This window comes from Desmodus rotundus, chromosome 12 (assembly GCF_022682495.2).
Source record: "Desmodus rotundus isolate HL8 chromosome 12, HLdesRot8A.1, whole genome shotgun sequence".
NCBI classification, from domain to species: domain Eukaryota; kingdom Metazoa; phylum Chordata; class Mammalia; order Chiroptera; family Phyllostomidae; genus Desmodus; species Desmodus rotundus.
Genome location: NC_071398.1, coordinates 36,261,599 through 36,405,777, shown reverse-complemented (window position 1 = coordinate 36,405,777; position 144,179 = coordinate 36,261,599). Strand labels below are relative to the sequence as shown.

Here is a 144,179-nt window from a genome sequence, read left to right as displayed (position 1 = left end):
ATTTTCCTGGCTTCAGATACCTAGTATAAGCTAATGAACATTACTCATTTCATTCTAGGTTTCTCCTGATCTAAAGAACAGTATGTTCAACAATATGTCAATGTATACCTCTAGTTGTGATACTGAACTAGACCAGAACCATTTGGTTTCTTGTCTCCTTAAATAAAATAATTTATTTCAGGGATGCCAATAATGAAAGTAAGATTTATTTCAGCTCTGCAGAGGGCAGAAACTCAGCATGTCAGAACCACAGAGGAATGCCAAGGTGAGAGAAAAAGAGGTTATATAGGCTTGCTGGATTCTGCTGGGTTTTGAGTTTCTGTTAGCCTATAGGGTCTAATAAAAAGGTTCTTTGTCTTTAATTGACACCCAGTGATATTGATAACTTAATATCAGCTAACTTTGCTCCGCAGGTGTTCTGTTCTGTTTTCTTTCTCCTTGGGAATGTTGAACACAGGATGCTTGCAGTTTCACATCCTCCTCTCTTGGCCCTGGGTTCTGTGACTGGAACGTAGCAGAGAGATTATTATTCTTACATCTTCCCTTCCTGGCCCTAGGTTTAGGTTCTATGAATACATTATTGATGTTCCACTCTGGCTGACAAGGTGTTTGTCATGGTCTCCACGGTAGTTGTCAAGGCCTCCTGTTCTATTTCAGTTGGATGTTCTACCATACCACAAGTTTTGCATATCCTTCTCTCCCTGCTTCTGTTCCATCCAGATCCTGACTTCATATTTTTTCCTGCATCACTGAATCATAGACATCTAGAGAATCCCTGAACCAATTAAGTTGAGTAAACTTTTATATTTGCCCATCTTCCACACTCAATATAAATTGGTGCCCAAGACCTCTTTAAACCATGGTGGTTATTAAAGATATGTGCTTGCTAATTCAGTGAATGAATATAACCTGACAAGATATTGCTAATGAAATGTTTTTCTTTTAGAAATTTTTTAAAAACAGGTACTAAATTTTTATACCTCTTACCTGTGCATACCAAGAGAACCCAGTTCAGTATATTTTTTCTACATCATCTAAGATGGATGAATTCAAATTGAGTAGAAGTGTGTTGTTACAGGGAACAGTGACATTCAAAGATGTGGCTATTGACTTCACCCAGGAAGAATGGCAGCAATTGGATTCTGCTCAAAGGAACCTGTACTGGAATGTGATGCTAGAAAACTATAACAACTTAATCACAGTGGGTAAGGGTAGTTTATTGTGTAACCCAAATTCTTGGAGTAAAATTGTGTTTTTCCTCCCAGTTTTCTGAAGTGTGTGGAACCTTCAAGTGTTAAACTGAATTTAGCCCTTAGATGTCGTTACTCGTGTGAACGTGCATGCTGCAGCTTTCACATCAAAAAGTCCTTTTGGTTATGACGCTGGGAGGAGGCAGCATCCCCAGAAAGCACACTAAAGGACATGGTTTTCTTTGTCCTTTAGAAAACCTTGTTTCCCTGGGACAGCCTAAATTCTTGAATAATTCTTTGTTCTAGTATTTATGCCTAAATCATATGTCATTTCCCTTTGACAGGCTGCCCATTCACCAAACCTTATGTGATTTTTAAGTTGGAGCAAGAAGAAGAACCATGGGTTGTGGAGGACGAAGTGTTAAGGAGACACTGTCCAGGTTAGTGGGAGGGAACCAGATAGGTGAGAAGGAGCCAGGACCTTTTAATAATTAATATGTAAATAGTTGATTCCTCTAAAGTATTCTTCAAAGATATTTTCCTAAAGACTAGATTTTTATAGTGACAATCGGTTTGAGTTTTTTAAAAACCTAAGGTATCACTTCTAGGTAAGATTCTCAACTTCTTTCCTCAGAAGTTATTTTCAAGAAACTTAAAAGACCAGTTAGCCTTTTTACCTGGATGTTAGATACTATATTTCTTAACTCATTTCCAGCTTTAATTTGATAATCATTCTGTTTTTGACATCTCCAGTGTCTCTGCCCACCTTTTTATATAGGATCCTTTCTTTTTGTGTTCAGATATTCATGGAATTACAGTTGTTCAAATAAACCTGTTAACATTTATAGTCCTTTACTTTATAATTTCTTTTGTTCCTTCTATTGTAAATGCCTTAACATCGTATTTTGTACCCATAATCATACCCACTGTATTGTTAGCTTTTGCTCTCATACTTCCATAATGGCTACATTTTACTTCAAGAAAAGTCTTAAAGATAGTGGTACTTTTCAGTTTGCTCACATTATCTGCTACATTTGTCTTGTACACATATGCTCATATTTCTGTGTGTATATGTGTGATGTGTGCATGCACATACAAGATCTGTCTGGGAAAAGTCCAACCATTGTTAATATAATGAGAATGGTTTGCATGACATCATTGTAACCTGGTAGCCAAGGAGAGTGGACTGGAATGTGCATGCGTGACCAGTGACAATTCCACTGTACTAGTCAGTGGGGGTGGTAGATGCTGTTGAGTGAGCATGTGTACTGTGTGGCTGTTGCATTCAAAATGATTGAGCGAGTAGAACAATGAATCTGCATCAAATTTTGCATTAAGCTTGAACATTCCTCTGAGGAAACTATTCCAATGATTTAGAAGGCTGTAGCTATGGGCAACTGGTGATTGGCAGCTTCATCATGGCAACATGCCTACTTGTGCTTCACATCTCATGCAGAGATTTATTGCAAAACATCAAAGCACCCAGGGACTCAGACCCCCTACAGCCCAGATTTGGTGCCCTGTGACTTCTGGCTTTTCCCCAAACTAAAATCACCTTTGAAAGGGAAGAAATGTCAGACCATCGATAAGATTCAGGAAAATACAATGGGTCAACTGATGGCAATTGGGAGAACGATGTGAAGTCCCAAGATATCTACTTTGAAGGGGACTGAGGTGTCATTATCCTATTTACAAGATTTCTTGTATCTTGTATCTTCTTCAATAAGTGTCTCTATTTCTCCTATTACATGGCTGGATACCTTCTGGACAGACCTCATATACATATATATACATGCATACATATACATTTATACACATATATACATGCATGCCTAATGTGATAGATATTGCCAAGTCTTTTTTTGCTCACTAAGGAGATTTTAACAATTTCTGTTTCTACCAACAACTTTTGCCAGCACAGTCTATTGGTATTTTTTAAATCTTTGCCAAATTGATATGTAAAAAAATAACTTATTGTAGATTGAATTTGTATTTTTTATTATGAGTGAAGGCAAGTATTTTTTCATATGTTCAGAACTCATTAATATTTCATTACCAGCAGTTTGTATCTTACGCCCTTTTTTCTGTTGAGTTCTTAATTTTTATGAACTCAATATATTAATGTGAGCCCTTTATCATATGTTCTAGTATTTTTTCACAATAGGTCATTTGAAATTCCTCTTTGACCCACCTTGAGTTTTTTAATGTTCATGTAGTTAAAATCTCAATCTTTATTTATAGGAAATTATAATATTTTTTCCTTTTATATGCATAGGTGAATTATATTTACAAATTCCTTTTTTTTAAGTGTTGACACTACTACAGATGTCCCTATTCCACCCTCTTTTCACTCCCACCCTCCCCCGCCCTGGCCTTTACCATCTTGTTGTGTGTGTCCGTGGGCTATGCATATATATGCATTTATGCTCTTTGGCTAATCTCTTCCAGTTACTCCCTCCCCCATGAGATCCATCAGTCTGTCCCACGTATCCATGCCTCTGGTTCTATTTTGTTTGTCAGTTTATTTCATACATTAGAGTCCACACGTGAGTGAGATCACATGGTATTTGTCTGTCTCTGACTGGCTTATTTCTCTGTGAGTCATTATTAGGAAATATGTAAACTTAATAATCTCCAGATGCTATGAATTTAAGTAATTGTTATTTTTAGTCTTCGAAGCTAATGTTACACTGGTTTCATAAATAAAATTTGGAAGCTTTTCTTCATGTTCTGGAATACTTATAATAGCACTGACATATAAGTCCCTTAAATTTTGGGTTATCTTACCTGTTGAACTATCTGGACCTTGTAGATTATTGAGGGAAGGTTCTTTGACAGCTTTTTTTCTTTATTTTTTTCCTCTTAATTGAATTTATTTGGGTGACATTGGTTAACTAATTATAGAGGTTTCAGGTGCACAATTTCACAACATGTTATCTGTATTGTGTGTTCACCACCCTAACACAAGTCTTTGTCCAATCACCACTTATACCCCTTATACCCTCCTCTGCCTCCCTTCAGCTTCCTCCCACTGGAAATCACCACACTGTTGTTGGTGTCAATTAGTTTTTTCTTTTTTTTCATTTTAGCTCATTCCTTCCACCTCCCCAGCCTGCCACCCCCACCAGCTGTCAGCCTGCTCCTTGTCTATGAATCTGTCTCTATTTGTGCTTGTTAGTTCATTTTGTTCATTAGATTTTACATGTGAATGAAAGAATATGGTACAGGTATTTCTCTGACTGGCTTATTTTACTTAACATAATGCTCTCCAGGTCCATCCATATAGTCACAAAGAGTAAGAATTCCTTTTATGGCCAACTAGTATTCCGTCATGTAAATGTACCACAGCTTTTTTATCCACTCATTTACTGATGGACACTTGCGCTGTTTTCAAATATTGACTAATGTAAATAATGCTGCAATGAACATAGGGATGCATATGTTCTTACATATTCTTTTGTGTATGTATATCCAAGTTTCTTCAGCTAAATTCCCAGAATAAAAATCTCTGGGTCATAATGCAGTTGCATTTTTAATTCTTTGAGGTAACTCCATACTGCTTTCCACAGTGGATGTACCAATCTGCATTCCCTCCAACAGTACACAAAGGTTCCTCTTTCTCCACATCCTTGCCGACACTTGATGTTTGTTGTTTTATTAATTCTAGCCATTTTGACAGGTGTGAGGTGATACCACATTATGCTTTTAATTTGCACATCTCTGATGATTAGTGATGTTTAGCATCTTTTTATATGTTTATTGGCCATCTGTATGTCCTCTTTGGAGAAGTATCTATTCAGATCCCTTGCTCGGAACATTATACTAAGTGAAATAAGTCCCTCAGAGAAAGACAAGTACCATATGATTTCACTCATGTGTGGAATCTAATGAACAAACTGAATTAACAGGGAAAATAGAGACAGACTCATAGAGGGAGGACAGACTGATGGCTGCTGGGGTGGTGGAGAGATTGAACAAAAAAGAGAAAGAACTCATGAACAGGGACAACAACATGGTGAATGTGTGGATTAAGGGGGTGGATACAGGTGGAAAAGGGTATCAGGGGTTAAATAGTGATGGAGAATATTAACCTAGAAACAGGCAGCCATCACTGGGCTCTGTGTAGTTTTATGACCCTCAATTTAAATATAATGAAGCTGAGACTCAAATATTCAAAGGTCACATAGTTTGTTAAAAATAAATTCAGCACTTGAAAGAGAGGCAAGATGGTGGAGTATGGAGTGGAAGCCACACGAACCTCCTCCCAGGACCAATCTAGAATTACAATTAAATTGTGGAGAAATTGCCCAGGACAAACAACTAAACAATAGCGAGAGAGAAGCCTTATAACCTTGGACAGACAGAAGAATCACCTTCAACACAACCTGTCTGGTAAGAAGTGTGGTGGAGACTTGAGAAGGCTGGCTGGGTGCCCGCAGGCAGCAGCACTGGAGGGATAATTAAGAGGCAGGTTGGATCCCCTGAGAAGAATGGGGTCTAAACCTTAAGCTAGAATCCCCAGCCTAGAACACCAGAGCCCAAAAAGTACACAGATAACAACTGACCATGAAAAGCAGCAGGACTGGTCTCGGCCAGAGATGGACGGCTAGAGACACAAAGAGCTGTTTAAAGGGCCAACACACAAACTTTCATTTGCTGTCACTTAACTGAGGTTCCAGGAAAGGTGGGAGCATAGTGGGCTGGAGACGCCTGAGGAGTCTGAGGATGGAAGTTTTGGGGAGAGACCGGAGAGAGTGGCCACAGGGATCGTGGTGCTGAGTCATACGCCAAACTGCAGCAGCCATTGTGCTCAGGCAGATGGCTACCTTCTGAGCGGCACCAGCCTGTGGAGAAATAACAGCCCCACCCCCAAGAGAGACTCTGCCACAGCTCTGTGGTGCTTCAGCTTGACTGCTCAGTACAAAGTGACTAAATTAATAAACGGAGGAGTCGGCCACAGATGTAGATCCCTGGCAAAGGGGGAAACAATAGACCCAAGCCCAGGAGAAATTCTGCCCCACCCTATGGAGCTTAATAAACCTGACTGCTGAGTGCAAAGTGATTGGATTGACAACTGAAGGAGACAACATAGACACATATCTCTTGCAGTCTCAGAGCAGCCTACCTAAGGATAGATGGGGTCAACATCTGACATCACCAGAGATTGATACACAAAAAACAGTGGTAAATAGTAGAGGGTACTGAGACAAAACCCACTGTGATTTTATCCATGATTACCAATATTTTCTTTCCTGCATAGCTTTTTATCATTCATTTCTTATACAATAAGTTTGTGCATATTAAGTCACTAGAAATTTCACTGTAGTTTATTTCTCGCCTTTTCTATCATAGTCTTAATTACTTTATACCCTTATTAATATGGGTCCATTTGTTGTTGATAGTGGGATTGTGGGTGGGAGTTAATTTGTGAGTGTTGGTTTGTTTCCTGGGCTTTGTGGTTTTATTCTGGCAGCACCTGCACAACAGCATATAAGACACGGTGGGCAGAGTGACCCTCACTCAACCAGCTGGAGGGAGGGGTCACCCAAAGAATGACACAATAACAATCAAAACCCAATTACATCCTTAGAGCCAACATAAATGGTATAAAGGGCATCCCAAGAGCATCAGGTCCAGGAGATCAAGGAGACTGCACCACTGAATATCACAGCTCTCCTACCATAGAAGTTCTCACCACAGAGACAGGAGTCAAAACATCAATTAAAGAAGCAGAAGAAACAAGAAGAGTCTTGCCAAAAATGGGAAGACAAAGAAACAATCCCCAGTCAAAAGGAAAGGCAGAATCATCAGAAAGAGTGCTAAATTAAATAGAGGCAAGTCAACTATCAGATATTGAGTTCCAAGCAGTTGTTATTAGGAAGCTCAATGAGCTCACAGAGAATACCAAAAAATACAGGGAAGCCATGAGGAACTCACTGCAAACTATACCAACAAGAAAAGGGAAATAGTAACTATCAACAAGAGCCAAGAGGAAATGAATAATACAATTTCCGAAATAAGGAACACAGGAGGAAACAAAAGCAGGCTCGAAGAATCAGAGGATAAAATCAGCAAGCTGGAGGACATGATAGAAAAAAAACTGCTAGAAAGAGCAAGAAAAGGAAAAAAGACAGAACAAAGAGGTGTCAAGGGAACTGCAGGACAATGTGAAATGTAATGATATCCATATAATAGGGATACCAGAAGGAGAAGAAGAGCAAGGGATAGAAAACCTGTTTGTAAAAGTAATGATGGGAAACTTCCCTAATCTGATGAGAGAAAAAGTCACACAAATCCAGGAAACACAGAGAGTCCCAATCAAGAGGAACCCAAACAGACCCACTCCAAGACACATGAAAATTAAAACGGCAAAATTTAAGGACAGAGAATCTTAAAAGCAGCAAGGGAGAAACAGGAGGTAACATACAAGGGAGCCCTGATAAGGCTGGCAACTGAGTTCTCAACGGAAACACTATAATCCAGAAGGGAATGGCAGGAAATATCCAAGTAACAAATACCAAAGGCCTGCAACCAAGACTACTCTATCCAGCAAGGCTCTCAACTAAAATGTTAGGCAAAATATATAAGTCCCAGACAAAAGAAGGCTGAAGGAATACACCTACACGAAATCAGGACTGCAAGATATGCTACAGGATCTGCATTAAGAAAAGGAAGGAAAGGAGAGAGAGAGGAACACAGGTATGAAGGAAGAAAAATGGCAATGAATAAGTACCTATCAATAATAACCTTAAATGTAAATGGATTAAATGATCCAATCAAAAGCTATAGACTAGCTGCATGGATAAGGAATCATGACCTGCAGATATGCTGCCAAGAAGAGACCCACCTCAGAACAAGACCTACACAGACTGAAAGTGAAGGGTTGTAAAAAAAATATTCCAATGAAATGGACAAGAAAAATAAAGCTGGGGTAGCAATATTCGTATCAGACAAAATAGGCTTCAAAACAAGGGCCATCAGAAAAGACCCAGAAGGACACATCATAATATTCAAGGGAAGAATCAATCAAGAACACATAAACATTATAAACATATATGCATCCAACCACACCAATATATAGGGAAAATCTTGGAAGACTATGCCCTAGATCAAATGGACATAACTTATATATATAGAACCTTTCATCCCAAAGAAACAAAATACACATTGTTTTCAAATGCACATGGAACATTTTCAAAGATAGACCACATGATAGGACACAAAACAAGCCTCAACAAATTCAAGAAGAGTGAAATCATATCAAGCATTTTCTCAGACCACAAGGGACTGAAACTAGAAACCCAACTCAAGGAAAAAACTAAAAAATCACTGAAATTCATGGAGATAGAATAGCATGCTATTAAACAATGAATGGGTCAAAATGAGATCAAGGAAGAAATCAAAAAGTTTCTAGAAACAAATGAAAATGAACTCATAACAGTTCAAAACTTATGGGATACAGTGAAGGCAGTCCTGAGAGGGAAGTTCATAGTGATACAGACCTACCTAAAAAAAATAGAAATGTTTCAAGTAAACAACCTAAACCTACATCTACAAGAACTGGATGAACAACAACAAAGACAGCTCAGAACAAGTGGAAGGAAGACAATAACGAAGATCAGAACAGAATTAAATGACATAGAGACTAAAACAACTATTTTAAGGGTCAATAAATCCAGGAGCGTATTCTTTGAAAGGATAAACAAAATTGACTGGCTTTTGAGCAGACTCATCAAGTAAAAAAGAGACACCCCCAAAACACAATCGGAAATGAAAAAGGAGACATCGCAGCGGACACCACAGAAATATAAAGGATTGTAAGAAATTACTACGAAGAACTATATGGCAAGAAATTTGAAAACCAAGGTGAAATGGACAAATTTCTAGAAAAATATAATCCTCCAAAACTGAATAAAGCAGAAGCAGATAGCCTGAAAAGACCAATAACAACTAGTGAAATTGAAACAGTAATCCAAAAACTCCTGGCACACAAAATCCCTAGACCAGATGGTTTCACGGACTAATTTTACAAAACAATAAAGGAAGAGCTAACCCCTATCCTTCTCAGATTATTCCAAAAATCCAAGAAGTTGGTAACTCCCAAACTCTTTTTATAAAGACAACATCATCCTAATCCCAAACCAGATAAAGATACAACAAAGAAAGAAAACTACAGGCCAATATCATTGATGAACATGGACGCTATAATCCTCAATAAAATATTGGCAAACCACATCCAGCAATACATTAAAAAGATCATACACCATGACCAAGTGGGATTCATCTCAGGGATGCCATGATGGTACAATATTCACAAATCAATAAACATAATGCATCACATAAACAAAAGGAAAGACAAAAAGTCAAATGATCATACCAACAAATGTAGAAAAAGCATTTGATAAAGTATAGTACCCACTTATGATAGAAACACTCAGCAAAGTGGGAATACAGGGTGCATTCCTCAGCGTAATGAAGGCCATATATGCAAGACCTACAGCCAACATCATATTCAATTGCCAAAAACTAAAAGCTTTCCCACTGAGATCAAGGACAAGACAAGGATGTCCACTTTCATCACTTCTATTCAACTCAGTATTGGAAGTCCTAGCCACAGCAATTAGACAAGAAAAAGAAATAAAAGGCATCCAAATTGTAAGGAAGGAAGCAAAACTGTCATTGTCTGCAGATGACATGATACTATACATACAAAATCCTATAGACTCCACCAAACAACTACTGAACATAATAAATGAATTTGTTAAAACAGCATAATATATTCAGAATATATTCAGAGTCAATATTCAGAAATCAAAGGCATTTTTGTACAACAAGAAAATATCAGAAACAGAAATCAGGAAAAAAATGCCATATTTTATACCAACCAGAAAATAAAGTACCTAGGAATAAACCTATTAAAGAGGTAAAAGACCTGTACTTAGAGAACTATACAGCCTTGAAGATAGAAATAAAGAAGACACAAACAAATGAAAACATGTACCATGTTCATGGATTGGAAGAATTAATATAAAAATGTCCACACTACCCAAAGCAATTCATACATTTAACACAATACCTATGAAAATACCAGTTGCATATTTCACACATATGGAACAAATATTTCAAAAATTTACATTGAGCCATAAACGAATCCAAATAGTCACAGCAATTTTGAGAAAGAAGAATAAAGTAGGAGGGATCACAGTACCTGACATCAAAGTGTATTACAAGGCCGCTGTAAATCAAAACGTCCTGGTACTGGCATAAGAACAGACACCTGGACCAATGGAACAGAATAGAGAGCCCAGAAATAAACCCAAGTCTCTACAGTCAATTAATATTTGATAAAGGTGAAAGCAGCATAAAGTGGAGCAAAAATAGCTTCTTCAACAAATGATGTTGGGAGAGCTGAATGGCTACATGCAAAAAAATGAAACTAGATCACCAGCTTTCACCATTCACAAAAATAAATTCAAGGTGGGTAAAAGACTTAAATATAAGTCATAACACCATAAAAGTCCTAGAGGATAAAATAGGGAGGAAATTCTCAGATATTCCATGCAGCAATATTTTCACTGATATGTCCCCAAGTGCAAGGGACATGAAAGAATAAACAAATAGGATCTCATCAAAATAAAAAGTTTCTGTACAGCTAAAGGAAACAGCATTGAAATGAAAAGAGGATGAAACATATGGGAAAACATATTTGCCAATCATACCCCGGAGAAACATTTGATTTCCAAAAAATATAAAGAACTCACAGAACTCCACTCCAGGAAGACAAAGAACCCAGTTATAAAATGGGCAAAGGACTTGAACAAACACTTCTCCAAGGAGGACATACAAAGGGTCCAGAGACATATGAAAAGATGCTCAGCATCACTACCCATCAGAGAGATGTAAATTAAAACCACAATGAGATACCACTTTACATCGGTGAAAATGGCCATCATAAACAAACCAACAAACAACAAGTGTTGGAGATGACGTGGAGAAAAGGGTAACCTAGTGCAGTGTTGGTGGGAAAGCTGACTGGTGCAGCCACCGTGGAAAATAGTATGGGATTTCCTCAAAAAACTAAAAATGGAACTGCCTTTTGACCCAGAAATTCCACTGCTGGGATTATACCCTAAGAATCCTGAAACATCAATTCAAAAGAACCTATGCACCCCAATGTCCATAGCAGCACTATTTACAGTAGCCAAATGCTGGAAGCAACCTAAATGCCCATCAGTAAATGAATGGATCACAAACTTATGGTATATTTACATGATGGAATACTCCACAGCAGAAGGATCGAAGGAGCTCCTCCCCTTTGTGAAAGCAAGGATGGAATTGGAGAGCATTATTCTAAGTGAAATAAGCCAGGCAGTGAAAGAGAAATACCATATGATCTCACCTGTAAGTGGAACCTAATCAACAAAACAAACAAGCAAGGAACATGTAAGCAGAGACATTGAAATTAAGAACAAACAGAGTAACCAGAGGGGAGGTTGATGGGGACAATGAGGGGGAAACGGTGAAGAGTTTTCAGGAAGATGTCTAAAGGACTCTAGACAAAACCAAAAGGGGGTAGGATCAAGGGTGGGAAGTGAGGATGGCTCTGGTGGGAGGGGGGTTGACAAGGGTAAGATGGAGACAACTGTACTTGAACAATAAAAAATAACTTTAAAAAATCCCCATAATATTAAGTTAATTTTTTAAACAGATGCTGTTGTAAATCATCTCTTCTTTCTTCCTCAGTTTCTTAATACTTGTGATTAAGGTTTTTTAGTAATTTTTAGAGTTAATATATTGTGATCAGAGAAGAACATGGCCTTTATAATGGTTTGTTCTCACACACACACACACACACACACACACACACACAGGTGTGTCCTAAAAAAGGCTGGTATGGCTCAGTGGATTGAGTACCAAAATGCAAACCAAAGGGTTGTCCGTTCAGTTTCCAATCAGGGCATATACCTGGGTTGCAGGTCCCAGTAGGTGACCCTGGAAAGACAACCACACATTGATGTCCCTCTCTGTCTTTTTCTCCCTTCTTCTCCTTTCCAAAAATAAATAAATAAAATCTTTTTAAAAATGAGAATGGTTTGTGTGACATTGTTGTTACCTAGCAGCCAAGGAGAGTGGACTGGAATGCACATGCGTGAACAATGACAACTTCACTGTACTAGTCAGTAGGCAGTAGATGCCCTTGAGGGAGCATGTGTACTGTGTGGCCATCACATTCAAAATGACTGAGCAAGTAGAGCAAAGAATCTGTATCCAATTTTGCATCAAGTTTGAACATTCCTCTGCAGAAACTATTCCAGTGATTTAGAAGGCCATGGCTATGGGCAACTGGTGATTGGCCACTTCATCATGGCAATATGCCTGCTCATGCATTATGTCTTGTGCAGTTTTTTTGCGAAACATAAAAGCACCCAGGTGACTCAGACCCCCTACAGCCCAGATTTGGTGCCCTGTGACTTCTGGCTTTTCTCAAAAGTAAAATCACCTTTGAAATGGAAGAGTTGTCAGACCATTGATGGGACTCAGGAAAATACAGTGGGGCAGCTGATGGCAATTGCGAGAACTGTGTGTGGTTCCAAAGTGCCTACTTTGAAGGGGGACTGAGGCGTCATCATCCTATGTACAATGTTTCTTGTATCTTGTATCTTCTTCAATAAATGTCTCTATTTTTTATAGTGCATAGATGGATACTGTCTAGACAGACCACCCACCTACACCACTCCCCACATATACGCAAGTACATATACCAAAGTTTTGTAGACATTTGAAAGAACATGTAGTTTTTGTGAGATACAAAATTGTATTAATGGACATTTAACCAAACTCACAATTTTATCAGTTTTGCATGTCAAAATGTTGAGTTTGTTCTAGTTTTACACAAAAATGTAGGAGAGCCATGGCTGGTGTGGCTCCGTGGACTGAGTTCGTTCTAGTTTTACACAAAAATGTAAACCAACGTGTTGGCAGTTCAATTCCCAGTCAGAGCACATGCCCGGGTTGCAGGCCAGGTCCCCAGTAGGGGGCACGTGAGAGGCAACCACACATTGATGTTTCTCTCCTGTCTTTCTCCCTCCCTCCCTCCTAAAAATAAATAAATAAAATCTTTTTTAAAAATGTAGGAGCATTCTGATGCACCCTTTGTTGCTGCTCCCCTAGCTGTTTGCTGTGTTTCTTCTGGTATTGCATATTCCTTATTGCATCTCCTGGATCTGGAATTCACATTTATTAATTCTAAAATAATTTCTCCATTGATTCAATTTTCTGAAGTTTTACTCCCTGAAGTATATAATTTCATAAAAATTACTTTTCATTTGAAAGCAACCATTCCTGATCTGAATACTCCGTTTTGAGAGATGTATTACTGTAAATGTTGTTTAGCATTAAAATTAGAAATTAAAGTTTTCTCTTCTGCTCTGAAAAAAAAAAACCCTCTACATTACTCTTTTGTATTTTTTATCTTTAAATATATTGTTTTCAGTGACATACTTATTGTACTTGCTTCTAAATATGCTTGATGGTTTCTGAATGCAAATTGAAAATTTTAAATCTTAACTCCTGATAATGTTATTGTCCAAAATTGGGGTGCTTAATTTTGTTTTTTAAATCCTCATCCAAGTACATTTTTTTCATTCCTTGTTTAGAGAGAGATGGGGGGGGAGGAAGAGAGTAAGGGAGAGAAAGAAACATCCAAGTGAGAGAGAATCATCAATTAGTTGCCCACCGTATGCCCCAGGACCAGGGATCATAGTCACCCAGATCGGAGATTGAACCCACAACCTAGGTATGTGCCCTGATCAGAATTGAATGTGTAATGTTTCTATCATGGGAAAACCAACCAACTGAGCCGCAGCAGCAGCCAGGGCAAGGTTGCTTTCTTATGAAGATTATTCTGGTGATTGCCAATAGACATTACCAAGTGAGGACCAGTTGAATATTTTTTGGAGGTCCTGACTTATTGTAGGAACCTCAGTTGAGTTTCTTACTGCTGGCCCAAGGCTTAGGCTTCAGTTAACAGGGCTTTTGTTTGCATAGGTATTCAAGGCAGACCCATTCTCCAGCTTGTTTTCTAATTTGCTCTCTTAGATCTGATTTTGACTCATAGTTGTTTATTTTTGTTTTGTTCATTTTTTGTGTATGGTGCTCAGGTGTGGTTGGTGAAGAGTATTGAGGTGTTCTTGGAAGATTTATGCCACTTCCGATAAGCCCAGTGATGCATCCTAACTTCTGTTTTATCCATTATCTTTCTGTTTTACAATGTGAGGTTACCCTGCCATATTTTCAATACTAAAATTCCTAACTAGTGTCTTCTCTCTCTCTCTTTTCCCCTACCACTCGCTGATGTTCTTTGTGTCTTCCATTTTTCCCCTTGTTTCTGCTAATTTTTCATCCCTGTTTGCCTTCTCATTGTTTCTTGAAATATTTACATGTATATTTTGACATTCTGATTTATAGGTGCTGATTTCATTGTTTTTTAATTCATGGCAATACATTTAATCAGGATTTTCATTTCCTTGTATTTTGCTTGCTTTCTTTATATCATGTTTCTGTTATTTTTCCCTTGTAATACTTTTTTGTGAACATAATGTTGTTTTATAAATTTTTTCTTTATTTATATTGTTTACATTATTACAGATACTCCATTTTTCCCCTTTTGCCCACCTTTCCCCTGCCCCCACTCCCATTTCCTCTGGCCATCACTGCACAGTTGTTTGTGTCTATGTGTTATGCATGTATGTTGGCTAACAACAAGACCTTAGTAGTACTTTTCATAGATTAATTCCAGCACCTTTTGATTTTCGAGTGAGGATAGTTCTGTTTTGAACTGCTTTAAAGAAGGATGATATTCGGTGAAGGAAAGTGAGTGCTCTGATCTAGAGTAGGGATTAGCAAACTGTGGAATGTAAGCCAACCACTGTTTTTTGCAAATAAACTTTTATTGGAACACAGTCACACCCAATCATTTACATCTTATCTGTGGCTTTTTTCACATTACTAGTTGCATCAAAAATTATATGGCCTACAGCCCTGACCAGTGTGGCTTAGCTGGTTGGGCATCATTCCACAAAGCAAAAGGTCGCTGGTTCAATTCCCAGTCAGGGCACATGCCTGGGTTTCAGGTTCGGTGCCCAGTTTGGGTGTGTACAAGAGACAACCGATCGATGTATCTCTCTCACATTGATGTTTCTCTCCCTCTTTTTCTCCCCTTCCCTCCTCTCTCTCTAAAAAGAAATAAAATATTTTTAAAAATTATATGGACTACAAAGCCTAAAATATTTACTATCTGACCCTTTAAGAAAAAGTTTGCCAACTCGATATATATGACTGTGCTTCGTATTGAAGCCCCTTATTCTACATGTCTGTGTGGGTAGAAGTATGTTTAGGCTTTACTTATTCTCATTCAAAAAGGAAACTGCAGGTGCAAGTCTTTTCATAACTGAATCTTACACTCTAACCTCAGTAGACTTTCCTAAAAAGATAGTCTTTTTCAGAATGTCAGAATGATTCCTTGTTCATTCCTGGCTTCTCTGACATCTTGGGGTATCAAATCTTCCTGTAACCAATCTATACTCTTGAATTTCAATGTTGTAATCATGAGATAATTAATTCTGCCCTTCAACATGTGATACACATTTTGACACAGTCAGCTCCTTGCTCTACCCAACATCAGCATGAATAGATGTCTTTTTTTTAGAATCCTTCTTCCTCTGACCCAGCCTTTACTGTATTTGTTAACACTAATTTAATATAATTGTGAGGATATTCACCCCATAGGAACATTGAAGAGTCAATGACTTTTCTTTCTCCTTGTTTACAGAGAGGAAAGGAGATTAGCTATTTTATCATTCTACTATCTTAAATCATGGAATCTTCTCTTTCACATTTGATATTTTGATCTTGTCCTTGAAATTTTTTTTCACTTCTGCTTGGATAGTACCTTGATGACCTAATCTTACCTTCTCCCTCAACATATTTTGCTCAATTGAGCTGCTTTTTCCCCAAAATGAAGTGACCCAAAAACTTAGTATTCTTCCTTCTTTACAGTTATTGTCTGCAACCAAGTCTCTATCTTTACCTGCTTTACCTCTTCACAGGAATGTTTCCCTTAGGTTAGTCTCAGTCTAGGAGAGGGACAAGATCCCGTTTTCCCATCTTAGAGCTAAGCAGCAATACAAGACTATGTCTTACCCTTCAGTATGTAGACCTCACTTACTCTCTCTATGCTTGAGCCAGTTCTTTCTCTCTGTATTCTTCTGCCTGGTGTCCCTGAATCTAGCACCTTTCAGCTGTATTGTTTTGAGAGTAATCTTTCAACCTCTCTAGGGTAAAGCAGTGATTTTGTCTTCATTAGTTTATACCTTTTTCTTTATCTCATATTAGTGTGATGGGATCAGAGATAAATTAATGTATTTATTATACCATATTTAAGCTCAGTTTCTCATTCTTTGTTTTCCCTTCCACTCACTACACTTACTCCTTATCCCATCATTCTAGGTAGGCTCTTTCAGTTTCATGTTCTAACTCTTTCATCTAACAGTTACCTTCCTGTTTGTTCTCCTTTTATTAATTACTGTATTACTCAAGATAATTTTATGTATTTATTTTTTAAAGTATACAATACATGCTTATAGTACAAGTATTTTTTTTAAGTACTGAAAGATATATATTAAAAAGTAATTAAACTTTTCTTAACCATTTTCCCTCAGGCTGGCCTGTAGTGTAGGGTTTTTGACATCTTATAGGAAAGATTTCACAACATGAGTCCAGGGGATTTTTTTACTGCATTTATTAAAGCTGGAGACAGTGAAATAAAGGAAGGACTTAGGATAGAAGAAGTAACAAGAGAGTCAGAAGAGAGCCTAGGTGGTGCTCTGCTTTGGTTCCATAGAAATATTATAGGAAAGGAATGAGCCAAGGCGGGGCTGCTGTTAGCACACTGAGAAGTGAAGGTCACAGATACAGAAGTGAGCCAAGGCAGGGCTTCTTTTAGCTCACTGGGAAGTCAGAAAAAAAGGGGGCCTTGGAGATAGGATCACAGGGTAAGCCTAGGTCGAGCTGCCACTGCCTGCTGCTACCCTGGCTGCAAGTCTCATGGGAACCCTTAGAGTTTAGGAGAAAGTAAAAAGTTCAAGCCTGGGAAGGGGCATGGGATGCTCTAGAGAGAGCCTGCACTGAGTCTTTGTCCTAAGGGCTTTTTACCTTTTTTTTTTTTCCTGTGGTGGAGAATCTTAGGAGAGAATTTCAGCAGAATATTTATCAACTTTCTAGGTGCATTTTTAATATGCTGATGTTTCAAAATGAATGCATGGGGAGTTTGGAATTATTCTTTGGTCTGCTACCTTGTTTTACTTTTATCTTGAGTCTGGCTTTTAATGTGTGTTTGTTGTTGTTGTTGTTGTTATTTAACTGGCACAAATGACATTAATTGGGTCTCTGTTCTTTATTTTCCCAGACCAGGGTGATTTAAGTATTCATTGGTTAGGGAGGGGAGGTATAAACCATTCATTCTCAAGTGTCCCTGGTTAGGGGAGATGAGGTCATTTGATTCACCAGCTGGCTATAAGTTACTCAAACTGTTTGTCCTTGTTTAATTTTGTCTCAGTTTCCCTATTCCAGTTGCCAGGAATTTTCTTAGCTTTTTCTTGTCCTGTCACAGTGGGAAACCCTAACATCATTCTCCTTTGAGCTATTACTTAATTGTATTTTCAAACATTCTTATTGAAACCACTTTAATTTATTAGGTTATCTTGTGATAATTGTCATCTTTGCTGTTGAATGTTCTTTTCCAAGAATGTGGTACGCATTTTACCTTAGTTTTGCATATCACATTCAACATTACCTTAGGGCTGCCATAAAAAAGTACCATAAACTGGGTGACTTAGAATAACAGAAATTTATTCTACCATTTATGAAGACTAGAAATACTAAATCAAGGTGTCAGAGGGTTATGCTCCCTCTGAAACCTGTAGAAGGACATTTCCTTGTCCCTTTCAGGTTCTGGTAGCCCCAGAAATTGTTCTGGCTTGTGACATAATAGCTCCAGTCTGTCTTTACCTTCACGTGGCATTCTTCCTGTGCTTTTATAAGAACACCAGTTATTTTAATTTAGGGGTTACCCTAGTCAACTATGACCTCATCTTATTATATCTGCAATAACTCTCTAAATACTGTATTTTTCGAACTATAAGATACACCCCCCAAATTTGGGAGGAAAATGGGGGTGCGCCTTCTGGTTCAAATGTAGCTTACCTGGCTCGCTGGGGGTAGGGGGGAGGGCGGTGGAGCTGGGGTTTTTTTTCCCCATTTTCTCTCCTCTAAAACCTAGGTGTGTCTTATAGTCCAAAAAATATGGTAACTTCACATTCTGAGGTTGGGGGTGGGTGTGAGGAATTAGGACTTCAACACATACTTTTCGGTCAAGGAGGGGCACATAGTTCAATCCATGGCATGTCTATTTGTTCAAATCTGTGTGTGGATTTTAAAGTTTCCTTATAATTTTGGGACCTTTCTAGTTAAATTTATTCCATATTTTTATGTTTTTATTGCATTTATAAGTGTAGTCTTCTGTTTTATTTTTGTAAATAGTTGTTGGTATATATGAAGGTTATTGAAACTGAATATTTGCTATAATGGTGAATTTAATGAGTTTATTTTTATAATTATTTTTCAACTGACTCTCTTTGAAAATAATAAAAATAAAAGATATGAGCTTATGTGAACTCTTAAATAAAAGTTAAAATAATCAGGTTAATTTGTCCTATCCATGAACATGGTATGGGCTTCCAGTTTTTGTATCTTCAATTTCTTTCATCAGTGTCTTATAATTTTCTGAGTACACAGGTGTTTTACATCTTTGGTTAGGTTCATTCCTAGGTATTTTATCCTTTTTGAAGTAATTGTGAATGGGATTGTTTTCTTCTTAATTTCCCTGCCTATTAGTTTGTTATTGGCATATAAAAATGCAACTAATTTCTGAATATTAATTTTGTACCCTGCTACTTTGCTGAATTCATTTGTCAGTTCTAGTAGTTTCTTGATGGAATGTTTAATGTTCTCCATGCCCTGTATCATGTCATCTGCAAATAAAGGCAGTTTTACTTCTTTCTTTCCAATTCAGATGCCTCTTATTTCTCCTTCTCATCTGATTGCTGTAGCTGAAACTATAAAAACCCTAAAAGAAAACATAGGCAGCAAAATCTCAGATATTGCTCATAGAAATTGCTGGGTGGATATATCTCCCCAGGCAAGGGGAACAAAAGAAAAAATAAAAAAATAGGACTTCATCAAACTAAAAAGTTTTTGCACAGCAAAGGAAATCATAAACAAAATAAAAAGACAGCCCAGAGATGGGAGAACATATTCACTGATACATCTGATAAGGGGTTAATATCCAAAATTTATAAAGTACTTACAAAACTCAACACCCAAAAAACAAACAACTCAATTAAAAAATGGGCAAAGGACTTGAATAGAGTTCTTCGTGGAGGACATAGAGATGGCCAGTAAACATATCAAAAGACACTCAACATCACTAATCATCAGAGGAATACAAATAAAAACCACAGTGAGATATTATCTCACACCTGTCAGAATGGCTATCATCAATAAATAAAACAGTAAGTGTGGCGAGGATGTGGAGAAAGGGGAACTCTTTTCCACTGTTGGTGGGAATGCAGACTAGTGCAGCCACTGTGGAAAGCAGTATGGAAATATCTCAAAAATTAAAATGGATCTGCCTTTTGACCCAGCGATCTCACTTCTGGGAATATATCCGAAGGAACTCAAATCACTAATTCAAAAGAAAATAAGCACCCCTATGTCCACTGCAGCATTATTTATGATCACCAAGACATGGAAGCAGCCCAAGTGTCCATCAATAGATGAGTGGATAAACAATTATGGCAAGTTTACACAGTGGAATTCTACTCGACTGTAAAAAAGAAGAAAATTTTACCCTTTGCAAAAGTATGGATGGACCTGGAGAACATTATGCTAAGTAAAAGAAGCCAGTGAGAGAAAGTCAAATACTATATGATTTTACTCATGTAGAATCTAACAAACAAATGGAACTAACAAGCAAAACAGAGACAGACTCATAGATGGAGAACACATCTCCAGCTAGTGGGGCAGGAGGGTAGCAGGGTGGAGGGATCAAGCAAAAAAGTAAAAGGACTCATGGTCATGGACAACAGGGTAGTGATTTCTTGGGCAAGGGGCAATTAAGGACACAAATCTTAATGGAAAAAATATAATGAATACTACTTTAAAAAGGAGAAAAGTACACCTAGAATAAAAAAAGTTAAAATCTTGAAGCTTTTACTTTTATTATTTTCATTATAATGGGAATGATTTAATCACTAAAGTTTTTAATTGAGTTTATTTGGGTGACATTGGTTGACAAAAACATACAGGCTTTAAGTGTACATCTCAATGAAACATCTGCATACTGCATCATGCGACAGTCGCCCAAAGTGAAGTCTCTTTTTGTCCACATTTATCCCTCCTTTTTCCCTTTTTCACTTCCCCCAATCCCCTTTCCCTCTGGCTACCACCATACTATTGTCTGTGTCTGTGTTTTATACATGTTTTGCTTAATATCCACCTTTTCTTCACCTAGCCCTCCAACCCTGCTCCCCTCTCACAGCTGTCAGTCCATTCTGTGTATCTCTGCCTCTGTTTCTATTTTGTTTGCTAAATTATGTTGTTCATTAGAGTCCACAGATAAGTGAGCTCATATGGTATTTGTCTTTCTCTCACTGACTTATTTTACTTAGCATAATATTGTCCAGGTCCACCCATGCCGTCACAAAAGGTAAGATTTCCTTTTTTTTTTTTTTTTAAGGCAGAGTAGTATTACATTGTGTAAATATATCACACCTTTTTAAAAAAAATTTTATTGTTATTCAATTACAGTTGTATGCCTTTTCTCCCCATCCCTCCACCCCACCCCAGCTGAACCCACCTCCCTCCCCCACATCCACCCTCCCCCTTGATTTTGTCCATGTGTCCTTTATAGTAGTTCCTGTAATCCCCTCCTCACTGTCCCCTCCCCCACTACCCCCTGGCTATTGTTAGATTGTTCTTAACTTCAATGTCTCTGGTTATATTTTGTTTGCTTTTTTCTTCTGTTGATTATGTTCTAGTTAAAGGTGAGATCATATGGTATTTGTCCCTCACCATCTGGCTTATTTCATTTAGCATAATGCTCTCCAGTTCCATCCATGCTGTTGCAAAGGGTAGGAGCTCCTTCTTTCTCTCTGCTAGAATTCCATTGTGTAAATGTACCATAGTTTTTTGATCAACTCATTTGCTGATGGGCACGTAAGTTGCTTCCAGTACTTGGCTGTTGTCAATTGTGCTGCTATGAACATTGGGGTGCATAGGTTCTTTTGGATTGGTGTTTCAGGACTCTTAGGGTATAATCCCAGCAGCATAATTGCTGGGTCAAAGGGCAGTTCCATTTTTAGTTTTCTGAGTAAACTCCATACTGTTTTCTACATTGGATGTATCAGTCTGCATTCCCACCAACAGTGCACTAGGGTTCCCTTTTCTCCGCATCCTCTCCAACATTTGTTTGTTGATTTGTTTATGTTGGCCACTCTAACCGGTGTGAGATGGTACCTCATTGTGGTTTTCATTTGCATCTCTCTGATGGCTAGTGATGCTGAGCATCTTTTCATATGTCTCTGGGCCCTCTGTATGTCTTCCTTGGAGAAGTGTCTGTTCAAGTCCTTTGCCCACTTTTTAACTGGGTTGTTTGTCTTCCTGGAGTATCACACCTTTTTTTTTATCCACTCATCCACTGATGGATGCTTGGGCTGTTTTCATATCTTGGCTATTGTAAATAATGCTCTAATGAACATAGGGGTACATATATTCTTTCAAATTAGCATTTCTGGGTTCCTCAGATATATTCTCAAATGTCAACTGACTCTTGATTTTGCAGGTAAATTGTTTTATTGTTGGCAAATAATGTTAATTTTACTTTCGCTTTCCAACTTTGTACACCTGCTGTTTATTTAATTTACTGCTCAGTGCTGTAATAATAGTGGCATAGTACTCATCTTCTTCCTGACTTTAATGTGTATGTTTTGGGAATTTTCCCATTAACTATATGGTGCTTTTGTTTAAGTTGTACTGTACTTTATTTCTCAAGTTAAATAAAGTGTTTGTCTAGTCCCATTTTAAAGTTATTTTTAATGGAGTATAGATGCTGAGTTTTATCATCTCTTTAATATTTTTGGAAATCATTACTTGATTTTTCACTTTTGACCAATTTACTTATAGTAAATAATTTTTCTAATATTGAAACATGCTTATATTCCTGGGGAAAAAATCTACTCATGTGTGATATATCTTATATTTAATGTGCTTTCTGGGTTCTTTATTTTTCTTCTAGGTCATTGTGATATTTTATCTAGAATTTTTACATTGAAATTCCTGAGTGAAATTGGTGTATAATTTGTTTTTTATTGTCATCTTTGTCAGGTTTTGGTATTAATATTGCTTGTTTCACACATACAAAAAAAATGCAAATTCTACTCTTTTCTTTTGTAACATTTTGCACAACATTAGTGTTGTCTCAAATATTTGTTAAAATTCCATGTGAATCTCTGTATTTGTTTTGTTTTTAGGGGATTTCTTTTTATGTTTTTCTGTTTATTTTATGGAAATTGGTCTGCTAGATTTTCTATATGTTTTAGAGTCACTTTTGTCATTTACATTTTCTAGGAAATTATTTATATCAAACAGTGTACAATAATGTATTTTAATAGAGTGCTGCAAAATTTATGATTTTTACTTCCTCTTTTTACTTTATTATTATTTCTTCTTTATAAATTCTGCATTTTTAATTTATTCAACAGTTAATCCATTTTCTCTCAGATCCCATTTAAAAGCAATCAAGTCTGTTTGCATTCATAAGTGTCTGCTTCTACTCATATTTATCTTCCTGAAATTTTCTAAAACTTAGAAAATAGGAGGTATGTGTACCTGGAATTTGCTTAATAGTGGGAAACTAGGCCTTAAGCCATGAATCAATCCTACAATAGAATGTTTTTGAAATCTTCTTGCTATTATATTATTGGAAGAATTTGTAAGTAATATTTATTTGCAATCTGTTTTAGGAGAAATATGGAGAATTGATGACCATCAGAATATACAGGACAGACTTTTGACACAACTTGAAGATAAGTTTATAAAAACACTGACTGAAGAAAAATTCAGTGAATGTCATAAAAAAATTTCTGATGCATTTTCTCCAAACTCAGACTTTTTTTCTTCTAGTCACAACCTTCATGACTATAAGTTATTTGGAAAATGTCTAGAACATAATTTTGACTGTCATAATAATGAGAGAATTCTTATAAGAAAGGAATACTGTGAATATAATGAACCTATAAAGTCATCTGGCAATAGCTCATCAAATCTTGTAGTAACTCCCTTTAAGTGTAATCATTGTGGAAAAGGATTTAGTCAAACCTTGGATCTTATCAGACACCTGAAAATTCATACTGGAGAGAAACCCTATGAATGTAAAAAATGTAGGAAAGCCTTTAGCCGTAAGGAAAACCTCCTAAAACATCAGAAAATTCACAGTAGAGAACAATCTTATGAATGTAATAAATGTGGGAAAGCTTTCATTAAAGTGTCAAATCTCATCAGACATCAAAGAATTCATACTGGAGAGAAACCCTATGCATGTATGGAATGCGGAAAATTCTTTAGTCAGAAATCAAATCTCATTGATCATGAAAAAATTCACACTGGAGAGAAACCTTATGAATGTGATGCATGCAGAAAAACATTCAGCCAGAAGCAAAGCCTCATTGCACATCAGAAAGTTCATACTGGGGAGAAACCTTATGCATGTAATGAATGTGGTAAAGCTTTCCCTCGAATTGCATCCCTTGCTCTTCATATGAGAAGTCATACAGGAGAAAAACCTTATAAATGTGATAAATGTGGAAAAGCCTTCTCTCAGTTTTCCATGCTTATTATACATATGAGAATTCATACAGGTGAGAAACCCTATGAATGTAAAGAATGTGGAAAATCCTTCTCTCAAAGTTCAGCCCTTACTGTACATATGAGGAGTCATACTGGTGAGAAACCCTATGAATGTAAGGAATGTGGAAAAGCCTTCAGCCACAAGAAAAACTTCATTACACACCAAAAGATTCATACTAGAGAGAAACCGTATGAATGTAATGAGTGTGGGAAAGCATTTATTCAGATGTCAAATCTTGTTAGACACCACAGAATTCACACTGGAGAAAAACCCTATATATGTAAAGAATGTGGAAAAGCCTTTAGCCAGAAATCAAATCTCATTGCTCATGAAAAAATTCATTCTGGAGAGAAACCCTATAAATGTAATGAATGTGGTAAAGCCTTCAGCCAAAAGCAAAACTTTATTACACATCAGAAAGTTCACACTGGAGAGAAACCTTATGATTGTAATAAATGTGGTAAAGCCTTCTCTCAAATTGCATCCCTTACTCTTCATCTGAGAAGTCACACAGGGGAAAAACCCTATGAATGTGATAAATGTGGGAAATCCTTCTCTCAGTGCTCATTGCTTAATTTACATATGAGAAGTCATACAGGTGAGAAGCCTTATGTATGTAATGAATGTGGAAAAGCTTTCTCTCAAAGAACTTCCCTTATTGTACATATGAGAGGTCATACAGGTGAGAAACCCTATGAATGTAATAAATGCGGAAAAGCCTTCTCTCAAAGCTCATCCCTTACTATACATGTACGAGGTCATACAGGTGAGAAACCCTTTGACTGTAGTAAATGTGGAAAAGCCTTCTCTCAAATCTCGTCTCTTACACTTCATATGAGAAAACATACGGGTGAGAAGCCTTATCATTGTAATGAGTGTGGTAAGGCTTTCAGTCAAAAGTCACATCTTATTAGACACCAGAAAATTCATACTTATTAGAAATAGAAGCCCTGTGAATATTATGAATATGGAAACACCTTCAGAAGGAATTAGCACCTCCTAACATATTACATAATTGATTCTAGAGCTGAAAACTATTAATATAGGAACATTTTTGAAGAAGTCACACATTTGTGAAACATGAGAATTATTACCAGGGTTACAAATTGTGTAATGAAAAAGCTGATCATCAAAAACTTTTAGCAGATATCTATTGCTATTTATTAATCATTCACAGTAAAGCCTGAAACAAGTTATTTTTTGTCAGCTCATCAACATGATACTTGAGCTCCTAGCCAATGAATTATCAAGAAAAAGATTGGAGGGGAAAAAGAAACTATAAAAATAAACTTTTATATGAGAAATAATTAGAAAGTGTGTTGGTATAAAATATCTAAGAATAGACACAATGAATATATATATATATCACATTTTGAAGACCATAAGATAATGCTAAAATTGTAGAACATAACATTATAAACAGTATTTTTTTCACAAATCTCTAACATACTTGTAAAGTACTTCTACTCGGAGTTTTCATTAGTTATAATTTAAGAATTTTACAAGCTGATTCAAAATTTTATATTGGGATGTAAAATACTGCAAACAGCTGAAGGAAATGTTAAAAACAAAAAAAGAGAAGACAGTCTCCTAGATATCACATACTTTATTTCAAACAGCATCATTTAAACAATGTGTTCTTGATGAGTAAATCAGTAGAAGCAAATTGAGGGTTGAAGGAAAAAGATATGTGGATTTTGTGTGTGACAGTGCTATGGACATCATTGGAGAAAGGATGGCCTATTTGATAATGGAAGATTCATCTTAACAAAAAACATTAGCTCTCTATACCATATATAAAAATAAAATTCAAATAAAGAAAAATAGAAAAAGCAAAATTCTAAAACTATGATGAAAATAGAATATATTTATTTATTACTTTAGAGTAACAGGATTTTTTTTAAAAAACACATAAATATGAAACAATTCTATTTTGGTGTATTGGTTTCAGAGGCACCCAAATATGTGTACAAAGAGCAATATGTGTTCACTGTGTTCTGTTATGGTGTATTGTCTTAATAGCACCAATATACATGCACAAAGAAATATAAGTTCACTGTATTATGCTTTGTATTACTGTAAATTGGGCATAGCATAAATTTCTATGGTATAGAGGTAGATCATTATGATGTGATTGTTTATTTGATATAATACAGTATTTACAGAATACAAATTTGACATAGTTGCCTGGATAGTATACAACATAATAGGAGTAAAAAGCAAAGTGTACAATAAAATATGATACATTTGTATCAGTATAATAAAATAATGCAAAGAATAGTACTGTGTATTGACCATAGATCCATATATTACTGTGGTTTCTACTTTTAGGGAGTGGGAAAGGTAGGGAGGGCGTGGTTACATTTACCTGTAATAGTTCTTAAAGAATGAAAGCAAATATGACAGTGGTAACAAATCTGGTTGTCAAAATTGTGTTTCTTTTTTTTTGTATTCTTTCTTGCCTTTGTTTATTACCTATTGTTCTAAAAAATAAATCAATTTTGACCTACATAAATAATTTTTAAGTGGATTCTTATTTTTGATCAGATACTAACATTTACAGAGAATTCCTTTTGCTAACACACAAACCAAACCTGAATTAAGATAATGCTTTGCTGAGTGAGGAACCAAAATGGAGGCATAGGTAGACACACTACGCCACCTCCCACAACCAGAACAGACAGAAAATCGAAGGGCAAGGAAGTCCGACACCAAGGAAATAAAAAATAAACATTCATCCAGACTGGTAGGAGGGGCAGAGACAGGCATGGGGCGGAGAGGACTCGCGTTGCCGTGGCGGGACCGAGACTGGTGGAGTGTGGGACGAACGGGACACTAGCAGACCCTGCCACCCCACATTCACGCACAGATAAACCGACAGGGCTGGACTCAGACTGGCAGAGAACGGGGCAGGCACAGCGGCAGGTAGCACCCCGCGGTCCCACACTCACACACACAGATAGACCGGGAGGAACGGTGGGGAGCGAGGCAGACCGCACAACCCAGGGCTCCAGCGCGGGGAAATAAAGCCTCAGACCTCTGATTGAAAACGCCCGTTGGGGTTGGGGCGGCAGCAGGAGAGACTCCCAGCCTCACAGGAGAGGTTGTTGGAGAGACCCACAGGGGCCTAGGGGGTGCACAAGCCCACCCACTTGGGAGCCAGCACCAGAGGGGCCCAATTTGATTGTGGGTAGCGGAGTGAAAGATTGGAGTCTGGTGGAGAGTGGAGCGGGCGCCATTGCTCCCTCTTGGGCCCTCCCCCACGTACAGCATCACAGCACAGCGACCAGCGTCACCGCACCCCCGGGGAACACCTAAGGCTCCGCCACTTTAAGTAACAGACGCGCCAAGACAAAAAAATATATATATATGGCCCAAATGACAGAACACTTCAAAGCTCCAGAAAAAATACAACTAAGTGAGGAAGAGATAGCCAACCTATCAGATGCACAGTTCAAAACACTGGTAATCAGGAAGCTCATAGAATTGGTTGAATTTGTTCGAAAAGTAGATGAAAAAATGAAGCCTATGCTAAGAGAAACAAAGGAAAATGTACAGGGAACCAATAGTGATGTGAAGGAAACTGGGACTCAAATCAATGGTGTGGACCAGAAGGAAGAAAGAAACATCCAACCAGAAAAGAATGAAGAAACAAGAATTCGGAAAAATGAGGACAGGCTTAGGAACCTCCAGGACATCTTGAAACGTCCCAACATCCGAATTATAGGGGTGCCAGAAGGAGAAGAGGAAGAACAAAAAATTGAAAACTCATTTTAACAAATAATGAAGGAGAACTTCCCTAATCCGGCAAAGGAAATAGACTTCCAGGAAGTCCAGGAAGCTCAGAGAGTCCCAAAGAAGCTGGACCCAAGGAGGAACACACCAAGGCACATCATAATTACATTACCCAAGATTACACAGAAGGAGAGAATCTTACAAGCAGCAAGAGAAAAGAACACAGTTACCTAAAAGGAGTTCCCATAAGACTGTCAGCTGATTTCTCCAAAGAGACCTTACAGGCAAGAAGGGGCTGGCAAGAAGTATTCCAAGTCATGAAAGGCAAGGACCTACATCCAAGATTGCTCTATCCAGCAAAGCTTTCATTTAGAATGGAAGGGCAGATAAAGTGCTTCTCAGATAAGGTCAAGTTAAAGAAGTTCATCATCACCAAGCCCTTATTATATGAAATGTTAAAGGGAGTTACCTAAGAAAAAGAAGATAAAAATATGAACAGTAAGAATGACAGCAAACTCACAGTTATTAACAACCACACCTAAAACAAAAACAAAGGAAACTAAGCAAACAACTAGAACAGGAACAGAACCACAGAAATGGAGCTCACATGGAGGGTTATCAACAGGAGAGTGGGAGGGGGAGGGGGGGAAGGTACAAAGAATAAGTAGCATAAATGATAGGTGGAAAATCGACAGGGGGAGGGTAAGAATAGTGTAGGAAATGTAGAAACCAAGGAACTTATAAGTATGACCCATGTACATGAACTATAGGGGGGGAATGTGGGAGGGAGGGGATGGGCAGGTTGGAGTGGAGTGAGGGGGTGAAATGGGACAACTGTAATAGCATAATCAATAAATATATATTTTTTAAAAAGCAAAAAAGAAGATCCTATAGACGCCACCAAGAAACTGCTCAACCTAATAAATGAATTTGGTAAAACAGCAGGATACAAAGTCAATATTCAGAATTCAAAGGCATTTTTGTACACCAACAATGAAATATCAAAAACAGAGATCAGGGAAAAAAATCCTATTTGATATAGCAACAAGAAAAATAAAGTACGTAGGAATAAACCTAACCAAGGAGGTAAAAGACCTATACTTGGAAAAACTACACAACAGTCAAGAAAGAAAGTAAGGAAGACACAAACAAATGGACGCATGTACCATGCTCATGGATTGGAAGAATTAACATCAAAATGGCCATACTACCCAAAGCAATTCATAGATTCAACACAATGTCTATTAAAGTACAAATGGCATATTTCACAGATATAGAACAAATGTTTCAGAAACTTATATGGAACCATAAACGAACCTGAATAGCCACAGCAAGTTTGAGAAACAAGATAGAGTAGGAGGGATCACAATATCTGATATCAAACTGTATTACAAGGCCAGTGTAATCAAAACAGCCTGGTACTAGCATAAGAACAGACACATAGACGTATGGACAGAATAGAGAGCCCAGAAATAAAACCAAGTCTCTATGGTCAATTAATACTCAAAAAAGGGGCAGAAGCATAAAATGGGTAAAAATAGCCTCAACAAATGGTGTTGGGAGATCTAGACAGCTACATGCAAAAAAATGACACTCGCGCACCAACTTACACCATACACAAAAATAAATTCAAGGTAGATAAAAGACTTAAATATAAGTCATGAAACCATAAAAGTCCTAGAGGAGAAGATAGGGAGGAAAATCTCAGATATTCCACAGAACAGTATTTTCACCAGTATGTCCCCTAGAGCAAGGGACATAAAGGAAAGAACAAATGGAATCTCATAAAAATAAAATGCTTCTGCATGGCTCATTAAAACATCAGCAAAATGAAAAGGGAACCAACCATATGGAAAAACATATTTGCCAATGATATCTCAGCCAAGGGTTTGATCTCCAAAATTTATAAAGAAATCGCATGACTCCACTCCATTAAGGCAAAGAACCTTATTAAAAAATGTGCAAAGGACCTGACCAGACTTGTCTCCAGGGAGGACATACAGAGGGCTCATAGACATATGAAAGAATGCTCAACATCACTAGTCATCAGAGAGATGCAAATTAAAACCACAAGAGATACCACTTCACACTGGTTAGAATGGCCATCATAAACAAATCAACAAACAACAAATGGTGCCAAGGGTGTGGAGAAAAGGGAACCCTAGTGCACTGTTGGTGGGAATGCAGACTGGTGAGGCCATTGTGGAGAACAGTATGGAATTTCCTCAAAACACTAAAGATGGAACTGCCTTTTGACCCAGAAATTCCACTGCTGGTATTATACTGTAAGAATCCTGAAACACCAATCCAAAAGAAACTGTGCACCCCAATGATCATAGCAGCACAATTTACAATAGCCAAGTGCTGGAAACAGCCTAAATGCCCATCAGTAAATGAGTGGATCAAAAAAGTGTGGTACATTTACACAATGGAATACTACACAGCAGAAAGAAAGAACGCCTACCCTTCACAACAGCATGGATGTAACTGGAGAGCATTATGCTAAGTGAAATAAGCCAAGCAGTGAAAGAAAAATTCCATATGTACTCACCTAGAAGTGGAATGTAATCAATAAATCAAACAAGCGAGCAAAATAGAACCAGATACATGGAAATAAGGAACAAACTGACAGTGACCAGAGGGGAGGGGGAAGAGGGGTAATGGAGGAAAGAAGGGGAAGGGTCAAGTCAAGGAACACGTATAAAGGACGCATGGACATGGACAACATGGGGAGGATTGAAAGTGGTAGGTGGGGGGGAGAAGCGTAGGGGAAAGCAACAGGGGGAAAATGGAGACAACTGTAATTGAACAATTAAAATTTAAAAAAATTAGTTGATATTGCCTTTAAGTTTTATAATGGAAGGGAACATCAGAAGGCACTGGCAGTGACTGTCTTCCTTATTCAGGTCTGAGGGAGACTCTGGGAAAGGGGAAAATCCCAGATGGCAAAGGCAAAATTCCTGAGATCCTAACCAGTGTACATATTGCGAAGAGCAGGGCCACTGGAAGAATGAATGCCCTACGGAACATAAAGGAAGGCCCAAACCACTGATGGGGCCTCCCCCAGCCAAATTAATGGCAGGAAGGAATCCTGGGCCTCATGAAGATGATGTGGCTGAGGGTATCCACTGGATCCTGATCAATCTGTGAAAATATCCCCTGAGGAGCCCCAAGTAAAACTAATAGCCCCAGGGGACAAGGTGTCAACAAATTGAATTCCTAGTAGACACATGTACAACCTACTCAGTATTTTATCAAATATTGACAAAACAGACTGCACAAACCGTTACTGTAACTGGTGTCTTGGGGCACATGAGACACAGCATTTTTTGAAACCTTGGGAATGTACTATTGGAAATCAACACATGACTCACAAATTTCTTAATATGCCTGACTGCCCCATGCCGCTTTGGAGCAGAGACCTTTTAATTAAATAGCATGCTCAGATTACTTTCACTCCAGAGGGCCAGCAGTTGCTTCTCCAGGTCCCTGTGGAGCATGCTTTGAGACTTCAAATGCTCCTAGCTGTACCAGATTCACCTCTACAGTCTACATTTCCGCCAGAGATCAGTGAACAGGCAAATACTTTGGCATGTTCTGATGGGAAACAAGGGAGAGCCAAAAGAGTGGAACCTGTAAGGATAGAGCCGAAACCAGGGGTACGTCCACCACACTAAAAGCAGTACCCTGTGTAAAAAAGGAAGCCTTGGAACATTGGTCCAACAGTTCAGAAAATTTTAAAGGCTGGATTGATATGCCCTTGTAAGTTCCAATGTAATACTCCTATTTTTCCAGTAAAAAACAAAACAAAACAAAACCCTGGAACTAATAAATACTGGTCTGTACAAGATCTGTGGACCGTAAATGATATAGTGCAGGATATAGAGCCAATTGTTCCCAACTCTTTTATTGACAGCTTTGGTGATGAGAATATCCAGTAACAGCAACTGGTTTTCAGTTCAGGACTTGAAAGATGCCTTTTTCTGTGTCCCACTGGACCTTGAGTCTCAGTCCTTGTTTGCCTGTGAATGGCAAGACTCTGAAATTCAAATAAAAACTCAATATTGCTGGACTGTTGTGCCTTAGGATTTAAAAACTCTCCCACCATCTTTGGGGACATATTAACTAAAGACTTGCAAACCCTTTCATTGCACTCAGGAGTTCTACTGCAGTATGTAGATGACCTGTTAATTCCAGGAGAAACATCCGAATAGTGTTTGCAGAACACAAGCCCTGAATCTTTGGCTGTCTGCAGCTATAGTCTCCCCAGAGGAGACACAGATTTGTAAAAAAGTTTATATTTGGGGGATTGTTGCTGAAATCTGCTATACAAAGCTTGATGGGAGATAGGAAGACCTTACTAGCTAGAACTGAATTTCCATGGACCCGAAGGCAGCTAAGGGGATTTTTAGGAATGACTGGGTTTTATTGTATCTGGGTACCAAATTTTGGATTGATGCTAAACCCCTATGTGTATCTCTAAAGGGTTCAAGTAAGGAGCCCTTAAATTGGACCTCAGAATGCCAACATGCTTTTGAAATACTAAAAAACAGATTGACGGAAGCTCTTGCCCTAGGACTGCCAGACTTACAGAAGCCTTTTCACTTATATGTGCATGAAAGAAAGGGGATTTGGCTGGGGTCTTGATTCAAATGCTGGGAAATGAACCACAGCCTATAGCCTGCCTAAGAAATTAGACAATACTGCCCAAATAGGCCTGCATGCTTGAGGGCTACATCAGCGGCCTATGAACAGCTACAGGAGGCTGATAAACTTACTTTGGGACAGCCCATAACTATTTATGCCCCCTACCAGGTTTTGACTCTGTTAGAACAAAAAGGAGGCTTGTGGCTTACTGTAGGAATGAGGGGAAAATATCAGGCCATCCTGTTGGATAACCCAAAGATAGTTATTTAGGCTTCTACTTTGCTGAATGAAGCTACTCTTCTCCCTGACCCTGGAAATGGTCCTCTGATTCATGACTACATTGAAATTGTTGAGAAGGTGTATGCCAGCCAACCTGATTAAAGGACCAACCTTTATGTGACCCAGAATGGACTCTGCACGTGGAATGGGAGCAGCTACAGGGATAGAGGTAAGAGGAGAGCTGGATATGCAGTAGTGACAATGGAAGCGACTATAGAAGCCAGGGCCTTGCCACCTGGGACTTCACAAAATGCCAAGTTGACAGCACTGATCAAAGCTTTGGAACTGTGTAAAGGAAGATTTGGAAACAGATACACTGATTCTAAGTGAATTTCTAGTTGTCCATGCCCACAGGGCTATCAGGAGAGAGAGAAAACTTTTAACTACTGCACATAAAGAGACCACAGATTCACAAGAAATACTATAACCTCTGACTGTCATACAAGCCCCATGTCAAGCGGCAGTTATACACTGGCAGGGGCATCAGAAGGGCCTGGATGAGCAAGCATCAGGTAATTGATTAGCAGACCAAGTGGCAAAAAAGGCAACTAGGGGTTTATCCATGATGACCCTCATCCTTCAGTTAAAACTTGAAGACTTTTCACCTAAATATACCCACGAAACTTTGAGGTGGGCTGATTGTTGAATTATGGAAAATGGACAAAGAGGAAAAATTTTGCTTCCAACTGAGCTGGTCTGGACAATTATCACGCATATGCATTCCTCTTTGCACTAAAGCAGCCTTTGACTGCTTTTGTCCAACCGTGGCTAGATGGACCATGAATGCCAGTAGCTGTAAGAAAAGCTACAGCAAATTGCCCAGTCTGCCAAAAGAACAACCCAAAACAGAGATCCCCACACTCCAAACCAGGGGTTACAATACAGAGGATCAGCCCCTTTTGAAGACTGGCAAGTAGACTTTACTCAAATGCCTAAATCAAGGGCTGGCAAATATTTGTTAATATTCATAGACACATTTTCTGGGTGGATAAAAGCTTAATGCAGAGAGGGCCTCAGAAGTTGTCAGATGGCTCTTGAGTTAATCCCTCAGTTTTGATTGCCCGGCAGTTACAAGGTGACAACGGACACTCCTTTGTTTTAGAAATAACTCAGAAAGTTAACGAACATCTGAAAGTAAACTGGCATCAACATTCGGCCTGGAGACTACAGTCATCTGGAAAGGCAGAAAAGGCTAATGACACTTTAAAGAGGACATTGGCTAAAATCTGTCAAGAAACTCATCTTACTTGGGCCAAGCCCTTCCAATTGCCCTGTTACATATTTGGGTGTCCCCCAGAAGTAAACTCAAATTAAGTCCTTTTGAAGTTATTATATTTATAGAAAGCCATTCCAGGCTAGGATAGCATCTGCAAGGCCAGAATAAGAACACAAAATATATGTTAAAATTATGTAAAGCATTTAGGTCAAACATTGTTAACTATGCATGAATTTGCCTTTTCTAGGGATCAACACTCTCCAGACCTCCCCCTTGATCCTTTAACCCAGGAGATAAGGTGATGCTCAAGACTTGGAGACAAGAAGGACCTGAGGACCAAGTAAAGGTTCAGTGGACTGATCTTGGGAAGTTTAACTACCCATACAGCTGTTAAAACTTGTAGGCATAAAACCCTGGATTTGCCATAGTTAAATTAAAAGGGCCCCTGAACAAACTGAACCACAGGACCTGGCCCCATCTGAAGAAAAATGAGGAAGCACACTGTTAGAAGACCTCTGTTTTCTATCCTCTCAGCGACCTTGATCTTAAGTTATTGTCATCTGGCACCGGGCACACACCTTAGCTGCAGTACAAAATAGGAATAACTGCTGAGTTTGTGGAGAATTACCTACACCAACGGCTGAAGATCTCCCATGGAAGATCTGGCCAGCAAATAGTTCGGTTTGATGTACCATCAAAGCTTGGAGGCTTGTTTCAAATAATCTAACATTTCCTGTTTCTTGTAATAATAATAGGTTCTCCATAAGCCTCATTTCATGGAACCTAACCTACTGAAATCTGCCCACTAATCAGAGAACAGATTAATAAGTCCAAGTCCTTATTATGCTACAGTGTTTGGGATAGACTTGGTTGACATACCCCAGGCAGTTGTTTTGGCCCGAAAAGCTCCGTTTTGCATTACCTCTTACATCAGAAGCCGGTGTGTAGGCGCTCTGTCTCCCGAAGCTTGTAAGATAAATATTACTTTTAATAATGCAATGTGGCTACAGTATCAACACCGAAACACTTTCCTGCACCTAGGTGTTGGCTTTGGACCTATGGGGTATATGGGGGGCCTTATTTACCATACAACTGGACTGGCACTTGCACCATCGGGCAGCTGTTCATCCCAGGTCAAGTATATGACACTCTACCAGTCAGGCCCAATAACTGCCGATACGGAATGCTCTGGGGTCCCGAGGTCGACAGGGACCACATGGTGGATGTATCCGATGTATCTCACCGGTCCCTGCTAGTCTAAGCTTAGATCGGCAGATAACAGCACTTGCAAATTATACCACGATGCCTCTAAACTATTCCAAAAAAAGCTCCTAAACTATTAGGTCAGGAAACCACTCAGATTGGAAAAATTGTACTTCAAAATACAATGGCTTTAGATATCCCAACTGCATCTGAATGAGGAACTTATGCTAATATTCACACTGACTATTGTGTACATATTCCAGACAATCACCACAACATGTCTTCAGCCATAGACCAGATGACTTCACAGATACAAGACCTTGAGAAAATTGGAGAAGATCCACTGACAGTTTGGTTTCAATCACTTCCTATACCTTGGAAGAATATTCTTATGGTTCTTCTTTATGCTTTTGTCTCATCTGTTTATTGCTTGTCTGTTGTTGTCTTCATCTTAGTCTGACTTTAGGAAGAAGGGAATCAGTGATCCAGTTACCTCTTTCTAAGGCAGCTAAGTTTGCTAAAGAACAAGCTGCAGAATTTCATGGAAAAAAAGTTTAAACATTTAATCACATATATAAAAGACACTTATTACTAACAGTGGGGATTAATAGGGGAACTAGAGATAAAATTGTTTTTAAGGCAAACTGTGTTTTCTCTCATATAGCCTTAGGTAATTACTAAAAGAACATGTAACCAATTAATCAAATGTGTAGTTAACCTTCCACACTTCTGTTCTGGCTGAGATCTCATTACAGTAACAGTTGACCAAACAAGAACAGAGGGACATTCAACCCGCCCTGACCCTGGAACGTTTGGCTGCCAGAATGTGGAGGCTGACCATCATGTTCCAGGAACCAGCAATAAAGATTTTTATTCAGACCACTGCAAGGACTCGAGATTACAAGACTACATGTCACCAGAACTTTTGGACTCCTTCCTTTGTACTTCCTTCCCACACTTTCCCTATATAAACTTGCTTGTGAAAGTCCAGGAGAAGGTGAATGTTAGAATTCTTACCCACAACCTTCTCAGATTGCCAGCATATGATATTAATAAAAGTGCAATTATTACCCAATCCCTGTCTCTGCTTTTTAGCTGAGTGGTAACAGGCAGTGTGAATCCCAGACACAGTTGACCTCATTTCATCATTAAAAACTAGATGGCGTTTGCACTGGCTGCTGTGGCTCAGTGGATTGAGCGCTGGCCTGTGAACTGAAAGGTCACCAGTTTGTACGCCTGTCAGAGCATATGCCTGGGTTGCAGGCCAGGTCCTCATTTGGGGGCCTGTGATAGGCAACCAATCGATGTTTCTCTGGTACATCATGTTACCCTCTCTTTCTCCCTCCCTTACCCTCTCTCTAAAAATAAATAAAATATTTTTAAAAAAGAAAAGCAAGATGGCATTTGAAGAAACAGAAAATTCCAACTCATCCTGGCCATGACTTTAAGGCTTGCGTGGTACAAACCTGTTCCTTGAGGTTCCTCTGCTGGGGAAGAGTCCTGCAGCTCTGGAGAAGGGAAAGGAGATAAAAGGCTCTTGGCCCATTTTGCAGCTTCCAAACACACACGATTCAGATCTCATGCTCACTTCCCCCTCTGGCTCCTGATACACATGAAGATTCTTCAGAAAGCTGCTTTTTGCCACAGAACTTGCCTTTAGCTTTAGGGGATAGAGTTCACAACTTTCTCTCATTAAAGGGGGGTTGGAAAGGTACACACCAGAAAGGCTCAGGAATTTTATGTTTAAATCACCTTAATAATTCTAATAGCAATAATACTAGCAACTAGATAAGAACTTCGTGTATATTATATTCATTCTCAAAGAAGAAAAAAATAAAAACAAACACAAGTGCAATGTTAAGCATTTCCCTCCATTTTACAGATGATAAAAACAAAGAGGTTGAGGTAAGTTATTTGAAGTCACACAGTTTGTAGGTGAAAAAGAATCCAGAGCAGAATGTAGGTTTCTCTGATTGCAAAACTGGCCCTCTTTGAGACAGTACAGCATTGAAAATGTGCTCCAGCTGTCTTCTCTCTGTGTTATATGGACTCACATTTGTGAATTCTCATTACAAGACCACGTGTGCAACCCTGTGCTTGTAATCTTCAAACTGAGACTCAAACTCCCATCTGAGAACATCTCATCAGAGGTTCTCTAAGGCTGTTAGGACAAAGGAGAAAGGAAGAAGGGATTCACAGCTGTAGACAGCAGAGACCCTAGAAAATGTCGGCCCTGAAATGCCATCAGCATACCACAGAAACAGGTACTGATGCCTCTGCTTGAGCACACCTTTCTGCAGGGATGCGGAAGCACGCAAGAAAGATCACTGAAGCCGGATTTTCAGACATTCACCCTATCCTATCTCGGCAAAATCAGCCATTATTTGAGGCACAGAAAGAAAATGCTCACAAACACCATTAAATCAATAGGTTACTAAGGGTTACTCCTGGGCAACCATACAAAAGCTGCCACACACTCATATTGGCACAAGCACACAAGGTCACACCATCTCACTAACCTTGTGACAACAATCTTGCCTTGGTCTCTCCCGCTCACACATGCATACAGCTGCAACACATTACACACCACCATGCATAGGCCCCCACAGACAAGCAATTATAGCCTCATACATGCAACCCTCAGTATCAATGCAAGATATAAAGACCTCCCTCCCTTATCCCCCCCATGGCGCGCACACGCACACGCACAGATGCTCAATGAAGCAGCCTGAAAGACACATCAAGGGACCCTACAAATCAGACACACAGTCATTCATGCCTGAACACTAATAAGCAGCCCTGGACATAGGCCGACAGACTGGCACCACTCCCTGGCCTGCAGTCTGGCCCCTCTGTAGCATCTAACACCAACACCAACAGAGCTCCAGAATTGACAGAAACACACCCCCGATTGCATTACCCTAAGAAAGGCTAGGCATGCATGCTGCTATGTCACAAGCCTTAATTGGGCACTGCTGGGGACAGGGAACTGCTGTTAATGCTCCAGCTCGAAGGATCTGGAGCTCGCAGTTCTGCAAGGAGAAGCAGTGCTCTCAGGGCAGTAACACACGCAAGTGGCAGACTGGATGCACCCCAGAGCCAAAACCCCACCCTGTCCCATGGTCCAGAGGGGCAAACTAGGACTTCCCCAAGCAGTTCTCATGCACAGAGAAGGAGCACTGGGAGGAGGAGAGGGATGGAAGGCCATGAAGGAATAAGCTCTTTAGCATGGGGGAGGGAGAATTCTATAGACTCCATGCCCACCAGCTATTGTCAGGAAGTTCCAGAAGTGGGAGGATCCTCCTGGGAGAGGAGCCCTCATATTATCTGTCCAAGGGAACCAACAAGCCAAGAAACCTGCAGTTCACGTTAATTTGCAAATATTTGCAAATATTTTGCAGCGTATTGTTATAACCAGGCTCGGAGGCTGGAAAAAAAAGTTTGGGAGACTGCATAGCAGGAGAAAAATATTTGTGAGGGCTGTGGAAACAATGACAATGTCTGTCTTCTTGTAAGAGGCAGTACTCCTATCATCCAAGTAGGAATCCGTGATGCAGGTAGAGTGTTTCATGGATGCTGGACTACTGGTAGAGAGGGGCATCATGGGGGCTTCCAGCACCAAGGCCCACAAACCCTTACCCCAAGTGGTGCCCAAGGCAAGGCAATGGCTTCCTATATGCCCAAGTTTTCTGTAAGAATTGAGGGTATTCTATCTGCTGGGACCAGAATAAATTAAACACCTGGATGGGTAGGAGGGAAAGGAATTTCCCTATTAATGGCACTGAGGGAGAGGGGCTAGCAAAAGGGACCAAGAAGAAATGGTCCAAATCAGTGTTTCCCAACCATCATGGCAACATCAGAAAATGGTAATATTTGTATGGCATGTTGGAATTATATAAGGGTGTAGATTAAGCTGATACAATAAAGACCTCAAAATACAGTGTCCTAAATACTACATATTTATTTCCTCCTCATGTAAGAATCTAGGAGTGAACAGTCTAAGGCTAGTGGGATAGCTCTGCCTTCCTGAACAGACAGTTTCCATCTTTGGGGGAATGTTAAAATTCTGAAATCTCCCAGCCAGGAGGGCAGAGAAAGCAAGCACAGAAATGATAATCATTCGCTTTGCTCACATCTCAATGGTTAGATAAAACTGACTTGATAAAAATTTAAAACTTTTGTGCATCAAAGGACATTATTAAAAAGTTAAAAGATAACCTACAGAATGGGAGAAATATTTGCAAACTATGTATAGGATAAAGGTCTAGTATCCTATATATTGGGTTGGCCAAGAAGTTTGTTTGGTTTTTCTGTAAGATGGCTCTCGCAGTGTTTAGCTGTCTTTAACTTCATTCAAAACAATTTTGTTAGACTGTATTGTGATAGCTGTCATATCAGCGTGCATTTAAAAAAACTTATCAAAATTGGTGCATTATTGCATAGCCATTTTAATATTGAAGATGAAAGAAGATAAGCAACATTTTTGCATATTATGTTTTATTATTTTAAGAAAGGTAAAAATGCAATAGAAATGAGGGGAAAAAAAGATTTGTGCAGTGTATGATGAAGGTGCTGTGACTGACAGAACATGCCAAAACAGTTTGCAAGGTTTTGTCCTGGACATTTCTTGCTGGATGATGCTTCACAGTTGGGTAGACTAGTTGAAGTTGACAGCAATCAAATTGAGACATTAATTGAGAAAAGTCAATGTTATGCCATGTAGGGGATAGCCAACATACTCAAAATATCCAAATTAAGCACTGAAAATCATTCGCAACTGCTTGGTTATGTTAATCACTTTGATGTTTGGATTCCACATAAGTTAAGTGAAAAAACCTTCTTGACCATATTTCCACATGCAATTCTCTACTTAAACGTAACAAAAATGTTCTTTTTTTTTGTTTTTAAATTGTGATGGGTGATGAAAAGTGGATACTTCACAATAATGTGGAATGGAAGAGATCATGGGGCAAGTGAAATGAACCACCAACAACTATACCAAAGGCGGGTCTTCATCCAAAGAAGGTGATGTTGCGTATATGTTAGGATTGGAAGGAAGTCCTCTATTAAGAGCTCCTTCTGGAAAATCAAACAGTAAATTCCAACAAGTACTGCTCCCAATTGGACCAAATGAAAGCAGCACTCACTGAAAAGCATCTGGAATTAGTCAACAGAAAACACACAATCTTCCATCAGGATAACACAATACCAGCTACATGTTTCTTTGATGAGCAGACAAAAACTGTTACAGCTTGGGTGGGAAGTTCTGATTCACCTGACGTAGTCACCAGACATTGCACCTTCGGATTTCCATTTATTTTGGTGTTTACAAAATTCTCTTAATGGAAAAAATTTCAATTCTCTCTAAGACTGAAAAAAGCACCTGGAACAGTTCTTTGCTCAAAAAGATAAAAAGTTTTGGAAAGATGGAATTATGAAGTTGCCTGAAAGATGGAACAAAATGGTGAATATATTGTTCAATAAAGTTATTCATGAAAATTTAAAATGTGTCTTTTAGTTTTACTTTAAAATTGAATAAACTTTCTGGCCAACCCAATATATAAAGAACTCTATGATTCCACAACCAAAAGACAAACAACTCAATTAAAATTTGGACAAAGCACTTGAACAGACATTTCTCCAAAGAAGATTACAGATGGCCAACAAACATACAAAAAATGCTTAACATCATTAGTCATTAGGCAAATGCAAAATCAAAAATGTGAGGTATCATTCCCCATCGAATAGGATGGTTATAATTAAAAGGAAAGTAAGTGTTAGTGAAGATGTGGAGAAATTGGAAACCTTGTACACTGCTGGTAGAAATGTAAAATATTTTAGCTACTGAGGAAAACAGTTTGGCAGTTCCTAAAAAAAGGTAAGTACTGACAGCTGTCAGAGGGGAGCGGATGTATGGGGACTGGATGAAAGACAGTGAAGGGATGAGCTGAAGAACATACATGCATAACCCACAGACACAGACAAGAGTGTGGTGATGGACAGATAGAGGCCAGGCAGGGGCTAGGTGGAGGTGGGCAAAGGGGTGGAGGGGATGGGGACATCTGCAATAGTGTCAATAATAAAAATAAAGTTAAAAAAAGTTAAGCATAGAATTAACATACAACTCAAAAATTTCACTCCTAGGTTTACTCCCAAAGAACTGAAAATGAGTACATGTAGATGCATGTTAATAGCAGCACTATTCAAAATAGACAGAAGATGTAAATATCCAAAATATCCATCAACAGAGGAACAAATAAACTGTGATACCTCATATACACAAGTACATACAGTGGAATACTACTCAACCATAAAAAGGAATGAAGTACAGATAATGCTTTCATGGCTGAACCTGCAAAACATTATCCGCAAGAAGCCAGATATAAAAGGTCAAATATTGTATGACTCCATTTACATGAAATATCCAAACCAGTATGTTCACAAAGATGGAACACAGATTAGTGGTTGCCGGGGGCCTAGGGGAGGGGAGAAACTGTTTAATGAGTAAGGGGTTTCACTTTGGAATGATGAAAAGGTTTTGGAACTAGACCCAGGTGGTAGCTGCCTCACATTGTGAATGTACTAAATGCTCCTCAATTGTTCACTTAAAAATGACTAATTTCATAGTATGTGAACTTCACCTCAATACATTATTTCAAAATGTGAATAGTCTAAGCACCTCAATTAAAAAGCACTGATTTTTAGATTGAATTTAAGAAACACCCAACTGTAGGCTGCTTATGAGAAACCTATTTTAAATAGAAAACCACAAATAGGTTAAAAGTAAAATGATGGGAAAAGACACGATATGCTAAAACTAATTAAAAGAAAGCTAGAGTGGGCATATTAATATCAGACAAAGTAGATCTGAGAGCAAAGAATACTACCAGGGACAAAGAAGGTCATTTTGTAATAATAAGGGGATCGATTCATTAAAAGTACATAATACCAAATATTTATGTATTTAATACAAAGCTTCAAGACACATAAAGCAAAACCAACAGAATTGAAAAAGTGAAGTTCACAATTACAGCTAGTGATGTCAAAACCCCTCTTTAAAAACAATTACAGATAGTAGACTTAAACAAATTAATACAACAGAAAATGAAATACATCAATGTACTCAAATACATGTGGTAATTTAGTATATACTAAAGGTGACATTTCAAATAAGCGAGAAAAGGTGAATTATTTGTAAATGGAGTTGAGAAATGGGGTAGACATGTAAGGGTTCTCAGACACAAAAAATTAAATGTAAAAAAATGAAAGCACAAAAGGAGAAATCATGGGAAATTTTAAAAATTATTTTAAGACACAGAGGGTCATTTAAACATGAATCAAAACTCATATGACTTAAAAGAAAATACTGGTAAATTAGAGAGATAACATAACAATCAATTTTGCATGGAAAAGAGGACCATAAACAAATTCAAAAAACAACTAGTAAACTAGAAAAAATACTTTCAAATCACATCATAAAGTGCTGACGTGATCTAAGTAAAAGGTCACTTCCCAATTGAATACTGATCGTGAAACAGAGATAGTTCAAAGAAAAGAAGCTCAAATTCATTCATAATTTTTAAAAAATTGAAAACTATACTGATATAATTTTCCACCAATTAGACTGATAAATATCCAATAGTTTAATGGTTTGACCTAATAGGAAATTTATATCCCCAAAACTCAGAATACATACACATTAAAAATGTACACGTAACAGTGTACTGGGGTTCCATTTTCTCCACATCCTCTCCAATACTTGTTGTTTGTTGATTTGTATATTCTGACCAGTGTGAAGTGGTATCTCATTGTGGTTTTAATTTGCATCTCTCTGATGGCTACTGATGCTATCCTTTCATATGTCTCTGGGCCCTCTGGATGTCCTACTTGGAGAAGTATCTGTGCAGGTCCTTTGCCCATTTTTTAATTGGGTTGTTTGTCTTCCTGGTGTGGAGTCATGTGAGTTCTTTATATATTTTGCAGATCAAACCCTTGTCTGAAGTATCATTGGGAAATACATTTTCCCATATGGTTGGTTCCCTTTTCATTTTGCTGACCCTAAGAATCCTGACACACCAATTCAAAAGAACCTATGCACCTCAGTGTTCATAGCAGCACAATTTACAATAGCCAAGTGATGGAAACAGCCTAAGTGTGCATCAGTAAATGAGTGGATCAAAAACCATGGTATATTTACACAATGGAATACTATGCAGCAGAAAGAAGGAGCTCCTACCCTTCATGACAGCATGGATGGAACGGGAGAGCATTATGGTAAGTGACATAAGCCAAGCGGTGAAAGACAAATACCATATGATCTCACCTATAAGTGAAACCTAATCAACAAAACAAACAAGCAAGCAAAATATAACCAGAGACACTGAAATTAAGAACAATCTGACAGTAACCAGAGGGGAGGTAGGAGGGGATAATGGGGGGAAAAGGAGGAAGGGTTTTCAGGGACATCTATAAAGGACAAAACCAAATGGGGGTAGGGTCAAGGGTGGGAATTGGGGATGGCTGGGATGGGGGGGAGTGGAGGGGGGAAATGGAAACAACTGTACTTGAACAATAATAAAAAAAAGTGAAAAAAACTAAAACATGAAAAAAATCAATTAGTGAATAACACAGACTCTTCAGTTGTCTGAGTCATTATTCTTTTTCCTTTAGGCATGTAAGTTTACTGTAACCTTGGGGAGCTTTCAAAGTAAGTTATTACTAATTATTTATTTTATTATAATTAGTATTCCTATACCTCCAAGGAATATAAGAATAAAGAAATGTAGATATGAATTTAGCTTATGATATTAATGTATTTTTGATTTGATGTAATATGTTTGACACTATTTTCTCTGAAGAGCCATTCACTAAACTGATGAATCCATTATTCTCTTAGCTTGTGATTCTTTCTTTGAAGGCCTAAGGTCAGTCGCTACCATAAATGATTTTAATTTCCTATGAGAAAGCCCATTATAGAGCCCATTATAGGAGAATTTAAAAAAATCATCCACATTGTGAAACAGAGTAATAAATACTAAATTAATTATCAACAAATAAAATGAAGCAATTCTATCAGCTTTATGAAATTTTGTATTCAACTTTTACAGATTTGTTATATCACAAATTTTCTCCTTAGGATAAATAATTATGCCATATAAAAGATCAAGGCTTTCTGCCCTGGCTGGTGTGGCTCAGTGGACTGAGCACTGGTCTGTGATCCAAAGGGTTGCCAATTTGATTCCCAGTCAGGGCACATGCCTGGGTTACAGGCCAGGTCCCCAGTAGGGGACACACGAGAAGCAACCACACACTGATATTTCTCTCCCTCTCTTTCTCCCTCCCTTCCCCCCTCTCTAAAAATAAATAAAATCTAAAAAAAAAATCAAGGCTTTCTTACATGTGTGGCAAACATACAGCATATACATCAGGACTCTAATTCCAAGAGAAAAAAATCCAATTCAAATTAACTAAAGCAAAAAAAAACCCCAAACCAACATTTTTAAAACTGGATCACAAAAATGAAAAAGTGAGGAATGGTGTAGAGTTCGGACATGCCTGGATCCAAGAAATCAAAGAATTTCATCAGATTTCTGTCTCTCACCTCCATTTTCATCTGTGTTGGATTTATCTTGGAAAAGTTTTTCTCATGTAATGGCAAAAAAACAAAAAACAAAAACAAACCCTGCTGGTAAGTTTTTAACCTCACTAAATCCTTGAAACTTGCAGTTAAAAAAAAACTTCTCCTACTATCCATAATAATACCCACTAGAGTTCTATTGGTCCAGACAGGGCCATTTGCCAATCCCTTATTAATCACTAGGTCAAGAGAAATAACTGGCCAGCCTATGACTAATTCACTGTCCTCCCTGATTAATAGTTGCACCAGAATCACATGCATTAAGGGTGAGGTAAGTCTCAAAAAGGGCACAGAACAGATCACAAAGTAACAGATGTCTACTACTCAGGCTACTTCAAATACGGTATGCTCATGACCTGAAGGCTTTCCCATATGTACTACATTCATAGAATTGCTAACCAAAGAATTCACTAATATCTATTTAATAAGGACTGAGTGGTGACTAAATGTTTTCTTTCTTATTCTTGTTATAATCAGAGTGTTTTTCTATTGTGAATTTTCTGATGTTGTCTAAGGGTGGAGGCACAGCTAAAATTATTCCCACATTCATTGCAGTTATAGGATTTTTCTCCAATATGAATTCTCTGATGTAGCCTAAGGGATAATATCTGATGGAAAGCCTTCCCACATTCATTGCATTCATAGGGTTTCTCCCCAGTATGAATTCTCTGATGTTGACTGAGGTATGAGCCACAACTGAAAGCTTTCCCACATTTGTTACATACATAGGGTTTCTCTCCTGCATGACTTCTCTTATGATGAATTAGAACTAAAGCATCATTGAAGGCTTTCCCACATTTATTGCATTCGAAAGGTCTCTCTCCAGTATGGATTCTATGATGTCGATTAAGCTGTGAATCAGTCCGGAAAAACTTTCCACATTTGATGCACTCATAGGGCTTTTCTCCAGTATGAATTCTCTGATGTTGATTCAGGTGTGAGCGATAGCCAAAGGTCTTCCCACATTCATTACATTTAAAGGGTTTCTCTCCTGAATGAATTCTTTGATGCAGAGTAAGGGCTATGCGTCTGCTGAAGGCTTTGCCACATTGATTACATTGATAGGGTTTCTCTCCAGTGTGAATTCTCTGATGTTGATTCAGGTGTGCACTCTGTCTGAAGGCTTTATTACATTCCTTACATTCATATGGTTTCTCTCCTGTGTGAATTCTCTGATGTTCAACAAGGAAGGCATAACGGCTAAAGGCCTTCCCACATTCATTGCATGCAAAGGGTTTTTCTCCAGTGTGGATTCTCTGATGTTGAGCAAGGTGTGCATTCTGTCTAAAGGCTTTATTGCATTCCTTACATTCATATGGTTTCTCTCCAATATGAGTTCTCTGATGTTCACTGAGGAAGAAGTCATGGCTAAAGGCTTTTCCACAGTCATTGCATGCATATGGTTTCTCTCCACTGTGAATTCTCCGAGGGTGAGTAAATAATGAGTAACAACTAATGGCATCACCGCATTCATCAGGTAATTTTCCAAAATAAGTTGTTTGATGTTGAGTAAGTAATGAGTGGAAACTTAAGAGATTTGAAAAATCATTACTTTCATAAGGTTTCTCCCCAAGAGGAATTCCTGTATCTTTACTAAAGTATGTATTCTGTTTGGATTCTTTACATTCATTACCTATCAAAGATTCCTTCTCAGCATGTCGTCTTTTATGTTCAACTAGGACTGAATTTGGGGGGAACATGTTATCATAAATATCAAATTTATGTACCTGCTGTAATGTAGAAACTGTCTGCTGTGTTAAAAGTACTGACTTCAAGAGAACATTTCTGTCAGAATTATTATATTCACTGTCTCTTTTCACAGCATATATTTCCTTAAGACTTGCCACTTGCCTGAAATGCCTCTCCTGATTTCCATAACACTGCTCAAATTCATCCTCGTATTTCCAAGTTTCTCTGAAACTGGAGCATTCAAAGTCATGATTTGTAAGTCTTCCCATTACTATGCTTTGGGATATTTCTTCTTCATCAATGTACCATATTGGAGATAATTCCTTGATTTCATACCAAGATGCCCAGTCTGAAAAATATCAAGAAAGCAAATGTATCCTTTTTTCCTTTGCAAAGAGAAAGAAAACTATTATAGAAAAAAATTGAAGAATTTAATTGAAGGAATGAGGAAAGAAAGTACATCATTCTAACATCTCTCAAATTATGTTATACAATATGAACAAAATACAAAGAATAAAAAGAGCTGCTAGAGGAAGGTATATGTGTTGCTAATGAGGAAGAGGTGACTGGGGTAACAGGTTAAATGTACGGCATCAAGATGTAGACAAGTTAAATGCCAAAAAGATAAAGAATTGGGGATAATTGATTTGATCACAATGATAGTTCCTGTGTCTAGTCCTTAAAGTTTCCAGCCCATCCAGCACTATCCAGTGCTATTCACAGGGTGAAAAGCTCCATGAGGGCAGGGACTATTTACTTCTTTTTTTATTTCGTACTGCTGCATCCAGTGCCTAGGACAATGGCAGCATTTTGTAGAATCTATGAATGCTGACAGAATGCTCAACAACTTTAAAATTTTATGGGACCCGAGGGGAAATTTTTTTTTTCTCAGTGTCTAGTAGGAATCTGGAGGTCAGCATCTCTCATCATTGAGAAAAAAATGACATCTCAGTACATACTTGATACTTTCAGGAGGGGATATTGGTTGAGATAAAATAGAAAGAAAATTATTGTTTATAAGATAATCTCAAAAAAGAAAAACAAGAAAGTTCTTTTATTGTCACATTACAATAATCAGATAATATATTCAACTATATGGAACCTACAACTAGAGTGCCTTGTAGAGGAGAAGAAAGTCTGAGACCTAGGTCCTTCTCCCTCTTTAAAACTCTAACGAGAAAGAGAAAACTACACAAAAATTCAATACAGCACATAAAGAATTAGATAATAGATAATGATTATGAGTTGAATAAATGTCAGAAAAACAAAGATCAAAACTCTCTACTTTAATTAAGGAATAAGTCCTGGAGAATGTGAGCTTGACTTTCAAGGCTTTGATAAGGGTTCCAAAATACAAGTAATTACTTCAGTGATGGAGTCATTTTCACACTTTGACGTGCTTAGTGATTATTTTAGAACTGCACATACTAGCTCTTGGGGTTAATTATTCTTTTCCGTAACTGTTTGCAATCTATTGAAAATAAATCTGCAAATACACTAGGACAGTATAAAACTGGAAAGTAAACAGCATATTATTCATCTGTATCATTGTTCTTTCTAATATATTCTCTACTTCAAAGAAAGCCCACACTTCCACAGTTCCTCCTATGTACAGCCCATGGATATTTTCCTACTTGGACCTTATCTCAAGCCAGGCCTGAAAGTGCTTTGTTCACTTATCCCCTGTTAGATCCACACTGTTGATCTTTCTTTCTACAGAAGAGCAACTACTTCTGTTTCTTCACTCACTCCCCTAAACCTCTTCTCCTATATCTATCACTCAGGACCACTATATTCCCTCTTACCAAGAATAAATCATCCCTGCTCCAGGAAAACAGCAGCTTTATACAGTACATAACTCAATGGTAAGTAAAGGAAGCCTGATGGGAGGAGATTACAGACATTCTTGATTATGGGGGATTCTGAGGTGCCTGGAGCTCCAAACACTCTCTTAAAAAAAAAAAAAAGAATATTATGGAGTTAGGTAGGCAGATAAACACTGTAGCAGAAAGAACTCCATATGAGGTATTTGCAGGGGAAAGTATAAAACAGGAAATACATATTGTCCATGTGGAAAACATATTCACTATGATTGAAGCAGAGAAATACTTAGAAGTCAATGGTTTCAGCAAAAGAAAAAAGACAATTCATCGTTATCAGTAACTGATTGAAGGGAAAAGGGAAGTCATAGATTCAGGCAAAATGGAAGAGAGCTAAATGGGCATCTATGTGGTAGAGTGGAAAAAACACAGAATTTGGGGTCAGACAAAGGTGAGTTTGAATCCAAACTCTGCCTCTAGCTATCTAGGTATTCTGCCTTTAACAAACTAATTAATCTACCTCTTGAGCCTCAATTTCCTAGTTGGTAAAATCATGACATTGTAAGTATGGTATAAAAATTAGGCAAAATACAGGACGGTGCAAAAGTAGGTTTACAGTTGTTCATACAGAAAATAATATAATAATAAATACATAATAATATAATAAACTCTGTGTTTCAAGTACCCCCAACTGTAAACCTACTTTTGCTCCCCCCTGTATATAACATATCTAGCAGTGTCCGGCTCATTATAGATATCTAGTGATGTTTATCATAAAATGAAACAAATTAATGTATACTCATTAAGTAATTCTTATACCTACACCACTAGTAGGCTTAGATATTATTACATCTGATTTTGAGGCTCATGTGATATCTATTACATCATAGGATTGTGAAATAGGTTGTTGGTCAAGTGGCAAGGCCAAGAATAGGAGAGGCAAACTCTTTGAGGTTAAAATGCATCCAGGAAATGTGTTAGGTTTGTAATTTCCAACTAAATATAGTCTGTAAATAGATAGAAATTATAAGTCAAAGTATGATCAAATGTGAAATCCAATCAGAACTACATAGGAAGTAGGCTTATGTATGATGTTGGAAGAGGAAAAGGACTGTGGACCCGGTTTGAAACCCAGGAGATTCTAGTGGGAAATCTGAGAGAAAAAAAAGATAAGACCTATGGGGAAATCTCTTTTTAATTAAAGCATAGTTCACATAAAATATTATATAAGTTTCAGGTGTACAATATAGTGATTTGATATTTATATTCTTTATGATGTGATTACCAGATTAAGTCTAGTAATCAGTCATAAGAAAATGTTATTAAAATAATATTGACTATTTTCCTTAAGCTGTATATACATCTGTGACTTCTTCTTAAAAAAAAAAACAACACAACCAAGACTTGTACCTTATGGGGAAATCTTAAGAAGGAAGGTGTTTTCTGCTAATGCCCAAAATATGTTCCAATGAATAACCTAATGACACACATAGCTACAGATTGGATCTCCTCTGTAAAAGACTGTACAGAATTAAGCTGTTCAATAAGGCAGCCACTAACCACATATAGCAATTTAATTAATTCAATTAAAAACTTTTTGGTGTATGTATCAGTAGTTTGTTCTTAAAATTTTTATTTTTATTTTATTGTATATTTTCTATTACCATTTATCTCCCCTATAGCCTCCTCTACCTCCACCCACTTCCCCTCCCCCCACAATCACTATACTGTGGTCTGTGTCCATGAGTTCTTTCTTTTTTTTCTTTTTTGCTCAATTCCTCCATCCTCTCAACCCTCCCCATTAAAGTTGTCAGCCTGTTCTTGGAGTCTGTCTGTTTTGCTTCTTAGTTCAGTTTGTTTATTAGATTCCACGTATATGTGAAATCATATGGCACTTGTCTTTCTCTGACTGCCTATTTCACTAAGCATAATGTTCTCCAGGTCCATACATGCTGTCACAAAGAGTAACATTTTCTTTTTTTAAGGTCAAGTAGTATTCCATTGTGTAAAATGTACCATGGCTTTTTTATCCACTCATCTACTGATGAACACTTGGACTGCTTCCAAAAGCTATTGTAAATAATGAACATAGAGGTGCATATATTCTTCAAACTGGTGTTTCAGGTTTCTTCAGATAGATTCCCAGAAGTTTAAAAATTTAGTTTCTCAGTCATACCTAGCCATATTTTAAGTGCTCAATAGTAAAACATGGCTATTGTATTGGAAAGCACAGATACAGGTCATTTCTGTTATCAGAGAATGTTGTATTAGGAAGCACTGGATAGAGACCCAGATTAATATGACAAAGATCTTAGGAGTGAATGAAGAAGAGACAGAAAAATTGGAAAGGGATCTAGTTAAAGGGAGAGAGAAAGAGGACACAGATTTGGACAGAGGAAAAGAACTGTGGTGAGAACTATTTTATATATCTCATTAAGATGGGGAATATGAAAATGAAGACAGGCACCTGAATTTAATGAAACTGGAGGGGCAGAACCCAGATTGTAGGTGGTAAGACAGTGGAAGAAAATTTGAAGTGAAGGCAAAGAATGATGATTACAATTGGAATATAAGTAATTGGAAGAGAGAAGGAAGTATGGTATACAGAAACACTAAAAAGGCCCTATAAAATTATTTTAAAGAAGATTTAAATAAAAATATATAGCTGCACCACATGAAAAATATGTATACATGCTTATTTGCCACGAGTTAATTTATATTAAATCAATTTCAAACAGAACTCCATAAAGATTTTATTTCTGAAATTATATAATTATTTCAAAGGATATATGGCAAAATGATCAATAATATACAAGAAGAAAAATGTTTCTAGGACCAATAATATGACCTAAGTCTTTCATTTTATACCTTCTTTTCATCAAAATCCCTGTGAAAAAATAAGGTGATATGTTAAATTCTCTATTATTGTGGGGAAATGTCAAGAGAAACATAATTGAAGCATAAAAAGAGGGGATGCAGAGAACACAGCAAAGAGGAGCATGAACAACCCCAATTCTGACCACAGCTGGTTGAAGGGACTATCATGAGAAAAACACACGGAAGTATTTCTATATCGGTTTGAGTGTATATGGGAGCTACAGCTGAGGACTACCATTAGGGCTGCTCTATAACATTTTTCTTTTAAATAGAAATTATATTCATAATAAAATATCCAAGCAGTTAAAAAATGTGTAAAGTAGAGTGATTCAAGATGGCCATCGTAGAAGCTACACTCACTTCCTCCCAGTGCCAAACCAGATTTACAACTAAATTATAGGTCAATCAACCTGAATAACCACCTGAAGGCTAGCTGAACATAAGTACTATAACCAAGGATTTACAGAAGAAGCCCCACAGAGACTGGTAAGAAGGACAGAAATGCTGAAAGGAAATGAAGGAAAATTCCCACAATTTGGCAAAGGAAATAGACTTCCAGGAAGTCCAGGAAGCCCAGAGAGTCCCAAAGAAATTGGACCCAAAGAGGAACACACCAAGGCACATCATTGTTAAGTTACCCAAGATGAAAGATAAAGAGAGAATCTTTAAAGCAGCAAGAGGAACAGAGAGAGTTACCTACAAAAGAGTGCCCATAAGACTATCAACTGATTTCTCAAAAGAAACCTTATAGGCAAGAGGGGGCTGGAAATAAGTATTCAAAGTCATGAAAGTCAAGGACCTACATCCAAGATGACTCTATCCAGCAAAACTAGCATTTAGAATGGAAGGGCAGATAAAGTGCTTGCCAGATAAGGTCAAGTTAAAGGAGTTCATCATTACCAAGCTCTTATTATATGAAAAGTTAAAGGGATTTATCTAAGAAGTGGAAGATCATCAAAAACTATGAACAGTAAAATGTCAACAAACTCATAACTATCAACAACTGAACCTAAAAAAACAAAAACTAAGAAAGCAACTAGAACAGGAACAGATTCAGAGAAATGGACATGGCATGGAGAGTTATCAGTGGAGAGGGGGAGGGGAACAATAGGGGGGAAGGTACAGGGAATAAGAAGCATAATTGATTGGTATAAAATAGACAGGGAGAGGTTAAGAATGGTATAGGAGAAGAATCAAGATGGCGGCGTAGGTAGACACACTGCGCCTCCTCGCACAACCAGAACTGACAGAAAATCGAACGGCAAGGAAGTCTGACACCAAGGAAATAAAAAATAAACATTCATCCAGACCGGTAGGAGGGGTGGAGACAGGCAGCCAGGGCAGAGAGGACTCGTGTTGCCGTGGCGGGACCAAGACTGGCGGAGTGTGGGACTAACAGGGCAGGCAGTCTGACCATGGGCAGACCCTGCGGCCCCACATTGGTGCACAGATAACCCAAGAGGGCTGGACTCAGAGAGGTGGAGAATGGGGCAGGCAGAGCGGCGGGTAGCACCCCGTGGCCCCACATTCGCACACAGATAAACCGGACAAACGGTGGGGAGCAAAGCAGACCGCGCAACCCAGGGCTCCAGCTTGGGGAAATAAAGCCTCAGACCTCTGATTGAAAACGCCCGTGGGGGTTGGGGTGGCAGCAGGAGAGACTCCCAGCCTCGCAGGAGAGGTCATTGGAGAGACCCACAGGGGCCTGGGGGGTGCACAGGCCCACCCACTTGGGAACCAGCACCAGAGGGGCCCAGTTTGACTATGGGTAGCGGAGTGAAATACTGAAATCTGGTGGAGGGGAGCGGGCGCCATTGCTCTCCCTCTCGGCCCCTCCCCCACATACAGCAGCACAGCGCAGCGACCAGCATTACCCTGCCCCAGTGAACACCCAAGGCTCCGCCCCTTAAAGTAACAGACATGCCAAGACAAAAAAAAAAAATGGCCCAAATGACAGAACACTTCAAAGCTCCAGAAAAAATACAACTAAGTGAGGAAGAGATAGCCAACCTATCAGATGCACAGTTCAAAACACTGGTTATCAAGATGCTCACAGAATTGAATGTGTTCGAAAACCAGATGAGAAAATGAAGCCTATGCTAAGAGAAACAAAGAAAAATGTACAGGGAACCAATAGTGATGCGAAGGAAACTGGGACTCAAATCAACGGTGTGGACCAGAAGGAAGAAAGAAACATCCAACCAGAAAAGAATGAAGAAACAAGAATTCGGAAAAATGAGGACAGGCTTAGGAACCTCCAGGACATCTTGAAACGTTCCAACATCCGAATCATAGGGGTGCCAGAAGGAGAAGAGGAAGAACAAAAAATTGAAAACTCATTTTAACAAATAATGAAGGAGAAGTTCCCTCATCTGGCAAAGGAAATAGACTTCCAGGAAGTCCAGGAAGCTCAGAGAGTCCCAAAGAAGCTGGACCCAAGGAGGAACACACCAAGGCACATCATCCTTACATTACCTAAGATTACACAGAAGGAGAGAATCTTAGAAGCAGCAAGACAGAAGAACACAGTTACCTACAAAGGAGCTCCTATAAGACTGTCAGCTGATTTCTCAAAAGAGACCTTACAGGCAAGAAGGGACTGGCAAGAAGTATTCCAAGTCATGAAAGGCAAGGACCTACATCCAAGATTACTCTATCCAGCAAAGCTATCATTTAGAATGGAAGGGCAGATAAAGTGCTTCTCAGAGAAGGTCAAGTTAAAGAACTTCATCATCACCAAGCCATTATTATATGAAAAGTTAAAGGGAGTTACCTAAGAAAAAGAAGATAAAAAATATGAACAGTAAAAATGACAGCAAACTCACAGTTATTAATGACCACACCTAAAACAAAAACAAGAGCAAACTAGGCAAACAACTAGAACAGGAACAGAACCATAGAGATGGAGATCACATGGAGGGTTGTCAATAGGGGAGAGGGAGAGCGGGGGAAAGGTACAGAGAATATGTAGCATAGAGGATAGGTGGAAAATAGACAGGGGGAGGGTAAGAATAGTGTAGGAAATGTAGAAGCCAAAGAACTTATAAGTATGACCCATGGACATGAACTATAGGGGGGGAATATGGGAGGGAGAGGGTGGGCAGGATGGAGTGGAGTGAGGGGGGCGGGAAATGGGACAACTGTAATAGCATAATCATTAAATATATTTTTTTAAAAAAGAATGGTATAGGACACGGAGAATTCAAAGAACTTATGTGTACAACCCATGGACATGAACTAACGGCGGGGGGGAATGCTGGAGGGTTAGGGGGTGCAAGACAGAGGGGGGATAACGGGGAAAAACTTGGAAAAACTGTAATAGCATAATCAAGAAAATATACTTTAAAAAAAGGAAAAGGACATAGAAATAATCAACAGAGCCAGGAAAAAATGAAGAATATAATATCTGAAATGAAGAATACACCAGAAGGAATTAGAAGCAGGCTAGATGAAGCAGACGATCAGATCGAATCAGCGAGTTGGAGGACCTGGTAGAACAAGACTCCTAGACAGAGTAACTAAATAGTTACAAAAATAGTTAGAAAGAACAAAAATAGTTTAAGGGATCAGAAGGACAACATGAGATGCAATAATATTCCTATCATAGTGATACCAGAAAGAAAAGAGGAAGAGCCATGCATAGAAAACCTATTTGAAAAAGTTATGGCAGAAAACTTCCCTAACATGGTGAGGGAAAGTCCCATGAGTCCAGGAAGCATACTGAATCCAAATAAGACGAACCCAAAGAGGCCCACTCCGAGACACATCATAATTAACATGGCAAAATTTAGCCCTGGCTGGTGTGGCTCAGTGGATTGAGCACCAGCCTCTGAACCAAAGGGTCACTGGTTCGATTCCTAGTCAGGGTACATGCCTGGGTTGCATCACGTCCTTACTAGGGGGCGAGGGGCCACCACACATTGATGTTTCCCTCTCGTTCTCTCTCTCCCTTCTCTGCTGTCTAAAATTTTAAAAAAAGTATTAAAAAATAAAATAATAATACTCTGGTTTCTCTTCAGGTTGTATAAATCTTTCGCCTTTTACAAAAAAATAAAATAAAATGGCAAAATTTAAAGACAAAGTGAGAATCTTAAAGGCAGCAAGGAAGAAACAGCAGGTAAAATACAAGGGAGCTCTGATAAGGATATCAACTGATTACTCAACAGAAACACTACAAGCCAGAAGGGCATAGGAAGATTCCCAAGTAATGAAAAGCAAAGGCCTGCAACCAAGACTACTCTACCCAGAAATGATTTCATTTAAATTGGAAGGTGAAATAAGGAGTTTCCCAGGAAAAAAAAAAGGGGGGGCTAAAAGAATACATCTCCACCAAACCATCATTGCAAGATATGCTAAAGAGACTGCTTTAGATGATGAAGAAAGAGAGAAAGAGAAACACAGGTATAAAAGGAAAAAATGTCAATGAGTAAGTACTTACCAATAATAACATTAATAGTAAATGGATTCAAAGCTCCAATCAAAAGACATAGGGCCGCTGAATGGATAAGAAAACATGACCTGCCTCACACATACACTGTCTACAACAGACCCAACTCAGAACAAAGTATCTACACACATTGAAAGTTAACGGATGGAAAAAAAATATTCCAAGCAAATGGACATACAAAGTAAACTGAGGTAACATTACTTATATCAGACAAAATAGATTCCACAACAAAGGCCATGACAAGATATACAAAGTCACTTCATAATACATAAAGAAGTAGTCCAATAAGCCCTTGTAAACATATATGCACCCAAAATAGGAGCACCTAAATATATAAAAATATCTTGGAGGAATTCAAGAAACATATCAACAGCAACACAGTCATTGTAGGGGATTTTAACATGCCACTGTCAATAATGGATAGATCTTCCACAAATAATCAACAAGGAAATTGAGGCACTGAATGACACACTAGATCAAATGGACTTAATTATATGTGCATAACCTTTCACCCCAAAGAAGCAAAATATACATTATTTTCAAATGCACATGAGACATTTTCAAATACAGACCACATAGCAAGACACAAAACAAGCCTCAGGAAATTCCAGAAAATTGAAATCATATCAAGCATCTTTCAGATCACTATGGTTGAAACTAGAAACCAACTTTAAGGAATAATTCAAACACATTCAAATTCATGCAGACTGAATAACATGTTATTAAATAATGAATTGGTTAACAATGACATCGAGGAAGTAATCAAAAATTTTCTGGACACAAATGAAAAAGAACACAACAAAGCCCAAAACCTGTGGTACACAGTGAAGGCAGTTCTGAGAAAGAAGTCCATCGCAAAACAGGCTTACGTAAAAAAGACAGAAACATTTCAAATATACACCTAACCCTACATCTACAAGAACTAGAGGAAAACAACACACAAACCCCAGAGTGAGTAGAAGGAAGGAAATAATCAAGATCAGAACAGAATTAAATGACATACAGACTAAAAGAACAATTTAAAGGATCAATAAATCCAGGAGCTTGTTCTTTGAAAAGATAAACAAAATCAACAATCCTTTAACCAGATTCATCAAGATAAAAAGAGGGTGGACTCAAATGAATAAAATCAAAAATGAAAGAGGAGATGTCACAAGTATAATAAATAAACAAATAAAAAGGATCACATAGTGTTAATCACTATGAACAACTATATGCCAAGAAATTGGACAACCTGGGTGAAATGGACAAATTTCTAGTAACATACAATGTTCTAAAACTGAATCAAGAAGAAGCAGAAAACCTGAACAGACCAATAACAGCTAGTGAAACTGAAGCAGTAATCAAAAAGCTCCCAGCACATAAAAGCCCTGGACCTGATGGTTTCACAGGAGAATTTTACAAAATATTTAAGGAAGAGCTAACCACTATCCTTCATAGACTATTCCAAAAATCCAAGAGGGAAGAGTCCCAAACTCTTTTTATGAGGACAGCATTATCCTAAGCCCAAAACCAAATAAAGACACAACAAAGAAAGAAAACTACAGGCCAATATCACTGGTGAACATAGACGCTAAAATCCTCAATGAAATATCAGCAAACCACATGCATCAATACATTAAAAAGATCATACACCATGATCAAGTGAGATTCATCCCAGGAATGCAAGGATGGTACAGTATTTGCAAATCAATAAACGTAATACATCACATAAACGAAGGAAAGACAAAAATCACATGATCATAGCAATAGATGCAAAAAAAAAAGATTTTGATAAGGTACAGCACCCATTTATGATAAAAACACTCAGTAAAGTGGGAGTAGAGAGAGCATACATTAACATAATAAAGGCCATATATGAGAAACTTACAGCCAACATCATATTCAACAGGCAAAAACTAAAGCTTTCCCACTAAGATCAGGAAAGCACACAAGTATGCTTTCACCACTTCTATTCCACATAGTATTGGAAGTTCTAGCCACAGCAATCAGACAAGAAAAAGAAATAAAAGTCATACAAATTGGAATGGGTGACAACAGTTAGGGTAGACGTGGGGGTGGAAGGTGGGGGCATTGAGGGATCGACCAAGGAAGAAAAAAACCTCATGGACACAGACAGCAGTATGGTGATTGCTGGGTAATGGTGGGGTGTAGGTGGGGTAAATGGTGATGGATGGAGCCTTGAGACAGGGTGGTGAACACACAATACAGTGTACAGATGATGTAATGTAGAATTAATTGTACACCTGTAACCTGTATAATTCTGTTAACCAGTGTTACCCAATCAATTCAATATAAAGTAAAACACTCGGTGAGAGAAAATGCATCACAGTTAAAAGACAAGGGACAGTCTGCGCAAAAGACAACCAAAATACATATTATAGAAATAGTTAGTGCCCAGAATATATGAAGATGTTCTACAAATAAATACAAAAAATGACAAATAATCTAATCCCAAAGAATGGGTTAAAAATATTAGAAGGAGAACAAAGTAAGTGAACAATTAATTTCCGGGAAAATGCTCAATCTTACTAAACAAATTAAAACAACTTCATAAGTATTTCTCTTCCATCATTCTGGCAAGATTTAAGTTATACAACATCAAGATCAATATTAAAAACTTATTGAGAATATCAAAGGAATAATGAGACAGGAACTCTCCAGACATGGTTAGTAGGTGTGTATAAACTGATATAATCACCTTCAAGAACAGTTGAGTATGTAGGAAAGTAAAATGTGCACTTCTACGCCCCAGCAATTTTACTTCCAGGTACAAATACTTGACAAACTCTTATGTGCCTGTGTATGGAAACATACTGTGCTACTATGTGGGATGCAAAAAATGGGAATAAGTTAAATGGCTATCAGTAGGAAAATGGTTAAATAAAATGTGGTAAATTTAAAACAGAGAATATTGCATAGCATTTAAAAAAGAACAGAACTGTATTACATAAAGATTAACAAAGGGACTACTTCTGGCCAAGACAGAGGCGTAGGTAGACACACAATGCCTCCTTGCACAACCAAAAAAAGGACAACAATTTAAAAAAAAAAAACAACCAGAACTGACAGAAAATCGAACTGTATCAAGGAGATAAAGAAGAAACATTCACCCAGACTGGTAGGAGGGGTGGTGACAGGTAGCCGGGTGGAGAAGACTCACGGCAAGGCGGCAGCTGGCGGACCCAGCTAGGTGGCGGATTGTGGGGTGGGGAAAGCTGCAGCTGGTTGGTAAGGAGCAGCTGGTGGACCAGGACAGACCGCGAAACCCAGAGTTCCAGCGTGAGGAAATAAAGCCTCAAACCACTGACTGAAAACACCTGTGGGGGTTGAGGCGGCAGCGGGAGAAACTCCCAGCCTCTTAGGAGAGGTCGTTGGAGAGATGCACAGGGGCCTAGAACGTGCACAAACTCACCCACTTGGGAAGCAGCACCAGAAGGGTCCAATTTGATTGTTGGTAGCGGGAAGGAGTGACTGAAAACCGGCAGAGAGTGGAGCAAGCGCCATTGCTCCCTATCACACCCCTCCCCCACTATAGTGTCACAGTGAAGCTTTGTGGGTTGCCCCACCCTGATGAATACCTAAGGCTCCACCCCTTTACGTAACAGGCGCGCCAAGACAAAAAAAAGAAATGGCCCAAATGAAAGAACAGATCAAAGCTCCAGAAAAAATACAACTAAGCGAGGAAGAGATAGCCAACCTATCAGATGCACAGTTCAAAACCACTGGTAATCAGGAAGCTCACAGAATTGGTTGAACTTGGTCACAAATTAGATGAAAAAATGAAGGCTGTGCTAAGAGAAACAAAGTAAAACGTACAGGGAACCAATAGTGATGCGAAGGAAACTGGGACTCAAATCATCGGTGTGGACCAGAAGGAAGAAAGAAACATCCAACCAGAAAAGAATGAAGAAACAAGAATTCGGAAAAATGAGGAGAGGCTTAGGAACTTCCAGGACATCTTGAAACGTTCCAACATCCGAATTATAGGGGTGCCAGAAAGAGAAGAGGAAGAACAAAAAATTGAAAACTCATTTCAACAAGTAATGAAGGAGAACTTCCCTCATCTGGCAAAGGAAATAGACTTCCAGGAAATCCAGGAAGCCCAGAGAGTCCCAAAGAAGCTGGACCCAAGGAGGAACACACCAAGGCACATCATAATTACATTACCCAAGATTACACAGAAGGAGAGAATCTTAGAAGCAGCAAGAGAGAAGAACACAGTTACCTACAAAGGAGCTCCCATATGACTGTCAGCTGATTTCTCCAAAGAGACCTTACAGGCAAGAAGGGGCTGGAAAGAAGTATTCCAAGTCATGAAAGGCAAGGACCTACATCGAAGATTACTGTATCCAGCAAAGCTATCATTTAGAATGGAAGGGCAGATAAAGTGCTTCTCAGATAAGGTCAAGTTAAAGGAGTTCATCATCACCAAGCCCTTATTATATGAAATGTTAAAGGGAGTTACCTAAGAAAAAGAAGATAAAAAATATGAACAGTAAAAATGACAGCAAACTCACAGTTATTAACCACCACACTGAAAACAAAAACAAAAGCAAACTAAGCAAACAACTAGAACAGGAACAGAACCACAGAAATGGAGATCACATGGAGGGTTATCAATAAGGGAGTGGGAGGGGGAGAGGTGGGGAAAGGTACAGAGAATAAGTAGCAAAAATGGTAGGTAGAAAATAGAGAGGGGGAGGGTAAGAATAGTATAGGAAATGTAGAAGCCAAAGAACTTATATGTACGACCCATGGACATGAACTATAGCGGGGGGATGTGGGAGGGTGGGGGTGGGCAAGATGGGAGTTGAGTCAAAGGGGGGAAATGGGACAACTGTAATAGCATAATCAATAAAATATATTTTTAAAAAAGATTAACAAAGGATAAATTTCAATGTTGAGTAATAAAAGCAAATTGCAGAATCAAATGTAAAAAAACACTACCTATGAAAATAAAGGCACTTTTTATTTTACGGATGCATAAAAGTTTACAATAAAATGTTTTAAAAATGAACTGGAATGACATACACTGAATCCATGACTATCGTTTCTGAGGTTAAGAGGTAGAAGAGAGAGTGAAATGAGAATGAGGAACAAAGACAACTTATGACATTTCTGTATCAAAAGATAAAGACATATCAAAATATGAACAATCATCAATTCCAGGCATTATGTTATTCTTTATATTTTTCTGTATTTTTAACATTATCACTAAAAAGATATTTCCTAAAATAAAAAACTCGACTCTGCATTCTAAAAGACAACACTTTTGTACCAGGATAAATTGACCCAAAATGGTGAAGATGGAGACATGCCTTAATAAAATGACTTAGAAGAACTATCTGGGAGACCAAAAAATTATAAAGCTACTTATACATAAAGGAAAGACATCAATCTGTCATCAAATTTCTTCAAAAAAACATTTAACACCAGTATTATAAGAATGGTCGATTATAAACAGAACTTGGGAGGACATTGTTTGCAGCAGTTCTTTTTTATGAAACTGCTAGAGGACAAACCTCAGCCAATCAACAGATGTCTAGAAAATTTTCGGCAAAAGAACTAGGAGAAAATATTTAATAAACTTCACTGCAAAACTAAGACTAAATAAAAGGTTGGTATAAATGTGACATAATAGCACATAAGTATAATATGTCTTGACAATGTAAAAACAGTATAAATAACTAAATTTGGGAAGAGAATGTGGGAAGTAAAATAAGCCTACTCATCTGTAACAGGTAAAAATCAAAGGCTCGTTTTTAAAGCTCACCAATCAAGTAACAGAAAGAAAAACTGTCTACATAAACAGAGAGGGGCTAATAACCATGAAGGTAAACATGAGATAAAAGAAAAATTTTCCTAGTTATTATAGAAAATAAAGAATTATGTGACAAAAAAGGCTAGGGAAACAGATAAGTAAAAGCTTCTTTTAAAAACTATAAAATAAAAAAAAAAACACCAACATAAAACCATATAAGAATTAGGCCCAAATATATCAAAAATGCAATTGGATTTTCACTTATTAAATAGAAATGATACTCAGATTTGTTCAAAAAGCAAAACTTAATTCTATACTGCATATAAACCCTACATTTCGAACAAAGTAATTCTACAAAGCTGAAAATAAAAGAACTGGTAAAGACTCTAAAGAAAAAAAAGGCAAAGAAAGAATTTCTCCCAAAGGGCCTTCAGGAGGAAGGCAGGCTGTTGACATCTTGATTCAAGCCCTGTATGACTCATTTCTGACTTCTGGACTCCACAGCTAAAAGATAATAAATTTCTGTTGTTTTAAGCTACTAACGTGGTGGTAATTTGTTACAGCAGCAATAGAAAATTAATATAGAAATCAAACTGGTACAACCTTCCTGGAGGGGAGTTTAGAAATTCCTAATAAAATTACATATGTACTTACTCAGTGATCTAACATCTAGGAACCTGCCCTGAAAACAGCCTCAACAACACAAAAAATACGTAAGTACAAGGTTATTCATTGTAGCATTGTCTGTAATTATAAAATATTGTAGGCAACCTAAATGTCCACACATCAGAGAGTGGTAGAAAAAAGTACAATAGCATCCACATAAAGGAATATTTTGCAGCTGTTAAAAAATGAGAAAGTTGCCCTGGCTGGTGGAGCTCAGTGGATTGAGCGCAGGCGGGTTCAATTCCCAGTCAGGGCACTTGCCTGGGTTGTGGGCCAGGTCCCCAGTTGGGGGCATGCGAGAGGCAACCACACATTGATCTTTCCCTCTCTTTCTCCTTCCCCTCTCTCTAAAAATAAATAAATAAAAGCTTTTTAAAAATAAGAAAGCTCCCTATTAACTAATATGATGTGAGTTCTTATAGATATAACTAAGCGAAAAAGCAATATGCAGAGAGTCCATGGTATGCTACCCTTCATGAAGCATACAAGGAGATACAAGAAACTACATATATTTCTGCTCATTTGTGCAAAAGAAACAAAAAGGGCAAACCTGAGGAAAAAAGAGACTGGTAATCTACAAAGGGTGGGTGATAAAGGGGTACAAGGAAGAAGCAAATGGAAACAGGATGGTAGGCATGAGAAGGGAACAACACATTTCTGAGGATATAATCTTGATCATGGTATCTCCCCTGCCAGGTAAGTATTGAGGATGCATTCTTTTTTTTTTTTCTTTTTTAAGTATATTTTATTGATTATGCTATTACCCCCTTCCCTCCAGCAATTCCCTCCCTCCTTAGTTCATGTCCATGGGTTGTGCATGTAGGTTCTTTGGTTTCTCCATTGTCTATACTGTTCTTAACATCCCCTTGTCTATTTTGTACCTACCCATTTATGGTTCTAACTCCCTGTGCCTTTTCCTCCATTCTCCCCCTTCCCCCTCTGAGCTGATAACCGTCCAAATGATTTCCGTATCTAGGATTCTATTCCTGTTCTAGTTGTTTGCTTAGTTTGATTTTGTTTTTTAGATTCAGTTGTTGATGGTTGTTTGTTGTCATTTTAATGTTCTTACTTTTGACCTTCTTCTTTTTCCTAAATAAGTCCCTTTAACATTTCATATAATAAGGGCTTGGTGATGATGAACTCCTTTAGCTTTGCCTTATCTGAGCATATATCCCTGAAAAGCTCTGATTTTATTTTTTATAGCACACCAATGTTTCAGAGACCAAAAAAAAAAAAACCCCAAAACCCACAAAAAACAAACAAACAAAAAAACAATGTAACCCAACCAGGATGTGGTAGGAACCAAAAATAGAATACAAATGAACCTAAAAATACTAACCTAAGTAATTTTGAAAAATAGCATTCTGACCGAACACTATAAGATTAAAGATAAGAAAACCCTATGAAAATAATATAATCTAGTTAATAAATTTGTTTCTCATAGAGAAATAGATAGGAAATTCTGAAATTTCTTTATGTAAATATTAAAACTGATAGGTAAATATATAACTAAATAATAAAAACTGATAGGCAAATAGGTAAATATATTTTTTCTCATTGTCATAAAAGGAAATTATAAATAAGAAAATGAGGAAGGCTACAATAAACCCTGTGGAGCAGGACTAGAATCAGGATATCAATATAAATGGAGTTTCAATATATAAAAAGATAGAGGCAAAAACCTAGAAGTGTGTGTATGTCTGTGTGTGTGTTAGTATACATATAGATATTTCCCAGCTAAATCTCTGGTGAGGGCCTAGGAGTAACGACATTCAGACCTAGACTTCTAATCATTTTCAAATAAAAGGAACCAGGACTCCTTGGAGAAATGCTAGATTTAAGGCTGGGGTAAGTAAAACTAGATGAACCTGGAACACCTTGAACTGCACACACACAAAAAAAGTGCTTAAAAATGGGTGGGGATATTTCAAAAGGTCAAAGAAACTAACTTGAAGGAAAGGCCAATGGGCAAAGCTAGAACAATTTTAGCCTCAAAATAAAGATTCATTGGATTTACCTCACAGAAACAATAAAAACCATGATTCCATAAACATAAAGAAATAATTGAATATATAATGAAATGGGAGAGAATGAACAGCTCTTCCCTGTAGAACAATCCTAATTAATATAAGAAGAGTGGGAAGTGAAAAAAATCAATATTAGGGCAAGACAATAGTAATAATTACTGCAGACAAGATCTATTAAGCCAATGGATGCTAAAATTAGTGAACAAAAGTTTTAGAAGAATCTGAATAATCTCAAAGAATCTCCTCCAACATATTTATTAATTAAAAAAAGAAAAACTGTAACTTTAAATGGAAAAACAAGGCAGACACCACCTTCAAGTATTCAAATTTAACATCAATATTAAGACATATTAACATTAGGAATCACTTGGTATGGTGAACTGAGAGGAACACAACATTATTTTTGTGACAGTCTTTAAAAAACTGCATTAAAGCTCAATCGAGTCATGAGAAAACAATGGATAAACCCAAATTCAGCAGATGCTGATGTGATGAGGCATTTGTCTAGAGTAAGGTATCTCTGAAGACCCTGGGAACTTCTCCTAGATAATGAAATCAACAGATTACCCAATGTGTCTGAGTGTTTAAACTAGGCAGAAGAACAAATAGACAAAACCCCCAGATAATTATTAACTACAAGCACAATAAAAGGTTTTACAGAATTCTCCTCAAAATGGCAGCATCAACGTGGTACTCACATTTTCCCACAACCACATAAAAATTACAGCTAGGCCCGGCTGGGTGGCTCAGTTGCTTAGAGCTTTGTCCTGCTACGCCAAGGTCGTGGTTCTGACCGGTGGTCAGGGCACATACAAGCAGCAACCGAATGGATGCATAAATAAATTGAACAACAAATTGATGTTTTTTCCTCCCTCATTTCCTCTCTTCCTCTAAAATTAATTTTTTTTTTAAATTACACCCTAGCCACATGACTCAGTTGGTAGGAGCACCGTCCCATACACCAAAAGGCTATGGGTTTGATTTCCAGTAAGGGCACATACCTAGGCTGCAGGTTCCATCCCCAGGTAGGATGCATATGGGAGGCAACTGATCTATGTTTCTCTCTCACATCAAAGTTTTTCTCTGACTCTCTTTTCCTTTCTCTCTCTATAAAATCAATAAACATCCTCAGGTGAGGATTAAAAAAATTACAACTGAACTACAGAACAAACATCACTCAGAATGGCCTGAAATCTAGCTGACATGGAAGTCCTACAACTAAGGATATAGAGAAGCCGTGTCCAGACTGATAAGAGGGGTGGAAAAGTGAACCGGCTGGTCCCACACCCACCTGTGGTAGATAAAAATCAGGAGGGATACCTCTGCTGCAGATGTCCATCCTAAGGAGCAAGGGGTCCCATTCCCACACCCAGGCTGCCCAGCCCAGGGTTCAAGTGCCACGAAAAGAAGTCCCCATAACTCCTCACTATAAAAACCAGCTGGGATTGTGACTGAGTGAGACAAAGCATTTCTGGAATCCCAGGTAGTTCCTCTTAAAGGGCCATACACATGCATACTTAGACTCACTCCTTCTGAGTTCCAGTTCTGGGGCATCAGCTCCAAAGGCACCAGAGACATACAGGGAGAAACTGATATACCTGGCATCAGTGCAAGAGATGGAGGGGCAGATTTCTACCAGACAGAAGTGCTGACAGAGGCCATTGGTCCTTTGATGAGCCCTCCCCTCACAGACCCACAGGCTGTCAAAACATCTGAGGCTCTACCAACCTGGCTAACACAGTTATCTCCGCCTTGGTGATTACATGAGACCCCACCCCACCCAACTTGCAGCTCCACCAAAGATGGTTTCCAGTGGCTTTTCTATATGAATAGACTGTTTTAGCTCATGCTTGAGACTTTCCTGAAATCTCTCAAGAAAGCAGCATCTGGCCTCAATGTGCCCTATACCTCTAAGTGGCCCCAGGCCCAGCACTAGTCACAGCCACCTCACAGGTTGGCCTCTCCTAGACATCTCCAACCCAAGCACAAGTAGCAGCCATTTGCAGATCACTATGTAGCTCATGCCAGGTGATTCCTGGCAGGACACAGGTGGCAGCTGACCTGGGACTGCATTTCCTGGGAGGCTCCAGAGCCAGTGCACCCAGTGTACAACTTAAAGACGATGTTGAAGCACCCTGCAACCTCCTCCACAAGAGACACTATCAAGGGGAAGACTCAGTGAGCACCAAAGCCCCAATGAACTAACTCCTGTTCCATGGGGTGCGTGCCTGTACAACTGAACTTTCATGGTGGTCAAAGCCAATCCTAGCAGCTGACTGGCCTGGGGACAAACCCCTCCCACTAATGTGCCAATAGCAATCAAGACTCTACCACAGGAGGGTGTACAATGCCTACATGCGTGCTTACCTTGAGTGTCCAGTCCAGGTGAAGAAGTAAGCTGTGCCACTGTACCCTATAGGAGACCTACTACATTAGGCCACTCTACCAAGCATGGGAGATGTAGCATCTCTACTTAATACAAACAATCAAACACAGGGAGTCTACCAAAATGAGGAGACAAACATGTCCCAAATGAAAGGACAGAACAAAATTCCTGAAAAAGAATGAAATGAAATGAAGACAAGCAATCTACCAGATGCGGAGTTTAAAACACTGGTTATGAGGTAGCTGAAGGAACTTAGTGAGAACTTCAACAGCATAAAAAAAGACATGAAAACCATAGAAACACCCAGTCAGAAATGAAGGATACACTAATTGAAATGAATAATAATTTATAGGTAATTAACAATAGAGTAATGGAGCTGAGAATCAAATCAGTGATTTGTAATATAAGGAAACAAAAGCACCCAATCAGAATAGCAAAAAGAAAAAAGAATCCAAAAAACACGAGAATAGTTTAAGGAGCCTCTGGGACAACTTCAAACATACCAACATCCGCATTATGGGGGTGCCAGAAGAAGAGAGAAAAACATTGAAAACCTATTTGAAAAAATAATGACAGAAAACTTCCCTACCCTGGTGAAGGAAATAGACATACAAGTCCAGACAATGCAGAGTTCCAAACAAGATGAACTCATAGAGGCCCAAAACAAGATATATCATAAATAAAATGCCAAAGGTTAAAGACAAAGAGAGAATCTTAAAAGCAGGAAGAGAAAAACAGATAGTTACCTACAAGGGAGCACCCGAAAGACTGAGCTAATTTATCAACAGAAACTTTGCAAGACAGAAGGGATTGGCAAGAAATATTCAAAATGATAAAAAGAATTCATAACCAAGATTACTCACCCAGCAAAGTTATCATTTAGAACCTAAAAACAGGTAAAGAGCTTCCCAGACAAGAAACAGCTAAAGGAGTTCATCACCACCAAACCAGTATTTTATGACATGTTAGAAGGTCTTCTTTAAGAAGAAGAAGAAGAAAGATAAGAAATATGAACAATAAAATGGCAATAAATACATATTCATTAACAATTGAATCTAAAAGCAACAAGATAAATGAACAAACAGAACAAAAGCAGACTTATACATACAGAGAACATTTTGATGTTTGGAAGATGGGAGGGGTTTCAAGGATGGGTAAAAATGGTGAAGGGATTAAGAAGTACACATTGGTTGTTAAAGAATAGGGGATGTAAAGTACTGTATAGGGAATATAGTTAGTAATATTCTACTAACTATGTATGGTGTCAGATGGTTATAAGAATTATCAGGATGATCACCTAGTAAGTCATATAATGTCTAATCACTGGGCTGTACAATGAAACTAATATTATATTGTATGTCAGCTATAATTGAAAAATTAAAAAATGATTTTAAAAAGTTATACAGAAAAAGTGATCTTGATATGCACCAGCATTGCTATGACTAGCACTTAAAATCCATAATAATGTAAATAGTAGACTGTGATTAAATCAAAACTATGATTTTGGAGAGACTGAGATTGGGAGATGGGAGATATGTGTATGCACCCGTATGTGTTGGATTCAGGATCAAAAAGTATTAAATTCTTATTATCTTGGTGAGGAGATATTGGTAAGTTTTAAACTTTAAAAAACAAATCATCAAATAGTAACAGAAATATATTTGTTAGAGACACAAAGGAAACACCAAAGGAAACTGCAAAAGAAAAGTGGATTCCTCCAGGAAGAGGGAAAATAGGAAGCAGGGCAAGAGACTCCTTTTTTTTAAAGGAATATGCCTTATAAAATCACTTGACTCTTTAAACACTGTGTATATATAACTTTGACAGTAACTTTCTTTTTTTAAATTACTATTATGCTAAGTGACAGTAACTTTCATAAAAATAAAAACCCTAAAAATAAATTTATAAATTTATACAATTCTGACTATAAATGGGAAAGAAGACTTGGGAATGACTGGAATTCAGGGTATAGGTAGAAGTATTACAGAGAGTATAATTTGATAGAAATAGGAAGGAAAAAACTCCAGGTGTAGGTGAGGTTTTTAAGGAAGAGGATGCTAAAAGGATTTCAGTTTTCATCTGGAGCCAGGGTAGCACCTTACAACAGCCCATCCTTCCCAGTTCCTTGTTACTCACCTGTATATTGACCATCTGACATTTCTCTCTTCACCATCCAAGGTTCTTTCCCTTGCTCCAACAAGGAGATCATGTTGGGCTTGGAAATGGAGAGTCCTATTTACAGAAGAAAAATGAGAGCACGAGAGAAAGACAGAACATGCTATTGCTGTTCCAGAATTTCACAGCCAATCTCCTGGTCATCAGGCAAGAAAGGACATTATAGGAAGGGCTAGACAATGGAATGATGTTTGTATGGAGGATAAGAGAGATGAAACTTCTTCCATAGCAGTGGTTCTCAAAGTGCTAGAGCAGAAGAACCATCACCTTAGAACTTGTCAGAAGTACATATTCTCAGTCTGTACCCCAGACATACTGATCAGGAGCCACAGTGGTTCTCAAACTTTCAAGGGCATCAGAATCATTTGGAGCGCTCATTAAAACCCAGACTACTGAGCCTATCCCCACAGTTTATGATTTGGTAGGTCTAGAACCCCATAACTTGCAATTTAATAAATTCCAATGCCATACTGTTGCTGCTATTCCAAACCATTATTCTATAGCAAAGAGAGTTACTAATTTCTAACTCTATAAAACTACTTCAAATCATTTCCTGGGAACAGAAGTAGGAATTGAGCTGAGCACTTAGATGTCTTAGATATTCCCAACGGAGGAAGCAAAAACACCCCAGAGGGAAGATTTTGAGTTATTGGAGAGGGCATCCTTACCAAGCAATACCAAATTCCTGTAGTTCTCCAACATGACATCTCTGTATAAATCCTTCTGAGATGGGTCCAGCCATTCCCACTCTTCTTGAGAAAAATCTAGAGCCACATCCCTAAAGGTTACCAACCCCTGAAATTTAAAAAAAAAAAAATCTAAGTGGTATAAGGAAAATCATTATTGGGGAACAAGTACATGCCTTGGTTTTTCAAGTATTTAAGAGAAAAAGAAATACCAGAGAAAGCCTTACTTTTTGAAGTGTACATTTTTGTGAAAGAGAAAGGACATACACATAGGAAAAAAATTAGCTTACAGAATGATTCATGTGTTTTATGACATGAAAGTATATGAGAAAAGGCAGAGTTTTATGTTATATATGCTAAGTATCAAGTCATCCTTATAGAAAGAAACTTTTATATTCCCCAAACTGAGATATCATCTGCCTCAGAGTAGTGAAAGAAGCCTTGGATTTGGCTTTAACAAAAGGGTATGGTCTGCAATTTAGACTCGACACATGAGAAACTTCCAGGAGAATATCTTGAAGGAAAAATGAAGAATATATGAAGAGACTTCTATATGAAGAGATTTCTGGAAGGTAATATTAAAAAATCTAGAAAAAAACTTACATGTCCAAAAATTAGAGTTTAAGCTATACCACTGATCTGTATTAGCTGTATGAGGGGAAGGATATATGTTTTATAAGCTCATGTATAGACAGTGTCTATTATAAAATCTGTCACATTGTAAATACTCAGGAAATAGTTGCCACTTAGTGAATAAATGATGAAGATTTCTATGATACATCCATATGAAGGAATACTCAATGCTTAAAAATTATAAGTTCCATTTTGCATAGAATGGTCTCATTTTTATTAAAAATAATAAAATATCAAATATGGTTACTGTATACATTAAAAATATAAGTAAATATGGCTAGAGAAAAAAAATACATTACACAGTGTTGTATAACTTCCACATGTCCCTTTACACTTGTGTGTTGTGGGAGGCTAACCTGTATTGATTACACCATGAGACTCCCGTTTCCCACCCCATTTTCAGTTGGGTTAAGACACATGCAAAACATGGGAGGGAGTTGAGCAAGGCACGACAGTTATTCCCCGACTCCCTCCTGGCGGCAGCAGCCAGAGTGGTCTCTGTCCTTCAATCAAAATTCACAGTGGCTGTCAGGGGACCTCTACTCAGACATCTCTTTCTCCAGGTTCAGGCCTAAACTTAGTAGGGGAACTCTGTTTTAGCCTAGGGTATAGAACTATTCTTTGCAGTTTCTCTATATATTTGTGAATAGCTCCCTTTTGAGTTTCTTGCCAGAACCCTGACTGATAAACATCTTGATTCAGTGTACTGCTAGGATATGACCAGAGATGACCTCACAAAAGCACCACTAGGCAACTCTAATATACTTTCTCATAAAATCACTCTCTCATTCCCCCACAACTATTTCATACCTTCTCTCCAACTACCACCAAGTCCTCCCCTGGTCTCACTTTGAACTTCCTCATCCTCTAGCCCCTGATATGTGTTTACTGACCTGGTTCTGTACTCATATATTCGGCCTTCCCTTTGTTACTATAGATAAAACTCCAGGCTTCCTAAAAAAGACCAATCACTGCACTTGTCCATATAAGGACATTATCTCCTCTCTTCCTGGTAAACATCATGGAGATATCAGATATCTCCCTTGTATTACCAATCTCAATGTGTTTCTCACTCTACTGGATTATTCCTACCAGTATATAAAATGATGCAATATCTTCCACCTATAAATAGATAGACAAATTCCTTTCCATGATCTCACTTTAGCTATTGTCCCATTTCTCTTTTTTTTTCCATTTCTCTCTTTTTAATAACAAAACATTTCCAAAGAGTTGTTTATATCAGTAAAGTCCAACAGAATACAATGTGAGCCACATATGTTATTTAAACCTTTTCAGTAGCTACATTAAAAAGTATATATAATAAGTTCAATTCCCAGTCAGGGCACATGCCTGGGTTGCTGGCCAGGTACCCAATGAGGGGCACACAAGAGGCAACCATACATTGATGTTTTTCTCCCTTTCTCCTTTCCTTTCCCACTCTAAAAATAAATAAATAAAATCTTTTTTTTAAGTATACATAATAACTAAAGTTAATTTAATAATACTTTTATTTGACCCAAAAATATAGAAAATGTTATTTGAACCTGTAATCAATATAAACTTATTAATACTTTATATGCTTTTTCATACTGAATCTTCAAAATCTGGTATGCATTTTATGCATATGTAGCACATATCAATTTGGAGTAGTCATTTGTGGCAACTGGGTACATTACTGAACAGCACAGAAAATGGAGATTCATTGTCTCTATTCTCACTTTTTTTTTGCCTTTTCTTCTCTTTTAAATCTATTACAGTGATGCTTTCATCTCAACCACTCTATAAACCAGCTATTTTCAAGGGCATTCGTAGCTTCCATGTTACCAAGTCCAGGGGCCAGCTCTCAGTCTTCATCTTCCTCAACCTCTCTCAGAAGGATTTAACTCAGTTGATTGTCACCTCCTTGAAGATTTTCTACTTTTCACTTCCAGGACCCTTACTCTTCAGGTTCTCCTTCTACATCAGTCCTTCTCAATCTTTTTTGCTGGTTCTTCCTCTACTTGTCAGCCTCTAAATGATGAATGCCCTGAACTCAGTCCTTGGCCCTCTTTCCTATGTACATTCACCAGAGTCCTACGCTCAAAATAATCTCATCCTGTCCTATTGCTTAAATTTTTTTTAAAAATTTCTTTATAGAGAGAGGGGAATTGAGGGAGAAAGAGAGGGAGAGAAACAATAATATGAGAGAGAAATACCAATCGGTTCCCTCTCATGTGCATCCCAACCGGGGACCTCACCCTGACCGGGGACCGAACCCACAACATGGGCACGTGCCAGGAACTGACTAGAATCGAACCAGCAACATTTTACTTTCTCGGGCAATGCCCAACCAACTGAGCCATTCTGGTCAGGGCTGTCCTATGGCTTTAAATACATAATGAGACTCAAATTCACATCTCCAGTCCTGAACTTCAGATACATAATCCATATTCCTCTTGGATGTCCAACAGGTCTCTCACACTTAATATATATAGAACTCAATTCTTGATTCTTGTCTCACCCCACCCAGTATTTTAATCTCAATAAATGTCATGATCATTAATACAGTTTCCCAGATCAAAGATCTTTGTAATCATCCATGACTTCTTTCTTCCTCTCACATTTCGAATCAAGCCCAGAATCTCACCAGCTCCAATGCCACCACTATGGTCCAGGCAGCTATAGCTGTATCCAACTGGATTACTGCAGTGGACCCTGAATAGTCTCCCTGCTTCCACCCTTACTTCCCTGCTACCTCTTTTCCTTTTAAAATATAAATCAAACAAATCACAAATACTCCAATGGTTCTCCTTCACCCTTAGAACAAAACTCAAAGTCCTAATCATGACCTTCAAGGGCCTATATAATTTGTTTTCTAGATACTCCTCTGACCTCACAGTGCTCATCTGCTTCATAAATACTGGCTCATTGCTATTCTGGGTACAGATCAAACATACTTCCACCATAGGAACTTCATACTTGCTATTGCTTCTAATTTTAAAGCTCTTCCCTAGATCTCCACAAAACTTACTCCCTACTTTCACTGAGGTATTTCTTTGCTTAAATGTCACTTCCTCAGAAAGACCATCCTTGACCTCCCTATTTAATAAGACACTCAACAATCACACTCTATCCTTTTTCATTTGCATTCATCTCCAATACAATGGATCATGACCCATCAAATGAGGAGAGTTCTGTTTCATCAGACACCTGAGTGCAACAGTGAGTAAAGGAGAGACTACATGTTTTATGGAAGGATTATATGAACAAATGGTGGAGAGAGAAAAGTGGAGCGAGTGTTCACTGGGCTATCTGTGACCCTCCCAGTACTCCAAAGTCCTAAAAAAAGGGGGTAGAATTTCTGGAAACAAAGTGAAAAAAATCAGCTTACCTGAAACATGGATTTACAGAGTCCAACAGCCATCCCTCCTTCTGTCTTCAATTTTCTCTTTTGGAGAACAAGGTCCTTGAGAGCTTGTTTGGAGGTTGTAGCAGGGGAGCGCAGCTACTTGTATACACTTGACCGAAGACCAGTTCTCTCCTCTAGTTGGGAAGGTCGTCCTCTTTGACCAAGTGCGCAGTGTTGGGAGGGACGCACATGGATCGGTGAGGGAGGAAGGGGACACCTGCCTAGCCAGCCAGATCAGCCGAATCAACCCTGGCAATCAATGGGGTGACAGATGTCGCAGCCAGATCGCCCTCACATCCTGGAGAACAAGGTCCTGAGAAGGGAAAGTTAAGGAAGAAAAAATGGCAGACCAATCCCATTGCTGCTGATCTGAGGCTTACGAAGCTAGAACTATTGCCCTTTTATGGTCCCCACAGTCTCAGCTCTACCCACTTCCAAGATCTGAGAAAAGGCCAAAGCTGATCTTAATCCCTGAAGTCCTGACTGATAATAAGAATACAAAGCTCGAATTCACCAAAATCTGCAGTCCATCCTATGGCCAACAAGGCAGTTTATGATCTGGTCATTGCTACCTCTTAGGCCTCATTTCCTACCCTTCTCCCCCTTGCTCACCCCAATGTAGGCTCACAGGTTTCCTTATAGTTCTTCAAACTGTGTGCACTCTTTTCTCAAGGCTGTTGCCTTTTCCCATTCTTGGCTCATTCCCTTTCTTCATTCCTATCTGTGCTTAGTTGTCACCATATCAGAGGGACTTCCCTAAAATTTCTATCTAAAGAGACCCTTCCTTCCAGTTTTATCTTATCTTGATTTTTCTTCTTAGTATTTAACATCATCAAATATGGTATTTATCTACTTTTCCCACTTACTGTTGTTTTTCCAATCAATAGTATAAGATCTAAGAGAGCTAGAACTTATTGGTTCCAAGGTGCCATATTTTGCCATGTATAATGTGCACTTTTTTGCCCAAATTTTTGAGGGAAAAACAAGGATATGCATTATACATGGGTAGTACCAATTCCCATGTACCAATAATGCAAAGTATACATGGGACTTAGTACTAAAACATGGGTGTGCATTATACATGGCAAAATACAGTATATCTCTAATGCTAAAATAAAGCTAAGCCACTGTAAGTGCTCAAAAAATATTTGATAAGTGAATAAATAAACCTTACTTGTCTCCTGTAATATAGTAGTTACACATGTTGTATATGTCATCACCATGTTTAATCATCACAAAACTGCAACGGTAGGTGTTATTATCCCCATTTTACCAACAACTGAAATTAAGGTTCAAAAAACTTAGCAATTAAGTCTTAAAAGTCAAACTGCAGTGTGACTTAAAAACTGGTTCTCTTTCAAGAGACCACAATGTCTGAATGTTAAATATTCAACATAAACTGAGAAATCAATGCCATATATTTCTTAGAGAAGCATCTTTAAGAGAGGGCAGATATTAGCATTATTACTCCACAGAAATGCAGCCTGAGGCAATTCATGCCAAATTTTAACACTACACCAGTAACAAACTCCACAGTCTAAATTATATTCCTTGTACTATCAGAGCCAACATTTCTTCATTCTGAAAATGAGAATAGTTGTGTTTGACCTAGAATGTAGGATACACGACCCCTAATTCTGGGCTACTCTACACTAGCCGGCTCAGTTCTAACAAAGTTATATCCTTAGTGCAATGCAGCTTGAAATTGTCCATAAAAAGCCTTAGCAACCAGAGAGAATACTCAAAGTCTTCTCAGCATCTGAGAGCCCTACGGATCTCCATAAAATGAATATATTTTAAATTTCTGTTTGCAAATAGCTGTGTTTTTCTTGGGTAATATTTTCCAAGTTTGAGATGAACCATCAGAAAGAAAGTCATGTTAAAGACTTAGTGTTGTACAGACCCCAACCAGTTCACAGACTCTCCACTCTTTCACTCGTTGTCTACAGGACCATGGGCAAGTTAATCCACCTCTCAGGACCTTTTTTCCCTTACTGTAAAGATTGCATGAGCCAACTCCGGGCATAAAGAAGTGCCACCCTTGTTTCCATTTGGATTCTATATACACATTTGGAAAGGAAATAAGAGAATATTTTTCTTTATTAATGAGAAAGTCAGAATGAAAACTTTAGCTCACTTAGTATACCAGAAAAAGAGCCACAGATCAGCCTCTCTCAGCGCCAAACATGGAAGAGTCTGGTAAGGAAAATGCTAAAATTTCTAATTCCATGCCCTAAGGAGAGAGAGGAAGACTGAGCTTTCAAGCAGCTCAGGGCAGCCAATTTGAGGATGGTCTCACTACAGTGTCTTCAGGCTGGCTCTTGTGATTCACAAATGGACTGAAGGAAGAGACCCAGATTTAGTTCCCATATCCCAAAGGTTCCTTAGTCCAAGACCACAGACAATCCTCTCCAATACCCTCAGAATCCAGGGCCCCCATTTTTCACTCTAGTAATTAAAAGCAAGGGCTCTAGGGCCAAAATGCACGGGTTCAAATCCATTTTGTCACTTATTAACTGTGTGAACTTGGGAAAGTAATTTTAATCTTCCTGTCCCTTACAATCACACACTAAGTCACATGTACACACACAAATTCTCACCCATTCACACATATAGACATGGTCACACAATCACAACCATAATGTCACACACATACACATTAACACAAAGTCAGAGATGATGATACACAATTACTCCAACAAAGAGACAGCTGCACACAATCACAGTTACATATCACACAAGACCACACATCCTATCATAATTAACAAAATTATACCTGCAGAGAGACATGGACCTGCTGACACACACATTCAAACAGTTATATCTGCAGAAGCAAGTGGTCAAACATAATCACATACACACAATGTCATACCTACAGTCTTTCACAAACCCATACGCAATAACACATAGTTGTACCTGCAGAGACAGTCACAGACACACACACACTCCAGCGTTACACCAGAGTATTCAGTCGCAGGAGTCCACAATCACATACACACAGAGTGAAACGCAAAATCACATTGTCACACCCGCAGCCTCTCACACAGTTATACATAATGACACACGATCTCCCCAGTGACACCCTCCTGGCCTCCGCCCACGTCCCAACCTGTCCACTCCAAGTCCATCCCTGACCTCTGCCTCCCGCGCTAAGTCAGGCCCTACTTACCTGCCGGCACCGCGGGTTCTGGAAACCCGACGAGTGACTCGAGAACCGCGACGTCGCCTCCCAAAACCACCAGCGGCGCCGAGAGGGGTGGAGGTCGCGGCGGGCTGAAGCTAGAGGTCGTCTGGGGAAACATAAAGCCACAGGGACTGGGACTACCTACCCCGCTTTCCTCCGCGTCTCCGCGAACCACCAGTCCCAGCAGGCTTTGCGCCGTGGCGGCCTTTGCCGAACTACATTTCCCAGAGGGCCCGAGCCCACCGCCACCTCGCATTTGCGTCCCAGGCCGCCAAGACCTCGGCGCGCGTAGCGGGAGCTGAGGCGACTCACGACGACCCGGGGCGACTGGCTGTGTGTGAGGAACCGACGAAGCTGCGCGCCTCTGCCAGTGTGTACGCTCGGGTGTGGCGGTCTTTGTGCAGCTGCCGCTGCACACTGTTGTGATTGCGCACCAGGAGGTGATGGGTTCTGTTAGTGCAGTGAATTTCCCTGTGTAGAAAACCGCGTCCTGTTATTGGGAGCCATTATGTGGTAGATTGGGGGTCTGGCGCGCCGAGGGTGCGAGTGCGTGTGGCTGTGTGGCGGTACTGTGGCTCACTGACTGGCTCCCCACTGTTGTTAAACCATAGGTTGCAGGAGTCACCTCTGACGGGCTGTAGAACTTTGTTTCTAGTCTTGCCTTGGGGTTGCGTCCCTGGAAGAAGTCTTCGTGTGACTCCATGTGTGACTGTCTCCAGATCCAACTGTTCTCCCATCCCCACTCCATCCCTCACGCCGGCCAAGGGCGGGTTGACTGTTACCTTCATTTTTACATCCCTTTTCTACTTGCATCCGATGTTGTGTGAACACCGAAGGGTAGATTCCGTTTGTAGGAAGATGCTTATTTGCACCAAAGTCGTTTATGTTGTAGCCGGTGCCTGCTTCCACCTTTTCACTTTACCGCTTTAATTAGTGCCCAGCTTTAAGAAACTACCCACAGTCAGGAAGACAAATGTCAGCCCCTGAGTGATGTTCAAAACAGAGTTGAACAGTAATTGAAGTGGGAGAAAGAAGATTTTTTATTCAGGAACTATTTCAATAGGGGAAGAGACATCAGTATAGAATTGGGCTCAATTCCATATACAGCCAGAAGAAGCCAGGATTTACAGGCAAGGAGTAAATTGGGGAGGGGGTGTCAGTGTATGGAAAAATACTAAGAGGGAATTTCAGGGTAGGGAGGAATTCTCGCTAGACTGACCAACAAGATTCTTGCCGAGGGGAGGCCAGGGCGATCATTTATCGCCTGGGTAGATAAGGAATTTAATTAGATATTGAGATCACGTATTAAGAACTCTGGCTAAACGTACTTGACAAGTATTCTTGCTAACACTGTGAGGCAAAGGCAAACACTGAAGTCGAAAGGTTAAAGTCAGATTGAGAAAAGTGTTCAGAGGATCCTGACTAAAAAGTCTGATCAAGGAAAGTCTTCGTCAGTGAAAGTTCCAAAAAAGCAGCATTCTTTCCATTCACTAGACCCTGGAAGATCTGGAAGGTGCACACTACTTACCAAGTCAAGATCTTTGTAAGTAGGGAAATGTGGAAGAAAGGGGAAGTTCTTGAAATGAGAACCCATCCTTGGAGAATAATCTCTCTAATCCCCTCCCCACAAAGAGCCCTCTGGTTCAGGCCAGAGACTCAAGGACAAAAGGGAGTCTGCCTTCCAGGGCTGAAGAGATTTGCTGTTTATGAAATTGGGCATTGTTACTTTTAGGGAAAAAAGCAAGCAATTGTTTTTGTTTTTAAGCCTCTATAAAAATTTAATGGTTAGATTGCTTTAATGGGAAAATTTACTAGTTAGGTATTCTTTGGATGATAATGATGATTTGGTACTAGTACATACATCAGATAACTCTTCCCTGGACTTGATTACCATACAGGTTAAAGATCATCTTGGACATTTCAAACCAAAATGCTAGATATTCAAGATTTCTTTTCTTTAAATTATTTTATTGTTCAAATACAGTTGTCTGCATTTTACCCCCACCACCCTACCCCACCCCAGCCAAACCCACCTCCCTCCCTTGCTTCCACCCTCCACCTTGGTTTTGTCCATGTGTCCTTTATAGTAGTTCCTGAAAACCCTTCTCCCCACTATACCCTCCCCCTGCCCTCTGGTTACTGTTAGATTGTTCTTAATTTCAATGTCTCTGGTTATATTTTGTTTGCTTTTTTCTTTTGTTGATTATGTTCCAGTAAAAAGTGAGATCATATGGTATTTGTCCCTTATGACCTGGCTTATTTCACTTAGCATAATGCTCTCCAGTTCCATCCACACTGTAAGATGACCCATTCTTAATTGGCAAGGTATACCTTCAGAGAAACTTTGTATATGTATGACTATCTCTTCATATGACAGTAATTGGTCATAGGAAGACTTTTTGTCCTTTATTTTCCTATCTCAAGTCAAGTCCAACACTGGTTGGTCCCAGTCATTTCCAGTAGAGTAGGGCAGTGGTCCTCAAAGTATGCCAACTAAGTAAATGGTTACATTGCTAAAATAAGTTGTGGTAGGACTCTCACCAGCAGAGTTTAGTCAAGAAAGAACTACACTGGGAATTTCAAACAGGAGATTAATTACAGGAAGTTAATTACACTACACATGTTGAGGAATCGAAAGAGTAAAGGGGGCAATAGAATTATTAAAAAAAGAAGAAGAAGAAGAAGCACCTAATGCTCTGGAGCTTGGGGACCAAAGGGGGAAGAGGTAGATTTACCAGAATCTAAGATCTCTGAGAGGGCTCTCAGGCTGACTGTTAAATGAGTTTGGTAATCTAGTGCTAGGAAAGCAGAAAGAATCTGCAGGCCATTTGTAGCCCTCTTCTGCTGCTAGAGAGATACTGAAAAACCGTAATACGGGAAACAAGTGCTTTCTCCCTCTCTGCCTTCCAATCTAACTTTAATGTCTCCATTGGCAAACTAAAACAGGAAGCCAGTTAGCAAAGAGAGACTAAGAAATGTTTTTGTCAGAGTCCCAGCTCCAGCATTACAAAATGCAGAAAGGCATGCTCAAAGTCAAACCACTGCCAGGGAGATAATCAGCACACAGTCCTTTTTAAATTTGCTGGAAAGTGAATTAATCCATCTACTTTTCCAATATATTTTTCTTCCCAAAATCTTTTAATAATAATGTTACTTATTCTTATAAAATAATCATATTAGATTACAAAATGGTGTTTATTTAGTAACAGTATCTTAATAACAAAGCAATACAAATTTTAAATTGCTTATGTCTAATCTAATATACAGTTATTTTGATGAACTCATTTTTACCTATTTTGTTGAAATTCATATAATATACATTTTACCAATTTTGTTATTATCTAGTATAAATATTTCATGGCGAATCACTAATTGCCCTCATGACTTCATAGTGTGAAGTCATGGCATGTGATTTTTTTGGTAAATTATTATGTACATTAGTTATTTTTTCAATTGAGATACAATTCACAAATAACATTGTGTCAACATAATGTTATATGTTCAATTGACACAACATTATGTCAACATAATGATTTGATATTTATATATATTGAAAATGATTGCCACAATAAGTCTACTTAGTAAGTCTAATAATAATTAGTCTAATAATAATTAGACTAATTAGTCTAATAATTAGTATTAGAGTAACAATCTAATAATAATTAGTCTAATAAGTCTAGTTATCACACACAGTTTTAATTTTTTTCTTATGCTGAGAACTCTCTAAGAACTTTTAAATTACGCAATACAGTATTATCATCGATAGTTACCATGCTGTACCTTATATCCCTATGACTTACTTTATAACTGAAGTTTGTACCCTTTGATCCCTTTCACCAATTTGCCCATACCCCACCTCACCCTCTGGCAACCACCTATGTATTCTGTGCATCTATGAGCTCCATTTCATAAGTTATTTCATGTTTGAAGGCAGTAGTTCTTGTTTGAATTGAGAATGAAATAAGACTGAGAGTGAAGGCCCCAAGAATGATTTCTTATCTTAGCTATTTTAATTCACCACCCTTATTCTTTGCACTAGATGTTTTTCTATAATCCTGCCTAGGGAAGGGTAAAAGTACTATTTTACCAAGGCTTATTTGGCAATGCATACCCTAATGTTAATATTGGTAAAGAACCTACCCATACCACAGTTTGTGAATTTCAAATACAGATAAATAGAACATCCAGAGCAAATTTCTGGCAAAGAGAATTTACAGTTAATTGGTAACTTGTAAAATTCAAGAACTCTGTAATTTTCTTTGTAAATGTTATCTCATTTATTCCTCACAATACTACATATAAATATTCTTAGCCAATTTTAAAGTTGGAGGAATTGGGAATCAGAGGTGTAACAACTTAAGAAAGTTGAGATAGCTGTTTTGAGACTGGAGTCACCCATATTTACTTCTCTTTATCATATATGTATGTGTCAGTAGACCTTGATACATCATTTACTAAGTTTCATCTTCCTTAATCAGAGGAATGCTATTTTAAGTGTTTGGCTACATTCCCCTAGAAACAATTTCAAAACACAGTGTACCAGCTTTTGCATTTATAAGTTGACATTTAAAATATTTTCTTCTTAAGTTTGAATAACAAAGATATTTCTGCCATGTTTTTATGTATGTATGTATTTATGTATTTGTTTTTTTTATTGTTGTTCAATTACAGTTGTCCCCATTTTCCCCTATTACACTCCCCCTGCTCTACCAACACCACCCTCCCACATTCAATCCTCTCCCCCACCCCAGTTGTCTTTGTCCCTGGGTCTTTTATACATATTCCTTGACAACCCTTCCCCTTCTTTCCGCCATTATCCCCCTCCCCCAGCCCTTCTGCTTACTGTCAGTTTGTTCTTTATTTCCATGTCTCTGGTTCTATTTTACTTGTTTGTTTGTTTGTTTTGGTGATTATGTTCCACTTATAGGTGACATCATATGGCATTTGTCTTTCATCCCCAGGTTTATGTCACTTAGCATAATGATCTCCTGTTCCATCCATGCTATTGCGAGGAGTAGGAATTCCTTCTTTCTTACTGCTGCATAGTATTCCATTGTGTGAATATACCACAGTTTTTTGATCCACTCATTTACCGATGGTCACTTAGGCTGTTTCTAGCACATGGCTACTGTAAATGAACCTGCTATGACCATTGGGGTATGTAAGTTCTTTTGAATGAGTGTTTCAGGATTCTTAGGGTATAATCCCAGCAGTGGAATTGCTGGATCAAAAGGCAGTTCCATTTTTAGCTTTGTGAGGAAATTCCATGCTGTTTTCCACAGTGGCTCCACCAGTCTGCCTTCCCACCAACAGTGCACTAGGATTCCCTTTTCTCCACAACCTTGCCTGTTGGGAACCACCCTGCCTGGTTTCAGAAGCTGTAACCCCCCATGGTTAAGACTGAGTCAGAGACGTTGGGACCATAAGCCACTAAGGAGACAAAGCTTATCTCCCTGGCAGGGGCACCACCTCTGCCCACTTTACCCTGCTTGGCCCTGACCCTGACCAGTTAGCCAATGATGGGTAAGATTCCTCAAGGGAGGAATGACCTAAGACAGGCATGGTCATGAAGAGGCCCACGGGGAAAGACTTGGTTAGGTATATTCCTAGGTACTTTATTTTTCTTGTTGCTATAGCAAATGGATTTTCCCCCCTGATTTCTGTTTCCGCTATTTCGTTTTTGCTGTACAAAGATGCCTTTGATTTCTGAATATTGTCTTAGTATCCCACTGATTTGCCAAATTCACTTATTAGGCTGAGTAGTTTTTTGGTAGAGTCAACAGGGTTTCTATGTAGACAAGCATGTCATCTGCAAATAATGACAGTGTTACTATCTCCTTTCCAATTTGGATACCTTTTATTTCTTTTTCTTGTCTGATCCCTATGGCTAGAACTTCCAATACTATGTGAAAAAGAAGTGGTGAAAGCGTACAACCTTGTCTTGTTCCTGATCTTAATGGAAAAGCTTTTAGTTTTTGCCTGTTGAGTATGATGTTGGCTTTAGGTTTCTCCTATATGGTTTTTATTATGTTGAGGTATGTGCTCCCTTACTCCCACTTTGCTGAGGGTTTTTATCATAAATGAGTACTGTACCTTATCAAATGTTTTTTCCACATCTGTTGATATGATTATGTGATGTTTTCTTTCCTTTTATGTCATGTATTATGTTTATTGATTTGCAAATATTGTACCATGCTTGCATCCCTAGGATGAATCCCACTTGATCATAGTATATGATCTTTTTAGTGTATTGTTGGATGTGGTTTGCCAATATTTTGTTGAGGATTTTAGTGTCTATGTTCCTCAGTGATAATAGCCTGTAGTTTTCATTCTTTGTTGTGTATTTATCCAGTTTTGGGATCAGGATGATGGTGGCTTCAATGTAGGAGTATGGGACTTTTTTCTTGGATTTTTTTGGAATAGTTTGAGAAGGATAGGGGTTAGCTGTTCCTTAAATGTTTTGATAAATTCTCCTGTGAAACCACCTGGTGCAGGGTTTTTGTAGCTGGGAGTTTTTTGATTGCTGCTTCAATTTCACCAGCTGTTATCAGTCAGTTCACGCTTACTGCTTCTTCTTCATTTGGTTTGGGAAGATCATACTTTTGTAGAAATTTTTCCATTTCACCCAGGTTTTTAAATTTCTTTGTATAATATTGTAATAATTTCTACAATCCTTTGTATTTCTTTTTTCCTTGATGAGTCTACTTAAAGTCCTGTCAATTTTGTTTATCTTTTCAAAGAACCAGCTCCTGGATTTATTGATCCTTAGAATTGTGCTTGTAGTCTCTATGTCATTTAATTCTGCTCTGATCTTGGTTATTTCCTTCCTTCTACTCATTCTGAGCTTTGTTTGTTGTTGTTTCTCCATTTCTTGTATCTATAGGATTAGGTAGTTTATTTGTAATGTTTCTATATTTTTTAGGTAGGCCTGTATTGCTATCAGCTTTCCTCTCAGGAATGCCTTCGCATTGTTCCATAACTTTTGGATTGTTGTGTGTTCATTTTCTTTTTTTTCCAAAAAGCTTTTGATTTTTTTCCTTGATCTCATTGTTAACCCATTCATTAATAGCATGCTATTCAATTTCCACGAATTTGAGCGTTTTTGAGTTTTTTCTGAGAAAATGATCAATACAATTTCAGTTTCCTTGAATTTTTTGAGGCTTGTTTTGTGTCCTCTCATGTGGTCTGTCTTTGAAAGTGTTCTATGGGCATTTGAAAAGAATGTATATTTTGCTTCTTTGAGGTGAAAGGACATATATATAATTAATATATATTATTACATATATATTAGTTACATATATATGTACTATGTATTCCCCTCTCCAGGTTAGGGAAGTTTTCTGTCATTATTTTCTCAAGTAGGGTTTCAATTCTTGCTTCTTTTTTTCTCATTTTTTGTATTCCTATGATTTGAATGTTGTTGTGTTTCTTGTTGTCTTGCAGTTCCCTTAAGCTATCTTCATATTTTTGGAGTCCCTTTTTGTTTTTTTGCTCTGACTGGGAATTTCTTTATACCTTGTGTTCCAGGTCACTGATTCGGTACTCCCCTTCATCTAGCCTGCTTTTAATTCCTTGTAATTAATTTTTCATTTCCAATATTGTATTCTGCATTTCTTCCTGGTTCTTTTTCATAGTTTCTATTTCCTCTTTCATATTGCTGTATTCCCTCTCATTTCCTTGTAATTGTCACTGAGTTTCTTGAGCATCTTTATAATCATTTTTTTGAATTCTATATCTAATAGTTGCTTCCCTTCCCTTCATTGAACTCTTTTCCTCGGTAGTCTTCCATTCCTTTTGATTGTGGGTTCTCTTTGTCTCCCCATTTTAGGTGACACTTCGTGTTTGTTTCTGTGATTCCCAATGCTCTGCTTTGCCAGCTTGTCTTCATAGTGTTGGAGTTCTGTTGGATTCTGTGGGGCTACAGTAGGAGTTCTGAAGGATTCTGTGGTGCAGTCTCTGTGATCTCCTTGTCTGGATGCTCTAGGGTTGCCCTTCTGTTTGTGTGGGCTCTCTTGTTGTATTTGGGCTTTACCTGTGGTGGCTCCTTTGTTGGTGGGTCTACCGGTATTCACAACTCCCAACTTATCTTGTATGCTCTTGTACAGGTGTTGGTTAACAGAGCAGTATTACCAGACCATGAAACCTTTGTTAGCAAATAGAACCTCTGTACCACATCAGCAGTCTCAACCACAATAGAACTAAAGTTAAATTTGAAGAAGGATTCCAGATATTATATGATATGACAAAGGGAATATAAGATGACTAAAATGAGAAAATGTTGTTCTGTGTTAAGAAGAAGGACAATTGAGAAGAGTTGGGATAGAACTGAAGTGAAGAAAGGAGAGAGCAAAATTTATAATGTAAGTAAAACACAAAAGGATGATGGGAACAATGGAGTAAGAAGAGGGAAGAATATACTATGAGGTCTGAAGTAAAATTGAAAAGGTACTGGACCAAAATTGTAGGTACTAGGAACAAAATTGCAGAAAACCCACAGCAGGGTTGATAGCAACAACAGTCAAATGAAATTTATGAAAGGTGGAATATGAATGAGAATATTGTAGAAAAGTGAAAATTGAATATGAGATATCTGCAGTAAAGAAAAATGATTTTGAGAGGTTGGGGGAAGCAAACTAATAGGAGTAAGGAGTAAAGCTCAGGTTGAGAGAGGAGAAAAAAGAAAGAAAAATTAGAAGAAAGAAAAAGGAGAGAGAGAACATTTCTTATTCAACTGATCAGGAGTAGGGTGAAGGCAAAGTGGAGTAAGACAGCAGGGGACTATTCAATGGGATTTGAAGTACTAACAAGTAGTGAACAAATAGGAGATCTTTTGGAGCAGTACAGCAATAACCATGATATTTCAACCAATTAGCCACTTTTTATGAAACATGAAAAAGAGATAAAAGTCTTATTATACAGGAAAGAGAATGTGAGCTGAGTTTAGCAGGCAGAGTGATTAGATGGAGGATAAATAGTGAGAGTAAGGGATAGAAACTTGGCATAGTGTGTGAGAAAATAAAGTTAACCACAACAGTCATATAGCTCAGGAAGATGACATAATGGATTAAGAGCAGGGAAGGGTGCTGTGTGGGATTTAGAATAACAATAGTGTGATAAGAAATATATAATCTGGAGCCAGCCAAGATGGAGGTATAGGTAGAAACACTTTGTATCCTCACACAACTAAAAGGATGACAACCAATTTAAAAACAATAAACAACCAGAAGTGCCAGAAAATCAAACTCTGGAACTCAGACAACCAAGGAGTTAAAGAAACATTCATCCAGACCAGTAGGAGGGGCAGAGATGGGAGAATGACAGCCAAGCGGAGAGGACTCGTGGCAAGGTGTCAGACTGAGCAGGCGGGGTGGGCTGGTTGAACAGGAAACTAAAGACTCAAAAGCTCTAGCTGTAAAATACTGCAGGGCTTGTGATGGTGGGAGAAACTCCCAGTCTCACAGGAGGGTTTGTTGGAAAGTGGGGCTAGAGCCAAGTGATCGATGGAGAGGCATTGTTTCCTCTCTGATGCCTCGCCCACAGACAACGCCACAACTAAGCAAAGAGGGTTGCGCTGCCCTGGGGAATGCCTAAAGCTCTGTCCCCAAAGAAATATGACCCAAATGAAAGAACAGATCAAAACTCCAGAAAAAGAGCTAAGCAATGAGGAGATAGACAATATATCTGATGCAGAGTTCAAAACACTGATAATGAGGATGCTCACAGAATTAATTGGGCTCTGTCACAAAATGAAGAAAGAAATGAAGGCTACCCAAGTGAAATAAAGCAAAATATACAGGGAACTGAGAGTGAAGGGGGGGAAACCTGAACTCAAATCAACAATTTGGAACAGAAGGAAGAAATAAGCATCCAACTGGAAAAGATGAAGAAACAAGAATTTTAAAAAATGAGGAGAGGCTTAGGAACCTCCAGGACAACTTTAAATGTTCAAACCTCTGAATCATAGGGGTTCTAGAAGGAGCAGAACGAGAACAAGAAATTGCAAGTTTATTTGAACAGATAATGAAGGAAAACTTCCTCAGTCTGGCAAAAGAAATACACTTCTAGGAAGTCCAGGAAGCCCAGAGAGTCCCAAAGAAATTGGACCCAAAGAGGAACATACCAAGGCACATCACAAACTACCCAAGATTAAAGTTAAGGAAAGAATCTTAAAAGCAGCAAGAGGAAAGGAGAGAGTTACCTACAAAGGAGTACCCATAAGACTATCAGCTGATTTCTCAAAAGAAACCTTACAGGCAAGAAGGGGCTGGCAAGAAGTATTCAAAGTCATGAAAGTCAAGGACCTACATCCAAGATTTCTCTATCCAGCAAAGTTTGCATTTAGAATGGAAGGGTAGATAAAGTGCTTCCCAGATAAGGCCAATTAAAGCACTTCACCATCACCAATTCCTTATATGAAATGCTAAAGGGACTTACCTAAGAAAAAGAAAATGATCAAAACTATGAACAGTAAAATGTCAACAAACTCATAACTATCAACAACTGAGCCTAAAAGAAAACAAAAAAAAACCCAAACACAACTAGAACAGAAACAGAAGCAGAGAAATGGCGATCACATGAAGGGTTATCAGTGGGGAGGGTGAGGAGGAAGGGAGAGAGTGAGGGAAAAGGTACAGGGAATAAGAAGCATAAATGGTAGGTACAAAATACACAGGGGGAGGTTAAGAATAGTATAGGAAATGGAGAAACCAAAGAACTTAGATGTATGTCCCATGGACATGAACTAAGGGGGGAATTCTAGAGAGTCAGGTGGTGCAGGGCGGAAGGGGTGATACAGGGGAGAAAATATTGGGAAAATGTAATAGCATAATCTATAAAATATACTTAAAATATATAATCTGTATAAAAAGAATAAAAAGTGAAACACCAAAAATAGTGTGTTATTGGAATATGAGAAGTGAAAGAAGAAAAATGAAAATGCAATATGAAACAGTGAATAAAGAAAACAAATAAATGATATCGAACAAAAAATTAAATGGAAAGAGGAGAAATTTTTAAAAACATGCAAGTTCTGAAGGATATAGAAGTGAAATTTGTCTCAGTTCTTGGTGTTTGCCTTCTGACTTCTTTCTGGATCTGTCTCTGTTTTTCTCACAGCTCCATGTCTTATTGTTTTACTCTTTTTTAAAAATTATATTTATGTATTTTTGAAGAGGGTAAGAGAGGGAGAAAGAGAGGGAGAGAAACATCAATGTGTGGTTACCTCTCATGTGTTCCCTACTGGGGACCTGGCCTACAACCCAGGCATGTGTCCTGAGTGGAAATCGAACTGGTGACCCTTTGGTTTGCAGGCCTGGGCTTATTGTCTTACTCTTCAAAAACAAACAAACAAACAAACAAAAAACCCTCATGGTACGTTAAACCTGCCAGGCTGGTTTTGTAGGTCTTGCAGGGTCTTGCAGGGAGATGGGCTCCATTTTTTCCCTTGCATGTGGTTCTGGAGGAAGGGGACTCAGTCTAGGCTACCATAATCACAGGTGACCAGTTTCCAGCCCACACCCTCAGAGCTCTGTGCAGCTGCACTGTCTACTTTGCACATGTGGGCCAAGCTGGTGCCAATAATCCACCCCCTTTTGTAATCCTTTGATCAGTCCATGAAGTACCCTGAATGGGAACAAATTGAGCCCTGACTCCTGCCTTTGCTGACCCAGCCAGTGCACCTGGTAGGACCCTGTGCATGCGAGATCTCTTTGTGTGGGATGCCTCTGTGCATGTGAGTTCTCTATGCGCAGGATGTCCTTGCACAGCGCCTGAGATCCTCTTTTGAGAAAAGACCCCTTGGGTGAGGCCTGCTGTTCCTAACAGACGCCTGGCTTTCCACACAGACCAACTCTCCGAGCAGTCCTGGGTCTGTCTGGGTCCCTGCTAGTCACAGCCCATCTTTTTTCCCAGCTCCAGACTCCCCAATTTTTCTGGTACCACCCCAGCTGATGATGCTGCCCCAGTCGGCAAACAGGGTGTGCCGCTGGCTGTGTGTCTCTTATGGCCTCTTTATCCCCACAGCAACTTTACTCTTCTGGAGTGGGTCTGTGACTTCCCCCACTCTGGGAGGGGAGGGAGCTGCTAAGTTGCAATCACTGACCTGACTCTCCTCCAATGCTCTTAAGGCACCCAGCAAGGCCAGGAGTTCTTCCCATCTACACACAAAATCTTACCTTCACTTTGTAAGTGTCCTCTGCAACCTTAGGCTTCTGAACTTTGTATCAGCTGGGATTGTGTTGGCTGTTCACTCTGTTCTTCAGAAGACTGGGTAGATGTCCCAGTTGGGTGCTGAGCAAGTGGGTTCAGCTCCCACCTACCTTGCCACCATCTTCCCTAACATAATCCTAAGTATTATTTTAAACTCTACTAATTTCTCTATCTCTGCAAAGTCTGTTTATTTCTGAGGCTTACTTCTTCATCCACTTTTATTCATACCCATACTAACACACACAGCAGTCTGTCCACCTATAAAGGGCTTATTTCTATCAGTAATTCAGTTCAAGTCTTCCTTGCCTCCACCACTTAGTCCGAAGGGAAAGTATGATTTTTATCTTATTAAGGTTTTTCATGCCATTATGGAAATAAAGACCTTTCATGTTTTTCTACCTTTGAATTGCAATGAAAGTTAAATTCTGTTCTTGTGGAAGATGGCGGTGAGATAGGTGGGAGCAGAGTCCACTTCCCCCTGTGCACGGATGAAACACCTAGCCGATCTTCTGGGGGCACAGAGTGAACAGCCAATGGTATCCCAGCATATATGAAGGTTGGAGACCAAAAATTGTAGAGGACATTGAAAAATCAGACAGTTAGGAGAGTGCTTCAGCACAATAAGGTCCCTGGGACCAGCGCAGGGACCAGGGTGGCTGTAGCCCCAGGCCCAGTGCCCACAGGGTCTGCCGCAGGATTCTTGGGAGAGAACCAGGTCAATGGCTCCCTCCCCTGCCAAACAAGGTTTGAGCAGCACCAGGAGGGACCTGGATGCTTGAAACCACAGGGTAGAGAATAAGGACAAAGTGGCAAACACACAGGGGCTGTGTGTACCCACTGAGACTGGACATCGGCTGGGAAGAGTTGGGCAGTGATGGACCCTGACCCAGTCAGTCCCCGGTCTGGTTGGAGAGTTCGGCTGTGTGAGAGGCAAGACACTTGTTTGAAGCAGCGGGCTTGAATGGGGGGAATTTTTCAAAAAGAAAAAAAAAAACAAGAGGCACGCAGCAGCTGTTTGGAGAATTCTCTATAGCAGCCACCCCTGCCTCCTGCACCCCTACCTCCTCTCGACTGCTCCCTCACACCCCTACCCCCACCTCACCGCTTGCTCACACCTGAAGTCCTGGGGAGGATGCACACCCAAACCCATGGCCCAGCAGCTGCCCATCACACCCTAGCAGTGAGGCCAAGGGCTCAGGCCCAAAGCCCTGGGACAGAGCATGCCTGACCCCACTGCACAGAGGCACCTCCCTCCCAGACCCTGCACCCAGGGCCCTGCAAGGCCAACTGACTCTCCAAGAGGAAGCGGAGATGCCCCCACGGAGTAGAGCTGCAGAGTTCAGGGAGTCAGCAATCTTCAGAAAGACTTAACTCATTGGGGGAGCTAAACCACCCTGAAGGGATGCTGAGAGTCCCTAGCATCTAGGACAGCAAAGATCAAGAAGGTGGTGTGTGAGTTGCCCCTAATTGGTACACCTCAAGGACAGCGCAACTGGTGGACTGAAGGCATAGGCTGGGCAGAGAAGGGCACTGGGGGCACAGCAGTGAACTGAGGAACTGGGCCGGAAGCTGGGCAACTGCAAAGAGTGCAGATCAGGAAGGGAGAAAGGTGAAACCAATCCCTCCACACCCTGTGTAGCCAGTAAGACCAACAGAACTGGCTTGGCTGGTTTAAAGCCAGCAGAAGGCTTTAAAATTTTTTTTTATTTTTTTAAATTCCTTCTTCCTTTCCTTCCTTCTTTCTTGTTTTATTCCTTCTCCCTTCCTTCCTTTCCTTTTTTATTCCTTCTTCCTTCCTTCTCCTTTTTTTTTTTTTTATTCCCACAAGTGAGACAAAATACAACCTGGAGCTGTGACCAGACTTAGACCCAAAGAGGGGTCATCCCAACAATTGGGACAATGAGACAAATTTCACTTGGCTACTCCAGAGAACTTGAAAGTTATTATATATTTGTATTATTATTATTTTCATTATCCTTACATTTATTTTATTATAAATACATTTATTTTTGTATTTCTCTTTGTTCTGTTTAGTCTTCTTTACTTGGTTTGTTAAATTGCATTGTTTGACTGGTTTCCCTTGTTCTCTCTTTCATAGTGTATTTTTAATTTTCCACCTTTCACTTCACTTGTATTCCATTAGCACAGTACTCTAAGTCCTGTATTTCCCATTCTTGTTATTCAGATCACATAGATTCTATCATATGATGGTTGCTCCATTACTATTGTAAATAATTGCTGTTCCATACAACTGTAAATACTACACAGCACCCCTCCCGGATCTTAGCTCATTTCACTGTTTCCGGAACTTTATTACTGTAGTGCTTAACTCTATTCCCTTGCACACTACACCTATCTTCTATCCTTTACTCTCACTTTACCTCATAATCTGACCTCCCACAAACTCACTGCTTTCTAGATCCAACTCACAATCCTCCCCTTACCCCAACAAGAGTCTTATCTTTTTTCCAACCTTTCTAAAAAGTGCCTAGTTGGGTGAAATATCACACTTAACACTATATGTATCCAAAGGATCTCCTATCTCTTCTCTGCAGGTTGCTACTTTCAATAACATAGAATATAGTACTGCTGTCTTAAACCATTTTGCCTTTCCCCTCCAACTGATCACAAAAGAGTAGGTGGTAGCTGTTAATACCTTTATACCTGCTGGAAGAGGAAACCCAACAAAGGAACCACCAACAGATACCAATGGAAGAAGGTGAAGGAGAGAGTGGAAACCACACTAACCTCAACCCAGGACCAATCTGGACATATTACTAAATGGTGGACAAATTACTCAGAACAAACAACTGAACAAAAGCAAGAGAGAAGCCTCAAAACCTCATACACAAAGAAGAATCAGCTTCAACACAACCTGTCCACACCTGCATAAAAGAATACAAGACATGGTGGATGGAGTTAACCCTCAGTTAACAAGCTGGAGGGAAGAACCAACCAAAGAAAGACCCAACAACAATCAAAACCCAAAGACATACAGAGAACCAACATAAACAACAGCCAAAGACCAAAGGGCTCAGGAAATCAAGGACACTGCACCACTGAATCTCACAAGTCTTCTACCATAGCAGTTCACACCAGAAACCCAGAGAGTCAGAACACATCAATTCAACAAGCAGAGGCTCAGAAAAAGAGTCTCACAAACAATGGGAACACAAAGAAAAAAATACCCAAATGAAAGGAAAGGAGTAAGACCCAGAAAGAATGCTGAATGAAATAAAGGCAAGTCAACTATCAGATACTGAGTTCAAAGCAGTGGTTATCAGGAAGCTCAATGAGCTCACACAGAATTACCAAAAACTACAGGGAAACTAGAATGAACTCACTGCAAACTAAAAGGAAATAGAAACTATCAACAAGGGACAAGAGGAAATGAAGAATGCAATTTCTGAACTGAAGAACACAGTAGAAGGAATCAAAAGCAGGCTCAATGAAGCAGAGGATCAGATCAATGAGCTGGAGGACAAGGTGGAAAAAGACACCCAGAAAGAGCAAGAAAAGGAAAAGACTCAGAAAGAACAAAGAGGGGTTAAGGGAAATGCAGGACAACATGAGACATAATAATATCCGCATAATAGGGATACCAGAAGGAGAAGACGAAGAGCAACGGATAGAAAAACTGTTTGAAAAAGTAATGATGGAAACGTCCCTAATTTGATGAGAGAAAAAGTCACACAAATCCAGGAAACACAAAGAGTCCCAATCAAGAGGAACACAAAGAGGACCACTTCAAGAAACTTAAAATGGCAAAATTCCAAGACAAAGAGAGGATCGATCTTAAAGGCAGCAAAGGAGAAACAGGAAGTAACATACAAGGGAGCCCCAAAGGTTAGCAACTGACTTCTCAATGGAAACGCTCCAAGCCAGAAGAGAATGGCAAGAAATATTCCAAGTAATGAGAACCAGAGGCCTGCAACCAAGACTACTTTACCCAGCAAGGCCCTCAATCAAGATAGAAGGCCAAATAAAGAGTTTCCCAGAAAAAAGAAGTCTAAAAGAATACACTTCCACCAAACCAGCTCTGCAAGAGATGCTAAAGGGACTGCTTTAAGGAAAGGAAGGAAAAGAGAAAGACAGAGGAACACAGGTAGGAAAAAATGGCAATGAATAACTACCTATCGATAATAACCTTAAACGTAAATGGATTAAATGCTCCAATCAAAAGACAGAATAGCTGAATGGGTAAGAAAGCATGGCCCACACATATGCTGCCTATAAGAGACCCACCTCAGGACAAAAGACCTACACAGACTGAAAGTGAAGGGCTGGAAACACTTTTTCCAAGCAAATGGACAGGAAAAAAAAGCAGGGGTAGCAATACTCATATCAGACAAAATAGACTTCAAAGAAGGGCCATAAAGAGAGACCCAGAAGGTCACTTCATAATACTCAAAGGAAGAATCCACCAAGAAGACATAAACATTGTAAATATATATGCACCCAACATAGGAGCACCCAAATACATAAAGAAAATCTTGGAGGACTTCAAGAAAGATATTGACAGCAACACAATTATAGTAGGGGATTTTAACATCCCACTGTCAAAAATGGAGAGATTTTCCAAACAAAATATCAACAAAGATATTGTGTCACTGAACAACACCCTAGATGAAATGGACTTAACTGTTATATATAGAGCTTTTCATCCCAAAGAAGCAAAATACACATTCTTTTCAAGTGTACATGGAACATTTTCAAAGATAGACCACATGATAAGACACAAAGCAAGCCTCAACAAATTCAAGACAATTAAAATCATATCAAGCATTTTCTCTGACCACAAGGGACTGAAACTAGAAACCAACCCCAAAGGAAAAAACCCAAAACACTCAAAATCATGGAGACTGAATAGCATGCTATTAAACAATGAATGGGTCAAGACCGAGATTAGGGAAGAAATCAAAGTTTCTGTAAACAAACGAAAATGAATTCACCACAACCCAAAACGTATGGGACACAGCAAAGTCAGTCCTGAGAGGGAAGTTAATAGCAATACAGGCGTACCTTCACAAAACAGAAACATTTCTAACAAACAACCTAACCCTACACCTACAAGAACTGGAGGAACAACAACAAAGACAGTCCAGAGCAAGTAGAAGGAAGGAAATAACCAAGATCAGAGCAGAATTAAATGACATAGAGACTATAAGCACAATTCTAAGGATCAATGAATCCAGGAGCTGGTTATTTGAAAAGATAAACAAAATTGACAAGCCTTTAAGCAGGCTCATCAAGAAAAAGAGAAAGGACCCAAATAAACACAATTAGAAATGAAAGAGGAGAGATTACAACTGATACCACAGAAATACAAAGGATTGTAAGAAATTACTAGGAAGAGCTGTATGCCAAGAAATTTGAAAATCTAGGTGAAATGGACACATTTCTAGAAAAATATAATCTTCCAAAACTGAATGAAGAAGCAGCAGAAAGCCTGAGCAGACCAATAACAGCAGACAAAATTGAAGCAGTAATCAAAAAACTCCCAAAACACAAAAGCCCTGAACCAGATGGTTTCACAGGAGAATTCTACAAAGCATTTAAGGAAGAGCTAACCCCTATCCTTCACAGGCTATTTGAAAAAATCCAAAATGATGGAAGACTCCCAAACTCTTTTTATGAAGCCAGCATCATCCTAATCCCAAAGCCACATAAAGACACAACAAAAAAAAGAAAACTTCAGGCCAATATCGCTGATGAACATAGATGCTAAAACAAAATATTGGCAAACCGCATCCATCAATACATTAAAAAGATCATACACTATGACCAAGCGTGATTCACCCCAGGATGCAAGGATGGTACAATATTTGCAAATCAATAAACACAATACATCACATAAACAACAGCAAAGACAAAAGTTACATGATCATATCAATACATGCAGAAAAAGGAGTTAATGAGATACAGCACGAATTTATGATCAAATAATGAAGGTCATAATAGAGAGACCTACATTCAACATCATACTCAATGAGCAAAAACTAAAAACTTTCCCACTAAGATCAGATACAAGACAAGGTTGTCCACTTTCACCACTTCTATTCAACAGAGTATTGGAAGTCCTAGCCATAGCAATCAGACAACAAAAGGAAATAAAAGGCATCCATATTGGAAAAGAGGGAACAAACCTGTCATGGTTTGCAGATGACATGATAGTATACATAGAAAATCCTGTAGACTCCACCAATAAAAGTGCTCAACTCAATACATTAATTTACCAAACAGAAGGATAAAAAGTCAATATTTAGAAATCAAAGGCATTTTTGTATACCAACAATGAAACATCAGAAACAGAAATCAGGAAAAAAATCCCATTTGATATAGAAACAAGAAAAATAAAATACCTAGGAATAAACCTAACCAAGGAGGTAAAAGACCTGTACTCAGAAAACTACACAACACTGAAGAAAGAAATTATGGAAGACACAAACAAATGGGAATATATACTGTGTTTATGGATTGGAAGAATTAACATCACCAAAATGTCCATACTACCCAGAGCAATTTATAGATTCAATGCAATCCCTATTAGAGTACCCATGACATATTTCACAGATATAGAACAAACATTTCAGAAATTCATATGGAACCATAAATGACCCTGAATAGCTGCAGCAATTTTGAGAAAGAGGAACAAAGTAGGAGGGATCACAATACCTGATATCAAAGTGTAGTACAAGGCCACTGTAATCAAAACAGCCTGGTACTGGTATAAGAACAGACACATAGACCAATGGAACAGAACAGAGAGCCCAGAAATAAACCCAAGTCTCTACAGTCAATTAATATTTGACAAAGGGGGCAGCGGCCTAAAATGGAGCAAAAATACCCTCTTCAACAAATGGTGTTGGGAGAGCTGGACAGCTACATGCAAAAAATGAAACTAGATCACCAACTTACACCATACACAAAAATAAATTCAAGATCGATAAAAGACTTAAATATAAGTCATGACACCATTAAAGTCCTAGAGGAGATCATAGGCAGGAAAACCTCAGATATTCCACGCAGCAATATTTTTACTGATATGTCCTCTAGATCAAGGGAAATAAAGGAAAGAATTAATAAATGGCTTCTCATCAAAATAAAGAGCTTCTGCACAGCTAAAGAAAACAGCATTACAATTAAAAGAGAACCAACCTTATGGGAAAACATGTTTGCCAATGATACCTCACACAAGGGTTTGATCTCCAAAGTATATAAAGAACTCACATGAGTCCATTCTAAGAAGACAAGGCACCCAATTAAAAAATGGGCAAAGGACTTGAACAGATACTTCTCCAAGGAGGACATACAGAGGGTCCAGAGACATATGAAAAAGATGCTCTGTATCACTATCAGAGAGATGCAAATTAAAACCACAGTGAGATACCACCTCACACCATTGAGAATGGCCATGATAAATAAAGCAACAAACAAGTGTTGGAGAGGTTGTGGATAAAAGGGAACCCTAGTACACTGTTGGTGGGATTGCAGACTGGTTCAACCACTATGGAGGTGGGGAGGGGTGAGGAGAAAAGGCAGAAAACTGTACTTGAACAACCATAAAAAAATGTTAAACCATAAAGATGTTATCTTTATTGATCTGGGGGCTAGTTACCATGGTTTGTTTAATTTATAAATATTTAATGAGCTGTACATGTAGGATTCTTGTACTTTTCTGTATGAATATGATTTATCTAAAGCAGTTTACTAAGAAAATCTAAAGAGGGTATTTATAATTTAGCTGTTTTTATCTTCTGGGGAAATATTAGCTCTGTACAATCTAATACCCACATCATTTTCAACACTATGTTTGAAGTCAAAGCCAGAGGAGCAGTGTAGCTTTGAAGAAAAAATAAATTTAAAAAAATCATTACCTATGTTTCAAAGGCTCTTCAATTGAGAAGTAGGGTATAAATGGATAAATGCAGTGATAATGCAGCATGTAGGGTAACTCAAATTTATCAAACATCCCATTCTGTCAAAAACTGCAAAGAAAAAAATAAAGGCTGCCTCTGGAAGATATTCGGGCTTAATAATATATTTTCATTTGTAGTGCTTTAGTTATTTAAACTCTAGAAGTTCTTTCTGAATTACCTTGTGTTGTATCCCAAATCCCTTCCTTCAAAATCTATTTGGTTTCTGAGGTCAGATACTTAAAGAATACTGTGTTACCTAAATCAATTTGATTTCCAAGTTTCAGAGTAGCAAGTTTGAATAAGTGTTTATCAGAAACATTTTGCTCCTCAATTCAGATTGTGACAAATATTTATTTTCAATTGATTAATAGATTTATTTATAACATCACATTTTCATAACTGATACTAGACATACAGTTGACTCTTAAACAAGGTTGGGATTAGGAGCCCTGACCCTCCTGCAGTCAGAAATCTGCATAGAACTTTTGACTTTCCCCAAACTTAACTAAAGTTGGCTCTTCACATACGCAGATTCAAACAACTGTGGATCAAAAATCTGTTAGGGGGCAAATGTAATAGAACAACACATACACACACACACACACACAAAATTAAAAAATCTATTAGGAATTCCCAACAAACTGTTGGGAATCCATGGTTTGGAATGCAAAAATACTCTTCTCAAATAAATAGCATAAATGATAGGCGGAAAATAGACGGGGAGGGTAAGAATAGTGTAGGAAATGTAGAAACCAAGGAACTTATAAGTATGACCCATGGACATGAACTATAGGGGGGGAATGTGGGAGGGAGGGGGTGGGCAGGATGCAGTGGAGTGAAGGGGCGGAAATGGGACAACTGTAATAGCATAATCAATAAATGTATCCAAAAACATTTTTAAAAACAGTTTGGAGCAGGGTGGGGGTGTTGGGGGTGGACAGAGCAAGGGAGAGCAATGGTAGAAAACTGGGACAAGTGTAATAGAACAATAGCAAAAATAATAAATAATTAATTTTAAAAAATACTCTTTTCAACCCACACTTGGCTGAATCTCCAGACTTGAAAACTGTGGATACATAGCACTGACTGTATTTATTGAAGAAAAAAAAATCTGCATATAAGTAAACAAATAGTTCAAAACCGTGTTGTTCAAAGGTCAACTATATTATCTTGTGTTCTCCTATAAACATTAGAATTATTAAAAATTCATATAAGTAGATAACTTGCTATCTCATATCTTAGTCTGTGTCTCGGAAGAGTTCCTAAAGTATTTCATAGATTTTACCTATAAATATATCTAGTTTGATGCCTTCTTTAGTACCTATGTAACATTTAAAGTATTTTGTGGTCTAATTTTAAAATGCTCCTTTTGGAAAAAAGTATTTTAAGATTTTACAATTTTCAATTTGTTTTTTATATTTTATTTTATATTTACTGCATATTGGTTATTTCTTCAATGCAGGCTGAGACCTGTTAGCTCAATAGCCTGCTGGCACCAAACTAAAACTGTACACATTGGAAATTTTTATATATATTTTATTGATTATGCTATTAGTTTTCCCATTTTCCCTTTATTCCTCTCTGCCTTGCACACCCCCTCAAACGCGCATTCTCCCCCACCCCTTAGTTCATGTCCATGTGACATACATATAAGTTCTTTGGCTTCTCTATTTCCCCATATTATTCTTAACCTCCCCCCGTTTATTTTGTACCTACATTTATGCATCTTATTCCCTGTAATTTTCCCCTCATTCTCCCCCTTCCTCCTCACCCTCCCCACTTGATGACTGTCCATGTGATCTCCATTTCTCTGGTTCTGTTTCTGTTCTAGTTGATTGCTTTTTTGAAAAAAAATTTTTTATAGGTTTGGTTGTCATTTTACTGTTCATAGTTTTGATATTTTTCTTAGATAAGTCCCTTTAACATTTCATACAATAAGGGCTTGGTAACAATGAACTCCTTTAACTTTACCTTACCTGGGAAGCACTTCATCTGCCCTTCAATTCTAAATGTTAGCTTTGCTATATAGAGTAATCTTGGATGTAGGTCCTTGTCTTTCATGACTTCAAATACTTCTTTCCAGCCCCTTCTTGCCTGTAAGGTTTGAGAAATCTGCTGATAGTCTTATGGAAACTACTTTGTAGGTCACTGTCTCCTTTTCTCTTGCTGCTTTAAAAAATTCTCTCCTGTTCTTTAATCTTGGGTAATGTAATTATGATGTGCCTTGGTCTGTTCTTCTCTGAGTCCAACTTCTTTGGGATTCTCTGAGCTTCCTGGACTTCCTGGAAGTCTATTTCCTTTTCCAGATTGGGGGACTTCTCCTTCATGATTTGTTCAAGTAAGTTTTCAATCTCTTGCTCTCCCTATTCTCCTTCTGGCACACCTATGATTTGGATGTTGGAACGTTTAAAGTTGTCCTGGAGGTTCCTAAGCCTCTCCTCATTTTTTTTGGAATTCTTGTTCTTCATTCTTTCCGGTTGAATGTTTATTTATTCCTTCTGGTCCAAACTGTTGATTTGAGTCCTGGTTTTCTTCCTTTCATTGAGTTCCCTGTACTCAATGAGTTCATTTTCCTTTATTTCACTTTTCATAGCCTTCACTTTTTCATCTCTTTTGTGAGCATACTCATCCATTTCTGTGAGCATCCTTATTACCAGTATTTTGAACTATGCATCTGATAGGTTGGCTCTCTTTTCATCGCTTAGTTTTATTTTTTCTGGAGTTTTGATCTGTTCCTTTGAGCCATTTTTTTCATCTCGGCACACCTGTTATATAATAAGATGTGGAGCATTAGGTATCCTCAAGGGCAGGGGGAACCGCCTTTGCTGCGTTGTAGCACTGTATATGGGGCAAAGGTCTGAGAGCGAACAGTGCCACTTGCTCAGCTCTTGGCTGGCTTTCAGTCACTTTCTCCACTACCCACAAGCAAATTGGGCCCTTCTGGTACTGATTCCCAGGTGGGTGGGTCTGTGTACGTTCTAGGACCCTGTGGGTCTCTCCAATGAACTCTCCTGTGAGGCTGGGAATTTCTCCCACCACCCAAACAGCTACAGGTTTTTTTGTCAGAGGTTTTGATGCTTTATTTCCCCAAACTGGATCCCTGGGTGCATGATCTGTCTTTCCCCCGCTTTTCCACCCAGTTTATCCGCACATAAATCTGGGACTATTCAGTCAGCTGCAACCTGCTGCGTATCCTCTCTGCCCAGATGCCCATCTACACCCCTCCTCCCGGTGTGGATAAATGTTTCTTTAACTCCATGGTTTTCAGACTTCCATATAGTTTAATTTTCTGGCACTTCAGGTTGTTTTTGTTTTTAAATTTGTTGTTATCCTTCTTTTGGTTGTATGAGAAGGCACAATGTATCCACCTATGCCTCCATCTTGGCTGGAAATATACAATTGTCAATTTAATTTCTTTATAAAAATCACAGGCTTTGTCCAGATTTTAAGATATATTATAAAAATGTGTATAATACTAACTTTTAAGATTTTTAATTGATAGAAAATTCATATATCATTATAGTCACACTTTCAAAGTATACTGTTCGGTGGTTTTTAGTATATTCACCAGGTTATGCAAGCTACAGCACTAATCCCAGAACATTTTCATCATAGAAAAATATAGTCCTTTTAAATTTATTTATTTTTTAATTAATATATTTATTATGCTATTACAGTTGTCCCATTCCCCCCCCCACTCCACTCCATCCTGCCCACCCCCTCCCTCCCACATTCCCCCCCTATAGTTCATGTCCATGGGTCATACTTATAAGTTCTTTGGCTTCTACATTTCCTACACCATTCTTACCCTCCCCCGGTCTATTTTCCACCTATCCTCTATGCTACTTATTCTCTGTACCTTTCCCCCCCTCTCCCCCTCCCACTCCCCTATTGACAACCCTCCATGTGATCTCCATCTCTATGGTTCTGTTCCTGTTCTAGTCGTTTGCCTAGTTTGCTCGTTTTGTTTTAGGTGTGGTTGTTAATAACTGAGTTTGCTGTCATTTTTACTGTTCCTATTTTTGATCTTCTTTTTCTTAGGTAACTCCCTTTAACATTTCATATAATAAGGGCTTGGTGATGATGAACTTCTTTAACTTGACCTTATCTGAGAAGCACTTTATCTTCCCTTCCATTCTAAATGATAGCTTTGCTGAATACAGTAATCTTGCATGTAGGTCCTTGCGTTTAATCTTGGGTAATGTAATGATGATGTGCCTTGGTGTGTTCCTCCTTGGGTCCAGCTTCTTTGGGACTCTCTGGGCTTCCTGGACTTCCTGGAAGTCTATTTCCTTTGCCAGGTTAGGGAAGTTCTCCTTCATTATTTGTTCAAATAAGTTTTCAATTTTTTGTTCTTCCTTTTCTCCTTCTGGCACTCCTATAATTTGGATGTTGGGACATTTCAAGATGTCCTGGAGGTTCCTAAGCCTCTCCTCATTTTTCCGAATTCTTGTTTCTTCATTCTTTTCTGGTTGGATGTTTCTTTCTTCCTTCTTGTCCACACTGTTGATTTGAGTCCCAGTTTCCTTCGCATCACTATTGGTTCCCTGTACATTTTCCTTTGTTTCTCTTGGCATAGCCTTCATTTTTTCATCTGGTTTTCGAACAAATTCAACCAATTCTGTGAGAGTCTTAATAACCAGTGTTTTGAACTGTGCATCCAATAGGTTGGCTATCTCTTCCTCGCTTAGTTGTATTTTTTCTGGAGCTTTGAAGTGTTCTGTCAATTGGGCCTTTTTTTTTTTTTTTTGTCTTGGCGTGTCTGTTACTTAAAGGGGCGGAGCCTTAGGTGTTCCCCAGGGCGGGGTAACGCTGGTCGCTGCCCTGTGACGCTGAACTGTGATGCTGTACGTGGGGGAGGGGCCAAGAGGGAGCAATGGCGCCCACTCCACTCTCCAGCGGATTTCAGCCACTCCCTCCGCTACCCACAATCAAACTGGGCCCCTCTGGTGCTGGTTCCCGAGTGGGTGGGCTTGTACACGCCCTAGGCCCCTGTGGGTCTCTCCAACGACCTCTCCCATGAGGCTGGGAGTCTCTTCTGCTGCCGCCCCAACCCCCACGGGCGTTTTCAATCAGAGGTTTGAGGCTTTATTTCCCCGCGCTGGAGCCCTGGGTTACATGGTCTGCTTCGCTTCCCGCCATTTGTCCGTTTTATCTGTGGGCGAATATGGGGCCGCAGGGTCTGCTAGTGGTCAGACTGCCTACCCCGTTCACCCCACACTCTACCAGTCTCAGTCCCGCCATGGCCATGTGAGTCCTCTCCGCCTCGGTGCCCATCTCCGCCCCTCCTACCAGTCTGGATGAATATTTATTTTTTATTTCTTTGGTGTCCAACTCCCTTGCCGTTCGATTTTTCTGTCAGTTCTGGTTGTGCGAGGAAGCGCAGTGTGTCTACCTACGCCGCCATCTTGGTTTTCCTAGTCCTTTTAAATTTAAATAGGCTGTCATTTCAATGTCTCATTCATGATGTTGTCATTCTTCCTCACATGAACCACTAACGTTTGTCCTTTAAGTCAAAAAATAAAATTTTCTGTTTTAGATTCTTTCACTTATTTCTGCATTTTATAACTAATAATGCCTTTTGCTACACATTTTTGATTTTTGTGCTTGTTTTGGCTCCTTGGGTTCTATGTTGATTTTATTAATGATATTCCAAGTATTTTAATATATGTATACATATTGTGTTATAAAACTTCCAATATAATTTTGCCACTCCCAGGTTTTTGAGTTGTGTTCTCATTTTCATTCACATTTAACTAATGTGTGTATTAAAATTTTAGTGCCTTAATCCATGTTGATCAAAGGGGACACTGAATTAATATTTGAATATTTGATGGCTATCTTACTGTCACTCTGGTCAAATAATTTGGCCTGTATATTTTCTGCTTTGGGGGGCACTAATTATTAGAAAAAAATATTCTCATCTCTTCCTACTTTTTTAATAGCTCTGCTTTGAACTACCCATCACTATATCCACAAGGTTTCAGACTGGTATTCATCTTTGTGCAGCATGAACGATAAAGTGTGAATGAAGACTTCTGATATATACTTTCTTCTGTCCTTTTAAAATTCCATGCTCAATAATGAGTGATGAGAAGAGCTTTCCTATATGCAATACATTCATTTCTCTTTTTTTCATTACAAATTCTTTGACTTATACAAAGGTAAACAGTATGGTTAAAATACTTCTCCAAAAATAAGAAATAGAATTTTGAAAATTAGTATATCAATGATAACAATGGACAATTTTTACTAAGCATCTACTATGTCCGAGAATAGTTTTAATACTTTAAATTTATTCATTCATTGAATCCTTACAACAACCGATGCTGAGCATAATTATATTTACTACATATGAAATAAAACATATGAAAGAAAATGCCACTCACATATATCAATAAAAAGTAAAACATATCTGGAAGGATAAACAACACTTTGATAATAGTGGTTAGTTACCTTTATAGTATAAGATTGGGATTAAGGTTGATGAAAAAAACATAATGGTTTACAAGGAGAAGACGTGGATAATTTAGGCAATTAAAATATATGTTTTAAAATTAAAAAACAAGTACACAAAGATAAATTTTGCATCACACTAATCAGGGCAGATTTTAAATGCAACATGAATGATAAAGTAAATTTAAAAAGCCATTATATATGTATTAATAATAATAATAATAATCCACATTTACTGAAATGGCAATCATATTTTTTGGCATGATAAAAACAAGTGAAGGTATGACATGCTTACCACAACTACACTTTCTTTAAAGACAGTCTGGTAGGATGTGTTCTACCACTTGAGAGTAGTCATCTATGGTTGGTATCATTACAATTAATATTGGCTTTTCAGTTTCTTGTTTTCTGTTTTATAATATAAATTTGTGAAACAAAAAGATTAACACTGACTTCAAAAAGAAAGTTAAATTTCCACAAGGAACTAAAACATAGAAGGTCACACAATGTAAACAGTGGGATATTGGTGTAAGCACAAATATGTAGATCAAAAAAAGGAGCCCTGAAACACAAGCAAATATAAATAATATAATGTTAACACCAAGAAGGTAGAACAAATAAATGGGAAAGAAAAAAATTGAAATTATTGAACATCTGCAATTAGTACAATATTGGGGGGGAATTCCAATTTAGAATTTGAGTTCATAACACAGAGTGAAGTATGTTGGATTAAAAGATATACATATATAATAAGAAACAAAAATAGTGAAAAAATGTAACTCTCAAACATTATTTTTTGTTTAAAATATTTAAGGAGGTGACAAGTTTTAACTTTTATTACTCATCAGTATGAATTCCCTGATGACGAATGAGATCTGATCCACTACTAAATGCTTTCCCACACTCCCTACAGTTATAGGGCTTTTCCCCAGTGTGAATTCTCAGATGTCGAGTAAGGTTTGAGCATTTATTAAAGGCCTTTCCACACTCATTACACTCATATGGTTTTTCATCTGTATGAATTCTCTGATGTTGAAAAAGTTGTGAGTTCTGAGTAAAGGCTTTCCCACATTCAAAACATTCAAAGGGTTTCTCACCAGCGTGAATTCTCTGATGTTGCCGAAGTTGTGAACTCTGAGTAAAAGCTTTGCCACATTCCTTACAATCATAGGGTTTCTCCCCAGTGTGAATTCTCTGATGATTAGTAAGTGCTGATCCACTACTGAAGGCTTTGCCACATTCCTTGCACTCATAGGGTTTCTCACCAGTATGAATTCTCTGATGCTGAACAAGCTTTGAGCTCTGAGTAAAAGCTTTGCCACATTCCTTACATTCATAGGGTTTCTCACCTGTATGAATTCTTGCATGTTGAAAAAGTTGTGAGCTCTTAGTAAAGGCTTTCCCACATACTTTACATTCATAGGGTTTTTCACCAGTGTGAATTCTCTGATGGTCAATAAGATTTGAGCAATAACTAAAGGCCTTTCCACATTCCTTACATTCATAGGGTTTCTTACCAGTATGAATTCTTTGATGTTGAGAAAGGTATGAGCTACAACTGAAGGCCTTTCCACATTCATTACATTCAAAGGGTTTTTCACCAGTATGTATTTTCAGATGTCGAGTAACATGTGAGCCACAACTAAAGAATTTCCCACACTCCTTACACTCATAAGATTTTTCACCATTATGAATTCTCTGATGTTGAATAAATTGTGAATTCAGACTAAAGACTTTTCCACATTTCTTACATTCATAGGGTTTCTCTTCATTAATTATTTGATGGAGAGTAAAGAATGTCTGATGAATAAATGTGGGCATGTATTCATGAGTAAATATTTCTTGACTGCAATGCCCATTTTGATATCCCAGTTGTCTTTCAAGATGACTTCCATATTCCAAAACATCTCTATAATTGGAGTACTCAAGGCCATACTTTGTAAGTCCCATTGTTTCCCTCTGGCATGATTCTATTTCATAAACTTCCTTCTTTAGAGATAATAACTTGGTTTCACACATTGACTCCAGATCTGAAAGAAAATAAAATGGTAAATATTCTTTCTACCCATTTGTGAAAAGTTAAACTTTTATAATAGAAATGGAAAAATTACAGTGAAAATATGTGGTAGTAAATGACATAAAGTTCTCAAGTATATCTGTTTAACCTGAAAAATGGACAAAAATGTCTAGAAATGAGGTACCATCATATACACAATAATAACATATCAGTCAGCTATGGACCACAAATGCAATGGTGGTCTCACAGTATATAATGGAATTGAAAAATCCCTATTGCCTAATAATGTCCTAGCTGTTCTAAGGTTATAGTGTAACATGTTACTTATGTGTTTGTGGTGAAGTTGGTGTAAACAAAGCTGGCTGCTACACTGCCAGCTGTATAAAAGTATAGCACACACAATTACAGTAGTAAGCTATGCCATGTAGGTTTGTGTAAGTACACTCTATGATGTTCACACACCAATGAAATCACCTAACACTGCCTTTCTTAGAACATATCCCTGTTGTTAAGTGGTGCATGACTGTATAATACAGAAAGCAGAAGGAAGAGACTATAGACGTAGAAAACCACAATTATTCTCAAATACTAATTGGATCAGAATCATCAGAAAAGGTTGGAAATGCTTCAGCATATGAAAAAAAGACTAGTTCTATATATATATCTATACAAGCATGCATGTTTGTGTATGTAAAAAACAAAGTGCATGGTCATACTATAGATTTATGTATTACATGAAATGGATAATTTCCTGACCTCCATTAAAAGCCTCCTAGGAGGAATAAATCTATATAGGGGGAGATTCTTGGGCTCTTGATATGATAAAAAATAAATTTGGTCTTTGAATCTGGTTCATAACACAGAGCTTCAAAAACTCTTGAAATTAATTGCCTGAGTGATAGGAATGTTTTTATTATGATAATGAGGTCACACATAGTGGGTCCTTAGGTAGACACTGGTCACGAGAACGACCAAGCATGTAATTAGAGGTTTGGGACTTTCAGCTACTTGACCTCTGGAGAGACAACAGGGTTCAGAAATTGAGTGGCCAATGATGTCAATATAATTAAATCATAATAAAAGCTCTGGACACTAAAGCTCACTGGATCTTTCTAGCTGGCAAAAATACCAAAATGCTGAGAGGATGATACACTTTGACTCAACAGGGAGAGGGTATTTAATCTCTGCATCTGGAAGCCTACCAGACCTTGGCTTAATAGGCATCCTTTATAGTAAGACCACAATTATAAGTATAAAGCTTTCCTGAGTTCTGAGTCATTCTAGCAAATCAATGAACCTTCAGGGATAGGTCATGGAAATCCCCAACTTTATTGCCAGTTGATCAGAAGTGTGGGAGGTCTGAAGACCCCATGATATTTGCAGCTGGCATCTGAAGTGAGGGCAGTATTATGTAGGATTCTGCTGTTAACCTGTGGGGTACATGCTAACTCTGGGTAGTGTCAGAATTAAAATGCAGCAGACTCAGGTGGGGGAGAAACAGAATAATAGGCTTCATAATAAAGGATATATTGAATGAAATATGAGAGAGATCACAGAGCCTAAGCCACATGGGATCTAAGGTACTGAGCTACTCTGATGGGAGTGGCAGACAGGGAAGACTCAGAATATGTCATGTGTTGGCGACTAAGGGAGAATATTGTTTGATTTGGAATTTTGTGATGCTGATCTTAGGAGTCTCTTGCTCATGTACCACTGCAGTGACTGAAAAGAGTGGGAGCTAAAGTTTAAGGCACACAGAAAGAAAGTAAGAAGGTACAAAATACTGTGATGGAAAGATGATAGCAACCAGAAGCAGATTGATAAGCTGAGTCCCAACACTGATATTTACTCATTGTGTGTTCCTAGGCAATTACTTAGCCTATCTAAACTCCCATTTCTTTATAAAAGGGAGTAATCATTAATTCATGATTACTGGAAAGGTGAGGAAAAATATTTGTAATTATCTTTGAATAAAGTGTTCAGGATTTGACAGGTATTATTATGAAAGAATTTCTTACCAAAAATAAAAATTTCAAGCTAATTAAATGGTTTGAAGACATCAAAATGGAGCCTATTAGAACATCTCTGGCAAAAAACAGAGAATTCATTCCAGCATAATCTTTTATTCTCCTAACTCTGTATGATTTTTAAGCAACTTTAATCTAGTTAAGCTTCTAGGTAACTTCTAAAACTATCCTCTTCTATCTCTACTGCCAATGCCCTCGTTCAAACCTGAATCATCTTACGCAGACCACTATAGTAGCCTCTTATCCCAGTCTCCCCACCAAGTTTCACAGTCTTTATTCTATTCAGAGACCAAAACTTGGCTTGGCCTTCTACTACACAAAGTCCATACTCCTCATAATGAGGGGCAAAGGTTGAATAATGTGGTTCCTACCTGTCACTCTAACTTCAACTCACATTCCACTCTCACTTGCTCATGGGGCCCAGCAACACTGGCTTTCTTTCAGTTCTTCAAACACACCAAGCTTTCCCCTCCTAGAAGGGCCTTCACAGGGGTTCTCCCCTCTTCCTGGAGTTTTCTTCTTATTAAGATATTAAATAGTAAGACCTAGCAGTGAGCCAAGTACTACAGTAGTTATGAAATAGTGATGAGCATAAATACAATATGTTGATTTCCATTCATGTCAAAGTCACAGAACTAATATGATTTGCTGCATACATCATAATTGGAAGAAATACTATATTTCACTTAGAGGTTACTAAATATAATGATGCATTTTTTTCTTCTCATTCTAATTCACGGACTCCCTGAATTCTGTACAAAGGAATCCCCAAATAGCAACCTCTGAGTTAGAGTGATCCTTTAAAAACATGTAACTCCTCTGCTCATACCATCTTGTTCTGAACAAAATAGCTTTACGCCTGCCTCATTCGTAATAGAATTCAAAGCCCATACCTAGGTCCACAAAACCCCAATATCGGCAGGTACACCCTCCCTCCTACCTGCATCTAGCACATCCTGCTACTTTGCTGATCCCCTTTGACACAATTCCCTCTTTGCTTATTCTGCTCCAGCTACAATAGCAGGAACCCAAATGGCAGCAGCTCTACTGAAGACTGTTATTTGGAAGAGAGGAGCGGTGCAGATATACACATGCGCGTGTGCACCCACACAAATCTTATTTTGGGGTGTGGTAACAGAAAACATTTAGATGAGTTTAAGAGGAAGAAAAGCTAGCAAGAAACTGAATCTTAAATATAGGTAAAAGTTTTCTGTGGAGGGGAAATGAACGGTACCTTCTACTTGAAATTAAGTGGTATGCTGGAGAAGAGTAATAGAAAGAATAGTAAGTGAGGGAAGGAATGGAAACAAGTCATTGTAAACTCATGCTAAAAGAACTTAAGTTTTTTTTCACAGGCCTAGTGTTTTGATGGAAGCTTCTAAGATAACATCTCAAAGATACTGTTTCTTCACTGATCAACTGAGTTACTACCTGTAATGCCCTGCTTTGTTCAATCATTTCTCACTCACCTGAACACAGACCTCTTGTCAGCTCTCTGCCAACCATCCAGGGCTCCTTCCCTTGTTCCAGTAAGGAGATAACTTGAGGCTTAGGTATGTAAAGTCCTGCTCACAAGAAAAGATATGAACCATGATTATGCTGTGAGTAAATTGAATCCATAAATAAGATCCAGTCCCTTAAAACTAAAAAAATAGATGCCACTACAGGAACAGCCAAAGAAAGAAGATGAAGCTTCAGACATAGCCAAATGGGGCTTCTCATTTTCCACTCTTCCTTTTCATTTTATCTACATTTATTTGGGAATAGGGAGCAAAAATTCAGCTGGTAATTCAAAAAGCAGCTGAAAAATTCACTGTGGAAAAAGAGACATTCCAGAGGAGAACTCTAAATTACTGATACAGATGACCTTACCCATTGACAGCAGGTTGCTGTAGTTCTCCAGCATCACATCTCTGTACAAGTCCCTCTGAGCTGGGTCCAAACATTCCCACTCCTCCTGAGAGAAATCTACTGCCACATCCCTGAACATCACTGATTCCTGAAACAATAAACATAAATATACTGTGTAATAAAAGAAATACTTCAGACTATTCTATTGTATTTGTATTGTGGGATAAAGCAAATAAGCAAGTATACTGGTGTCACTGAGAATCAGAATCATTGGATCTCTGACACAGAAGCAAGTAATCAGTTTATTTTACATTAAAAAAACAAACCATATCAGCACTCTCTGGTGTGGCTCTGTAGATTGAGGGCTGGCCTGCGAACCAAAAGGTTGCCAGTTCAATTCCCAGTCTCAGGCACATGTCTGGGTTGTAGGCCAGGTCCCCAATATGGGGGACATTCCCCTCTCTCTAAAAATGAACAAATAGAATCTTAAAAAAAATAATATTCTAATAACTGTTGGAAACCACCCTGCCTGGTTTCAGAAGCTGTAACCCCTCATGGCTAAGGCTGAGTAAAAAGACCTTAGGACCATAAGCCACTAAGGAGGCAAAACTTATCCTCCCGGCAGGGGTGCAGCCTCTGCCCCCTTTACTTTACCCTGCTTGGCCCCTGGAGGATGGCTGGATAGTCAATGATGGGTAAGATTCCTCAAGGAAGGAACAACCTAAGATAGGCACAGTCACGAAGGGGGCCATCAGGGAAGGACTTAGGAGACTATAGAAAAGGGGTGATGGACTTTCACCCCTCGGCTTTGTCATAGCCTGAGTCCTCATTCTATCTGTAAAAAGTCTTCTAATCTCTTGGCTGCCTGCACCCCTCACCCGATTCAGGCCTGAATCAATGCCGTAGGGTGGTGTAGCCCTGTGCAGGAATGGGAGGTTCCTAGGGGCGATCAGGCCTAAGAATGAATGCGTAAAATCCTGTGAAACCTGCTTTGCTAAGAATACCCTCAATTTAAATGTTAAGAGTCCCAGCATAAAATGAGTTTGTTTCCTAAAGTTTTATGGCCCTTTGGTGTCACTCTGTCTATCTGACCCTGACTCATAATAAGCCCTCATAGTTCTTTGAATTTTATCTATTCCTTGATCATTACTGCCTGACAATGATTGCTGAGCTTTACATATATGCCCTGTATTCCTATGCAAACTAAACCCAATTGAGTCCATTGAGAAAGAGGCTCAAGGACTTTCTCCTCTGAGAGAATGGTCAGCCTTTCCTCTCCAAGCAGATCATGTCTTGGTAGACTTATTCTCATCCACGGCAGCCAGGGGAGCTCTGCTGGACAAAGCTCCCCCACAAATAACTATGTATGGTGTCAGATGGTTACAAGATTTGTTGAGATGATCACTTTATCTTCTGGAGGGCAGGCTCCTTGTAGTCCAGGTTTCCTCAGCTAGGTAAATGTTCCACGAACACATCTGTATCAGTGTACCAGCTGGCATCATTGTGAGAAGCTGCATTTGGCTTCAGTAAATTTTTTTTGAAGACTCTTTCAATGCATTTGTCCATTTCATGATGAGTGATTTATGAGTGCATCTGCATTCATCTGTTTTTGACCAAAATGACATGACACCCACACCCCACCCTCCCTATTCACTCAGGTAACTTGTTTTCTTTTGTTTCTCCAGATGATAAAAGTCCTCAAAGGGAAATGTCTTCCTGATGTGGAAGACATAAAACAGAAAATGGCAGAAGCACTAAAAGGTATCAAAATTGACAAGTTCAAAAACTATTTCAAGCAGTGGAAAAAAAGTCTTCATGGGTACACTGCATCAAATGAAGAGTGCTTTGAAGGTGACTGAAGTTTAAACATGTAAGAATAAATACACATTTTTTAATAAATAAATTACATGGTTTTTGGGTCCCCCTTCATATATAACGTCTAATCACTGGGGTATACATCTGAAACTAATATAATATTATATGTCTACTTTAATTGAAAAATAAAGAAAATCATTTAAATAAAAAAATAAAACTAATATTTTTTAAAATAAAAAATTTTCAGACTAGGGCCATCGTAAACAGTACGGCAATACCTCAAAAAACTAAAAACATATATAGTATGACCCAGCAATTCCACTTTAGGTATTTATCCAAAGAACACAAAAATACTAATTTGAAAAGTTGTATGTGCCCCTTTATGCACTGCAGCATTACTTACAATAGCCAAGTATGTAAACAACCTCCACTAATTGATAAATGGGTAAAGAAGATGTGTATATACACACACACAATGGAATATTACACAGCACTAAAACAAAAATGAAATCTTGCCACTTGCCAACAACATAGATGGATCTAGAGAATATTATGCTAAATGAAATAAGTCAAGCAAAGAAAGATAGATACAGGTTTCACTTGTATGTGGAATTAAGAACAAACACGCAAACAAAGCAAACACAGAATCATAGAAACAGAGACCAAAAGGATGGCTGCCAGAAGAGAGGAGGCCGGGAAAGGGTGAAAAGTAGAAGAGGAACATTGTCAATAATATTGTGATAAATTTACATGGTGACAGATAATTACTAGAATTAGTGGGACAATCAAACAGAAAGAGGAGACTTCGGGCCAAGATGGAAGCATAGGCAGATACACTGTGCCTCCTCACACAACCAAAAGAAGAACAACAAAAAATTAAAAAACAAAAATCCACCAGAACTGACAGAATATTGAACTGTATGGAAGTTTGACAACCAAGGAGTTAAAGAGGCATTCATCTAGGCTGGTAGAAGGGGTGCAGATGGGCAGCTTGGTGGAGAGGACTCATGGCAAGGCAGAGGCTGGAGGACCTAGGTAGGCAAGACAGCAGCTGGCAGACATGGCAGTCCCACATTTGCCTGCAGATAAACTGGGAGGAAAAACTGGGGATCGAGACAGACCGTGCAATCCAGGGTTACAGTGTGGGAAAATAAAGTCTCAAAACCTCTGATGAAAAAACCTGTGGGGGTTGAGACAGTAGGGAAAACTCCCAGCCTCACAGGAGAGTTCATTGGAGAGACCCACAGGGTCCTAGAATGTACACAGACCCACCCACCAGGGAATCAGAACCAAAAGGACCCAATTTGCTTTTGGGCAGTGGCAGAAGTGACTGAAAGCTTGCAGAGAGCTGAACAAGTGGTATTGTTCCCTCTCCAACCCTTCCCCCACATACAGCACCACAATGCAGCAAAGATGGTTGCCCTACTCCGGCGAATATCTAAGGCTCCACATCTTACAACGCACAGGCACCTGAGACCAAAAAAAAAAAAAAAGGCTCAAATGACAGAACAGGTCAAAGCTCCAGAAAAAATACAACTAAGCAACAAAGAGATAACCAACCTATCAGAGGCACAGTTGAAAACACCGGTAATCAGGATGTTCACAGAATTGGTTGAGTATGGTTGCAAAATAGATGAAAAAGTGAGGGCTATGAAAAGTGAAATAACAAAGTGTACAAGGAACCAAGAGTGAAGAGAAGGAAACTGGGTCAAATCAACAGTGTGGACCAGAAGGAATAAATAAACATTCAACCAGAACAGAATGAAGAAACAAGAATTCAAAAAAAAAAAAAAAAAATGAGGAGAGGCTTAGGAACCTCTAGGACAACTTTAAATATTCCAACATCCAAATCATAGGGGTACCAGAAGGAAAAGAGTAAGAGCAAGAAATTGAAGACTTATTTGAAAACATAATAAAGAACTTCCCCAATCTGGCAAAGGAAACAGACTTCCAGGAAGTCCAGGAAGCTCAGAGAGTCCCAAAGAAGTTGTACCCAAGGAAGCACATACCAAGGCACATCATAATTACATTACCCAACGTGACAGAGGAGAGAATCTTAAAAGCAACAAGAGAACAGGAGACAGTTACCCACAAAGGAGTTCCCATAAGGCTATCAACTGATTTCTCAAAAGAGACCTTACAGGCAAGAAGGAGCTGGAAAGAAGTATATGAAGTCATGAAAGACAACGACCTACATCCAAGATTTCTCTATCCTGCAAAGCTTGCATTTAGAATGGAAGGGCAGATAAAGTGCTTCCCAGATAAGGTCAAGTTAAAGGAGTTCATCATCACCAAGCCCTTATTAAATGAAATGTTAAGGGAACTTATCTAAGAAATAAAAGATCAAAAACTATGAACAGTCAAATGACGACAAACAGAACTATCAATAACTGAACCTAAAAAAACAAAAACAAAAACTAAGCGAAGAACAAGAACAGGAACAGAATCACAGAAATGGAGATCACATGGATGGTTATCAGTGGGGAGAAGCAGGGGTAGGGGGGAAGGTACAAGGAAATAGAAGCATAATAAATAGGCAGAAAATAGGGAGAGGTTAAGAATAGTATGGGAAATGGAGATGCCAAAGAACTTACAGTACAACCTATGGACATGAACTAAGCGGGGGAATGCTGGTGGGAGAGAGGGTGCAGGGAGGACAGAGATAAAGGAGAGAAAAAAATTGGGACAACTGTAATAGCATAATCAAAAAAATATACTTAAAGAAGGCATTTACTTTAAAATGTCCCCAAATTCATTTATTTTCCAGAGTGATAGATATAAAAATGATCGATGCAATAACTTTGGAAACAACTGCATTTTAATATACAGGTTACATAACACCTAAAATGCAATAATTAAAGCATTAGATTTATTTGTGCAATTTTTGAAACCAAATTATTTTGAGTGGATTATTAGGGAAACCCTTTCTGACCTGATATTAAGAGGGAACTTTTTAATTAAGGCTCCTTTTCATATTAAAGTAGCAGCCATGGTTTATGGTTGCCTACATTTGCTCTGTATATAGCAGTCTAATCTACTTATGGCTGTAGCTAAAAAGACTGTGGCATGTGAGGAACCATCCTCATATTTCAAATCTTTGTTTTTTTGTTTTTGCTCTTTACCTGTTCCTAGTGACACTGTCTTAACATCGATCTGATGGGTGACTTTCCCAAAAGAAGGAAGAGAGGGTAGCAGGCAGGCATACAATTTCTGATTTTGATTCTACCTTCTCTCTGCAGTTCTTTCCCACAATTTCTAGTTGTGGTACATTATTCCTTTTTGTGTTTTACACCTGTCCCTTATATGTTAGTCTACTTACTACAGGTGGTGCAATTATTTATCCACTTTATTAGATTGTGGAAGCAGTGACCACATCTTATTTTGAAATCTGTTTTTATTATTTCATTAAAGAGTTCCTTTAAAAAAAAAAAAGGAGTCTTTGTGTTTTAGGAAGATGGCAGCAAGGTAGGTGGGAGCGGAGCTCAGTTCTCCCTGTTACCAGCTGGAACACTTAGGTGATCTTCTGAGGAACAGAGTGAACAGCCAACGGATTCCCAGCTTATATGAAGTTTGGAGGCTAAAAATTGTAGAATACATTGTAAAACAGACAGTGAGTAGATTACACTGAGATGGTAAGGTCCCTGGGATCTACTCAGGGACCTAGGCCGCTGTGGCCCCCTGGCTCAGCACCTGCTGCAGGATACGTGGAGGAGAATTAAATCACCAGCTCCCTCCCCTACCAGAGCAGGGGGGGCAGCCCAGCACCAGGAAGGACCTGGATGCTGGAAGTCTCTGGGAGGAACAGAGATGAAACGGGAGACACACAGAGGTGGTACACATCCACTGGGACTGTGGACTCTGGCACCAGAGAAATTGGGGTACCAGGTGACACCTGGAAAAATGAGAAGTTGGGCTGTGTCAAACCCTGATTCTGATAGTCTCCAGACTGGTTGGAAAGTTGGGGTGTGTGAAAAGCTGTGCCCTTGTTAACAACAGAGGGCAGCTGCTTTGTAAAGAACTCTCAAGCAGGGCTCGCTTGCCCTGAGGGTGATTTGAGCTGCCCAGGACCAGAGACTGAGTGGCTAAGTGGAACCGGCTGCCTGAGCTTCACTCAGGCTGCATGCCCAGAGACTGAGTGGCTGAGCAGAACATTGTACCTGAACTTGCATTGCACTGCGCACCCAGAGACTGAGTGGCCGATTTGAGCCAGGCAGCAGCTCACAGAGGACCTGGGCCGGAGGCTGGGCAACTGTGAATATTGAAGACTAGACCTGGACCCCATCCTCTCAAAACCTAGGGAAGGAGAAAAGCGAAGCCCAGCCCCTCTCTTCCTGTGGCATCCGAGAAGACCAGCAGAACTCGCTGAATGGCTTTAAAGTCTGAGGCAGGCTCTATCTTTTGTTTTCCCTTTTTTTTCTTCCCCCAAGTGAGACAATAAGACCTGGAGATAGGAAGGATCCGGAGACAGATCCAAAGGCAGAGCACAAGGCTAACCACAAAAACTGAGAAACTGAGACAAATGTCACTTTGCTATCCCATAGAGCTGGCATTTTATTGTTTATGTGTATTATTATTTTTTCATTAGTTTTACCACTTTTATTTTATTAGTATTTTTTTATTTCTCTTACATATGTTTAATTTTCCTCATTCTACTTCTGTTTAGTTACATTGTTTGGTTTCCTTATTCTCTCTTTATTGTATTTTAATTTTCCTTCTTTCACTTCACTCATGTTCCAATAACACACTATTGTTGATTGTGTACTTTCTATTCTGGTTATCCAAATCATACATTTCTTGTCATATTATTGTTGTTCCAGTACTATTGTAAATAATTGTTGTTCCACACAATTGTACATACTACACAGGAACCCTTCCTGATAATAGCCCACTTCACTTTATTCCTGAGCACTATTATTGTTGTGCTTAACTCTATTCTATCTCACACTACGCCTACTTTCTATCCTTTACTCTCACCATATCATCATCGAACATCGCACAAGTGCTCTGTTTTCTAGATTCAGCTCACAATCATCCTCCCCTCTGACAAGAGTCTTCTCTTTCACCTTTCATAAAGAGTGGCTAGCTGGGTGAAATATCACAGTTAACACTATACTTATCCAAAGAATCTCCTCTCTTCTCTACTTGTGGGTATTTTAAATCCCATAGAATACTCTCCCTCTGCCTTAATCCATTTTGCCTGCCACTGATCACATATAAGAGGTGGGAGCTGCGAATATCAGTATGCCTGCTAGAGGAGAAAAACCACCAACAAAGGAACCACCACAAGGTACAAAACCAAGTACAACAAGAGAGCCCACACAAACAGAAGAAAGGGCAAACCTAGAGCATCCAAACAAGGAGATCAAAGAGACCACACCACTGAACCCCATAGAATTCCTACCATAGCGGTTACCCTACAAAGACAGCTAGTAAAGTGAAGCATCAGGAAGCACAGAAATAAACAAAAAGAGTCACCTAAAATGGGAAGACAAAAAAAGAACATGCAATCAAAAGGAATGGAAGACTCCCCACTAAAAGAGCTAAAGGAAATGGGGGTAAGCAAGCTATCAGATATAGAATTCAAAATTATGGTTATAAAGATGCTCAAGGAACTCACAGATAACTACAAGGAATTGAGTGAGAACTACAACAGTATGAAAAAGGAAATAAAAACTATAAACAAAAACCAGGAAGAAATGAACAATAAAATCTCGGAAATAAAAAACACACTAGAAGGAATTACAAGCAAGCTGGATGAAGCAGAGGATCAAATCAGAGAGCTGGAGGACAACGTAGAAAAAAACACCCTGATAGACCAATAAAAGGAAAAGAGATCAGAAAGAACAAACAGGTGGTAAGGGAGCTGCAAGACAACATGAAACATAATAATATCCATATAATAGGGATACCAGGAGAAGAAGAACAGCAAGGGATAGAAAACCTGTTTGAAAAAGTAATAATGGAAACTTCCCTAATTGGATAAGAGAAAAAGTCACACAAATCCAGGAAACTCAGAGAGTCCCAATCAAGAAGTACCCAAAGAGACCCACTTCAAGACACATCATAATTAAAGTGGCAAAATTCCAAGACAAAGAGAGAATCTTAAAGGCCTAATAAGTGAATTTGGCAAATCAGCAGGATGCAAAGTCAATATTCAGAAATCAAAGGCATTTTTGTACACCAACAATAAAATATAAGAAACAGAAATCAGGAAAAAAAATTCCATTTGATATAGCAACAAAAAAAATAAAATACCCAGAAATATACCTAACTGAGGAGGTAAAAGACATGTATTCAGAAAACTACACAACGCTGAAGAAAGAAATTAAGGAAGACACAAACAAATGGAAGCAGGTACCATATTCATGGATTGGAAGAATTAACATTATCCAAATGTCCACACTAACCAAAGCAATTTATAGATTCAACAGCATCCTTATTAAAATACCAATGATATATTTCACAAATATAGAACAAATATTTCAAAAATTTATATAGAAACATCAACAACCCCAAACAGTTGCAGCAATGTTGAGAAAGAAGAACAAAGTAGGAGGGATCACAATACCTGATACCAGTCTATATTACAAGTCCACAGGAATCAAAACTGTCTGGTACTGGCATAAGAACAGACACATAGACCAAAGGAACAGAATGGAGAGTCCAGAAATAAACCCAAGTCTGCCTGGTCCATTAATATTCAACAACCTGAGCAGAAGCATAAAATGGAGCAAAAATAGCCTCTTCATCAAATGGTGTTGGGAGATCTGGACAGCTACATGCAAAAAAAATGAAACTTGATCATCAACTTACAGCATACACTAAAATAAATTCAAGGTGGATAAAAGACTTAGATATAAGTCGTGACACCATAAAAGTACTTCAGAAGAACACAGGCAGGAAAATCTCAGATATTCCATGCAGCAATATTTTCACTGATATGTCCCCTAGAGCCAGGGACATAAAGGAAAGAATAAATAAATGGGATCTCATCAAAATAAAAACTTCTGCACAGCTAAAGAAAAAAGCATTAAAATGAAAAGAGAACCAACAGTATGTGAAAACATATTTGCCAATGATACCTCAGACAAGGATTTGATCTCCAAAATACATAAAGAATACACGTAACTCCACTCTAGGAAGACAAAAAACCCAATTTAAAAGTGGGCAAAGGACTTGAACACACAATTCTCCAAGGAGGACATACAGAGGGCCCAGAGACACATGAAAAGATGCTCAGCAACACTAGCCATCAGAGAGATGCAAATTAAAACCAAAACGCGATACCACTTTACACTGGTCAGAATGGCCATCATAAACAAAGCAACAAACAACAAGTGTTGGAAAGGATGGGGAGAAAACCCACTTGGTGCCCTAGTGCACTGTTGGGAGAATGTAGACTAGTGCAGCCACTGTGGAAAACAATATGGAATTTCCTCAGAAAACTAAAAATGGAACTGCCTTTTGACCTGGCAATTCCACTGCTAGGATTACATCCTAAGAACCCTGAAACACCAATCCAAAAGAATCTATGTACCCCAATGTTTCTAGCAGCACAATTTACAATTGTCAAGTGATGGAAGCAACCTAAGTGCCCATCAGTAAATGAATGCATCAAAAAACTATGGTACATTTACACAATGGAATACTACGGAGCAGAAATAAAGGAGATCCTACCCTTTGGGTCAGCATGGATGGAAGTGAAGAGCACAATGTTAAGTGAAATAAGCCAGGCAGTGACAGACAAATACCATGTGATTTCACCTTTAACTAGAACCTACTCAACAAAACAAACAAGGAAGCAAAATACAACCAGAGATTGAAATTAAGAACAATCTGACAATAACCAGAGGGGATGGAGAGTGGATAATGGGGGGAAAGGGCAAAGGGTTTTCAGGAACGACTACAAAGGATACAAGGAGAAAACCAAGGGGGGGTGGAAGCAGGGGAGGGAGGCAGGGAGGCTGGGGTAAGGGGGGAATAATGGGGGGTACATACGGACAACTGTAATTGAACAACAATAATTTTTAAAAAATAAAATAAAAAGCCTTTGCACAACAACAAATCAACAAAATGAAAAGGAAACCCACTGAATGAAAGAACGTATTTGCCAATGATATATCTGTTTAAGGGTTAACATCTAAAATACATAAAGACCTTACACAACTCAACACCAAGAAAACGATGTAATTTATTTTTTTAAATATATTTTATTGATTATGCTATTACAGTCATCCCAATTCACCCCCTTTATTCTCCTCTGCCCTGCACACCCCCTCCCACCCACATTTCCCCCCCTTAGTTCATGTCCATGGGTCATACATATAAGTTCTTTGGCTTCTACATTTCCTATACTATTCTTAACCTCCCCCTACCTATTTTCTATCGACCATTTATTCTACTTATTCTCTGTACTTTTTCTCCTTCTCTTCCCATCCCATACCTCTGCTGATAACCCTCCACATGATTTCCATTTCTGTGGTTCTGTTCCTGTTCTAGTTGTTTGCTTAGTTTGTTTTTGTTTTTGTTTTAGTGTGGTTGTTAATAATTTTAAGTTTGTTGTCATTTCACTGTTCATATTTTTGATCTTCTTTTTCTTAGATAAATCCCTTTAACATTTCATATAATAAGGGCTTGGTGATGATGAACTCCTTTAACTTGACCTTATCTGGGAAGCACTTTATCTTCTCTTCCATTCTAAATGGAAGCTTTGCGGGATAGAGTAATCTTGGATGTAGATCCTTGCCTTTCATGACTTCAAGTACTTCTTTTCAGCCCCTTCTTGCCTGCCAGGTTCCTTTTGAGAAATCAAATGATAGCCTTATGGGAACTCCTTTGTAGATAACTGTCTCCTCTCTCTTGCTACTTTTAAGATTCTCTCCTCTGTCATGTTGGGTAATGTAATTATGATGTGCCTTGGTGTGTGCTTCCTTGGGTACAACTTCTTTGGGACTCTCTGAGCTTCCTGGACTTCCTGGAAGTCTGTTTCCTTTGCCAGATTGGGGAAGTTCTTTATTATGTTTTCAAATAAGTCTTCAATTTCTTGCTCTTACTCTTCTCCCTCTAGTACCCCTATAATTTGGATGTTGGAACATTTCAAGATGTCCTGGAGGTTCCTAAGCCTCTCCTCCTTTTTTTGAATTCTTGTTTCTTCATTCTGTTCTTGTTGAATGTTATTTCTTCCTTCTTGTCCACACCATTGATTTGAGTCCCAGTTTCCTTCTCTTCACTGTTGGTTCCCTGTACATTTTCCTTTATTTCACTTTTCATAGCCTTCATTTTTTCATCTAATTTGTGACCATATTCAACCAATTCTGTGAGCTTCCCAATTACCAGTGTTTTGAACTGTGCATCTGATAAGTTGCCTATATCTTTGTCGCTTAGTTGTATTTTTTCTGGATCTCTGATCTGTTCTTTCATTTGGGTCATTTTTTTTGGTCTCAGTGCGCCTATTATGTAGTAAGAGCCTTAGGTGTTCACCAGAGTAGGGCAATCCACTTTGCTGCGCTGTGGTGCTGTATGTGAGGGAGGGGTCCAAGAGGGAACCATGGCGCTTGCTCCGCTCTCTGCTGGTTTTCAGTCACTTCCCCTGCTACCCCCAATCTAATTGGGCCCTTCTGGTGCTGATTCCCTGGTGGGTGGGTTTGTGTATGTTCTAGGATCCTGTGGGTCTCTCCAACGAATTCTCCTGTGAAGCTGGGAGTTTCTCCTACGAAGCTGGGAGTTTCTCCTGCTGCCGCCTGAACCCCCACTGGTGTCCAAGAAAACAATGTAATTTAAAAGGTGGGAATGCAGACTGGTGTAGTGACTGTGGAAAACAGCATGGAATTTCCTCAGAAAACTAAAAATGGAACTGCCTTTTGATCCAGCGATTCCACTGCTGGGATTATACCCTAAGAACCCTGAAACACCAATTCAAAAGAACCTATACACCCTTATGTTCATAGAAATGTTATTTATAATAGCCAAGTGCTAGAAACAGCCTATGTGCCCATCACTAAATTAATGGATAAAAAAACTGGTACATTTACACAATAGAATACTACACAGCAGAAAGAAGGAACTCCTACCCTTCAAGACAGCATGGATGGAACTAAAGAGTATTATGCTAAGCAGAATAAGCCAGGCAGTGAAAGACAAATACCATTGATCTCACCTATAAGTGGAACCTAATCAACAAAACAAACAGCAAAAAAGAACCAGAGACATGGAAATAACAAACTGACAGAGACCAGAGAGGGGGGGAGTGGGTTAACAGGGGAAAGAAGGAGAACATGTACAAAGGACCTATGGACAAGGACAATGGGGAGGGGATTGTCTTTGCAAGTGGAGGATGGATAGGGCAGGAGAGAGCAACGGGTTGAAAATGGGGACAATTGTAACTGAACAACAATGAAAGAAAAAGAAAGAAAGAAAGAAAGAAAGAAAGAAAGAAAGAAAGAAAGAAAGAAAGAAGAAAGAAAGAGGGCAAAGGATCTAAATAGAAACTTTTTCAAGAAGACATACAGATGGCCAATAGACATGAAAAGGTACTCAACATCACTTATCAGAAAGATGCAAATGAAAACCATATGCCTGTCAGAGTAACTATCATCAATAAATCAACAAACAAGTGCTGGTAAGGATGTGAAGAAAAGGGAACACTTATGAACTATTCATGGCAATGCAGACTGGTACAGCCACTGTGGAAAAAAGTATGGAGTTTCCTCAAAAAACTAAAACTGGAACTGCTTTTTTTTAAAAAAAAGATTGTATTTATTTATATTTAGAGATGGGGAGGGAGGAAGAAAGAGAGGGAGAGAAACATCTGTGTGTGGTTGCCTTTTGCCTGTGTCCCACTGAACCTGGCCTGCAACCTAGGCATGCGCCCTAGGCTAGGAATCTACTGGCGACCTTTGGTTCACAGGCCAGCACTCAATCCATAAGCCACACCAGCCAGGGCTAGAACTGCCTTTTGACCCACAAATTCAAAAGAATTTATGCACCCCCATGTTCACTGCAGTGTTACTTACAATAGCGAAGATCTGGAAACAGTCCAAGTGCCCATCAACAGATGAGTGGATAAAAAAGCTGTGGTACATTTAATCAGTGGAATATCACTCAAGAAGGAAACAAGAAGGAAATATCACAAACAAGAAGGAAATCTTACTTTTTACAAAAGCATGGATGGACCTGGAGTGTATTATGCTAAGTGAAATAAGACAGTCATAGAAAGACAAATATCATATGATTTCACTTATATGTGGACTCTAATGAACAAAATAATTTAACAAACAAAACAGAAACAGAAGCATGGATACATGAAACTGACCGACAGCTGTCTGAGGGGAGGGTGGTTGGGGGCTGGGTGAAAAAAGATGAAGGGATTAGGCAAAAAATATATATAATATATGTCTATATAGTAGGGATTTGTGGTGATTTTAGAATGTGTTCAAAAGTAAACAACCATCAACTAAAAATAGACTACTATAAAAATAGTTTGGTATATATGTAGCACATGGTAACCACTAACCAAAAACCTGCAAGACATGTAAAAGAAAAAAGGAAAAAATGCAAACATCACAGAAGATCATTAACATACAAGAGAAGAGAGCAAGAGAATAAGAAAGGAACAGAGAACTAGAAGACAACAGAAAACTATAAAATGGGAATCAATAATTACTTTGAATGTAAATAAACAAAATGCTCAAAGACATAGGGCATTTTGGAAATGGAATGGAAGTGGCTGAATGGAAAAAAATAGAAGACATACAAATGATGCCTACAAGAAACTCACTTCACATGAAAAGACACACACAGACTCAAAGTAAGGAAACATAAAAAGATATTTCATGCAAATGGAAACAAAAAAGCTGAAGTAGCAATACTTTTATCAGAAAAAAAGACTTTAAGACAAGAGCTGCAAGAAGACACGAAGGGCATTTTATAATCATAAAGGGATTACTCCAACAAGAGGACATAACACTTGTAAACATCTATGCATCCAACATAGAAGTACCTATATACAAATATTGATGGACATAAAGATAGAGAGTGACAGTAATTCAGTAATAGGTAGGGGAATTTAACACCCCACTGGCATCAATCACAATCATCCAGACAGGAAATCAACAAGGAAACAGTTGCTTTAAATGACACAGACCAGACGGATTTAATTGGTAGCTTTAGAGCATTTTCCCCCAAAGCAGCAAGAATACACACTGTTTTAAAGTGCACATGCAACATTTTCCAGGATACAATCATGTTAGGCCAAAAAACAAGTCTCAATAAAATTAAAATGATTGAAATCTTGTCAAGCATCTTCTGTAACTACAATGGTATGACACTAGAAATCAATTTCAAAAAAAAAAAAACTGAACAACACAAAAACATGTGGAGGCTAAATAACATGCTACTAAACAATAAATAGGTAAACAATGAAATCAAGGAAAAAATCAAAAGATACCTTGAGACAAATAAAACAGGAACATAATTACCAAAAAACTACGGAACACAGTTATAAAAGGGAAATTCCTAGTGATACTGGCCTCAAAAATAATCAAAAAGTAAAAAAAAAAAAAAAATCTAACCCTATACTTAAAGAAACTTAAAAAAGAATAACAAAGTGAGTAACAAGGAAGGAAATAATAATGATCAGAGCAGAAGTAAATAAAATAAGTGTAAAAGGACAGAACAGATCAATGAAATAAGAGCTGGTTTTCTGAAAAGATAAAACAAAACTGATAAACCTTTGCCCAGAGCCATCAAGAAAAAAGGAGAGGGGGCCCAAATAAGTAAAATCAGAAAGGAAAGAGAAGTGACAACTGATATCACATAAATAAAAAGGATTATAAAAAATACTATGGGCAATTGTATGTCAACAAATTGAACCACCTGGAATAAATGGATAAATTCCTAAAATACACAATCTTCCAAGACTAACTTAGGAAGTAGAAAACCTGAACAGACTGATAACTACTAATGAAACTGAATCAAGAAAAAAGCAAAAAACCTCCCAACAAACGAAAGTCATGAACCAGATGGCTTCACAGGTGAATTTTACCAAACATTCAAAGAACTAATGCCTATCCTTCTCAAAACATTGCAAAAAACTGAAAAGGAGGGAAGGCCCTTAAACTCATTTAATGAGGCCAGCAATTACCATGATAGCAAAACCAGACAAAGACATTACAAAAATATAAAATAATAGGCCAATATCCATGATAAACACAGATGCCAAGATTCTCAACAAAATATTAGCAAACAGAATCCAGCAATACATGAAAAAGATCAGACAGCATGATCAAGTGGGATTTATCCCAGTGATGCAAAGATGGTACAAAATTCACAGATCGATAAATGTAATACACCACAGAAACAAAATGAAGGACAAAAATCACATAATAATATCAATAAATATTGAAAAAGCATTTGATGAAATCCAGCCTCCATTTATGATAAAAAGAAACTATCAGCAAAGTGGTAATAGAAGGTACATATCTCAACATAGTAAAGTCCATAAAAGACAAATCTACAGCCAACATCATATGCAATGGGGAAAAGCTGGAAGTTTTTTCTTTAAGATCAGGAACAAGACAGGGGTGTTAACTTTCACCACTTTTATTCACCTAGTACTGAAAAACCTAGTCACAATAATCAGACAAGAAAAAAGAAATCAGAACACATTCAAATTGGAAAGAAAGGAGTAAAACTGTCATTATCTGCAGATGACATACTACTATATGGAGAGGACCCTAAAGATTCCATCAAAAACTATTAGAGTTAATATGTAAATTCAGTAAAGAACAGGGTACAAAATTAATATTCAGAAATCAGTTGTATTTTTATATACCAATAATGAACTATCAAGAAAACAAAGAAAATCCTATTTACAATTGCATCAAAGTAATAAAATACCAAGAATATACTTAAACAAGGAGGTTAAAGTCCCATACTCAGAAAAAAAGACACTGAAGAAAGAAAATGAAGATACAAATTAATGGAAGGATATACCATGCTGATGGATAGGAGGAATTAATATTGTTACAATGCCCATACTTCCTAAAGCAATCTACATGTTCCATGTAATCTCCATCAATATAGCAATGGAAGTTTTTACAGAACTAGAACAAGTAATCCTAAAATATATATGGAACCACAAAAGACCCTAAACAGCCAAGTAAATATTGGGAAAGAAGAATGAAGTTGAAGGTATCATTCTACCTGATATCAAACTATACTACGAGTCTACAGTAATCAAAATAGCATGATACTGGCATAAATACTGACATATAGATGTATTAAACAGAATAGAGGGCCCAGAAAAAAAAAAACCCACGTGTATACAGTCAATCTATAACCAAGAAGACAAGAATATACATAGGGTAAAAGCCAGTTTCTTCCATAAATAGTGTTGGGAAAACTGGACAAATACATGCAAAAAAAATGAAACTAGACTATTTTCTTACATTATATACAAAAATAAACTCAAATGACTTAAAGATTTAAATGTAAGACAGAAAAATTTAAAACTGCAGGAAGAAAACATAGGCAGAAAACTCTCTGACATTGTTTTTAACAATATTTTTTGTATGTCTCTTCAGGCAAGTGAAATGAAACAAAAAATAATCAAATGAAACTCCATCAAACTCAAAAGTGTTTTCACAGCAAAGGATACCATTAAGAAAATGAAATGACAACCTACTGAATGGGAGAAGATATTTGCCAAAGATACATCCAATAAGGGTTAATATCCAAAATATATAAAGAACTCATAACATACAAAAAATAATCCAATTAAAAACAGGCAGAGGACCTGGACAGACATTTCTCCAAAGAGGACATACAGATGGCAAATAGACAATTGAAAAGATGCTAAATGTCACTAATCATAAGGAAATGCTCATTAAAACCCCAAGTTATCACCTCACACCTCTCAGAATGGCCCTCATCAATAAATCAACAAACAACATGTGCCGGCAAGGACGTGCAGAAAAGGGACCCCTCACACACTGTTGGTAGGATTGTGGATTGGTGCAGCCACTTGGGAAAACAGTATGGAGTTTCCTCAAAAAGTTAAAAATAGAATTATCATATGACATAGCAATTCCACTTCTGGATATTTATCAGATGAAATCCAAAACACTAATTTGAAAATGCACCCCCATGTTCACTGCAGTATTATTTAAAATAGCCCAGATACAGAAGCAAAAAGATGCGGTACCTACATACAGTAGAATATTACTCAGCCATAGAAAAAAATAAAATCTTGTCATGTTGGACATTTTCTAGGTCCAACATGCATGGACCTAGAAAGCATTATGCTAAGTGAAATAAGTCAGACAGAAAACAATAAATACCATATGATTTCCCTTATAAATCTAAAAAACAAAATAAATGAAAAAACAGAAACAAATTGATAGAGAACCCGTGGTAGCCAGATGGGAGGGGCACTGGAGGGCTGGTTGAAAAGGTAAAGGGATTAAGAAGTACAAACTGGTAGTTATAAAAACAGTCATGGGGATATAAAGTACCGCATAGGAAATATTGTCAATAACATTTTAATAACTACGTATGAGTGTTACGTGGGTATTAGACTTATTAGGGTACTCTCTTCTTAAGTTATATAAATGTATAGTCAGCATGTTGTACACCTGAAACTCATGTAATATTGTATGTCAACTGTAACTGAAAAATTAAAAAATAGGCCTTCTGGAGGAGAGTAAGACAATAGGGTCTATGAAACCGCATTCCACAGTGAAAACCTTGGCCATCTTATGCATAGAGGAAAAGAAGCTGGCTGGAAACCTAATTTGTGTCCTTGTTTCAATTAAACATCTATTCCAGAGGTATTTCAGAGACTGGAGAGCTAAAAGGCTGTCTTTCAAAGAAAGACCTATTTTTGGAAAGCATTGGTGTGCTCTGTATTCCTATCTCATAAGGAGAAGAGGGGACCCCAGTGCCATCAGGATTCCAAGTGGAATGCAGTGATAGTTCTTAGGAAAACTTTCCTTGCATTCTCAGAGTTGAGAGGACACAAAGCCGGCCTAAACCTCTCCTGGGACTAGACATGAGCCCCATAATAATAGCTCACCTGGTCAGGGTTTATTCTAAGCCCACCAAAGAGGACGTCCTTGACCTCTAGAGAATGGCTCCGTGTGGGACTGAGGCCCAAAGGCTGAATGTAGAAATTGTAAGCAGCCACTGTCCTCTCATCGGTTAGATGTGAACATGCCCCAAAGCAAGAGAAGACTAGCGTCGATATAATTAAGATTTTTCTCAACCCTTATTCCCTCTTCTTTTTTCTGTTCCCAACCTCGGGGAGTTGAGAATTCCTGGTGGGACAGAAGAATTTCAGGAAAAGGAAAGAGGAGAAGCAATCATCAATGCTTCTCACTACAAGCTTCTAGCTCAAGAACCAGGAGTTTAAATTTTTTTAAAAGTTTATGGTATTCATTAGTATAGTAAACATTGTTTATTACCCAACCCTGACATCCACGGACAGAAAATCAACTAGAACACGGAGAAGCTTGATAGAAGTTATAGGAAAGAATAACTGTTCTCTAGTTGTTTCCTAAGGAGTACTTTTTCTAATACACATAGAAAAAATGTTAAATAATCCTATTGATAGTGCCTTCTTCCTAATTTTACTGTGAAGGCTGCTAGTATTTCATCATTAGGTATCAGGTTAGTTTCTTGTTTTGACTTTTTAATACAAAAATTTCCAAACATACATAAAAGCAGAGTTTAAACAGTATAAAAAGCTTCCACGTACCCATTAACTAGCTTCAATAATTATACAGTTATGGCCAATATTGTTTTATCTAGACTCTATCACTAATTTTAGCTTAGCATTATTGGATTTTTTAACAGCTTTATGGAGAGATACTTCAAATACCACATAAGTCACTCATTTAAAGTATATAATTCAGTGTTTCTTAGTATATCACCACAACTGTTCTAATTTTAGAATATTTTCATTTCCCCTGAAAGTCCATTTACAATCAATTCCCATTTCCCTTCCTAAGCAACCACTAATCTACTGTTTACCGATTCTAGAAATTTCATATCCATATTTTGCCATGTAGAAGGTACAATTTTTGCCCAAATTTTTTAGGGAAAAATAAGGGTGCACATTATAAATGGCCAGTACTAATTCCGTATCTATGTAAATGTTTTTAATTCTCTGATTTATGCCTATGCGTTAAAAGTGTAATCTAGAAAGCAATAACAGTATCTGTATGCAAAATAATACCCTGGAACATGATGATCTGTTTTGTTTCTAACTAGAAATAAGTAAAAAATTGAATTAAAAAATTAAAACAAAAGATTTTTTTCCTGAAAGTTTGGGCCAAAAACATGGGTGCACATTATACACAGCACCCAAAATATAGTAAATAGAATCATACACTGTACTGCCTTTTGTAACTAGATTCTTTCATTTAATATGTTTTTTTTTGGTATGTCCATATTATAGTATGTATCAGAACATCATTCCTTTTTATTGGTAAATAATATTCCATTGTATAGATATATCACATTTTGTTAATCTATTGACGGAAGGGCATTTGGATTACTTCTACTTTTTGGCTACTGTGAATTCTACAATGAACATTCACATACAAGTTTTTGTTTGAATATATTTTCAATTCTCTTGGGTGTTAACTGCTGGGCCATATGGTAACTCTGTTTAACTTTTTGAAGAATTGCCAGGCTGATTTCTAAAGTGGTAACACCATTTTACATCCTACCACAATTTCTCCAAATCCTCACCAACACTTATTATGGTCTGTCTTTTTTATCATAGCCACCCTAGAAGGTATATAAATACCTAGTAATTACCTCACTGTGGTTTTGATTTACATTTTCCTTATGACTAACGATGTTGAGTGAAGGCAGTTTTTAAGGACCCAATTCTTTAGAATGCTTTTCTATTATAAATTCCATTACAGTCCATTACTTGCCCAAAGGTATTCCCCTTCATGTTAGAATAGGCAGTAACTCTATTTCCTAGTAATACAAGGCAATGAAGGGTGGGATAAACATTTCGAGTGGCTAATTGGAAAGGGGAACCAACATATTTTTGTATGGTTTTTGTCCAGGAGAATGGATTGGGGAGAAAATTAAGATAGTGATTAGGCCCAAAAAACCTGGGGAGACTGATGCTCATCCTGGTTTTTTCCTGAGTAAACTCCAGGCATTCAGTTATGTTTTCATCTGCATCATCTACGTCACTTTAATTCAGAGTAAGCCTGCTCAAAACACCATATGCTTATTTTTCAAAAACATTATCTGTATTCTAACTCTCCTACTCTGTGCCAGCTGATTTTTAGGTTAATAGAGTCCAAAGGAAAGTTAACAGCCTTACGAAGTCATAGTCGCTGGAGTGTTCAATCACTAGATAATGAATCTAATATTTAACAGCTTCAGACACACGTCATACCCACAGTCCCTTTCTTGAGGAAGTGCCCACCTGAATGTAAAATTTCTTTTAAATCTCATCATTTTTAAAGAAGCAAATTTGGTTGTTATTTCATAATATACATTTATTGCAAAAATGCCTCAAATCCAATTACGTCCTCAATTAATCCCTCAATAATCTACCAAATTGGGGGGGGGGGGGAACTTACCTTAAGAAAACTAGAGAGAAATTGCCCTGGCTGGTGTAGCTCAGTGGATTGAGCATGGGCTGTGAACCAAAGGGCCATCAGTTCAATTCCCAGTCAGGACAAATGCCTGGGTTGCACGCCAGGTCCCCAGTGGGGGCCATGTGACTGGCAACCACACACTGATGTGTCTCTCCCTCTCTTTATCCATCCCTTCCCCTTTCTCTAAAAATAAATAAATAAAATCCTAAAGAAAACCAACATAAATTCATTTTAAAAAGTTTTTAAAAACTAGAAAAAAATCAATGTGAACATAAAACCTTAAAAAGAAAGGGTTTTGAGCTCTGGTACCACTTCAGCTTAGACCAGTAACAGTAGTTCTTTTACCCAACATAAACTCTCAGGTATAACATAAGTGTCCTATTTTTTGTCTTTTATTCAATAGCACAAAGGAAAGGAGAGAAGTGAAGACAAGAAAAAGGAAAAGAGGGGTTCCTGAATAATAGCTGACTCCAAGTGTTACAAGAGAAAAAAAAAAGTTTGATTAGATGTGGAACCTTCTGCTGTTGCCAAAACGTGTTTTCAAAAAATATCACAGGGACTGTGCTGAAAAGATTCCTTTTAAGACTCTCCTAAAAGGGGCTCTCATTAACCACGTGATGAAAATTTGTGCAAGAACATATTATGTTTCTCCTGCCATCCTCCTTTTACTATGATGAAGGCTGACAACCCTCAGTAAGTTCACACACTGAAAAATGCTTTAAGCCCATAATGATGCCAGAGGAAAAAAACCTGAAGTACACAAAAAAGAGGTTGAATTTTAAAAGCTTTTTCCTTGTCATAATTAGTGAGTAATTATACAGGGTCTGGCACAAATAACGCCCTTTTTATTACAAAATGATAAGCATGTAATTCTGTATCATAACAATATCACACTCAGGCACACCATATGACATTTTAGGTGAAATGTTTAAATTACATTTTAAATTACTACCTCCATATTATTACCCTACCAACCATACTCGAGCAGGCATTACATCTGCTGGACCCTGTATATGTGTTTTTTCTTACCCTAGTATTTATATCTTCTCATTCTACTACCTATACATGATCTAATTAATGTGCTCGTTTCCATCTGCACAATCTGAACATTATAACCTTAGGGAACTTTTAAGAAGCCAGGCTCAGAAAAAGGAAACACTGTATCAACACCACGGAAGGAGCATCACACCTGTGGCTTCACATGATAACCCAAGATAATAAGGGTATTTCTATCATGCGTGCAAATTCAAGCAGAGATGGGGTATGATAAAATAATAAATAAGCTCACTGAATAAGCTCAAAGAACTCATTGCATACTCAATTCATTATCACCTAAGAAATTAATATTTTATTAACACATTAAACCCTTCATGATAGCTCAGTAAGTTGTAATGACACTGCAGGCCACGCAAAACTTAAAGCAGACACAATGTCCAATGAAGAAACTGAATTACAAAACTAAAAATCTGCATTAAAAGAGAAATTTACATGTCAATAAAGTATACAAAGGGACTCAAGTGTAATAATCAAATGCTCCGGTTCTAATGATCTTATACTGTGCAACCATGTCCTAGGTGCCAACCAAGAACTAATTGAGAACTCGGGCTTAAAGCTAGTCTGTGTTTTCGTTGTTTCTCAAATCTGATTTGGTGTTTTGTGCCCTATCTCCCTTTTCTTCCTTAAATTTTGCTAGAGGTTTATCAATTCTATTAATCCTCAAAGTAAACTCTTGGGTTTGTTAATTTCCTCCATTGTACATTCATTTTATGTTCTAATATACATAAATTTATTTGAGTTCTTATTATTTCCTAATTTTTGCTTTCTTTGGGTTTCAGTATACTTTTTCTTGACTTCTTGAGATGTATAAATAGATCATTAATTTTTCGGCATTCTTTTTACTAGCATATGCATTTATGGCTTCATAATTTCTTCAGCCTCAGTTTTAACAATATTCCATATTTTGATATTTTCATTATCATTCAGTTCAAAATATGTTTAATTTCCATCACAATATCTTCCTTGATTCAATAGTTATTTATGAATACATTGCTTAAATTCCAAATATTGGAATATTTCTAACTATGTTTTTGTTATTGACTTCTAGCTGAATTCCACTGTGATCCAAAAATATACAGTTTTCTGAAATTTACTCAAATTCCCTTTATGGTCCAGAATATGATCTATTTGGATAAATGGCATATATGCATCTGTAAATAATATATACTGCAGTTGTAAAGAACACTGTGCTATGTATATCAATTACGTCACATTTGTCAATCCCAGTGTTCAAATATTATATACTTTACTGGGTTTTTATCGATTGTTTTATCAGCTATTGAGAACAGTGCTAAAAATCCCCCACTATGATTAAGATTTGTCTACTACTTCTTTTAGATCTGTCAAATATATTTAAAGTTATCTTATGAAGGTATATACATTTAGAACTGTAATACTTTACTGATGGTGTAACCTTTATATCATTATTACTCTTTATCTCTAGTAAAACTTCTTGTTGTAAAGTTATTCTCATACAATGAAGTCAGCAGTGTAAATTAATACAACCATTTTGAAAACTGTTAGTATATATTAAAGCTGAATATGTGCCTAACCCATGCAGCACAGAAGTTTACTCCTAGGAATATACCCAATAGAAATGCATTCATATGTGCCCCAAAAGATGTGTACAAGTGTGCTCACAGAAGCCTTGGCCATAATAGCCCCAATTTGAAAATAACCCAAATGGCAATCAATAAGGGAATGAATAACTAAACTGTATGTTCATGCAAGGGAATTTTAAACAATAATAACAAACGACCTACAACTAGGTGAAGCAGCATAGATGAAGATGAATAACATTTTCATATCACATATTATTACATAATGCATTCACATTACATGCGAAATTTAATGTTAAACAAAAGAAGTCAAACACAAAAGAGGAGATATTGTGTGATTCTATTTGTATAAATAACAGGTAAAATTAGTCTATGACTATAGAACACACAATAATGATTAACTTTGGGAGAGGTGGGTAGTGAGTAGACAGGACAAGAATCAGGCTTCTGGAATGTTGGTAACATTCTATTTCCTCATCTGATTTAAGTTCTGGTTAAATGAATATGCTCATTTTATAAAATTCATCAGATATGTACTTTGATTTCTGTACCTTCGGTAACATATGTTATACTTTTAAAACCATATGATACGCATTATATCTGCAGATTCATCAAATTTAAAATAAGTAATCAAGTATTAGAAAGAACACAGGATGACTGGTACAAGCATACTGAAAATCAGTTCAGCAATATCTAGGAAATTTAAAGATATACATATATCGTAAAGCCCAGCAATTCCAGTCACATGTTTATGCCCTAGGAAAGCATCCATATGTGCGCCAGGATACTAATACGTATATGCTCAAAGCAGTGCTTCCAAAGTAGCCAAAAACTGGAAACAACACACATTCAAATTATAGCTATGTGTAACAACTCACCACAAGAGTGATCCTAAAGAAATACAGTATTGTGTAAGAAAAGCAAGACTCAAAACAACATTACATGGCACAATTTTATTTCTACAAAGGTGAACGTAAAAACTAAACTGTATCTTTTAGGAATGTGTAAATGTGCGGTAAACTATTAACAAAAGTAATTACTACCTAAAAGTCGGGATAAAGATTACCTAAAGAGGTGAAGAGAATAGGGTTTTTCCCCCGTGTATAGGACTAACTGGGGTTTCTGGGGTGCTGATGCAAGTTTTTGTTATACAGAGTTTCTCTTTATAGTTACTTCTTAAACTATATGCTTATATTTTAAGCACTTTTGTGCATGTAATATTCAGGAATTTTTTTTTAAAGAATGAAAAAGAAACTGTATAGTAGTGACAAATAACTTTTAGTGAAAACATAAGCTATGAAATGGTAAACAATGTAAGACTCCAATCTTGAAATACTGTGTACTATATATGCATAGGAAACTTATTAGAAGGAAACAGATCAAAATATTGACTGGCTATATACTCTTTGTAACTTCCTATATTCCACATTCTTTAAAAAAAATCATGTTTTGTGGTGTGTGCATGCGTGTGTGTGTTTAAGAGGCAAAACTTAGCACACAGAAATAACTAAGTTATTTCCTAAATTAATATGCAAACATTGTGTAGTAAAAAATGAGGGTGTATACTGGGATCTGTGTGTCTGCCCCCAGAGCTTCTCATGTTTTCTTAAGTGTTCATTTGTAGAAAGAGGACATTTAACGAGCCTCTATTTTAAAGAAGACCATCCAGGAGGAAAAAAGCAAATAGGAAACCCCAATGCACCTTGTATTTGGCTTGACCCGCAGCCATTCCTCCTCCTTCTGAGAACCTCCCGAGAAGCACAGCTGAGGAAGGAGAAAGAAATCAGTAGATGCCAGGTTTTTCTTGTGAGATGCCAGACTCACCAGGTCTGAGGTAGCTCTCCTAAACCTACCACCCAAGGAGAGAGGTCAGAGGAGTCGAGGCTGTGCTGAGCATTCTGAATGTTAGAACGGGAAAAGTCTGCTGGCCGAGACCAAAATTCGCCCTGGCCTCACACACCAACACACTGCCTCCCTGGTACCATTACAAGCACCCTCCAACTGCTCAGAGAGCGCTACAAACAGTCACAGGATCATGTTCACACATCCTCAGTCACGGACATCCAGTACACTTAGTGCCGCTAACATTCACACAACCTCAAGCACAAACACGCAGCCCTCAGATAACAGTCACAGCCACATCATCACAGATTATCTACATTCCCGCTACTCTCCTCCCCACACGGTGTTACACAAAGTTATACGAATGCACACGATCGCAGTCCCACCCTAGGGACACAGTCACACCGATACACGCAGCGCCGTACGCTGTCGCAATCACACACCTACAACGTCCATATCCACAATGACACCTGTACACAGAGCTTCTCGCACGGTCACAGTCACAGTGACACGCTTACCACCAGATATACAATCACATCCGCGCCCAGAGCGCCACACAGTCACGTAAGGTCACAATAGTACAGATGGAATCCCCAGCCTGACCAGTTCACGCAGGCCTGCGACTCCGGACCCGCCCGGGCCGTCCCTTCAAACCCTCAGGGAAGCACCAGAGGAGTGTAGTCGCGTCCCGGAGATCGAGGAGTCTCACCTTGCACTGCACCTTACCAGGAGGCCCAAGGTAACAGAAGCGAGGGAAAAAGCGGCCCTGTTCCCGCAGGGTCTTCTGGGAAATGTAGTTCCGCGCGGGATCCGTTTGGTCGAATTGGCGCCCGTCTCTAAGATTTCCGCTAGCGCAAATTCTGGGCGAAGCCGACCGCCCCGCTGCCCTCCCGGAATCGCTGCCGGCAGTGTTTGAGAGCCCCCCGCAGCCTCGGAGTGCGGCTTCCACTCCAGGCAGACCCCACACCCTGAAGACAAGCTTCCTCCACAGACCCGGTCAATCCCAAGGAGTCGTTTGTTCCTTGAGAAATAAAAAAGGTAGCTCAGTTCTCGCCGGAAGTTGATTAGAGCCGCAAGAAACCCTGGGAAATGTAGTCTAGGACTGGAATGGGTGAGGCGTCCGCCTAAGTAGAAGATTGTCAGAGATGACTTTCTGCATTGAGGTTTCCCACGGGGATGAGTGGAACTGCGCTTCTCCCAGGAATTACATCCCACTCGGCGAATACTCGAGACTGACTAAATTGGCATTTTGGCCTTAATCAGTGGGTGAGCATTGGCGGGGAACCTGCACTGATCAGGGAGAGGAAACCTGGAAGTCTCAGATCCAAATGGCAGCAGGAAGAGCTCACATGATGCTGAAGGGGACGGGTTATCCACACAGGCGTCAAGCAGTGTGTATTGGGCGGGAGGGGAGCTGGCTGGGGGGTGGGGGCGGGCAGGGAGGGAGTGACTGAGTATGGCCCTAGTGTGTGTAAGGCCATAGGTAAAATTGGGAGGGTTACCTCACTTTCTTCACCTGGAAAAAAATGATACTGGGGGTGTTACCTGAGACCTGGGTTCTTTTTCTTTCTACTCAGGGATAGAAATAAAGAGAGATCGCCAGAAGAAGAAAAAAAAACGAGTTCAGGCAAAGGTTTTATTAAGCTTGTGTGCAAGGGAGCCTGCCCCCCGACTGAACAGAGGAACGGGTGTGCTCCCAGAAGGAGTTGAGGGAAAGGCCTTTTATTGGCAGGGAGTTGGGGAGGAATCCTGTGAACTTTTTTCTTCTGTTGGGCTGCTTGGTCTCTGCTCCTGCGATGTTGTTCAATTGCGCATGCGCCGGCTAGTGTTTTTTGTTGTTTGTTTGTTTGTTTTTTAGGAAGCTCGTAGAAAAGAAATAAGGCTTCTTTTTCAATAAGGAGAGGAGGGGTGATTATATTTTTGTGGTGGTCTTATCAGGTGTGTTTTCTTTTTCTCCAGGCCATGTGGCATCTGACAGTCTGCTCTGACCCTGCAAAAGGCGCCCGAGTCAGCAAAACAGGGTGTCAGAGCAGGCAGACCAGGGTGGGGCAACACCCAAGTGGACTGGTTGGGAGGCAGGTCCCAGGGGCTGGATGGCGCGGTATGGAGACCCCCTATCAGAGATAGACAAGACTACTTCCCATAGTGCACGGGTTTTATTCTTTAAAAACTCTGCACAGAACCACCCACATGGGAACTGATCTGAGCTGGGATCTGGCCTCAGCTCCGCTGCTTCCCCTTCCTAGAAACTCCTTGCTTTTTGCTCTTAGCTCGCTGCCTTCTCGAGGTTCCTCTGGGGCTCAGATCTCACAGCGTCCTTGGAATCCTAGCAAGGGTCAGCAAGGTAGCACCAGCTCTGTGGGGTTTTTTTCTTAGTGGAATCTGGGGCTCAGATTCCTAGGCTATCTCAGGGGCACATATTTTTATACCATCAATTTTTTTTAAAGAATTCATTTTTAGAGAGTGGGAAAGGGAGGTAGAAAGAGAGGGAGAGAAACATCAATGTGTGGTTGCCTCTTGCGCACCCCCTATTGGGGACCTGGCCTGCTTGAGAATCCTACCAGCGACCATTTGGTTCACCATTGACCCTTTGGTTCACAGGATGGCACTCAACCCACTGAGCCACACCAGCCAGGGCTTGTACCATCAATTTTATTTGACTAAAATTGACTCTTGGAGAAGCAAAAAAGAAAACCACTCGGCCTGACGAATACTTTCAGATATTTTTTAAAAAATAAAATAATGTCTCTGTTCCTTGTATATGGCTATGGATCTTTCACCTTCCGTTGTTTTAGGGATTGTGTTTTCATACATACAATTTAAATCCGCTCTGCAGCGTTTAGAGTTATACTTTATTCCTCTCCAAGACTGCTCCCAAGTTTGTTCTCTGACTTGCCCCACCTGGGGGCGGGAGGGGCTGGGTAGGGAGGAGAGTTCTTAGTATGACCAGTATAACAGCTTAATGTGAATCTTAACTCTTCCATCTCTTGGAAACAATTCAAAGTCACAAATGGGAACCAAAACAGCAAACTCCCAATTTTAGTGAAATTTAGATAAAGGAAAAGTCCACAAACTCCAAAAAAAACATGTAACACAGTTTTCTAATAAAGAACATGTAATACAGTTTTCTAAATAAAGCTGTAATACAGCTTTCTAATACAGTTGAGACTAAATAGAGCTTGTCAGAGGATGAGAGGCTTGCTAATTAGAGGTGAGAAGGGGTCCTTAGGAACTGGTGAAACTTACTAAATAAGATTCCAGAAACAGGAGAAAAGATAATTCCAGAAAGACTACTTCATCTTGAATGCTAAACTTTGGAGACAGAACTGCCGTGAACAGAGTAGAGGTCAAGCAGAGTGATAAAAGAAAAAAAGCCCAAGTGCCAGGATTAGGATAGTCATGTTTAAGGGAAAATTGATCCAGAAAACTAAAAGATGTCACAGTTATTGGTCTGTAAAATAAAGGAAGGCTCTTGAGCATCCAGAGAAAACCTGAAGTTGCTTAAAGAAGAAAAGACATGGACAAGTGTTAAGTTTCTACTCAATAATGTTTAGCACCAGAAATCAGTGGAGCAAAGCCGAAGGAAAATCAGGAAAGAGTGAAAGCCAAAGAGTTTTCTCCACAATCAGGTTGCAGTTCAGGTATGCATATAATTTAGAGTCATCTTTAATTGAGAGAGAACCAAGGGCAGTAATATGTATAAAAGATAGGCTGGTTTATGTTAATAAAGAGGGTGGTCATTAAAATATAAAAATACCTGAAAATAAAAAAAAAAACCCACTCTAAAATGTTGGGTAAACCTGGCATAACTGGAAGAGGATGTAGAAAATAAGTGGATTAAGTATACAGGACTGGGACCAGAATTTGCATGAGAATTCTTTAGGGAAAGTATGATGGAGCCATTACAGAGATGAAGGAAGAAACGATCTATGGGAAAGAGTAAAATGTGAAATAAAACAGCTTTGCTTCACATTGTGCTTTCCCGTTCAGTGGGCTGCCTTTTCATTTTGTTGGTAGTTTTTGTTCACTGTGCAAAAACTTTAGTTTGATGTAGTCCCATTTGTTTATTTTTTTTCTTTTGTTTCCCTTGCCCAAGGAGACATACCAAAAACAATATTGCTACTAGAAATGTCCGATATTTTACTGAATGTTTTCTTCTAGGATTTCTATGGTTTTGAGTCTTAACATTTAAGTCTTTAATCCATTTTGAGTTAATTCTTGTGTATGGTGTAAGATGGTGGCCTAGTTTCACTTTTTTGCACATATCTGTCCAGTTTTCTCAGCACCACTTATTGAACAGACTGTCTTTACCAGCACTGTGTGTTTTTGCCTCCTTTGTAAAAGATTAATTGACCATAAAGATGTGGATTTATTCTTGTCTTTATGCCAGTAAAACAACAGCAAGAATGCTGTTGTTTTGTTGTTTTTGTTTTACTATAGCCTTGTAGTATAGTATGATATCAGATAGAGTGATTCCCCCAACTTTGTTCCTCTTTCTTAAGATTGTGGAGGATATGTGGGTTTTTTTTTAGTTCCCTATAAATTTTTGGAATATTTGTTCTTGTTCTGTGAAATATGCCATTGGTATCTTGAGAGAAATTGTGTTCAATCTATGGATTGATTTGAGTAGTTTGGACATTTTAATATGTTAATTCTTCCTGTCCATGAACATGGTACATGGTTCCTGTTGAGAGCTAGGAAAGAGGGCTAGACAATTATAAGCATTGCTAAGCAGAAAACCTCTTGAAGGTCACTAGAATGGATAAGGAAGAGAAACAAATCGTCATCCGAAATAAACTTATCAACAGGAGACAGACAGATAGTTCCTCCTGAACCCAGAGCAAAACTCCTCCAGAGCTCAGAGCTATGCAGAGATAACAGCAACTCCCGCTTTTGTAACTTGCTTGCTTGCTTCTCACTGTATAAAAGAGCTAGCCTGTGAGCGTTCGGGGCGGCTCTCATCTGCAGCTCTTCTGAGCACCGTGTCTCCGGGACACGTCGAGAGTCCGCCCCTGCGCAGGTTAAAAGAGTTGGCCATTAAAGTAACATCTCTGTAAACGTCCTGAAAGTCTCCGAACATCTGTTTCTTGCGTCAGTGGGTGCAACAGTTCCCCTTACTTGCATCTACTTCAGTTTCTTTTTTCAGTGTCTTATAATTTTCCAAGTACAGGTCTTTTTCATCCTGGGTTAAATTTATTCCTAGGTATTTTATTTTGTTTTTGATGCAGTTATAAATTGGATTGTTTTCTTAGTTTCCCTCTCTGCAAGTTCATTACTGGTGTATAAAAATACAACTGATTTCTGGATGTTTATTTTGTATCTTGCACTTTATTGAATTCACTTACCAGTTCTAGTAATTTTTTCATGGAATCTTTAGGGTTCCCTCTGTATAGTATCTTGTCACTTGCAAATAATTACAGTCTTACTCACTATGTTGAATAAGAGCAGTGAAAGTGTACATCCCCATCTTGTTCCTGATGTTAAGGAAAATGCTTTTCGGTTTCCCTAAAAAGTATGATGATAGATGTAGGTTTGTCATATGTGTCTTTTATTATGTTGAGGTGTGTTTTCTCTATTCCTATTTTACTGAGAGGTTTTTTAAATCACAAATGGGTGCTGCTTTTTGTCAAACGCTTTGCTGCATCGATGGGTATGGTTACATGATTACATGATTTTAATTCTTCATTTTCTTTATGTGATGTATCACATTAATTGATTTGTAGACACTATACCAACCTTGCATCCCTGGAATAAATCTCACTTGATCATGATGTTTGACCTTTTTAATGTATTGCTGGATTTGGTTTGCTAATATTTGGTTGAGGATTCTTGAATCCATGTTCATCAGGGATATTGGCCTATAATTTTCTTCTTTGTAGTACCTTTTTCTGGTTTTCAAATTAAGGTAATGTTGGCCTTGCAATATGAGCTGGGAAGTCTTCTCTCCTCTTGAGTTTTTTGGAATAGTTTTAGAAAGATAGGTGTTAGTGCTCTTTGAAAATTTGGTAAAATTCACCTGTGAAGCTATCTAGTTCTGGAATTTTGTTTATTGGGAGTTTTTTTAAATTACTGCTTTAATTTCATTAGTTGTAATTTGTCTAGTCAGACTTTCTGATTCTTCCTGATTAAGGTTTTGAAGACTCTATGTTTCTAGGAATTTATCTACTTCATGCAGATTATTTAATTTGCTGGTGTATAGTTGTTTGTAATATTTTCTTATAGTCCTTGTTTTTTAAGCCTCACCTGAGGTCACATTTCCATTGATTTTAGAGAGAAAAGAAGAGATAGAGAGACAGAAAGAGAGAGAGAGAGAGAAACACCAATGTGAGAGAGAAACACCTATTAATTGCCTCCTGCACATGCCTCAGCCAAGGATCAAACTCTCAGACAACATATGTACCCTGACCAGGAATCAAACTATTGAATTGGCAACCTTTTGGTGCATGGAATGATGCTCCAACCAACTAAACCACAGCCAGGGCTCTTACAATCCATTTTATTTGTGGTGTCAGTTATTACTTCTCTTCTTCCATTTCTGATTTTATTTGAGTTCTTTTTTGTTTTGTTTTGTTTTGTTAGTGAAGCCAGTTAATGGCTTGTCAATCTTATTTATCTTTTCAAAGAACCAGCTCTTGGTTTCATTAGTCTTTTTAATCATTTTTTTCTTTAGACTCTTATTACTTTTCTTCTTGCCATAATTTTTATTATTTCCTTTCTTCTACTTACTTTGGTTTTTGTTTGTTGTTATGTTTTAGTACATTTGAGTGTAAAGCTAGATTGTTTATTTGAGATTTTTCTTGTTTTTTTAAGGTAGGTCTGTAATGCTATGAATGTCCCTCTCAGGACTGCTATCGCTGTGTCCCATTGATTTTGGGTTGTTGTGTTCTCATTTTCATTTGTCTCAAAGTATCTTTTGATTTTTTCCATGATCTCATTGTTAACCCATTTATTTTTTAGTAATGTGTTATTTAGCCTCCATGTTTTTGTGTATTTTCCAGTTTTATTCTTGATTGATTTCTAGTTTTTAAAACCTTTATATTCAGCGAATATGCTTGACATGATTTCAGTCTTCTTAAATTTATTGAGACTTATTTTGTGTCCTAACATGTGGTCAGTCCTAGAAAGTGTTTTATGCACCTTCGAAAAGAATGTATATTCTGCTGCTTTAGGGTGAAAAGCTCTGAAGATATCAATTAAATTTGTTTACTGTGTCATTTAAAGCTACTATGTCCTTGTCAATTTTTTATCTGGAAGATCTATTCATTGATGTCATGGTGTGTTAAAATCTCTTACTATGACTCTATTTCTGTCAGTCCCTGTCATTATATTCATCAAAATTTGCTTTGTATATTTAGGTGCTCGTATGTTGGGTGCATAAATGTTTACAAGGCTTATATCCTCTAGTTTGATTGCTGCCTTCATCATGTAGTGTCCTTCTTTGTCATTTATTATATTCTTTGTTTTAAAATCTATTTTGTCAGATATAAGTATTGTTACCTTATCTTTTGCTTTGAAGTATCTTTCTTATTTCTTAACTTTTAGTGTATATTTGTCTTTCTTCCCCTGCTTCCACCCTGCCTTGCTTTTGTCCACATGTCCTTTAAAGTTCCTGAAAACCCTTCACCCTTTTCCCCCCATTATCACCTCCCATCTCCACTCTGGTTATAGTCCATTTGTTCTTAATTTCAGTGTCTCTGGTTATATTTTGCTTGCTTGTTTGTTTTGTTGACTAGGTTCCATTTAAAGGTGAAATCATATAGTATTTGTCTTTCACTGCCTGACTTATGTCACATAGTATAACACTCTCCAGTTCCATCCATGTTGTTGTGAAGGGTAGGAGCTCCTTCTTTATTTCTGCTGCATAGTATTCCATATTGTAAGTGTACCATAGTTTTTTGGTCCATTCATTTACTGATGAGCACTTAGGTTGCTTCGGGCATTTAGGTTGCTTCCAGCATTTGACTATTGTAAATTGTGCCACTATGAACATTGGGGTGCATGGGTTCTTTTGATTAGTGTTTCAGGGTTCTTAGGATATACTCCAAGCAGTGGAATTGCCAGGTCAAAAGGCAGTTCCATTTTTAGTTTTTTGAGGAAATTCCATACTGTTTTCCATAGTGAATGCACCAGTCTGCAATCCCACCAACAGTGCGCTAGGGTTCCCTTTTCTCCACAGCCTCTCCAGCCTTTATTGTTTGTGGCTTTGTTTATGATGGCCATTTTCACTGGTGTGTAAGTGGTATCTCATTGTGGTTTTAATTTGCATCTCTCTGATGGGTAGTGATGATGAGCATCTTTTCATATGTCTCTGGATCCTGTGTATGTCCTTCTTGGAGAAGTGTCTGTTCAAGTCCTTTGCCTGTTTTCTAATTGGGTTGTTTGTCTTCCTGGAGTGGAGTCATGTGAATTCTTTATATATTTTGGAGATCAAACCCGTGTCTGAGGTATCATTGGCAAATATGTTTTCCCATACTGTTGGTTCTCTTTTCATTTTAATGCTGTTTTCTTTAGCTGTGCAGAAGCTTTTCATTGGGATGAGATCCCATTTGTTAATTCTTTCCTTTCTGTCCCTTGCTCTATGAACATACTGGTAAAAATATTGCTGCATAGAATATCTGAGATTTTCCAGCCTGTGTTCTCCTGAAGGACTTTTATGGTGTCACAACTTATATTTAAGACTTTTATCCACTGTGAATTTATTTTTGCGTATGGTGTAAGTTGATCAAGTTTCATTTTTTTTTGCTTGTAGCTGTCCAGATCTCCCAACACCATTTGATGAAGAGGCTATTTTTGCTCCATTTTAGGCTGCTGACCCCTTTGTCAAATATTAACAAATCATAGAGACTTGGGTTTATTTCTGGGCTCTCTAATCTGTTCCATTGGCCTGTGTGTCTGGTCTTATGCCGGTACCAGGCTGTTTTGATTTGAGTGGCTTTGTAATACAGTTTGATATCAGGTATTGTGATCACTCCTACTTTGTTCTTCTTTCTCAAAATTGCTGCAGCTATTCAGGGTCATTTATGATTCCACATAAATTTTTGAAGTCTATGTTCTGTATTGTGAAATATGCCATTGATACTTTAATAGGTATTGAATTGAATCTATGAATTGCTTTGGGTAGTATGGACATTTTGATCATGTTAATTCTTCCAATCTATGAACATGGTATATGCTTCCATTTGTTTGAGTCTTCCTCAGTTTGTTTCTTCAGTGATGTGTAGCTTTCTGAGTACAGTTTTTCTACCTCCTTGGTTAGGTTTATTCCTAGGTATTTTATTTTTCTTGTTGCTATATCAAATGGGATTTTCTTTCCTGATTTCTGTTTCTGATATTTCATTGTTGCTGTACATAAATGCCTTTGGTTTCTGAATATTGACTTTGTATCCCGCTGTTTTGCTAAATTCACTTATTAGGTCGAGCAGTTTTCTGGTGGAGTCTATAGGATTTTCTATGTACACTATCATGTCATCTGCAAACAATGACAGTTTCGTTCCTCTTTTTCAATTTGTATGCCTTTTATTTCTTTTTCTTGTCTGATCATTGTGGCTAGGACTTCCAATACTCTGTTGAATAGAAGTGGTGAAAGTGGACAACTTTGTCTTGTTCCTGATCTTAGTAGGAAAGTTTTTAGTTTTTGCCCATTGAGTATGATGTTGGCTGTAGGTCTCTCATATATGGCCTTTATTATGTTGACAAATGCTCCCTCTGTTCCCACTTTGCTGAGTGTTTTTATCAGAAATGGGTGCTGTACCTTATCAAATGCTTTTTCTGCATCTATTGATATGATTATGTGATTTTTGTCTTTCCTTTTGTTTATGTGATGTATTATGCTTATGGATTTGTGAATATTGAACCATTCTTGCATCCCTGGGATCCCACTTGATCATGTTGTATGATCTTTTTAATATATTGTTGGGTGCAGTTTGCAATATTTTCTTGAGGATTTTAGCATCTAACTTCATCAGTAATATTGGCCTGAAGTTTTCTTTTTTTGTTATGTCTTTATGTGGCTTTGGGATTGGGATGATGCTGGCTTCAAAAAAAGAGTTTGGGAGTCTTCCATCTTCTTGGATTTTTTTGAATACTCTGTGAAGTACAGTGGTTAGCTCTTCCTTAAATGCTTTATAGAATT

General features: G+C 38.4%; 2 protein-coding genes across 6 annotated transcripts in view; one reads left to right on the top strand and one right to left on the bottom strand.

Annotated features, from left to right (window-relative positions):
• ZNF569 (zinc finger protein 569) overlaps positions 1 to 27,568 on the top strand; it is a 72,059-nt gene extending 44,491 nt beyond the window's left edge. For 2 of the 5 annotated variants that reach the window (XM_053916110.2, XM_024577732.4), the window contains 3 exons: positions 1,079 to 1,205; positions 1,535 to 1,630; positions 23,330 to 27,568. In XM_053916110.2, the coding sequence (XP_053772085.1) occupies positions 1,172 to 1,205; positions 1,535 to 1,630; positions 23,330 to 25,152 (1,953 nt within the window). In that variant the 5' untranslated portion in view covers positions 1,079 to 1,171 and the 3' untranslated portion in view covers positions 25,153 to 27,568. Of the gene's footprint in view, positions 1 to 181; positions 266 to 1,078; positions 1,206 to 1,534; positions 1,631 to 23,329 lie in introns of all 5 variants that reach the window. The other 3 variants (XM_053916109.2, XM_053916112.2, XM_053916111.2) reach the window with 3 other exon arrangements.
• Positions 27,569 to 39,290: 11,722 nt separating this feature from the next.
• On the bottom strand, positions 39,291 to 134,867 carry LOC112320041 (zinc finger protein 420). Its single transcript, XM_045185421.3, is given in 12 exon segments — positions 39,291 to 45,507; positions 45,509 to 46,968; positions 68,743 to 68,838; positions 69,450 to 69,576; positions 73,471 to 73,584; positions 76,658 to 76,778; positions 76,818 to 77,089; positions 104,095 to 105,284; positions 108,768 to 108,863; positions 109,171 to 109,297; positions 133,908 to 133,969; positions 134,757 to 134,867. Coding segments are annotated over 11 exon segments (3,765 nt in total). The 5' UTR covers positions 133,935 to 133,969; positions 134,757 to 134,867; the 3' UTR covers positions 39,291 to 45,372.
• Positions 134,868 to 144,179: the final 9,312 nt, after the last annotated feature.